Below are 144,179 nucleotides of genomic sequence, written 5' to 3' on the forward strand. Positions count from 1 at the left end.
AGGGTGAGTATGAATGAACTAGCAAGGGGATGGAGGTGTAAGTGGGAAGAAGGTGCCAGTCTAGGAGGGCGTCCTGGTGTGAGAAGGCCCTTGGCAAGTTCAGGAATGATGCAGCTGGAGCCTGGAAGATGGAGAAGCAGTGGGCAAGATGAGGCTGGTGAGGGAAGGCCAGTGGGATGGGCAGGGCCAGACCGTGCAGGGGCTTGTCAGCTGCAAGATTTCAGAGGCTTAGGTATAATGGGAAGCCAAAGAGGTGGGGCTTTTTTTTTAACCTGAGCGTTTCTTAACATTTTCTTGTGTTTTAAAAGATCACTCTAACTAAGGGAGAGGGAAGTGATTAGAGGAGTCAAGGATTGCGGCACAGAGGCCAAAGAGGAGGCTAGTGCAATAATCCAGGTGGCGTGATGGCAGCTTGGCCAAGGGTGGTAGAAGAGGAAAGAGAGAAGTCTCGTATTCAAGAGCTATTTGGGAAGTTCCCGTCGTGGCGCAGTGGTTAACGAATCTGACTAGGAACCATGAGGTTGCGGGTTCGATCCCTGCCCTTGCTCAGTGGGTTAATGATCCGGCGTTGCCGTGAGCTGTGGTGTAGGTTGCAGACGCGGCTCGGATCCTGCGTTGCTGTGGCTCTGGCGTAGGCTGGCGGCTACAGCTCCGATTCGACCCCTAGCCTGGGAACCTCCATATGCCGCGGGAGCGGCCCAAGAAATAGCAAAAAGACAAAAAAAAAAAAAAAGCTATTTGGGAGGCAGGACAGTGTAGCAGTGTGGCTAGAGTTCAGGCCGTGCGGTCACATTCAAGTCTGAACCCCACCACCCACTCTCAGAGTGCAGTGCAGTGTTTATGGATGTGGCCCCTGGGGAGTTCTTGGGTTTACATCCTCGTTGTGTGTCCTTGAGCAGGGGTGCACCAGCTCCTTGCCCCAACACACACACATACACATACACACACACACACACACACACGGCCATTACCTAACCACAGAGCTGGATGGCACTCAGGTGCCTTTGCATTTTTTACAGTTCAGACCTTGCTACATGCTCACCCCCTTCCCAGTCCTGCAGGATTTCTGGAAGCACATCCTTAAGCAACTTTCGTGGTGTTGAGGAGATGGAATCTGAGGTGAGGAGTTAGGAAAAAATTCTAGAATCCTTGCAGCTTGTAAGTTTGGTCTGGATGACCACAAAACTGATGGCCTTTAAATTATTACAGTACGGAGCATCAGAAAAAGCTTTGCTAAAGCAACGTGTGCTCAGCACTAACATAAAGATACACAGCCTGAGTGGCCACGTGGTTTGCATTATTCCTAAATTGGGTCCAAGGCAAACTTCCTGGAGAAAGTGTTCTATGGGTGGTGCCTTGGCACAGATTCTCCTGGCCCTGGCATGAGGGCACCCCACTCACAAGTCTGTCCAGTGACACTGGGGTGACAGCTGCCAGCAGTCTCCCATTTATTTTCAGGCCACTTTCCAACACTGCCCCATGCATACACTTGCACCCCGGGTGCCCTCTCGGTGGTTATGGCCCGGGATCCCCTGCATTGTGCCCCCCACCCCAGGAGCTTCTCTCCTCACACATCTCTTTTTCCACAGCAGAAAACAGCCCGGCAGGTTGCTGACCTCACCCTCTGATTCATGCTCATCAGTCACGTGTTGGCCTTTTTTCTGTCCCTTTTTTCTAAAAAAACATATTCCACCCAGGCTGGTTTCCTAGGAAACAAACCCTCAAAACAGAAATAGACCGGGTGGAAAAGAGAGTACTCCAAAAATTCCACTTAGCAGTGTTGAATAATGCGAGCCCAATTAAGAGAAGCAGTCGTAAATTTAAGTAACGAAAACGTGTGGACTCTTTCTCTGTAGATTTTAAACTCATCTTTGGATTATGCCCTAAGGACAGCAACCGTTTTGAAACAAACTACTGATCAAATGATTAGAACTATTGCAGAAGATCTGGCCAAAGCGCAGAGATGGAGGAACCGACTGAAATACTAGTTTGACTCAAAGGCACCAAGGATTTTTTTTTTTTTTTTGAATGCAAGGAAAGCTTGATTAGGCAACTTATGAAGATTTTCCAGAGCAAAACTCCTTTGTGAGGGACACAAAGTGCTTAAATGAAGAAAATGGACCCGTGATTCTTAAAGATCGAAATCAACATGTATTTGTTTAAAAATAAACCTGTCATTCCTACCTCATAATAAGATAAATCAAAGCAATAAAATATACTTTTACCTACGACTATGGCAAAAACTCAAGTTTGAAAATCCCCGGCAGTGCCAGTGAGGATCGGGGAGACAGGAACTCTCGGACTGCTGGTGGAAGGACAAATTAGTGCCACCTTTTACAAGGCACCTCGGTAACTGCCATCAAATGCTATGAATTCCAAGCGGCAATTCCACTGCTAGGACTTTGCTTTTAAGGAACTCATGCGACAGGAAGCAGTATGCAGGTGAGGACGGCCCCCAAGTGGAGCTAATCTAACACCCTATGTGACGATACACAAGCAACAGCGGTCATACTCTGCAGCCACGGAAAAGAATGAGGTGTATAATCTGTAAGACTGTGAAAAAAGGCAAGATGCCCAATAATGTATATAGTGTGACCTCATCTGTTTTTCAAAGAGCCTACACACTTTCCGGAAAGATACACAAAACTATTCAGTGGACCCCCAGGAAGTGGAATTGGGAGTTTTGTGGGGAAGAGGGGGTCTTGACTTTTCATTTACTTTCTGGACTGTATGAAATTTTTACGATACACGTATACATTATTTAAAGATCTTTTGAAGTCAGAAATACGGAAAAACAGTAGTCTTAATGAAATTGGGACCCAAGTGAAGACAATTCGTTAAAACTGTGTGCATTAAGCGCATTAGCAGCATTTCGTGGAGAACATCGGAACATGCTTCTGATAGGCTGGCTTAGGACTGCTGTGTGACCTCAACAACAGAGCAGCTGGTTACTGGCCCTGGTCCCTCTTTCCCGGGCCTCCATTCACTCCTGTTCCAACAGATGCTTCCCAACCCCCAGAGCTCTGCTTAGCGGTAAGGGGAGTTGAATCCATTTCTGCTTTGAAGATTTCTGTGGTGACCAAGGCAGCTGCGATTTGTCTAGCTGGCTGGAGAATGAGTTATTTTTAACTTTGGGCCTTGGAAACTGGTTTAGGGTGCCTGGGAAGACATAAAGCAGGGGCCATTCGGAGGATACCTCGGACTGCGTGGCAAACTGTACTTTTAAGTTGTGGCTTTATGAGGAAGATAGTGAGGACTGGTAGCAGATTTTTTTTTTCTTTTTTTTTGTCATTTTAGGGCCACACCTGCAGCATATGGAGGTTCCCAGGCTAGGGGTTGAATTGGAGCTGCAGCCACCGGCCTACGCCAGAGCCACAGCAATGCCGGATTCGAGCCGCATCTATGACCTACACCACAGCTCATGGCAACACCGGATCCTTAACCCAGAGTGAGGCCAGGGATCCCAGGGATCGAACCCTCATCCTCATAGATCCTGCTTGGGTTCATAACCTGCTGACCCACAATGGGAACTTCTGGTAGCAGCGTTTTAAGAGAAAAAAGAAAGTCAACTATGCGTCAATAAAAGTAAGAGGAAAAAGGAAGCCTAAATTCTATGTGCTAAGAGACCCAGACTCATGACAGATATAACTTTAATCACCAGCTGTTTTGGGGGCCATGCAGCACTATCCCGTGCCCAAGTGTAAAATCACACACTTCTCTGGCTTGAAGTGCTCTCATATGACTCGTTAGTTCCTAACCTCTTTTGTGTTCAAACCTTTATGAGAATCTGATGAAAGTTACGGAGTCTCCCACCTCCCCCACGCTCCCCTCTCCCATGGAAAGGTGACAGATGAACACGTACAATTTTGCACACAATTTTTAAAAGTTCATGGACACTTGAAGCAAATCCATGGAACCCAAGTTAGAAAGGACTACCATTAAATGAATGGTCCTAGTCCCACATTTATTAACCATCATAGGAACTTACCATTGTAACCATTCATGATTTAAAAACTTGGCCCATCTCTGTTTTCCTAAACCATATTCTAAATGTAATTTTACACTTCCTTGATGATTGAAGATCCTTATGAACAACCACGGCAACACGTCTAAACAAAGAAATAGAAATAGGACCATGTCCTTAAGGAATTCTGGGAAAGTGCTAGGCTCTGATTTACAAGGAAACTTATATTTACTGTTTCTGCAGCCTTGGCTGTCTCCCCCCCATGCCACTTTGTGTCAACTCTGCCACAACTTTCTTCTAATTCTGCTGGAACAGTAAGTCAGAAGAACAGGCCTGTTAGGTAAAAGCCACTGTGTCTCTAATGCTGAGTCCAGGGGCTCAGCACTGAGGAGGGCTTTCATGGTGAAAGGAAACACTCGCAGTTTCCCCTGTGCAGAGGCCTCTCCTGTAGCTGTGCTCTGGCTGCTGGAGGTGCCGAGCAGGACAGCAGGATGAGGTGGCACTGTTGGTGGGAGGCGTTTAGCATCTTGGCTTACTATTGCGTTTTACACATGAGAGTTCATCTTTTTGTCATTTCCTTCAATTGTCACCTTATTGTCAAATGAATTATTTAAACAGACTAATCTATACCAATTATAAATATATTTCTATTTAATACCCAAAATGTTGTTTTGGTAGAACTTTCATTGGAAGACATTTCTTGCACATTTCAACAGGGGGAGAAAATATGCATTGGATATAGTGAATAAATGATTTCAGTTAATTGCAACAACAAAAAAGTCTTTTTCATGGTCTTGATATCAGAATCTGCAATTTCTCTAGCAGGGGTGGGAGTGCAGAATCAGTTTATACTAGGAATTTATGTAAGATGACCTCTTACATCTTCAAATCCAGTAAGAGATTTCAGAAACAAAGGGTCTCTCCAATTCTAAGCCTAAAATAAGTGAAATGTAGCCTCAAAGGATCCCCTATCAGTACAGGATGTGAAAAAGGATCCCCTATCAGTATGGGATGTGGAGCAACTGAATGGGTGGTCCAGTGTTGCCGTCCTCACACTTTCAGATCCACTTGTCAGAGGGTCTTAGATTGGTATGAATCTCTGTTCCACGCACGTACTAACCCTGGACAGACAGTTACCATGGCATATAAGGATCTGATAACACATAGACATCAAAAAAATTAACCCTCTCACTGGCAATGTACTGTTCTTATGCCCAGTATTTATTTGTCTTTTTAGGGCTGAACCTACAGAATGTGGAAGTTCCCAGGCTAGGGATCGAATTGGAGCTGCAGATACACCACAGCCACAGCCACACCAGATCTTAAACCCACTGAGCAGGGCCAGGGATTGAACCTGCATCCTCATGGATACTAGTCGGGTTCATTACCATTGAGCCACAAGGGGAATTCCTCAGAGGGCTGTTTATTAACATCAAGCCTTTCTTCTCCACATATACATGTCATCCAGGTTAAATTATAAAATGTCTTTGTGCCTTAGTTTCCTCAGCTTTAGAATGGACATAATAGTTCCTAACCTTCACGGGATTAAATGAGGAGACTGAATGAGGTAATACAAGCATTTAAAAATAGTGCCTCACTTAGATATAAAGCACTAAGTAAGCATTTGCACATTATTATTTTATTATCACTACTTAGTAAAATAGCAAGTTCAAAATAATAACTTTTTTATCTATAAAAAACCTGAAAAGCCTAATAAAAGATCCAATTCACATGAACCATGAAATATATTATGGCAATATGCAGTACCCATATGAAAAAAAAATTAAGGTCATACCTTCCCTGAAATAACCTATGAATTTACTGTAAACCTAACGAAAATACCAAAATAACTTTTGATATTAACAGAATGACACTAAAGTTCATTTTTAAAAATGTAATAGAAAATTTCCGAAAAATAACAGTAATTTAGGTATGGGTGGAATAGAAATTACATCCATCGTCGGTTAAAACATAACATTACAGCAGATAAAAAGAAACACAAACTATAAGTCAATAAAACAGTCTAGAAATAGACCAAAATACAAATATAAACTTAGTCTATGATAAAGGCAGTATTGCAGATTAGTTGGGGAAAGAGGGATCACCCAGTAAAATCTGGTTACAGTATTTGACCATTTAGAAGAAAGAAAGATGGATTCCTGTTAAATTCCCTATCAATCAGGATTCACTGAAAGAACAGAAACTCCTCTGGATATTTCAAGCAGAAAGTGTTTTAATATAGAGAATTGAGTCCTTAAAAATCATGGGAAAAGCTGAGGGCAGAAGCTAGGGGCCATACTTTTGGACTTGAGGTCATATCGCCATCTGATCCAGGGAACAGGAAGCTAGTGCTGCAGCTGCCACCAGCACTTCCTTAGACCCGTAAGGCAGTTGACAGACACTAAAATGTGGAGGCTTGTTGCTACAAAGAATTCATGTGGGAAGAAACTTGCTTGTTCTTTCTACCTTCCAAACTGTGACTAAATACAAACTGTTGGCAGAATCTAACCTGTTCAGGTAACCTAGTTACCTTTTGAGTCTGCAAAGCCTCCTTTTTAGCCTTTCATCCCCTGTGGTACGGGGTGGGGAGGCATGGGACAGAATGTCAATAAGAGACAATAGCTAGCATGCCTTCTCACACTAAAATCAATTCCAGGTGAAAGACACACCTGTAAAAAATAAAGTGAACCGGAGTTACCGTCGTGGCGCAGTGGTTAACGAATCCGACTAGGAACCATGAGGTTGCGGGTTCGGTCCCTGCCCTCACTCAGTGGGTTAAGGATCCGGCGTTGCCGTGAGCTGTGGTGTACGTTGCAGACGAGGCTCGGATCCTGCGTTGCTGTGGCTCTGGCGTAGGCCGGCGGCTACAGCTCCGATTAGACCCCTAGCCTGGGAACCTCCATATGCCGCGGGAGCGGCCCAAGAAATAGCAACAACAACAACAACAAAAAGACAAAAGACAAAAAAAAATAAAAATAAAAAAAATAAAAAAATAAATAAAGTGAACCTATCAAAATGTTCTAGACGATCAATGAGTGAATGTACAATCTTGAGTGCAAAGATATTTCCAAATACAACATAAGTTTGGAAGCCATAAAGGAAAACTGAAATTTATGTACATAAAAATCAAAAAATGGTGATATCCACCCATATTTTAAATGCACAAATACTGTGACAGCTGTATCACTGCTGGAAACATACAGAAATATCTGTGTAAGTTTGCAAAGCTATGTACCCCAATAATGCAGCCTTATTTGTAAGAACAAAACTCTAAAGCTGAGTGGTACATAAAATTATGGTCCATGATATGACAGAATACAATGCGGCCAGGGAAAGGACAGATACGAAATGAAGACCTTGCCTTCTATTACCCAATCTTACACAAAGATTACTTTTTTTTTTTTTAAGTCAAAAGGTATGTTATCTTCGTAGGAAGATTATGGTAGACTCTTTTTTTGTAATTCTCTGATTTAGAACTTTAAAACTTCCCAACTTCCCCTTCCCCCACAAAAAACAAAGATAATTTTTGTAACCATATATTTATTTTCTCTTAGAATGTTCATGATTATTTTGTTTTCTAATTTAAACATAATTTCAAAATTATATAAAGCTGTATTCTTTAGAAGTATCTAGCAAGACTGTATACACTGTGAAATTATTCTATTTCTACTAATGACTAAATTATTTTACATATAAAAGAAATTATGAATTTCAGTTGAAAGAAAATCTGCACTTACAGGAAATTACTCCATCATACACACTTACAGTTTTTACCTTTATAATTTTTTCATTTAAAATCATTTTTCCCCCCAAAACTATATGTCAGCACATGATAGACAAGTATGTAACAAGTAATTAGTATGTACATAGGTGGCTGTGAAAAATTACCCACAACTCTAATATATTCTGTTCCAAAGCTAAAAATATTTCCTTTTAGAAAGCAGTTTAACATTTCTTCTTATTATCTACGAAGCAGCAATAATACTTAAAAATGGCAAATCTGGGAGTTCCCCTTGCAGTTCAGCAGTAACGAACCCTACTAGCATCTTTGAGAACGGAGGTTCAATCCCTGGCCTCGCTCAATGGGTTAAGGATCCGGCGTTGCCATGAGCTGTGGTGTAGGTCGCAGACTCGGCCCAGATCCTGCGAGGCTGTGGCTGTGGCGCAGGTCGGCAGCTATAGATCTGATTCGAACTCTAGCCTGGGAACCTCCATATGCCACAGGCACATATGGAAGACAAAAAAGACAAAAAAAAAAAAAGGCAAATCTAGAAGTTCCTTGGTGGCACAGCAGGTTAAGGATCCAGGCTTGTCACTGTTGTGGCTTGGGTTTGATCCCTGGCCCCAGAACTTCCTCATGCTGTAGGTGTGGCCGGAAAAAAAAAAAAAAAGAGGCAAAACCAATGATATTTAATCATAAACAATCTTTTAAGAAATACATCTGAAAAGTCATTATACCTTAAAATATTTACATTGTTTAAGTTACATGATAGCAACAATGTCTCAATCTATTTTAGGTGAACATGTCATTTTAGTTGAACAAGTAATAAGGATCTCCAATTCTTCCCCTGCATGGATTATTCTCCATCTTTAATAAAGGAGACTTTATCCTTGGGTTTATTCAGCATCTTTATATCATCCAACAGCTTTTTGGGTGTTAAAATATGCGTGGAACCTGGTAGAGGAAAAGATATATTTTCAGAAGCCAGCAGTTAAATCAATTTTCCTTGGCTATGTTGTCCTGTCCTTCAAACAGGCAAAGTGTAGTAGCTTCGGGCAGCATAACAAAATTTCTACCAGACACCTTCCTGAAATCTGCCTACACTACAGCACTCCCACCCATCCTCTTCACTGAGCACACTCACCTACCCTTCACAAACACCGCACACTCCCGGTGCTTGGTTTGCTTTGTGCTACATGTTAATACACGAAGAGGGAAACTGGAGGTTAGTCTATCCTCCTGACAGAACGGCTACAGTCACTGTGCGTTCAGTTACAGAGAACCAGTGAGCGGCGCTGCACGTCGAGGCTTGGTGTGCAAATGCTGCACCTCCATGGGCCAGGAGAGTTTAGGTATCAGTGGCTTTGACTGAAATTCTTAAAGCTAAATTCTACACAGGCCTCGCCAATGTCAGGTCCACAGCCATCAAAAATTTCAGAATATGTCTGTAGTAGAAATGTATTTATGCTTCAAAAATTATTTAATAATGGGAGCCAAAAAAGGATAAAATGTAATATTTTAATGGATATATTTAACAATATTTAAAGAAGATAATATTTCTGAAGCTCATTCTCTCAAAATCAGTATTTAATTAAAAAAAAAAAGGTCAACCCAGGAAAAAGCCCTGGTACATCAGATAAAACACACTATAACTTGAAAAAGGTTTTTTTGCACTCAACAATTTTGTTCTAAATGTAAATTATAAGATAAAGTTCTGTATATATATTTTTGCATTTAGAGTTTAAAAAAAACAGAGAAGAGGAAAACACAAGCCTTACCAATAATAACTTCACAGGATTTATGTGCCTGAGAAACTTCATAAGCACAACGCATTTCAGAGTATGTAATTCCTCCAATTACAAAAACAATCAGCCTAGACCCATTTTTTCGATCCTCTAAATAATTAGCTCTGGGTTTCTGCCGAGCACTAAAAAATAAACGCAAACACATTAAAAACATTTCCAAAGCCATACTATTTGTAGTCTTTTAAAAGAGCCTAACTCAGGCAATCCCAAATTTGGCACCAACTGCAAAATGAACCGACAACTAGAGCACCAAGTTAGGCAGGACAGCCCCACTTCAAGTTCAATTCTGACCTGACAGAGGGTGTGGACAAATCATTCATAGTCTAGCTCAGCACTTCGACCTGTAATATAGAGCTAACGCCCTGCCTTGTCTGTTTCAGATAAAGACACAATACACCTCAGAAGTCTATGATTTTCTGAAGTTAAAAAAGGCATGGCAACTATAGGGTTTTAAAGACACAGGGGAGGCACAAACTGAGGCTGATGCGGTACTGGGGCATCCCTTGCTGGAACTCAGTAAATATAGGACATAGCATACTTTATTGAACACATCTGCATTCCCATGTTCACTGCAGTATTAGTCACAGTAGTCAAGACATGAAAACAGGAGTTCCCGTTGTGGCTCAGTGGGTTAAGAACTCCATTAGTATCCATGAAGATGCAGGTTCAATCCCTGGCCTAGCTTGATGTGTTAAGGATTTGGCATTGCTACAAGTCACAGTATAGGTCGCAGATGCAGCTTGGATCCTGTGTTGCTGTGGTGCAGGCCAGCAGCTACAGCTCTGATTTGACCCCTAGCCTGGAAACTTCCATATGCTGCAGATGTGGCTGTAAAAAGAAAAAAAATATGGAAACAACCTAAATGTCCATCAGTGAACAAATGGATAAACTTATAAGCTTTTGCGCAGCAAATGAAAAGACAACCTACAGAGTGAGGGAAAATATTTGCAAACGATAAAACCAACAGGGGGATTAATCTTCAAAATATACAAACAGATCATAAGGCTCAATACCCCCAAATCCCAACCCAATCAAAAAATGGGCAGATCCTGCTGTGTAGCACTGGAAGCTATGTCTAGTCACTTATGATGGAGCATGATAACGTGAAAAAAAAGAATGTATACATGTATGTGTAACTGGGTCACCTTGCTGTATAGTAGAAAATTGACAGAACACTGTAAACCATCAATAATGGGGAAAAAAATCATTATATATAAAAAAAAGGGCAGAAAATATAAACAGATATTTATCCAAAGATGACATACAGATGGGCAAAAGACACATGAAAAATGCTCAGTATTGCTAATTATTAGAGAAATGCAAATCAAAATTATAATGAGGTATCACCTCACACCAGTCAAAATGGCCATCATCAAAAAGTCTACAAATAGGAGCCCTCACTGTGGTCCAGTGGGTTAAGAATCCGATTGCAGCGACTCAGGTCACTGCAGAGAGGGACAGGTTTGATCCTTGGCCTGGGATAGTGGGTTAAAGGATCTGGCAGCTGCAGCTTGGATTTAATCCCCGTCTTGGGAACCTCCATATGCTGTGGGTGCAGTCATAAAAATAATTAATTAATTAATTAGATAAAATCTGTTTTTTTTTTTACTATTGATAGCAAGAAGAAACTTTTAAAACGTCTGCCAATAATAAATGCTAGAAAGAGTGTAGAGAAAAGGGAACCCTCCTACACTGTTGGTGGGAATATAAATTGGTATAGCCACTATGAAGAAAGTGACAGTCTAACAGTTCCTTAAAAAACTAAAAACAGGAGTTCCCGTCGTGGCGCAGTGGTTAACGAATCCAACTAGGAACCATGAGGTTGCGGGTTCGGTCCCTGCCCTTGCTCAGTGGGTTAACGATCCGGCGTTGCCGTGAGCTGTGGTGTAGGTTGCAGACGCGGCTCGGATCCCGTGTTGCTGTGGCTCTGGCGTAGGCCGGCAGCTACAGCTCCGATTAGACCCCTAGCCTGGGAACCTCCATGTGCCGCGGGAGCGGCCCAAGAAATAGCAACAGCAACAACAACTACAACAACAAAAGACAAAAATAAATAAATAAATTTAAAAAAAAAACAAAAAACAAAAACTAAAAACAGAGCTATCATATGGTTCAGCAAATCCATTCCTGGACATATATCTGGAGAAAACCGTAATTCGAACTTGCACTCCAATGTTCACTGCAGCACTATTTACAATAGCTAAGACATAGAGGCAACCTAAATATCCACTGACTGATGAATGGATAAAAAAGATGCTGCATATATGTACAATGGAATACCACTCACCCATAAAAAAGAATGAAATAATGCCATTTGCAGCAACATGGGTGGACCTACAGATTATCATACTAAGTGAAGTAACAGAGAGGAAGACAAATGCCATATGAGATTACTAATATGTGGAATCTAAAATATGATAAAATGAACTTATTTACAAAACAGAAACAGACTCACAGACATAGAAAACAAACTAATGGTTACCAAAGGGGAAAGTTAGGGGGGAGGGATAAATTAGGAATTTGGGGATAACATATACACACTACTATATATAAAATAAACAGCAAAGCACAGGAAACTAGATAACTATACTGACTAATAACCTATATGGGAAAGGAATGTGGAAAAGAAGATGTATATATCAATTTGCTGAATCAATTGGCTATACATCAGAAATTAATACAACATTGTAAATCAACTCTACTTCGATTAAAAAAAGAGAAGGAAGGGGAGTTCCCATCGTGACTCAGTGGTTAACGAATCCGACTAGGAACCATGAGGTTGTGGGTTTGATCCCTGCCCTTGCTCAGTGGGTTCAGGATCCGGCATTGCCATGAGCTGTGGTGTATGTTGCAGACGTGGCTCGAATCCCGCATTGCTGTGGCTCTGGTGTAGGCTGGAAGCTACAGCTCTGATTTGACCCCTAGCCTGGGAACCTCCATATGCCAAAGGAGCGGCCCAAGAAATGGCAAAAAGACAAAAAGACAAAAAGAAAAAAAAAGAAGGAAAGAAGGAAAAAAATGGTGTATATATACAATGGAATATTATTCAGCCTTAAAAGAGGTGATTTTTCCATTTGCAACATGAATGAACATGGAGGACATTATGCTCAGTGAAATGAGGCAGACTCAGACAAATACTGCATGATCTCGATTACATGTGGAATCACAAAAAGCAGAGAACAGAATGTTGGTTGCCAGGGGATGGGGGGTGAAGAAAAGGCAATGTTGGTCAAAGGACACAAGGTTTCAACTACGTAAGATGAGTAAGTTTTGGAGATCTAATGTAGAGCATGGTGAATACATTAACAAAACTGTACTGTATATTTAAAATTTGCTACGAGGGTAGATCTTTTTTATATGATTTTTAGTTGGTTTAGTGTACTGTCAATTTTCTACTGTACAGCAAAGTGATCCAGTCACACACACACACACACACACACACACACATACATTCTTTTTCTCACATTATCCTCTACCATGTTCCATCATAAGTGACTAGATCTTTATTTAAGTCTTCTTGCCACAAATATACACACACAAAAAAGAAAACGAAGAAGCTATGTAAGTATGTATGTGGAAGTGATAGATATATTAACTAGTTCGTGGTGATCATTTCACAAGGTATATGTATCAAAACATCAAGTTGTAGCCCTTAAACATAAACAATGTTATAAAGTCAATTACATGCTGAAAGATAGAGACAGACAGAGGGAGAGACAAGTGGGTTTCAACTCTGATTCTAATTCTGCATGATTTTCAACAAGTTACTTGAACCTCTCTCTAAACCTCAGGGGTTGTTTTCATGATTAAATGAAATAATGTACACAATACGCTAAGGATGGCATCTGGTATCAGGAAAGCACTGGATAAATAGAAGCTATTATTTCTACCATTTCCTCCCTTAGATTGCTCGAGATGTGCACTGTCTAAGGCAGTAGCCACTAGCCATATGAGGCTATTTAAATTAACTAAAATTAAATATTCAACTTCTCAGTCACACTACCACATATCAAATGCTCACCAGTCACATGTGGCTAGTGGTTGTCATACAGGACAGTGTAGATACAGGACATTTCCACTGTTGCAGGAAAGTTCTGTTGGGTGGCACTGCTCTGCATCACATAAATCACTATTTTTGGTCCCATACCACCTGGGTAAAAATTCTGAGCTTTTATTTGAAAAGTCAATATTTTAAAGTAAACATTTATAACATCTATTAAAAATATATATATATGGGTACTAGTATAGACTAATAAAGCTTATTTTTCCCTTTTCTAGTGTAAAAATAATACCCAATAGATCATCTTATTACCTATTTTGGAAGCCATATTATAGATGACCTTTAAGACTCTGCAATGTAGGATATCATGGTAAATTTTTTTTTTTGGGGGGGGCCACACCTGTGGCATATGGAAGTTCCTCGACTAGGGGTCATTCTGGAGCTGCAGTGCTGGCCTATGTCACAACCACGGCAATGCCAGATCTGAGCCATATCTGCAGCCACGGCTCACAGCAATGCCAGATCCCCAACCCACTGAGTGAGGCCAGGGATTGAACCCGCATCTTCATGGACACTAGTTGGGCTCTTAACCTGGTGAGCCACAACAGAAAGTCCCTATCATGGTAAACTTTCAATAATGTTCTCGGTCTAGCCTTTTGGATGGTAACTTCCAACTACCACCTTGACAAAGCAGTAAACATAAAAAGTAAAGAGATTAACTGGTTTTGAAAGATGAAACAGGAACAAGAAACCTTCTTGGTTTCCATACACAATAAACCAAGGACAAACTAAAAGTGCAACTTTGGTTTAAAAACTTTCAAAAGGGAGCAAAATAAAGGAAGAAAGCAAGAGGAAAGGAAATATTACTACTAAAAACAATTAAGTAATTCTAACAATTTTTAAACTTCTAAATAGCAATTTTAGGAAAATGGGAGTACATTTAATTTGTTTCACATACATGTGTAAGATACTATGCTAGTGTTTTACACTCTGAAATATACATAAATAATGATTAAGTTCCCACATCTTGAAAATATCACTCTAGAAAGCACCTAGATGCACTGGTTAAAATAAAACAAATATCTTTTTAAAAGCACAGCTGAAAAAAAAAGTAAGAACAATCTCAAAGGGTCAGTAGCAATAAAAAGGAAACTAAAAGACTTGGTCTTCTTATGAAGAGTTTGTCTAATTTTAGCAAATAAGGGGCCTGAGTGTTTTCCCTTTAAATGGACAAAGGAGACAAAGCCTTTGCATAAGGTCGGGACACCCTCAAAAGCAAGGGGAGATGACAAAGAAGCTTCTTGCCTGACAATTCAACACAGATCTTCATAGTATGGAAAACCCCAACTGAGAAATTAATACACACAGAAGAAAAAAGTCTCTAATTCTGACAGAAACAAATGCAAAACCTCTCTGAAGGTACCCACTTTCAACCTTGGCTACCGAAATAAGTTCCAAATCCAAAATTATGAAGCACATGAGGAAACAAGTAACCCCAAGTATCTGCAGAAATGAAAAGCAGTAAAATTAGACCCCAAAGAATGCCAAACATTGAATTTATTAAAACATAGACTAAAATTAAGTATGTTTAAAATGATAAATGAGGAGTTCCCTGGTGGCTTAGTAGGTTGTCACTGCTATGGTTCAGGTCACTGCTGTGGCATGAGTTCAATCCCTAGCCTGGGAACTTTCACATGCTGCAGGTATGGGGTGGGGGATGGGGGGGGGGAGATAAAGTGGAACAGAAAGCATGACAAAATAAGAACAAAGAAGTCCAAGTATATTTGAAAAAGAAATAAGGAGTACTTCTAAAATAAAGGAAAAGTAAAGTCAATGAACACTGAAACTAGAAAAAAAAAAAAAGCTTACTTAACCTATTAAGCACAAATTTAACAAGAACTAAAGAACTGAAACTAAATCCAAAGAAAAATTTCTAGAACAAAACACAAAAAGTAAAAGAAATGTTAAAACTTGAGAGATTATGAGGCATGAAGATAAAATGAAATGTTCTAATAAAACTAAGACTACAACAGTGGCCAAACTTGAAGAATTTATGAAAGATTTCTCAGATGTTAGGAAACACACTGAATCCCAAAGAAAGACAAATAAATCCTCAGGTAGATGCAGCATAGGGAATGTACAGAATACCAAAACCAAAAAGCAACAAGAGAGAAACAGCAAATTATCTACAAAAATATGGCAAAACTGACAGAAACCACCCCACCCCATAGACACAGCTTCCTGAGAGCTCAAATAGAAACCAAGAAATAGCAGTATAACACCTCAAAAGTGTTGAGCGAAAATTACCATGAGCCTAGAAATTCAAAGCCATCATGTAAGGACAGAGACATGATGAAGATGTTTATAGAGAGACAAAACCATAAAGACCTTATCATCAACAGACGCACACTGAAGAAATTTCTAAGGATATATTCCAGAAAAGAAAATTGAGCCCCTAAAATGGGATGCAAGCAGAAGTGTTGTGCACATTGGTCAACTGCACATGCAACTAAAAATAATGATAATGTTTATCACCGATGTGGAAAATTAAAAAAAGATATAAGGTGAAAACAATAAAGAATTAAAATAATATTAAGGGGTGTGTGGTTTGAATTAAGTTGTTCTAAGGTTCTGCATTGTTCATGCAGAGGGCAAAGATACTAATTAATCTTAGACTTTGCTGAGTCAGAGAAGCATACTAAAATTCTAAGGTTAAATACTACAAAAGTACAAACAGGCTATATAACCGCCAAGCCAGGAGAAAAGGGAAAAATAAAACTAAAGAGGAATTCCTGCTGTGGCACAGCGGGTTAAGGATCCAGTGTTGCCACAGCTAAGGCGTAGGTTGCAGCTATGGCTTGGATTTATTTGGTCCTTGCCCTGGGAACTTCCATATGCCAGGGATGCAGCCAAAACACAAACAACAAACAAAAATGAAAGAAAAAGTCCTCAGTCCAAGAGACGCACCCTGAGAAATACTCAAACCTATGGAAATGTACAAGAATGTCCACTGTGTAATGCTAATAATGGTGCCAGTTTTGACACAGCCTCAATCTTAATTGTGTGGAAAATACAGGAATAAACTGTGATACTCATATAAGAAAATACCAACCAGCAGTGAAAATCTATACATGTACCACGCTGGAATATATTTCACATACATAACATTGAGGGAAATTTAAAAAGCAAGTTTCAGGACATATACAACATGACACTATTTAAATTAAAATTAAAATCATGATCATAGAGAACTTGTATTCATGGTGGAATAAGACAGTCAGAAGATTCCCCTCCAAGTGATTAGGTACAAACCTGGATGAAACTGTGGGGAAGACGCCATTTCAGATCACTTGGAAATTAACCAAGAGCAAACAACAAATTGAGAAGTATTTACTCCTAAATATATGCAGCATATGGGTAAGAAAGGTGGTGGTGACTATGTGACTTTACGGCCTGAGGCTGCGGAAGACTTGATCTGAGGTAGGGAGCAGAGGGGGTGCGAAATCCTGCAGCTTCACTGGTGAAAGATGGCGGACCTGGTTTAGCGCAAGACGACCCGCAGCTCTGGGAGCACAACATCCGAGTCTCAGTGTGGGACAGACTGCACATGGGCCAGAAACTTAGGGGGGAAATCCTGAAAGTAAGAAAGCCAAAGAAGACAAAGACAAGTTCTCCCCACATCCTTAGCTGACTGCCCAATTATGCATGTGCCAGGGCAAGCCAGAGAAACCCCGGGGGAAAAACAGGGGAAAAAAAAGGAGAGGAGATAGGGGAGATTCAAGAACTGACTGTGATCTGTAATACATTTATTAACCCACACTCAGCCTGGAGTTCCTGGTGTGGCTCAGTAGGTTAAGGACCTGATGCTGTCTCCATAAGGATTTGGGTTCAATCTCTGGCCTTGCTCAGTGGAATTAAGTATCCAGTGTTGCTGCAAGCTTTGGCATAGGTGTGCAGCTGTAGCTCCGATCTGACTGCTAGCCCAGGAACTTCCATATGTCACAGGTGTACCCATAAAAAACAAACAAAACAAAACAAAACACACACACTCAGCTTGATCAGTGGAGGATGGAAGGCTTGGGGTGTCTAAGCACAACCCTGCCCAGCTGGGTGGCTGACTTCTAAACTACACAGACACAGGTCAACCACTAGGACCCAAGCTAAAACATTAAAATTAAAATTAAAAATCTCTGCAATGACATCAGCGGCTATACTGTAGGGGAGAATGATGACACAGCTTAAGTCCATACAAGTTATTAAGACAAAAAACAATTTAGAGTTGCTACAATACAGAATTTAAAAGATCCAATTTTCAACTAAAAATTAGTATATATGTAAGAAAACAGTGAATCACATTTGGAAAAAAGTGTGACTCACCCTCGGAAAAAGGCAGCTAATAGAAACTAACCTTGAGTGAATCCAGATGTGGATTTAGCAGACTTCAAAGAAGCTATTCCAAATATGATTAAATAAAGAAAACTATGCTAATGATAAGTTAACCAAGCAAGAATCTACAAAGGATATGGAAACTAAAAAAGAACCAGATGGAAATTCAAAATGTGAAAAGTATAATAACTGAAATGAAAAATTCACAAGATGGGCTCAATAACAGATTTGAGATGTCAGAAGCAAATATTAAAAAAAAAAATGAAGATGAAAAAAACCCTGAAGATGGATCAATAGGTAACATGAGGAACAGAAAGAAAAAAGGTGGAAAAAGGAAACAGAGTCTCAGTGATTCACAAGACAATGTCAAACCTTTCAATATATATGTAAGGGTGTTTTAATAGGAGAAGGGGAGAGAGAGAAATGGACAGAAAAAAATTTGGAGAAAGAACGACGGAAAACTTCCCAAATTTGATGAAAAATATTTCACTAACTTGTAGATCTAAGAAACTCAACTAAGCCCAGATAAAATAAACACAAAAATAACTCCACCTAAGGCACATTAGAGTGAAACTGCTAAAAGCAAAGATCAAGAGAAAAATCCTAAAAAACACAACTCTATATATTGTTTTGTTCTGTTTTCTTTCTTTTTGGCCATGCCCACAGCATGTAGAATTTCCCAGTCCAGGGATCAATCCTGTACCACTGTAGCAATCTGAGGCACAGCAGTGACAACAGATCCCTAATCTGCTGTGCCACCAGGGAAGTCCTCTATACATTATTTAGAATACAGGAGTTCCCGTCGTGGCGCAGTGGTTAACGAATCCGACTAGGAACCATGAGGTTGCGGGTTCAGTCCCTGCCCTTGCTCAGTGGGTTAACGATCCGGCGTTGCCGTGAGCTGTGGTGTAGGTTGCAGACGCGGCTCGGATCCCGTGTTGCTGTGGCTCTGGCGTAGGCTGGTGGCTACAGCTCCGATTGGACCCCTAGCCTGGGAACCTCCATATGCCGCAGGAGCGGCCCAAGAAATAGCAACAACAACAACAACAACAACAACAACAACAACAAAAAAAGAATACAAAGACATGTAGAAAATATGTAAAGATATACAGGTGAATGATAAACACCAAATTCAGGATAGTGAAGAGAGAGAATAATAAAAATCAGACAGTGATACCTAGGAAGCTTCAACTGTACTTACAAGGAATGATTCATCCTTGGGGGCACCGAGTATAGGCTATACATGATAATACTCTCTAAAGCTTTCTGAATGTGTCAAATATTTTATTTTTTACTTATTTATTTATTTTAGCATTTTAGGGCCACACCCAAAGCATATGGAGGTTCCCACGCTAGGGATCTAATTGGAGCTGTAGCCACCAGCCTACACCACAGCCACAGCAACACGGGATCCGAGCCACGTCTGTGACTTATACCACAGCCCACAGGAATGCCAGATCCTTAACCCACTGAGCAAGGACAGGAATCAAACCCACATCCTCATGGGTACTAGTTGGATTCGTCTCCACTGAGCCACACTGGGAACTCCCTGAATGTGTCAAATATTTTTATCACTGAAAAATCATCAAAAAGCATTATATCCTCTGCTTACGTGAGGGGAAAAAAAAAAAACAGATGATGGGAGAAACTCTTCTCTAGTTTCATTAAAATATTTTTTATAATAATGTACATTTTCATATTGTCTATCTGGACTCATTTAAAACAGGCTACAGTTAAACTGCTTTTTAAGTGACTATATGCTTCAAGGAGATTTACCGATACAGAGATACCTGTGTACCATTTCAATTATCAGTCTGCATTATCGTGCTGAAGAGTTCACTGACTTGGGTTTATAGGCTTTACCTTACAGCTCCGGAGCCATTCCATACTGCTGGACACTGGGAACAATATGGCCATTCTTTTGAATCTAATCTATTCTCAATGGCATCCTAGGGAAGAGTTAAAATCATCAGTAAAATATTGTAAATTCCAAGAGTTTTTTTGTTTTACATAAAACTCAAAAGTTGTGTTTGCGATAAGGAACATAAGGATGAATAACCTATTTTCAATAAAAAAGGTTATCCCTCTCTTTGAAACTCACAAATCATACTTTCTATGAAAATTAATGCAAATATATACTTATTAAACCAATATTTACTGCATGCCCACATTTCTTCAGTTGAAGACTGCCTGTATTGATGTGAAAATTCCAGGTACCTGATCAGAACCTTTACCTCTGGAGTGCTAGCAGTTGCTTAGTCCTGACCTACTTCTTAGGCTACCAGAGTCCAGGCTCTGCCCCTCATAGCAGTGGCTCTAAAACAGACTGTGCTTCCTGGACAATCCGATGGGATGAGAGAAGTTTTCTTCTCCATTTTAAAAATTGTCTTTCTTTTTAGGGTTAACATTTTGTCACGTATTTCTGTGAATGTACACATTTTATACATAATGTTTTTATCGGTATAGCATTTACGTAGTTTTATAAATAGTCATATACTGTAGGCTCATGTTCATATTTATTGTGGTTAAGTGTACATGATCCAAAAAGTGTGGAGACCACTGCTTTCCAGCGTGGTAGTACAAATGGTATCAGGAAGTAGGAATGGGCACAAGGTAGCCAGCAGTCCTAGAATATTTCAATAAGACTGCAAGATGCAAAGAAACCCAGTTTCAGGAGAAACCCCAAAGGCCTTGGATTGCCACTGAGCTAAAATAAAAGCAGATTTTCTGAATTTAGCATACAAATCTTTTTTTTAAAAAAGCTTGAGAAGGCCAATTTTTTTTTTTGGTGTTTTTTTGGGCTGCACCTGCAGCGTGGAAGTTCCCAGGCTAGGGGTCAAATCAGAGCTGCAGCTGCCGGCCTATGACAAGTCACAGCAACACCAGATCTTTAACCCACTGAGCAGGGCTAGGGCTTGAACCCACACTCACAGATACTAGTCGTGTTTGTTATCGCTGAGCCACAATGGGAACTTCGAGAAGGCCAATTCTTATTTTAAAAATACTAGCAAGGAAAACTTACTTAGTCGTATGTCCTTGTAATGGGTAAGGAAAAAAAATCTTATGTTGCAGAAAAAAAGTCTAAATTTTTTAAGCTGTTCATCTATATTAAGCATGTGTGAATGATGTAACATTAGTCAAGCAGAACAACAACAACAACAACAACAACAAAAATCACAGGAATAAACTGTATACAACCAGTTTCCAAAGGAAACCAGAAATTACAGTTTAAGTCAAAGGAAAATGAGAACAAATAGAACAACCTGATTCTGACTGAAGATTCAGTGTCATGACTGTAATGAGCTCATAATGTGATTTTCATTAGTTCATTTTCTAATTTCCTAGAACTGAATATTATTTTCTGAAGGCAGACAATACTAAAGGCATCAGCCATCTGTTGACTATCAAAGCAAACTATAGTGAGGTTTACATTTTAACCACAAATACACTTCCAAAAACGCTGGAGTCTAACACTTTCTAATGGTAGTCATAAACAAATGTAATTTTGTTGAAAGTTCATTCAACTAAATTATATTTCTGCTGCATATAGTTATTTCAGACAAAAGCAGTTTTTTTCATAAAGCATATGTGTACTTATTTTAAAAATTTATTTTGAGGCAGTCACTGGTGTGAATTTGCAGTCTTTATGGAGAGAATCTTCAAGAGTTTCCTCTCCTCCCCTGACACCAGATACAGCTTTCTTTTATGAACCCTCCCAGGACTGCAGATAATTCTTGACCCATAGATATGTTTATACTGACAGATAAATACACAAAGAGTAAAAAATACTCTACAGAAGAGCACTGAGGGTATAAGTAAAATTTAACAAATTTTACCTCCAAAATATCTTTGATAAAGGGTGTCCATCGAGAGAGCTGAAAAGTTTCTTCTGCAGACCGATCCTTTCTTAATGGTTTGCCTTGTTGAGACTAATATTATTAGAGAAAAAATTAAAAATCAGTAATTTTATTTAGTGATAGTCATTAAATTTTCTAATAAGATGTTTAATTTACAAGTACTACGTTGCATTTGACTTAAAACTAATGGAAATGCTTACTCAAAAAATCTGAATAGGACCAACTATAACAAAAAAAAAACTGAATAAGCATGGTCACATAATTTCACGGTATTTCATGCATTAATGATAAAATTTATGACAGTATCAGAAAATGTTTACTCCAAAGTGCTTATATAAAACTTGATGGGAAAGAGTGAGCTTCTACATAGAGTTCTTTTTTTTCTTTTTAGAGCTGTATCTGCAGCATATGGAAGTTCCCAGGCTAGGGGTCAAATGGGAGCTGCAGCTGCCAGCCTACACCACAGCTACCACAACACCAGATCTGAGTCACACCTGTGACCTACACTACAAAGCTCACGGCAATGCTGGATCCTTAACCCACTGAGTGAGGCCAGGGATCAAACCCATGTTCTCATGGATACCAGTTGGGTTTATTTACACTGAGCCACAAGGGGAACTCCCCATAGAGTTCTTTCAAATTTTGCTATAAATAAATCTTAAAAAGAAAAGCATAATTAGCAAATTACAACAGAAGCTATAAGTTCACTAGAAAAGGGTATTTGTTCAAAGTACTCATATATGGAAAAGAAATTTTTAATATTTTATTTACCAAATCTATAGAGTAAAATTAAGAAGGCTGTCCACATGGATACTCACATAAGAAAACATATTTAATGCAAACAACCACACATGTATGCATATAAGTATATACAGAATGTAAGATTTCTTACTGGAGGGACAATGGGAACACCCAGGTAACTCCAGTTTCGAATCATGTCACTCTCATTTTCTATCTTTACATTCTGGATCAATCTGTCCAGGTTTTCTTCTGTAGTTCCTTAGATAAGTAAAAATACGAGTGTATGGTCACATAACTGCTAACACAATCAGTTCTAGGTTTCAGGAAGTACCCAAGAAAAACTTTTTTTTAAAAAAAGGAAGATTTAAATTATACAACCTTCGGTCTGCTCTCAATTTCAGACTTTTCCATTTACTTACCATAACCAAGTTCAGCCAATTTTCTTTTGGCTGCACTCACAGCATGCATGAGTTACTGGGCCAGGAAGTGAACCTGTGCCACAGCAGCAACCAGAGCCACAGCAATGACATAAGATGCTTAAACCGCAGAACCACCAAGGAACTCCTAGCCATTACTTTTGAATGTTCTAAGATTCTGTTATGATCAATAGAAAACCACTTATTGTAAAATGATTTCAGAGCTGGGTATTTTAATATATCCATGAAAATAAAGTCTTCATTACCGTTAATACTGAAGATATAAAGTAGGATTGCTCTTATTTTATCGTAAGTATCATGATTTTTGTTGAGTAAAACTGGAAGGAGTACTCGCATAGAATCTTTGACTTTCTGTCCTTCTGCATCAGTTCCAAGCGCCAGGTCCTTAATGAACATGAAATACAGTCAATGGTTTATATTTCAGTTAAAAATATCTACTACTAAATCTTGCCAATCTTTTTTTTTTTTTTTGCTTTTTAGGGCCGCACCAAGGCATAGGGAAGCTCCCAGGCTAGGGGTGGAATTGGAGCTACAGCTGCTGGCCTATGTCACAGCCACCACAGAAACTCTGGATCCAAGTTGAGTCTGTGACCTACACCACAGCTCATGGCAATGCAGGATCCTTAACCCACTGAACAAAGCCAGGGATCGAAGCCATATCCTCATGGATACCAGTCAGATTCATTTCCACTGTGCTGTAGGGAACTCCCTCTTCCAAATTTTACTGGATCACTGATGATGTTTCACAGGAAAATATGAGCATCACTGTAAATTATTATTGTACAAACTGGAAAAAGTCAAAAAATAATTCAGAGAACAAAATCATTTATCTAAACCTATGCTAATAGGGTAGACATGTGGCTACTGAGCATGTGAAATACTATCTAGTCTGAATTAAAATATGCCATGAATTACAACAGCTGATTTTGAGGACTTATATATGAAAAAAAGAATAAAATATTTCAATAATTTTTATATCGATTACATTAGAAGTGGCAAAAAAGACAAAAAAAATTAACTTCATTTCTTTTTACTTTTTGTTTTTTGCTTTTTAAGGCCACACCCATGGCATATGGAAGTTCCCAGACTCAGGGTCAAATCGGAGCTACAGCTGCTGGCCTATGCCACCGTCACAGTAACGCAGGACCCGGGCCGCATCTGTGACTCCCCACAGCTCATGGCAATGCCGGATCCTTAACCCACTGAGCAAGGCCAGGGATCAAACCTGCATCTTCATGGATATTAGTCAGATTTGTTTCCGCTGAGCCACGACGGGAACTCCCTCTTTTCACTTTTTTCAAGTGACTTGCATTCTGTTTCTTTTAGACAGCACTGATCTGAACAGTTTTGGTGTTACAGAGGAGCCTCTAGTTAAATGTGCCTAAATAGGATGTTATCTTAAATGCCGCACCCATTGAAAAAAGTCTGCCAAGAATGCTACCTTGAAACAATGCTCCAAACGCTTAAATCATCCATTCAACCAACAACCTACTGACTAGGAAGGACCTACTACAATACTGTACAGCAACTTGTTAGTGTTGGTAGGGAATGATGCATTAAATACCAAGTAAGTAAGTTTCCTAAGAGATTCTGTGATTCAGTGCACTGTACTGAGCAAAAGGTTAGGTTTTACCCTACAAAGTTCATTCTGGAACTCTATCATGAAAATTTTTATTAGAGTATTTCTAACTACACATACCTGTTCAGTTTTGCAGAGCTTTTCTATATTAGGCTTGAACTTATTCATGCAATCTTCTGCTAAATTAAGATGAACAACTTGCTGAAAAACAGAAGAAATCAGGGACTTAAAGCACTTCCATTTCTTTCTATGCAACTGATAACATCAAACTTTTGAGAGGCCTGAAGGAAAGCATGGGATTAGGTAGGAAGGAGAGAATATGTAAATCAAGGGAAACAGCTCAGTAAAGGGAAAACATGCAAATTATCATGATCTACAGGGGTTAATCAACAGACCACAAAACATAGAATGAAAGGGTTGAATTTGTTTTGGGCTTAGGAGTAGTGAACAGTAAGGTGAGAAAAAAAATAGCGAAATCCTTAAGGTCAAGCAGAAGTTTGATTTTATATTACTGATTCTTGATTGGGGCAAAATAATAAAAAAAATCTGCAAATATTATTCCAATAATGACTTGTAAGGACGACTGGAACAGCAAAAAAAATAAAATAATCTAGTTTACCTGCCCACATGGCTGTAACTGCTCTTAAATCTATTAATATGTAACCATTAATTCAAAGAACCAAGTAGAATAACAACAACCACCGGTCAATTCAATGTTGAACTTTCTTATTAAGTTGATAAATACTACACTTTCTGTTTGGCTATTCAAGATAAAGACATACAAGTTTAATCTGGAATCGAATAAATCTAGAGTATATACAGAGAACATTACTGGGAAGCTTAGATATACTGGAGGTATTTCTCAGACCTCAAGTAAGGTTTTAGAGGACAACAAACACCATGTATTCCATGGCACCCACTGCTAAACCTGGCTACAGAACTAGATGGACTAATCAACTAAAAATGGCAAGATACCTTATACATGATATTGCTTACCTTAGTAATCTGCTTACGGAAATGGGGCATCTTTTTCATCAGTTGGGCAAGAGCACTAAGTGATGTCTAGGAAAAATAAAACATTTTAAAAGCAAACTTATGATTCAGTTATTTGACATAACTTTAAAATTCGTCTCATCTTAAATATTTGTTAATTTTCTAAATATTTGGCAATTGTTTTTAAAGAAAACAAATTTAAGAGGTTTCCAGACTCAGTCACAAAAAAAGAGCTGATGTGAAAATTAGCTGCCCTCCAAAAACAAAGAAAAATTGGACAAAATAAAAAAGACAATAGCCTTCACACAATGGATTAGAAAAAAATAGTGGAGTTCCCGTCGTGGCGCAGTGGTTAACGAATCCGACTAGGAACCATGAGGTTGCGGGTTCGGTCCCTGCCCTTGCTCAGTGGGTTAACGATCCAGCGTTGCCGTGAACTGTGGTGTAGGTTGCAGACGCGGCTCGGATCCCGCGTTGCTGTGGCTCTGGTGTAGGCCGGTGGCTACAGCTCCGATTCAACCCCTAGCCTGGGAACCTCCATATGCCGTGGGAGCGGCCCAAGAAATAGCAACAACAACAACAACAAAAGCTCAAAGCTAGGTTACTTGAGCAAAGGAAGGCACAGAAGGTGATCCCTGTACTCACCTGGGCTTTTTTTCCCTGAAATATTTTCCAAAATACAGTGAAAAGAAGTAGGGTACAAATAAAAAGCAAGGGAGTTCCTGCCGTGGCTCAGTGGGTTAAGAACCCAACTGCTGGCAAGGGTTCAATCCTTGGCACAATACAGTAGGTTAAAGGATCTGCCATTGCCACGACTGCGGCATAGGTCACAGCCGCAGCTTGGATTCAATCCCTGGCCTGGGAACTTTCACACGCTGTGGGTGTGGACCTTAAGAAAGGAAAAAAGAAAAGAAAAGAAAGCAAGTTTCTCTGGGCAGAGGGAAAAGTGATCAGAGTTTGAGGGCCACGGTAGTAGAGAGAAAAGAACCAGTCAAAAAACTCAAAGATGTGTAGAGGGGTTGTGGTCTCAGGATCCCTGGCCAAATACTATGCTGCACACGCAAAGGCCTAGCAGAGAACACTTGCAAGAAGGCTAAATGCCAGACAGAGATTTCAGAGGCCTTAATACTAGCACAATACTGGCATTCTCTGACACAGATAAAGTAGAAAGTCTTAAGTGAACATCCCAGGCATTCAGTCCTGGAAGGACGATATCTTTGGACTAAATGCAAAAATGAAATACACTCAATATAACAAAAGCCTGACATGAGGTCTCAACAGAATCAAGGTTACTCATCAACAAATTAACTGCCTGCTGGAACAGAACTCAGTACTCTTTGTAGAGAGAATATCAACAAGATCCTCTATAATATTGCATCCATAACGTCGAACGTACAATATATTGTTGGACATGAAAAACAGGAAAAAAAGATGGATACTGTTTTCGTGATAAAAGAGTCAATAGAAGTAGACCCAAGATAATCCAGCTGTTGGAGTAAGCAGACAAGAAATTCAAAAGATGGAGTATTTCAATAAACAATTATACCCATTTTTTAAAAATTCAGAGTTCCCAATGTGGCTCAGTGAAAATGAACCTGACTAGTATCTATGAGGACATGGGCCCTGCTCAGTGGATTAAGGATCTGGCATTGCTGTGAACTGTGCTGTAGGTCACAGATGTGGCTTGGATCCTGTGTTGCTGTGGCTGTGGTGTAGGCCAGCACCTGCAGCTCTGATTTGACCCCCAGCCTAGGAACTTCCATATGCCACAGGTGTGGTCCTAAAATGAAAAAAAAAAATTCAACGGATGTCCTGGAACTAAATGCAATCTCTGAAATTAAAGAACACAATAAATGACTTATACATTGTTGCTGAGATTGGAAGATCATACAACAATTTAGGAAAACAGTTTGAAAGTTTCTTAAAGCATTAAATATACATCTACCATATAACCCAGCAATCTCATTCTAATTCATCCAAGTCAATGAGAATATATGTTCACACAAAAAACTTGAACGTTCATAGTGGCTTTATTCATAATTGCCAAAAACTTGGAAAAAATCTAAATGTTCTACAACTTGTGTGAACAGATAAAATGTACTACCATCCATTCAGTGGAATACTACTCAGCAATAAAAAGTGTTGAAGATACTGTTATATGTCACATGGATGAATGTCAAGTACACTATGTTAAATGAAAAACTCATACTGTGTTATTCTATTTAGATGTCATTCTGGAAAAAGCAAAACCATAGGAACTGAAAACAGATGGTTCTCGGGGAGTAACAGCTGGGTGGAAAGGTTGTCTACAAGGTGGCACAAGGAAATTTGTGGGTGGGTGTTGATGGAACAGTTCTATATCTTGGTTGTGCTTATACAAGAGTATACATTTGTCAAAACTCATACAATTATATACCATAAAGGGGGAAACTTAACTCAGTTTAAAAAATAATATATTGAATGGATTTAACAGCAGATTGGACACAACAGATAGAAGCAGGGGACTCAAAGTCAGGTTAATAGAAAATATTTAATTAAAGCTCACAGAGAGAAAATAATGGGGAAAAAGGAACAGAATAGAAGAAATGTAGGATCGGTCAAAAAAAAATCTAAAACACAAGTGAATGGAATTCAAGAACAGGAGAGACAGACTAGGACAAAATCAAGACGTGAGGAAACAATGGCCAAGAATTTTACAAATATGATGAAAGTTACCAACCCAGTGATTCAGGAAGTTCAATAAATCCAAGGAAGATTAATACCAAAAATAACACATCAAAGTAAGACATATTATGGTCACTTTGCTAAAAATCAAAGATACAGAGAAAAATCTTTAAAAAGATATTTTATCTTCAGGAAATTAACAACAACCTGACAGCTGACTTCTTTAACAGAAATTATGGTCTATGCCACAGCCACAGTGACACCAGATCTGAGCCGTGACTTCGACCTACACCACAGCTCACAGCAATGCCGGATCCTTAACCCACTGAGGGAAGCCAGGGATGGAACCCGCATCTGCATAGATACTAGTCAGATACATTTCTGCTGCACCACAACGGGAACTTCCAGGGATACATTTTATAATATCCAACATGATGACCATAAGGAGGATACGAAAAGGTTAAAAAAAAGTTTATATTGGAGATAAGATGGAATAGTTAAAAAAAAGAATGATAGGAGTTCCTGCTGTGGTGCTGTAGAAATGAACCCAACTAATATCCATGAGGATGCGGGTTCGATCCCTGGCCTTGCTTAGTGGATCAAGGATCTGGCACTGCAGTGAGCTGTGGCGTAGATCACAGATGTGGCTTGGATCCCATGTGGCTGTGGTGTAGGCTGGCGGCTACAGCTCTGATTTGACCCCTAGTCTGGGACTTCCATATGCTATGGGAATGATATATAAGGAAGGCAGAAAGTAAAAGGATAACACAAAATGAGATGGTAACAAACTCAACTGTGTCAATAATTACATGAAATAAAGATGGACCTAAACATTCTAATTAAAAGATAAAGACTGTCAGATTGAACAAACATAAACCTCAATTATAAGCTCTTTTTAAGAAGCACATTTTAAACATAAAGGCACAAATTGTTGACAATAAAGGGTGAGAAACACTAACCAAAATAAAGCAGGTATGGCAATATTAATATCAAAGTATATTTTAAGGCAAGAAATACTACAAATGAAAAAAATGACATTTTACAATGATAAATGATAAATTCAGAGTTCCCGTTATGGCTCAGGGGTTAATGAACCTGACCAGTATCTGTGAGGACCCAGGTTCAATCCCTGGCCTCACTCAGTGGGTTAAGTATCTGATGTTGCTGGAAGCTGTGGTGCAGGTCACAGACACACTCAGATCCAGCCTTGCTGTGACTGTGGCACATGCTGGCAGCTACCGCTCTGATTGGATCCCTAGCCTGGGAACCTCCATATGCCATGGGTGCAGCCCTAAAAAAAAAAGACAAAAAAAGAAAAGAAAAGATAAATTCACCAGAAAGACACTATCTTAAAGTTATAAAGACTAATCAACATGGCTTTATCAGTTGATACAGCTTTGAAAGTTGACAAGATTATTTAAAATACACTAATTCACAGTCATAATTGATACCATTCCTAGCAACTAACATAATAGCAGATAAAAAAATCAGTAAAGAAACAGAACATTTGAGTAACAAGATTAACCAACTTGATTTGACACATGAAGAATTTGTTGTATTCTTTTCAAGTACACATAGGGTATTTACCACAATTGATCATATACTAGGTCACAAATCAAGTCTGAACAAATTTCAAGGGTCTGAAAACATACAGTGCACATTCTCTGACCACTATATAATTAAATTACAACTTGATAACACAAAGATAAGTAGAAAATTCCCAAACCATTTGAAATAAAAAGAAAAACCATATTTCCATATAACACGAGTCAAAGAAGAAATCACAATGACTTAGAAAATATTTTGAGTTGAATCGAAATAAAAATAGGTATTCCAAAACTTGGGGGATGCAGCTACAACAATATTAAGAAGGAAATAACTAAATATATATAATAGGAGGGAAAAAGGGTTGGAAATAAATGTTATAAACATCCAACTCCAAAAGCTGGAAAAAGAAAAACAAATTAAGCCAAAGAGAGTTGAAGGCAGGAAATAAAAAGGAGTAGAAATCAATTCAATATAAAACTAACATACAACAGAAAAATCAACAAAGCCAAAAGTTGACTCTTTGAAACTCTAATAACATACACAAGGGATATTAATAGTATGTAGGCTAAAACACAAATTAACAGTATTAGGATTAAATAAACAGAACACAACCACCAAAACCTGGTAAGAATATTACAAAAAAAAATTATTACAAGGAAATATTATTGTGCATAAATCTTGTTAGAAGCAAACATTCCAAGCACAATATTAGCAAACAGATATAGAAAAAGGATAATGTATCATAACCAAGTGGAGCTAATTCTAAGAATGCATAGGTTTTTCTAAAATTTTTTTTAATTTTTAAAAATTTCTGTATATGATTTTTATTTTTTTCCATTATAGCTGGTTTACTAAGAATGAATAATTGACTTAATACTAAAGAATCGATGAATGTGATTCATCACATTAACAGAATGAAAGAGGAAAAAATTTTTCAATAGGTGCTTAGAAAGCATTTGATAAAATCTAACATCCACTGCTGATTTAAAAAATGAAAACAAACCTGTTGGCAAATATGGAATCGAAGGGAACTTCTTAATCTGACAAAGGATGTATCTAAAATAATCTAAAACTTGTTGGTTTCTATATTCTATAGATTTCTGTAATCTAAAACTTGTTGGTTTCTATTTTCTATATTGAAGTGTGTATACTTAAGCAAAAATTAAATAACCTAAAACCACTCAATGATGAAAAACCAAACACGTTTCTCTTAAGGTTGGAAATGAGACAAAGATATCCTCTATGACCAATTGTAGTCTACATTACATAGCTAAGAGGTACTAACTGCTAAGAAAACTAGTTTATAATGTATAAAGATTTGAAAGGATCAGGCTAAATTTTCTTTACTCACAGGTATCATTGTGTAACTTTCTGAAATGACAGAACTCCTATATCTTGTTTTAGGTGGTTCTTCTTGGTGGGTGTGTGTGTGTAAACATATATATGTATGTAAAAAGTTATTCAATATACACTTAAGATTTGTGTACTTTACTTAGGCAAATTATACCTCAACAGAAAAAAACCTAACAAGAATGTATTAATGCAATTGGCTAAACGGCCTTTTAAAAATAAACTTTAATGAAGCAAGACAGGAGTTCCCGTTGTGGTGCAGTGGTTAACAAATCCGACTAGGAGCCATGAGGTTGTGGGTTCGATCCCTGGCCTTGTTCAGTGGGTCTGGCGTTGCCATGGGCTGTGGTGTAGGTCACAGACGTTGCTTGGATCTTGAGTTGCTGTGGCTCTGGTGTAGGCCGGTGGCTACAGCTCTGATAGACCCCTATCCTGGGAACCTCCACGTGCTGCAGGAGTGGCCCTAGAAAAGGCAAAAAGACAAAAAAAAAAAAAAAGAAGCAAGACAAGAAACGCTGCTAACTTTTGAGGCTAGGTAATGGGAAAGTTTATTTTCTCTACTTCTGTGTATGTCAGATATTTATCAAAATGGAAAGTTAAATAGATAAAATAAAAATTTTAAACAAACCTTAAAATTCACCTTCATCATTATCTTGAAAGTTAAATAACACTCTTACCTTTCCTTCTGTTGCTTTCTTCGTTGATGAAATTTCCTTCATAAGCTTGGGAATTTCCCTGTCAAATTGTGAGAGAATTCTTTAAATTTCTAAGGTGTAATTCTTTATAAAAACATTTTAAGATTACAAAATGTACCGTCATGTATTTAGTGTTTAAAAATATGGAATAAAAATTGGTGTGAGTTCACATACTCTAACACAACTGCAATATGCCGATGTCGAATTCTGACCCACAGGTCATCGTCTTCTTCAAGGATTGCCTCCTTTTCTTTCCCATCGGTTTTATATCTACAAGTAGACATAAGTATGAGACTTTTGGATTATTTTACCCCCCAAAAGTGAAAGAAACATTTTTATAAACTAATTTTAAGACTCAAGAAACTGAAGAGTATATATATTCCATCTATTAATTTAGGGGAATACTGAGTACCTACTCAAAAACTACAGCATATTCCTTTACAGACAATAAAATCAATGTCCTATGCCTACCAAGACCTTTTTATTTTCAAATATTAGGTTTAGCTGGCATTATTATAGAGTTTGAACTCAGCAAAATGGTATCTCAGAAAGAAAAATTCAACATTCCACCATCAACTTTACGAATAAGAACGAATACACTAACAATTTGTATTCTACTGGCTCAAAACTATTTTGATGTACTAATAACCATCGACACAACTATCATACATCCATTAAAGAAAGAAATGTCACCCCCTAATGTAGCCTCTTAAGTACTGAAGGGGTTTCAGAACTAGCACAAAATTCAAGCATATATCATCTATTTCTATATTCTTCCTTAACCCTATAACTACATCTCCTTTAAAGAATGAGAAAGGGGTTCCCATTGTAGCTCAGCAGTAACAAACCCAACTTGTATCCATGAGGACACAGGTTCGATTCCTGGCCTCACTCAGTGGGTTAAGGATCCAACATTGCCATGAGCTGTGGTGTAGGTTGCAAACATGGCTTGGATCTGGTGTGGCTGTGGCTGTGGCATAGCTCCCATTCAACCCCTAGTCTGGGAACTTCCATATGCCGAGGCTGTGGCCCTAAAAAGAAGAGGGGAAAAAAAAAAAAAAAAGGATGGGAAAGGAAATGAGAAAAAAACTAATGTAGCCATAAAAAACTACGATTGCTTTAATGAGTTCTACTGAAGTGAGTAGTAATTCAAAAGGTTCATGAAGGAGTTCCCATCGTGGCTCAGCGGTTAACGAATCTGACTAGGAACCATGAGGTTGTGGGTTCGATCCGTGGACTTGCTCAGTGGGTTAAGGATCAGGCATTGCCATGAGCTGTGGTGGAAGTCGCCGACACGGCTAAGATCCCTTGTTGCTGTGGCTCTGGCGTAGGCCAGCGGCTACAGCTCCTATTAGACCCCTAGCCTGGAAGCCTCCATAAGCCGTGGGTGCGGCCCCAGAAAAGGCAAAAAAAAAAAAGGTTCATGAAATTATTCAAAATGGGCTCCCGGTCTGCTTTCCCAAATGTAGTTTCTCACTTTTCTTTTTATACAGATAGTCTCCTTAAATTTGTGGAGCTGGAAGATTCAATCATCCTTGGGACTATCAACTTCCTGAACTAACCACAAATGCAGATTTCTGCAGTATGAATATATTCATTTCCACAGCCTCCTAAATTTCAGGTCCCACCTATAAAAACCTATCTACCTATGTGGTCTTAATCACAGATTCCCAAAGGGAGAATGACTGTGCTTAATCAAAAGACCGCCGTAAGGACAAAGGCTCTTTTGTCATTTAAAATGCCACTTTGTACTTATACCTTTAACCTCTGATTTATAAACAAAGATTAAGGTAGTAAGCCTGATAATATGAAAAGATGACAACCCCATTTTAAGAGTACATTTAAAGAGGTCACCAAGATGAAAAACACAATCTGGATACTCAGAAATTTCTGTCTGTATTATTTCCATTAAAAATTGTGACGGGTAAAAATTGTGACGGGACGGAGTTCCTGTCGTGGCGCAGTGGAAATGAATCCAACTAGGAACCATGAGGTTGTGGGTTTGATCCCTGGCCTGACTCAGTAGGTTAAGGACCCAACGTTGCCGTGAGCTGTGGCGTAGGTCACAGACTCGGGACAGATCCTGCACTGCCAGCAGGCCAGCAGCTGTAGCTCTGATTGGACCCCTCGCCTGGGAACCTCCATATACTGCAGGCGTGGCCCTAAAAAGCAAACTAAATAAATAAATAAAATTAAAAATCATTGCAATTCTCACTTAAAAAAAAAAACTTGTGATTGGAGGAGTTCCTGTTGTGGCACAACGAGACTGGAGGCATCTTGGGAACACTGGGACATGGGTTTGATCCCCGGCCTGGCACAGTGGGCTAGGGATCCAGTGTTGCCACAGCTTGGATCTGATCCCTGGCCCAGGAACTCTATATGCTGTGGGGCAACCAAAAAAGAAAAAAAAAAAAGATTGTGATAGGAGTTCCCATGTGGTCCAATGGGTTAATATCTGGCATTGTCACTGCTGTGGCACAGGTTTGATCCCTGGTCCAGGAACTTCTACAGGCCATGGGTTGGGCAAAAAATAAATAAAAATTTGAAAAATTATAATGGAGGAATTCTCTCATGGCTCAGAGGGTTAAGGATCCAACATTGTCACTGCTGAGGCAGGCTCTGGCTGCAGCTGTGGTGCAAGTTTGATCCCTGGCCTGGGAACTTATGCATGCTGCAGGCATGGCCAAAAAAAGAAAATTATGGTGGAGCAAAAACCACAAGGAATTCATGTTTTCATCTATTCTTATCTTTGGGCTTTTTGATTCATAAAAAAAGCCATATCTCTTAATTTTTTGTTTTCATTTTTAAGTAAGTCTCTCCATTTCTCTTAAAAAATTAAACCTTGCTTTGCTTGCTAGCAAACCTAGGGAGGTAAATATTTAACTACTAGGTTAAAAATATCTGAAATTTATGTCTATAGTCTGGAACCAAATCCTTTAGTGTCCATCAGGTTAAATCTTTTCTAAATCTCTTGAGCAATGTAGGTTTAGGGGCCTAAAAGATAAGGGAAGTAAATAATATCCTTCCTGAAAACTCTGAATAAACTGCTTGAAAGTAGTTTTATATTAGAAAAATAGCTATGTTGATTTTTCTATATCATCTAATATTAATACAAGTAACAAAAACTCAGAAGCCAGGATTTGACCAGAATGCAAATAAAATACAATAGAAAATACAAAATTAATTTAACAATATTTTGGTTTAAGAAAAAAATAAAGTATAATTAGCACAAGTTTTTAGATTTTAATTAAAATTACTAAATTAATTTAAACATACAATTTCAGAAAGCTAATACTCATTTTTATTGCTATGCTAATATAGTAAATCTTAGCTGAAAGACACTAATTTGGATTTAGAGATTATATCAAATAATATGTAATACATATGTGTGTGTGTCTCTCTCTCCATATATATATATACACACACTCATAAATGATACACAAAAGGTACAATAAAATGGTTCCTTGACAGAAGAGCCATTTCATTTATTTAGCTTTCTACTTGATATTATTAAAGTTAATATGCTTATATCAGAGTTAAATCAATAATAGGTGCCAAATTGGTATAACTGTGTCTATTCTCAATAGCCATCCTATTAAGTTTTAGTTATCAAAACTTTATATTGATAAGACATGTATATAGATACTTTTGGATGTGTGATTCATAATAATTTCAGCCTAACCAATTTGAATGTGGTTTCCACTTCAGTGAGTATAGCAATGAGTCTGGTATTTACTGAAAAGTACAAATTCCAGCTGTTTAAAATATATCTTTGTTATAGACATAGTTAAGGAAGCAAATACACCAAAAAAGCTTCAAAGCAGCTAAATTACCCATTAACTAACAAGGTTGAGATATTTTAAATAGATTATGATTACAGAGGTAAGAGAAAGATAAAGTCTCTGAATAAAAAAGGTTACAGAGGCTTTGGATTTCTGTGGCCTACACAAATAATTAAATGCTAATATCCTATCCTGTTTGTATATGTCCTACATATTCTCTTCGAGTTATACTTGCTTGTATGTATCATTCTCAATCGGCAGTAGATCATATGCCATTGCCTGAAAGGTCAGTTCATGCAGGACAGTGGACACAGGATCAAAGCCACGATCAATTATTATGAGCTGGGAATGAGTTTTACCCTGGAATAACAAGATAAAATTATCTTAAGAAACTTCAATTTCTTTGTGTGAACACATTTTTAATATCTTAGAAAGCAAAAACAGACTTTCCTAAGTTCCTCCACATTCTTATGAATGTGAAATTGTATTAAAACAGAAAAATCTGAGTGGCACAATAGGAGGAAAAATAAGATTATAAAACCAAAAGCTTTTACAATTAGATTAAGAGGCTATACCTAATGATACAATATTGTGAAAATCCCTTTCAAAAAATCAATATTTGGCTTGCACTAAATCTATTTCCTTAGGAATTCACCTCCATAAACACTGAAACTAACATAAATTATGAACAGTAGCTATTAACTTGAGCTCTTTATGCTACACATTGCACTAAGAAATATCCATAATATTTAATTCTTATAGCAATCCTGTGAGATAGGGATTATTAACTCCATTTGACAACGGGAGCATTAAGGCTTACAATTAAGTAACTTTCCCAAATAACTTTCCCAAATCACATGGCTAGCATGTGGTAGACTGGAGATTCAAACCCAGGTTAGCTTCACTCCATGGCTTGTATTCTTAACCACTATGCTATTTAAAAAGATTATATTGGAGTTTTCTTGTGGCACAGCGGGTTAAGAGGATGTGGCTTGTTACTGCAGTGGCTTGAGTTGCTGCTAAGGCATGGTTTTGATCCCTGGCCCAGGAACTTCCACGCCTCAGTTGTGGTCCAAAAAAAAAAAAAAGACATGTACAGAAAGATTATATTTATGCCAGCTAGGATGATAAAATCACAAGGAAAGCTTTATCATTAATTCACAAAAAACACTAATCATTAAACAGTGAATAACAGTGCTATGAAATATCACTGTTAACATCAGTATCTTTCACACTTCATTTTAAAAAGTAATCAATTCTTTGGACTACTATTTGGAGCAGGAAGATAACTACAATTCATTAGACAAACGTTTCCTACTTATTAAAGGAAAGGTAAACTACATAGGATAGATCTTTAAAGTTTTTTAAATAAGTATTCACTCATTTAAAGAAACCTTGAGACAGCATGGCATAGTGGTTAAGAGCACAGCCTCTGCAATGAAGTAGATCTGGGTTTGTGTCCAGCCTTGACCATTTTCTCGTCATAAAACTCTGGACAAATAGCTTAACTTGTTAATATCTCAGTAGTCTCATTTTTAAAAGTATATATATATACACACACATATTTAATCAGAACCTCTGCCCTATAAGATTACTGTAAAGATTAAATGTAATACCATGAAACACCTAGCAGAGTGCCTGGAACTCAGTAGGCTCTCAATACAGGTAAGTCAGGAGTCTTCAGAAATATGAACAGGAAAAACACGGTGCAATATAAGTGCTAAATCAGAGCTCGGGGTTATGAAAGTATGTGAGAGGAAGAATCGCTTGACCTGAAGAGTGAGGAAAGACTTCAAAAAGGGGGTGACACTTTCTCAGGTCCTTGAAAGAAGAAAAGGTATCAAGCATATAAAGGATATCTAATTTCCAAGGCAGAAAGAATAAAAAGGACACGTTTGTTTTTTGTGAATTTTGCCTTTTTAACTCGTTGAAATCAGGAAAGTCTAAAGGGATATTTAGCAAGATAGTGATTGCTTATCTTTCCTCATTCAACAAACATTTACTGACTACCTACTATGCCATGTATACTGAGCCATTATCTTCATTCAAAGTTCTCCAAAAACTATTAACTTTCAAAGTTCTAAACTAACATTATATCTAAGCTTATATCCATCCTCCACTCTAGCCAAGTTGTTTGACTGCAAATTTTGTGTTTTTCTCTATGCCGCTGCTCAAAGAATCCTGTTGTCCAAGCAAAAAATTTCCTCTTCTTTCATGTTATACTCACTCTTTAAGCTCTGACTCTTCTAGGATGCCTTCTAAGACTCCAGGCAGAGGAAGGCTAAACTCCAGCCTATGTTACCACTACATCCTATGCAGTTTTATCTCACTCCACTTTACTACCTACCACTGTAGTTGGTGGTTTCCTTGCCCACCTGCTCTTCTAAACTATGCAGAGTTCCTTCTTTTCATTCTTCAATTATTGTTTGGCTTCCTAGTCCTCAAGCACCATCTCTGTGAGTCTGCTCAGCCTCTTCATTCTCCAACCCAAGCTCAAATGCTGGAATTCCCCAGGTTCCAATCTTAGTCATTGATTACTTTACATTATCTTGCTAAGATAGCAACAGCTGTCATTTATTAAACTCATACATATGCCAAATGCATGCTAATTTGCCTAGTCTTCAAACCAACCAAGCAAGGTACATATCATCTGATCCATTTTATAGATGAAAAGAGTAAATAATATGTCGAAAGACAAACAGCTGGTGATAACAGGAATAACTATATTAAATGTTTACTCAGTGGCAAGCATTATTCTAAAAACTTTTAATGTATTAATTCACTTAACCTTCTCACTCTTTCATAAAACTGGATATTCTCTCACCCCCATTTTACAGATAAGAAAACCTGGGCCCAGAGAGGTTACATAATTTGCTAATTGACTTATCTATGAAATAAATGGCAGAGCCAGGATTTAAACAAAGTACTTACTTCAAAATCCTTACCTTGCCCACTAAACTATACTGTCTATTAAGATTTCCACTAACATCTATATCAATGATTCCTAAAATAAAACTGGGGATCTGTGTCTCATTGATTAGCAAATCAATACTGGACTAGGAATGAACAACAGTATACTTGGTTTATAAAGAAATGAGACAGACTTTATGCATAACCACTACTTATCTTTTATATGTTACCTTTATTAGGCTCTTTTCGTCAATCTTGTAGTAGTTTTCAAGTTTTTTTTCAACAAGCTGAGCAAGCTTACTGGCATTATCTAGAGGTTTACTAGAAATGGAAAAAATGTTCAAACAATTATCTTTCCATCAAGACACATTTTACAATATCATCAAGTTGAATTCTAAAATTAAACCATGAAATTATTAATTTAAAAGACTTTATAAACATGGAGAAGCTCAGATAGTAATATGTCAAATATAATGCTATATCAATTTTCCTGGGTTTTATTAATGTAAACTTTATCATATGTATATCAGATTTTTTCACACTAAGGAAATTATTATAAATAAGACTGCAGTTTCCTTTATTCCCTTCCCAATTGCTGGTCTTCTCCCCTACCCCAGCCACCCCTTCCTCAAGACAACTATTATCATGAATTTGATGTGTATCCTTCCAGTCATTATAATTATACATATATGTACTGTTTTATATGTGCTTAACAGTATATTTTTTTACAGTTATATGTATGTTTGAGATGTATGTTGACACATATATCAAATTTAATCATTTTAGTTCTATTTGGTATCCCATCACATGATTATACTGGATTCTACAGATTCATTCCCAAGATGGACATTTAAGTCATTTTCAATTTTATACAACTGCAAACAACACTGGAACAAGTATCTTTGTACATATATCTCCATGTACATGTTTCTCTAGACATATTATTTCCAAAAGTATAATTGCTGCATCATACAGTATGAACATTTTCAACTTCTCTAGATATTACCATATCACTCTGCAAATTACTTGACTAATTACCTCTCCCACTAGCAGTATGAGATTTCCCCACATGCTCCCTAACATTTCATCAACTTTCCAATACAATCTTTTGCATAAAATCTTATATATCACTCTCTTCTAAAATGATAGAGTCATTCTCTAAATTGTAACTTCATGAGCAGTGATTTCAGTATAACTTCTGAGTTTATATAAGAAAAATGTTGGAAAAGGCTCTTCACTTAGCACACCAACCTCAAAAATGGAAGATCTCCTTGTAAAGGCTTCAAAGTATTAAAGGGGCTTTATGTTTTATACCTCAAAAGTAAATGAAGCAGGACCTATAAAGAATAATACTACACATTTTCTTTAAAATACTTTCAAAAGAAAATCATCTTATGTTAGAATTATACTGGAAAAGTCCTTAAGGCATAAAGCAATACTTTGTGAAAGAACAGGTAGGATTTTAAAAGCCTGGATGGATGATTATTTAACTATTACAATAACTCAAAACAGGTCCATAGGTGAGCAATTAAATTATAAATTGGTTACAGCTGTCCTTCAGTATCCATACGGGATTGGTTCCAGGACCACTTGGGATATCGAAACCCAGGGATGCTCAAGTGCCTTATGTAAAATGATGCAGTATTTGCACAGAACCTATGCATAGCCCCCATATGCTTGAAACCATCTCTAGATTACTTATAACACTAATACACTGTAAATGTTATGTGATAGCTGTCTGCATGTAGCAAATTCAAGTTTTTCTTTTTGGAATTCCCTGGAACTTCGTTTTTTTAATATTTTTGATCCACAATTGGTTGAATTTGAGGATGCCAAATCCAAGGATACAGATAGCCAACTGTATTATTCATTTCCTAAAGAGAGCTAAACATCCAGAGCAGAAGCTGAGCAGAGACTGAACTCTAGCATAACATCAACACTTAGTTCCGAATGTGATTAGCACATCACCCTAAGAAAAAGTATGTTTCTAGAGACAGGATTAAGATGGCGGAATAGAAGGACTAGAGCTCAACTTCTCTCCTAAAAACAACAAAATTCACAACTAAAAACTGAGCAGTCTCCACCCAAATGGACTGGAAACCCATACCCTACTCCAGAAGAAAAAGAGGAGGCCACATCCAGAGGTAGGAGGGGTGATTTCGTGATATAAACAACCCCATACCTCCCGGGTGGGAAGCTCCACAGACTGAAAACTAACTGGCTCACAGAGACTCACCTACAAGAGTGAGAGTTCTGAGCCCCACATCAAACCCTCACATGCTGGGATCTGTCACGGGGAGAAAGAGCCCCTGGAACATCTGGCATTGAAGGCCAGCGGGGCTTGTGCGGAGGAGCTCCACAGGACTGGGGGAAACGGAGACCCCATTCTTAAAAGGCGCACACAGACTTTCACGCGCACTAGGTCCCAGGGCAGAGCGAGGTCTCCACAGGAACCTAGGTCAAACCTGACTGCAGTTCTTGGAGGACATCATGGGAAAACAGGGGTGAATGTGGCTTGTTGTGAGGGAAGGACATTGAGGGCAAAGCTCTCGGGAATATTCAGCAGTTGCCTTTCTCTGGAGGTGGCCATTTTGGGAAAATCTGGCCCCACCTGTCAGTCAGTGCTGAGAAGCCCCAGGGCAAACAACAATCTAGGTGGGATCACAGCCCCACCCCTCAGTAAACAGCTACCTAAAGAGCCTCAGGCACACAGCAACCCCTAATCCCATCCAGAGACTAAGCCCCACCCACCAGAGGGATTAGAATCCACTCCACCTACCAGTAGGCAGGCATCAGCCCCTCCCATCAGGAAGCCTACAGCAAGCCCCCCATACCAACTTCAGCCACAAGGGGGGCAGACACCAGAAGTAAGAGAGGCTACAGCTCTATTATCTATAAAAAGGTCACCACACCAAAAACCTATAAAAATGAAAAGACAGAACTATAACTCAGATGAGGGAGAAAGGAAAAACCCCAGAAAATCAGCTAAGCAATGAGGAGATTCTCAGCCTCCAGAAAAAAGACTTTAGACTGTCGATGCTGAAGATGATGTAAGACATTGGAAATAAACTGGAGGCAAAGATGGATAACTTACAGGAAACACTAACCAAAGAGATACAAGATATAAAACTTAAACAAGAAGAGATGCAAAATACAATAACTGAAATAAAAAACTCACTAGAAGCAGCTAACAGCAGAATACAGGAGGCAGAAGAATGAATAAGCAAGGTGGAGGACAGATTAGAAGAAATTACGGATGCAGAACAGAAAAGAGAAAAAAGATTGAAAACAAATGAAGAGAGTCTCAGGGAACTCTGGGACAATGTTAAACGCAGCAACATCCGTATTATAGAGGTGCCAGAAGGAGAAGAGAGAGAGAAGGGGACAGAAAAAAATATTCCAAGAGATAACAGCCGAAAATTTCCCTAACATGGGAAAGGAACCATTCACTCAAATCCAGGAGGCACAATGAGTACCATATAAAATAAACCCAAGGAGGAATACACAGAGACACATAATAATCAAACTGACCAAAATTAAAGACAAAGAGAAAATCTTGAAAGCAGCTAGGGAAAAGAAACAAGTAACATACAAGGGAACCCCAATAAGGTTATCAGCAGATTTTTCAGCTCAAACTCTGCAGTCCAGAAGGGAGTGGCATGATACACTTAATGTGATGAAAAGAAAAAACCTCCAACCAAGAATACTCTACCCAGCAAGGCTCTCATTCAGATTTGAAGGAGACATCAAAACCTTCTCAGATAAGCAAAAGCTGAGAGAATTCAGCAACACTAAACCAGCCTTACAACAAATACTAAAGGAACTTCTTTAGGCAGGAAAGAAAAGATCAGCAACAGGAAACAAAAATTTCACAAATGACAAGGCTCACCAGTAAAGGTATATATACAGTAAAGATACGAGATCATCCATGCACAATTATACCATCAAAATCAGAAATCATGAGAAGAGGTGGGTATAAATGCGGGACACCGGAGATGAACTTGCAATTAAGAGAACAACAACTTAAAACAATCTCATATACATATAGACTCTTACATCAAAACTTCAGAGTAAGTGCAAACCAAAAATCTACAATTGACACACAAACAAGGAATCTCTGGAGAAGAAATATATCTCATAGTAAATAAGTGCATAATCCACCATGAAGGGGGTCATTTGACATCATTCTTGGAATGCTGAAGTCTTCTTAGATCTGATTCTGATTTCCTCTCCATCAAAGAACTTATGATAATTATAATTAAATAATGCCACTGTACAATTAAATAATACAGTTTTACAATTGTATTATTAATAACCACTTCTCTCCATGGTACAATGTAAAGTCTATAATGTCTTGTTTATCACATCACCTAGAATGGTGTAATGCCTTTATTGAAGAATCAATGAGATGGAACAAATTTTGAGGACATATTTATATAGTTACACTGTTTTTAAACCAACTTATGCATTTTATATTTTACTTCTTTTCAGAGGGTGTATTATTTTTGTTATGCTTACCAGTTGTTATTCTTTTTACTATGCTATATAAAATATTTAACGGTATATAAGGCTTTCTTCTTTATAAATTTTAGTTGCATAATATAACAATTTAATATAATGCTAATTTTTAAAGAAAAATTGAGATGTAATAGATAAAACTAAGTAGTAAAGATGAAAGCCATAAAATTGGGATAAAGTATAGAATAAATTTCTTATTTGTCTCAGCATATTTTCCATTCCACTTCTCCAGTGGGAGTCAATCTGTTTCTTAAGATCCATGCTATAATAATCTGTGTGAATGTAATTGTGTGTAAATGTATGTATTTTATTCTGTAAAAAAATAAAGAAAAAAAAAGAATGTTTCTAATACTTGCAGTATGAATAAAGAGCTTGTTTCGTAACATCTGAATTAAGGAGATTTACTATATTTTTTAAGTAATTAAAATTAGATTTTTTAAATGGTTAAGAATAATGTAACAAGTATAAACCAGTACATGAATCTTAAAACTAAACAATTTAGCCAACTAACTTGACAAATGTCAATGTTTAAAGAACTTTTCGAAGAGAAATGTGTGATAATACTTAGTAGCAGTACAGTATATTTACTTCTACCATTAGTGCCATGCACTATTTTGAGTGCTTTACGTATATTAACTCAATTCTAAAAACACCTTATAAGGTGCGTACTATGCCCTTTTCATAGATAAGAAAACTGAAGGCAGAAGGACCACGCAGTGAGCAAGTCGCAGAGATTACAACCCAAGCTGTCTGTCTATACAGGACAACATGGATGTCTCTCAGAACATAATGTTGAACAAAGCCAGAAATAAAAAAAATCATGATTTCATGTATACCAAGTTCAAAATGAGGCAAAACTAAAATAAGTGTTAGAAGTTAGGACAGGAGTTCCTGCCATGACACAGTGAGTTAAGAATCTGACCATGGTGACTTGTTGCTGCGGAGCCACAGGTTTGATCCCTGGCCTAGCACAGTGGGTTAAAGGATCCAGTGCCACTGCAGCTGCAGCATAGATCGCACTTGTGGCTCATATTCAATCCCTAGCCCGGGAACTTCCATATGCCCTGGTGCAGCCATTAAAAAAAAAAAAAAGGTTAGCAATCAGGATAGTAGTTACCTGTGGGTAAGAGACAAAGGGTGGTGACTAGAAAGGATCATGAGGGGGCCTCTAAGATGCTGTTAATGTTCTGTTTCTTGACCTTGGTGAAGTTAGATAGGTTATATTCACTTTGGAATGATTTAGTAAGTCATATAAACACAATTTATCCACTTTACAGTCAAATTCACCTTTAAAAAGAAGCAAATAAATAAAGGTACATAGTACTAAAGTCAAATTTTAACTTTCAAAAAACTCCAAAAATCTAGATTAAATGGCCACTGGGCTTAGATACCATCGATAGAGATGCTATAACCAGTATCCAGATCACATGGCCATTTAAAAACTTGCTAAAAATTTAAAAAAACATGAAGTGTAAGACAGTATTCCCCATATGACAATGACACTCCTCTAAGCATCCCTTAAACTCATGAAAAATACACCTGTAAATCATACCATTTGACATACATTAAAATTTTAACCCTTTGGAGAATAACCTAGAAATTTTGAAATTCAGAGCTTAACAGAGGCTATTACTCTGAAATTTAAGCCTTAAAATTTAAATCTTCTATATGCAGAGCACAATTTTATAGGGAAATTAAATTCTGCAAACCAAAAAGAAGAGACGTTACTTACCTCTACACCAAAAAGCAAATAGCATAACTTATAAAGACACTGTTGAGTGTCTCACCTTTTATATCTCACTCCGGGATTCTCGTCCAGGGTAGCACATACCGTGACTATCTGATCAGCCATTGCCTCCATGATGGCATCTTTTCCATTTGCATTACTAGGGTCTGGACTGTAGCAGTAGTAGAAAGCATCTGGTACGTCAAGAGTATATACCTAAGTTAGGCCAAAAAAGAGACACTGTCAATGTAGAAACGTGATTTAAAAAAAAAACAACATACCAACATGTCAAGAAAAACACAGCTATTCCCTGACATACTAAAAACAAACAAAAAAACTTGCACTAACCATGCTGTTTCCTGAAACAACCATGTCTTTACCTTAATCAAATCTCATTTTCTCTATCATCTTGATTTCATCCTTTCTTTTCTCACTCTCCTGCTTAGTCTACCTCTCTTCTTCAATTCTTGTTTCATATAAGATTGTACAGTTTTCTTTTCTCTACCTGTGCAGCACATGAAGGAATCTGAGATAGTCAAACTAAAATAAAAATCTAATACCTGGCACAAAGAAATACAACAAAGACAAAACTGATCTATACATTTGACATACATTAAAATTTTAACCCTTTGGAGAATAACCTAGACATTTTGCAAAGTTTAAACATATATATCTTCACTTCTCTAGCTTATAATCATAATGTCTTAAAATACAGATATACGTCCCCAAAAGACACAGCATTGTGCCAGACAAGTACTGGTCTTATGATACATACAGTGAAACCTCACAGACATTTTTCACCTAACAAATGCATTCACTTACATACAAGGAACTGGATTAAAGATTTACTGTGTTATTCAAAGAATACAAAAGCAGCAGCTCTCTAATCGGACTTGAGGGTTGCCCATTAAACTAATTTTAACCTTGCTTTTTTTTTTTTTTAAAACAATGATATCCCCCTTAGCCTAGGCATTGAGTGTAGAAGTAGGTAATTACCATTATAGGTTAACTACTGAATTATGAATAAACTTGAGTGTATTTCCTTGAATACAAAGTAATTTATTTCTCTGAACATAATCCATCACCAACAGCAACAGCCTAAACATGGACCAAGACTTAGTTGAAGTTAATCCACTTAATGTCTGTGCAGCTCAAATGCTTGGCAAGTACCCTACAGCTGGACTGGGGCTTTCTCCTAGCACACTATCCCACTGCAGTAGATAGTATCTGTTCAAAAGCATTTACTGACCCTCCTCTAGGGCCTCTCCCTATGAGACTATACTTTCCACTCGCTGATATCAGGCTTTCTGTGGTCACTGGAATGTAAGTAGAAGTGATGTGTGCCACTTGCCCACGGAAGCTGTAAAAGCCATCACGTGGCTCCACCATTTCTCTTTTCCCTCTGCTATGTCCCAGAATGAAGAGGATGTAGAAAAAAAGCGCCTGTCAAATCACAATGGAAATAATATAAATGAGAAATAAACTTTGTTGTTGTAATGCACTGAGATTTGAGGAGTTGTTATCACAGTTTAAATTATTCTAAGCTATCATCTAATATTCCAATGAACCATATAGAATTTACAAGCCGGTTTTCATTCTATATTCGTATTTCTTCCTTTTCCCTCTTCCACGTCCTCCTCCCGACTTTCCTTTTTTTTTTTTTTTTTTGTCTTTTTGCCATTTCTTGGGCTGCTCCCGCGGCATATGGAGGTTCCCAGGCTAGGGGTCGAATAGGAGCTGTAGCTGCCAGCCTATGCCACAGTCATAGCAATGAAGGATCCAAGCCACATCTGCAACCTACACCACAGCTCATGGCAACGCTGGATCCTTAACCCACTGAGTGAAGCCAGGGATCAAACCTGAAACCTCATGGTTCCCAGTCAGATCTGTTTCCTCTGCACTACAATGGAAACTCCAAAAGTTTTTATTTCTTTGGAGGTATCTAACAAAGCACATACATAATCCTGATAGGGCTGTAAACCTTGACACACACAGGTCTTAGTGGCAGATGTGAAATTTAAGCTCCACTTTCATTACTAATGACATGTTCCAATTTAGTACTCATATTCCTCCTTTCATCTGAAGAAATGTTTATTTGTAGATTTAAAATTCACCAAATACGTAACATATAAAACATCTCTAGAATACAAAACAAATAAACTCATAAAAATTCATCATGAACTAAAATTAAACGGAGTTTGGGTCTTCTGAGCATAAGCTGCCCATTCTCCTTGCTTGACCCTTGTAATAAACCTTTCTCTGCTCAAAAAAAAATTTTTTTTTAATAATAAGCAAATTAAAAAAAGAAAAATATAAAGTACCTGAGATTCAAGAGGAAGGAAGGAAATATTTATTTCTTTACATCTTCTTATTGACTTGGAGCAAGAAGCCTTAATTTTGTTAAAGAGACTATCAGGGCAAACTGAGAGGGAAAAAAAAATTAAAGCACGTAACTCCATCTAAATTTTCATTCTTTTGAATAAATCATTCCAACGTCCAAGAATATTTTTTATACATAATTACAGAGTTTCACAAAGGAGTTTACTATGAGGACACAAATGATATGTAAATATTGTTTCTCACTTTACAGAGCAGATGCATTCTAATCACAAGTCTGTAATAGAAATTCCACTGTCCCCATTCACATCCACCATAACCTGAGATATATTTCTTTAGCTGTCAACACAACAAACTTTAACTGTTAGGAGGGAAAATCAAGTTCAAACTCAAGACTTAATAAACTTTCATAGGACTTTGAAAACTTAAGAATTTATACTATTTTTCTAAATCTGTCACTATGTGTAGCCACTCCACACAAATTTAAAATTTTTCTTTGAATTACAGGAACTTCTCTACTGTCAGGAATTCTAAGCCTCTAAACTAATAAGTTCTGGACCACAGGGCCCATGTTGCCCCCCTTTTACCCAAATGCTTAGTTTCAATAGACCCAGGTTGGAGTCTCAATCCCTGACTCCACTGTCTTTTAACGTGATGTTCTTTAGTCTTGAGATTCCTAAAATTAGGAGGCTTCATATTCATTAAATTTTATCTATTCCACAAACATGAATTTCTAAATAATGCTACTTAAATGACAAATACTTCTGATATGGCATTTTTTAAAACTGCAAACTACTACCAACATGAGATAAATAATTTACAGGAGAAATAATATCCTACTTAAAATGATGATTCTCACAACTTAGAGACCAAAACTTAAATAAATGACATTTTTATTGCTGCAGAATAAGATAAAACCTAAGACAGAATTGTATCTGTCTCTGGACTTCTCTGATTGTTCACCTGCTTTGTATTTGAATGCATTGCAGAGAAAAAGAAATATGATAGGTTTTTCCCTTATTTGCATAGATGGCAGCTTCTTTAGTGCTATTCCCAAAGGGTCTCATTTTTTTTTTTATAATCAAATCCCAAGTTGAAACTTTGATATAAAGAATTCCAGAGTTCCCATTGTGGCTCAGCAGGTTAAGAACTCAACTAATATCCACTAGGATGAGGGTTCAATCCCTGGCCTCACTCAGTGGGTTAAGCATCCAGCATTGCCACAAACTGCAGCATAGGTCACAGATGTGGTTTGGATCTGGTGTTACTGTGGCTGTAGTGTAAACCAGCAATTGCAGCTCTGATTCAACCCCTAGCCCAGGAACTTCCATTTGCTTCAGGTGCAGCCCTAAAAAGAAAAAAGAAAAAAAGAATTCTCCCTGTCATTGGCACAGAATCTGACGGACAGCCCTCTCCATCAACCCCTTCACCTGGTATACCAGCAAAAATGACTCTTCTGAATCTAGTTTAGAATGATTTGATTTTCTATCTCATCAACATGAATTAGATAGATAGCATCTTATATTTTTAGATTCTTTCTAACCTAATTAGAGCAAACAATAGGTAGAAAGTCACTAGTATTGAAACAATATCATAAAATACTTCATGATTCATAGAATCTCAAACAATGAAGCCATAAACTTTTACTACGCTACTTACAGTCAGTGAAGTATATATACGCTGCTTTGTATTTGTTCTCCGACTTGCTTCCAAAATCACGTAAAAAGCAGTCTACAGACTTAAAAAGGTTAGATGTTAATATACATTTTATCAATTTGTAATTTAAATATGCTAGCCTTTGAAATAACTAATAATATTTTACCTTGATCATCAAATAAAACCTTAACTGTCAAAATTTTAATTTATAAACTAGTTTTTTGAGATGCTATGTGGTCTAGTCAATTATAGCTAGAAACATAGTAAATAATAAGGTAAAACGTATGAACAGAGTGCTGTTTCGGTAGTGAGGAGATTTAGGAAAGAAAGGTCAAGAGAAGCTAAAGCAACACAGAAGACAAGACCACTGGAAGATAACAGACCAAGGAATTGAGAAGTCAAGGAATGTGGAGTTCCCCTCATGGCGCAGCGGAAACGAATCCGACTAGGAAGCATGAGGGTGCAGGTTAGATCCTTGGCCTTGTTCAGTGGGTTAAGGATCTGGTGTTCCTGTGGTTGTGGTGTAGGCTGGCAGCTACAGCTCTGACTCGACCCCTAGCCTGGGAACCTCCATGTGCTGAGTGCGGCCCTAAAAAGAAAAAAAAAGGAAAAAGAAAAAGACAAGTCAATGTGTACTGGAAGTATTACCTCTACAGACAATAAAACCATTGAGACAATGACTGGACAAGTGTCAGAGCTCCTGACTGAGCAAGGAGCTAAAGCTGTCAAGGGGGATTAGAATGAAAGACCCACAAAGGTTAGAAGGCTGCAAGGAGGAGGAATAGCACATAGTAAAGTCTTAGTAGTATTTGCCTCATACCACAGTCTGAAAGCAAAAATGAAGAAAAAAGAATTTCAATCTCCCTCCTCCATCTGTTTTTCTCCTCCTAGAACTAGTTTACTCCTGTTAGAGCTCATGAATCTATCCTCCAAGTCTCTTATCTTTCCTGCCATGATTTCCATGACTGCTTTTGCTTTGAGATACTCCATTTTTTTTTTTTTTGTCTTTTGTTGTTGTTGTTGCTATTTCTTGGGCCGCTCCCGCGGCACATGGAGGTTCCCAGACTAGGGGTCTAATCGGAGCTGTAGCCACCGGCCTACGCCAGAGCCACAGCAACTCGGGATCCGAGCCGCGTCTGCAACCTACACCACAGCTCACGGCAACGCCGGGTCGTTAACCCACTGAGCGAGGGCAGGGACCGAACCCGCAACCTCATGGTTCCTAGTCGGATTTGTTAACCACTGCGCCACGACGGGAACTCCCTGAGAGACTCCATTTTGATCTCACTATCAATTCAAATTTGCATAGCAATTATCCTCTTTTTCAATTAACTATTTAACTGAGAAAATACACTTCTGGGCTTTACAAAGTTTTTTATATGCCATACCAGACTCTTGAGTGTACAATTTTTCTGTTCAGGTTATCATCCTTCCCTCCAAGCCCCTATATCTTGCTAGACATGCGTTTTCTTCATTCTTACTAAACCTCTCTCTGGCCATATGACCCATTTAGATGTGTGGTTGCTTTTCTCTGTCAGCTCACCTGAGGTTGAGGTTTAGGTTTAGCTGTTGGAGTAGCCTAAACAGAGGCAGTACCATAAGAGGAGGAAGGTAAAGAGGTTTCTCCTCCTGAGGGCTGTAGGTACAAAAGCAAACAAACCACCCAGCTGACCTTTCCCCTAGGTTCAGAGATCTCTTATAGCCAAACCCTTCCTAAAATCTGTCATTTTATGATTCTTGCCTGGGAACTCTCTCGGATGCTGGTCTCCAGGTACTCACCCAGCCCCTAAGGGAGGAAATCTCACACCAAGTTTCTCTACAAGCACGCAAGCAGCCCCAGGCCTCACTTACACCTACAGGCCTAGAGGACCTAAGAGGTAATGGGACAGGAACAGAAACTGAAGTTGATTATGGGAGAAAAAGGAGTCACAGTCAGGTACCATTTTCTCTGAATCCGTTACTGATACACAATTTTGCATGCTGCTTTTGTCACAACATTAAAAATAAACATTTCCATAGAGCATTAAATTTTTCTAGATTTTCTAGATTTTCAATGGCCACATGGTCTTTCATAGTATTTTTTGTTAATGTTAAGAACTTATTTTGATTTCTTTTAAATTTATGCCATATAGCAAAGTAATTCAGTTACGTGTGTATATACATTCTTATTCATAATCTTTCCCACTATGGTTTATCACAGGATATTGAATATAGTTTCCTGAACTATACATAAGGACCTTGTTTATCCATTCTATATATAATAGTTCGCACCTGCTAATTCCAAACTCCCAATCATCTCTCCCTCACCCTGCCTCTGCCTCGGCAACCACAAGTCTGCTCTCTATGTCTGTGAGTCTGTTTGTTTTGTAGATAAGTTCATTTGTGTCATATTTTAGATTCCACATATTATCTAGGAATTTAGTTTTATCATTTATTTGATTATTTCTTTACAATAAACTCCAATATACAGAACTTTTAAAGGTTTTTGATATGGCAAACTATTTTCCAAAAAGGCTATATTAATCTATATTCCCAATAGCAGTATATAGTAGTTTCTGCTCCATTACCCATTGACAATGGATGTTGATGCTAGAATATGATAATATGGATAAAATAAATATATAAATACACACATACTTCTTTTAATCCCTCTGCCAATTTAGTAGGTGAAAATGTTGCTTTTTTAATTTTATTTTTTCTGATCATGAATTTTATCTTATGGAATTATACTATGGGTAAGATACGTCATTAAAATTCACCAGCAGCCAATATGTAGAGACTACACAGTAAATGTCTGAGTTGTTCCCTACTGTCTGCTAGAGCTAGAAGAAATGAATTGCAAAGTTAACATTTCTAGGTAAGAATAAGCTAAAGGATGCATTCAAAAGCACATTCTCAGGAATTATAGAGAATAAAAGTGTCTCAGATTTAATAGGGCTCTAAAAGTTTGGGTTTTAAATATGAATTAAATCGTGGTTAGATCATAAACTAAAGAAATTCCTTTGCCATAAAAATAAACATATATGCATATATACATACATACATGTGTGAGTACACATACATATATGTACACTCCAGGGAAGTTACTAAATAAATGAAAGATTAATCCAAGACTATTTCTTCTACATACATGTCCATCCTCCTAAAAATTATGGTTGAATAGAAACTGCACAAGCAACAAATTATTGAAAGAAACTATTACTTTATATAATTAAATTCTGCTTTCATAGAATTTAAAGAAAGGAATCTTTTCACTTACATATTCTCTCTGAGAAGAATGCAAATGAAACCATTTTCTAACACAGAAAGAATTCCCTAAGCAAACAGCTTTTTTAGTTTTATTTTTCTAATAAAGGACATTTTATTACTTTGCATTTTCTAAGAGCAAATCATGTCAATGGTAAAAATACTGAAGAATGTATTTTTTACATACAGATGGCCAACAGGCACATGAAAAGATGCTCAGCACTGCTAATTATTAGAGAAATGAAAATCAAAACTAGAATGAGGCCCCATCTCACACCAGTCAGAACGGCCATCATTAAAAAATCCACAAATAACAAATGTTGGAGAGTGTATGGAAAAAAAGGAAACCCTCCTACATTGTTGGTGGTAATGTAAACTGGTGCAGCCACTATGGAAAACAGAACGGAGAGTCCTTAAAAAACTAAAAATAGGGAGTTCCTGTCGTGGCGCAGTGGTTAATGAATCCGACTAGGAACCATGAGGTTGCGGGTTCAGTCCCTGCCCTTGCTCAGTGGGTTAAAGATCCGGCGTTGCTGTGAGCTGTGGTGTAGGTTGCAGACACGGCACGGCTCGGATCCCGCGTTGCTGTGGCTCTGGCGTAGGCCAGTGGCTCCAGCTCTGATTCGACCCCTAGCCTGGGAACCTCCATATGCTGCGGGAGCGGCCCAAAGAAATAGCAAAAAGACAAAAAAAAAAAAAAACAACTACAAATAGAATTGCCATATGATCCAGCAATCCCACTCCTGGGCCTATATCCAGACAAAACTATAATTCAAAAAGATATGTGCACCCCTATGTTCACAGCAGCACTATTCACAACAGCCAAGACATGGAAACAACCCAAATGTCAGTCAACAGTTGAATCGATAAAGAAGATTTGGAACATATATGTGACGGGATATTACTCAGTCATAAAAAAGAGTGAAATAATGGCATTTGCAACAACATGGATGGACCTAGAGATTACCATACTAAGCAACCTAAGTTAGAAAAAGAAAGACAGAAACCATATGACATCACTTATATGTAGAATCGAAAATAAGACACGAATGAACTCTTTATGAAACAGAAACAGATTCACAGACATAGAGAACAGACTTGTAGTTGCCAAGCAGAAAGGTGTCAGGGAGGGGTGGACTGGGAGTTTGGGATTAGCAGATGCAAACTATTATATATAGAATGGCTAAACAAAAAGGTCCTAGTGTATAGCACAGGGAACTATATTCAACATTCTGTGAGAAACCATAATGGAAAAGAATATGAAAATGAATGCATATATTTATATATATAAATAACTGAATCCTCTGCTCTACAGCAGAAATGAACACTGTAAGTCAACTCTTCTTAATAAAATAAATTTTTAAAAAACAAAAAAGAATGTACTTCAAAAAATTCAAAATACTCACCTTTGATGTTGGAGTGATAAAATAAAGAGCTTTCATTTGTCTGACAGGTTCTCGATTCTTGTAAATATTTTCCACAACTAATAACAGAAAAAGTCATTTTATATAACCACTTGAAATAATTTTTAAATGAACTTTACTATAATTCTTATTTATAAGAAGAGGAAAACATAATTATATATCCTGGGTTTAACATTCTGTTTTCATTTGAAAAATTAATCCTTAAAATGTGTCTTCCCTAAACTCTGGGCTAAGTTATCATGAGAAAAAAAATAAAGCAATTATTTGATAGTTAGATCTACAAACATAAGCAATCAACATGCCATGAAGAAATGAAGAAAAAGTAGGAGTTCCCATCATGGTGCAGCAGAAAAGAATCCGACTAGGAACCATGAGGTTGCAGGTTCAATCCCTGGCCTCGCTCAGTGGGTAAAGGATCCAGCATTGCCATGAGCTGTGGTGTACATCACAGACAGGGCTCGGACCTGGCATTGCTGTGGCTGTGACATAGGTCAGCAACTGTAGCTCTGATTAGATCCCTAGCCTGGGAACCTCCATATGCCACAGGTGCAGCCCTAAAAACCAAAAAAAAAAAAAAAAAAGTATTTAAAATGTGTATTTCTTTTAAAAATATTCTACTATAATAAATAGAAAATAGGGTATCAGAAATCAGGATAGGAGTGCCCGTTGTGACTCAGTGGTTTAGGACCCAACATAGTCTCACGATCCCTGGCCTCACTCAGTGGGTTAAGTAATCTGGTGGTGCCACAAGCTGCTGTAGGTCACAGATGCAGCTCCAATTTGAGCCCTAGTCCGAAACTTTCACATGCTGCGAGTGTGGTCAAAAAAGGGAAAGGAAAAAAAAAAAAGAAAGAAAGAAATCAGGGTAACCATCTGTTAAACTTCATAACAACTCTACATGTATTTTACAAAGGAGGAAACTGAGGCTTAAAAAAATTAGGTAACTTATCCAAGTTACACAGTAAGAAAGAAGAGACAGAATTCCAACCCACATCTGTCCATCTCCAGAATCTTAAGTTTTTTAACTGCTATATTATTCTTTAAATAAACTGCCAGAGTTTCCGTTGTGGCTCAGCAGTAATGAACCCAACCAGTATCCATAAGGATGCGGGTTTGATCCCTGGCCTTGCTCAGCGGATAAGGATCTGGCTTTGCCGTGAGCTGTGGTGCAGTTCTCAGATGTGGCTCAGATCCCACGTTGCTGTGGCTGTGGTAGGCCAGCAGCTGTAACTCTGATTCATCTCCTAGCCCAGGAACTTCCATGTGCTGAGGGTGCGGCCCTAAAAGACAAAATAAATAAATAAACTGCCAATTAACTTTTTCTTTTAAAACCACAAATTAATATTTATAAAGCATTTTTCAACAATGAAATATCACCATAATTTACTCAATTATATTTTTATTGTTGAAAGTTTATAAAATACCTAATATAAAACAGTGAATTTAAAACTGCTAAATTCTAAATTGTCAAATTAATTATTAAGACTGGGTTAAACTAATTCTAAGTATCATTCTACAAATCAAGAGAACTATCTGGAGTTCCCGTAGTGGCACAGTGGTTAACGAATCCGACTAGGAACCATGAGGTTGCAGGTTCGATCCCTGGCCTTGCTCAGTGGGTTAAAGGATCCGGCGTTGCCATGAGCTGTGATGTAGGTTGCAGACGCGGCTTGGATCCCGAGTTGCTGTGGCTCTGGCGTAGGCCGGTGGCTACAGCTCCGATTAGACCCCTAGCCTGGGAACCTCCATATGCCGTGGGAGCGGCCCTAGATAAAAGCAAAAACAAACAAAACAAAAACAAAAAACAAAAACCTCCACATGCCGTGGGAGCGGCCCTAGATAAAAGCAAAAAAAAAAAAAAAGAACTATCTTAAGATTCATGCTGGCAAAGAGCCTACAAAGAATTAAAAACACTAATCTGACATGCAAGGAAGGCTACTGCTGGACTTCTCCTTTATTTATTTATTTTTTGCTTTTTAGGGCCACGCTCTCCGCAGCATACGGAAGTTCCCAGGCTAGGGGCTGAATCAGAGCTACAGCTGACCTACACCATAGCTCAGAGCAAGGCTGGATCCCTGAGGACTGAGTAAGGCCAGGGATTGAACCTGCATTTGTTTCCACTAGGCCAAAATGGGAACTCTGTAGACTTCTCTTTTAAATATGATGATTTATTTTCTCATTCATAAATTTATACTAGTAAAGGGTAAGTTCACCATAGCTTCTGTTAGATAGGGTACCTTATAAGATTTCCAAAGAAGTATTTAATTTTATTTTTATCTCCACTCCCAACAATTGTAATTTTACCTTTAAATGATTGTAGTGAAATCTGTGTTAACTTACTTTTATTGCTTAATGTCCCCAAAAAAGTGTCTCACAGTCTTCTTATGCCATACATATTTTATGTGAATAACGTATATGTTAAAATATGGTAATGTGGAGTTCCTGTTGTGGCTCAGTGGGTTACAAACCTGACTAGTATCCATGAGAATGTGAGTTCGATCCCTGGCCTCGTTCAATGGATTAAGGATCTCAGTGTTGCCACACGCTGCAGTGTAGGTCACAGATGCAGCTCGGATCCTGCACTGTGGCTGTGGTATAGGCCAAAAGCTGTAGCTTTGATCTGACCCCTAGCCTAGGAACTTCCATATGCTGCAGCTGCTGTGGTAAAGGAAAAAGCAAAAAAAGCAAAAGAAAATATTGTAATATGATTTAGAAAACAGACTTTTAATTATTTTGAAGTGTTTGCTTATCAATAGCAGAAAGTACCATTTCTTCAGTTCACTGAAAAATGGCTATCTATTAAATGATAAAAAGAGAGAAAGAAAGGTTTTATGATTATTCCTATAATAGTGACAAAAGAACAATTCAATTCCTAGTCTATTATCTTAAGGTTTTTACTTGACTGTAGTGGAGACAACTGAGATAGCATCACATGTGTATTTTTTTCTCATGTTTTTTAAAAGTTCTGAGACCACAATGAATATTTTCACAAATGACCTGAATGCAGTCAGAAAGTGTGATCACTGAACTGCAGGAGAGCTTTCATGGAACTCAAAAGAAATGTGCCAAGTTCAAGTTGGTAGATACGATTATGATTAAACCAGAGCAAACTCAGGTGACTCCGGAGGATATTCAGAGCAATATGCTTCATGACATACAGTCCTATTAAATGCTTCTCAAAAAAAAAAAAAAAGCTTTCTGTGGTCAAATAAGTTTAGGAAACTGAATACTATACCTATTCTGGGGGATCCACATATCTGCTAACATATTAAAAAACTCCAAAATGTCCTAATGAAACCTGTTTGGCTTTGTTTAATGCTATATTTCAAACTCAGCCACAGAGTCCTTTCCTTGAAGAGTATGCATCAACGCTAAACACATAGTAAGAAACAATGGTTTATAAAAATTCAATAAAACCTCCCCACAGTGCAAAATGGTTCCGTAGCTTCATAGAGCTGTCACACATGCTTCAAATGGTTCTCACTCTAACTGCACATCAGAAAAAGCTCTGGGAACTCAAAAAACCTTCAGTGGCTTAATCAATATTAAACTTATCCAATTAGTAGAAAAGTCAAGGCTTTAATCTTTTAATTTCTAGTTCAGAGCTTATTCCATTCCAGGTGATAAAGACCACAAACTGAGTATGTAATCAACAATAAAAGATGATTTTATTAATAAATATAAAAAAGTAAACATTACAATTTATTTTTAGATGATCCTCTCATTGTACACAATGCTAAGGTTTTCTTGAATACTGGGTGTACTTCTGAACCTCAGAAGTGATAGAGCATATAGATGCTACACTAGGATCCGAATTATTACAAAATTACATTTGACTTCGAGTCTCAGTTTTCACGTTACAAATTGGAGCTTTAACATCTGTCTTTGAAGTGTTGTTATAAAGATCAAATTTAAATAAATGAGTTAAAGGATGATGACTTATGGATGATAATATGATTATGAATGTCACAAGACACTGGTATTCCCCCTCACAATGAAGAGAAATCAAAATCTCATTAACACAATCCTTGGGAGTTCCTGTTGTGGCACAGCAGAAATGAATCTGACTAGGATCCATGAGAACACAGGTTTGATTCCTGGCTTCGCTCAGTGGGTTAAGCATCTAGCGTTGCCTTGAGCTGTGTGGTGTAGGCCAGCGTCTACAGCTCTGATTTGACCCCTGGCCTGGGAACCTCCACATGCAACAGGTGTGGCCCTAAGAAAGCAAAAACAACAACAAAAAAGCAACAATTGCCTAGTGGAAGACAACAACTTGTGGCAGTATGATTTTTTTTTTCATAATCCCACACTAAAGTTGATTTAAATTTACAGTTAACTGCCTCATTTCTAGATAGTAAAGAGAAATGTAAAAGTCAGTATTATATACTTATAAATATGTACAAAAGTTGATTTTATGATATAAATCTTACTATCTATTTAAAAACAATATACGAAAACCACAAACAATCAAAATACCAAGGTAAATCTAGTGCAAAGTACAAAACTCTGACAAACACCTAAGAGTAAAAAATATCAAGAACCAACTCAACAAGGCAACTGACTTAGTGTTGGTTGGGGTGCTTACTTATATGGGTCAGCTGAGGAAAAAAAAGCCCTGACTTACAGAGGTTATACTGAAGATTCACAGAGAAAAGACCACCCAGTGTAATTATTATGCCTAGAGTTACTAAAAAAAAATAAATTTAAACATAACCCTGTGAGAAACACAACTACTAACTAAAATTTACTACTGTTTCAAACTCTCTCAATCATTATAAAAAGAGTTTTTCATGATAAGTATAACACTTACCAGTTATACCCTCTGCTAGAAGATCTGTCATTTTGCAACATGATGCCAAAAGCTTAGTGGTAAATTCATCTAGAAGCATTATCTTAAAATGAACATAAATTAACAGTATAAGCATTTGACTGCCAAGAATTCACAAGACAGAATTTAATCCCTCAAACCTACTCAAACTTAATAACTTTTTATAACATAAAATTAAAATGTAACCACAGTAAGCAAAATTATCTCAACTCATCAATTAACCTGCATGACTCAGAAATTTACTTTGTCAATAAATGTACATATAAATTATACATAAGTAAGCAAATAGAAATATTCTCATTTTGAAGCAGAAAATTTGTTCAATTTAAATGTACCTTATGGAGTTCCTGTCATGGCTCAGTGGTTAACAAACCCAACTAATATCCATGAGGACACGGTTTTGATCTCTGGCCTTGTTCAGTGGGTTAAGGATCCAGCCGTGAGCTGTGGTGTAGGTCGCAAATGTGGCTCGGATCCTGAGTTGCTGTGGCTGTGATGTAGGCTAGCAGCTACAGCTCCGATTCGACCCCTAGCCTGGGTATCTCCGTATGCCACGGGTACGGCCCTAAAAAGACAAACAAACAAACAAACAAACAAATAAATAAATGTACCTTACATCAAACATCAAATTTTCTTAAAATTAGAAAATGCCACTTGTAGAATAATAATTGTTCTAGGTGCTATTTTAAGTATTTTACATGGATTATTAATTCATTTAATATTTATAATTACTCTGAGACCCCCGCTTTGCAGACAAGGAAACAGCACAAAGACAGCAAGTAAGTTACTGAGAAGCCATGCTAAGAGATGGTGAGGCTAGGATTTAAATGCAAACAGTATGATTCTAGACCCTATACTCTTACAGAAGTATAATTAAAACATATATGCTTTAGCCTTAGGTAAATTCTATGCAAATAAACAAATTATACCTTCCATTCGTCTTCTTTCTTACAGTCATCAAACACTGTTGCCTTTATCTCTGCAAAGAAAAAGAGAATTATTTAGGAATCTTATTCAACAGAATAACTACTGAAAAGATCCAAGATGGCTAGGGAACTATCAACTGGAATTGCTCAGCTACATAAAAAGCACATACACTTGTTAAACTCTAAGTAAAAACCCACTTCTCTTATGGTACCTTTAAACTAATATATTTTTTAACTTTTGAGAATAAAAATATAAGTAAGGTTAATATATTTAAGTATATAAACACATCTTGAGAAGATTTCTGAAAGTATTATCTGACTCTGTTTTTCCTATTCTACTTAAATCCTAAGTAAACAAGATGAAAACAAAAACCCATAGGAAAATCCCTAACTACTCCATTGATAAATTACATCTGACAATCAAAACTAGATAAGTAATTTTCTTCCTGATTTACTACATTATAATTTTCAAAAATGTGTCACAGCATTAGGATACAAATATTCATAATTTATTTATAATCAATAGATATTATTAACATGTTCCTTGCAATGACCTTCAAAATTAATCTAAATTAAATATTTTAAGTTAGTAAATAAAATACACAAAGGCAAGTCTCACAAATACCTGTTATTCTACTTTGGAACATGAAAATTTCCCACATTTAATGTTTTATTAATTTGCAATTAATTTTGAAAACTGCAGTAATATATATAATACATAAAATACAACTAAATATAAATTATAGTAATTCTTCTGTCTCATTAATTCTTGATAGTGAGATATTTTTATAATTTCTTTAAACTATTTCTATTTCTTCTTTTATATTTGTTTAACGCTTTCGGAAATATACCATCAGATTTTTGGTATCATGTTAAAAAAAGACATGTCCAAGCAGAGGGTATATTTAATAAGGATTAATGATACTCATCATAAGAATGGTGATCTGAAAGGTTTTACTGTGATGAGAAGATATGAAAGTGTTAATTAAGATATATTAGTTAATGGGCTTATATATATCTGCTGGGAAGATTATAATGTTATATGAGATTTATGGCAAAAGCCTGAAGTATTTAACCATAATTTAGGCCTAAAGCAGTGGTTTCTGGTATTCTACAGGCACAGGAAGGATTTTCCTCAAGTAGTGCTGAGGCACTGAAACATTATGGGATGTCCCTTTCTAAGTTTGCTTTATTTCTGCACACCTAAAACAAGCTGAAAATTAAAGACATTTCACTTGTTTTTGCCAAATTTGTGTCTTTCTCTTTTTAACACCTTAGAAATTGCACTGTCCTGTAGGGCAGACACTAGTCATGTGTGGCTGAAATGCAGCTAGCCAGAAGTGGATATCCTACAAATACAAAATACATACCAGATTTCAAAGACTTGGTACAAAAAGAGAAATTTAAAATTCATTTTTTATGTTGATTACCTGTTTAAATGAACATTTTGGATATACTGGGTTAAACAAAATATATATTTAAAAATTAATTTCATCTCTTTTTACTTTATTTAAAAAAAAATGTGGCTACCAGAAAATTTTAAGTTACATACGTGGCTTATATTTTATTTCTACGAGATAGCACTGCCTTAGAATCTGAGGATACCAAGTCAGTCAGTGTTAGCATCTCAAAAATAAATGATAAAGAGATAACTAGTTTTGTGGACAGAGATTAGTGGTTATAGGTAAAACATGTTTAGAGGGGAATCAAAGGAAATCATAACAACTAATATTATAGAACTAAAAAGGTATTTCCTTTAACTATTAATGAAAATTATTTGACCTTATAATATCCATTTCTCTAGCATCCTATAGATATACCCCAAAACAATTCTCTTACTTTTGCTCTGCTTGCTCTATCCTCTTCCTCGGAGACCATATTCATCATCCAAGTTTCATCTATCAGTACAATCCTTCAATTTTCCAACTTCACTGAGATATAACTGACATATAACACGATTTAACTCTAAAGTATATGTGTTGATCTGATACACATATTATTGCAATACAATCACCACTGTACTGTTAGTGAACACTTCCATCAACTCACATAAATAACTACTTCTTTTCTGGAGTAAGAACATTTAAGATCTACTCTCTTAGCACCTTTTTTTGGGGGGGGGTCGTTTTAGGGCCGCACCTGCGACACATGGAAATTCCCAGGCTAGGAGTTGAATGGGAGCTGCAGCTGCCAGCCTATGCCACAGACACAGCCACATGGGATCCGAGCTGCATCTATGATCTATACCACAGCCTACAGCAACAATGGATCCTCAACTCACTGAGAGAGGCCATGGATCGAACCCACAATCCTCGTGGACACCAGTAGGGTTCTTAACCCACTGAGCCATGACGGGAACTCCCACAACTTTGAATTATACAGTACAGTGCTACTATCCGTAATCGCGACGCTGTGCATGAGATGCCCAGAACCTGCCCATCTTCTAACGGGAAGTCTGTCCTCTTTAACCAACTTCCCCCATTTCCCCTAACCCCTAGCAGTGCTTCAATGTCCAAAAAGCCTCTTCTCTCCTAGGACTTCATTGAATCACACAATACAGGTTTAAGCACCAATGTGCCTCAAATTGAAATTAAATACCCTAAGAACTGCTCTAGACTTCTCCATTTCTATGAGTTCTACTGTTGTTTTCTTAGTCATAGTCTCTGGCTATTTCCTCCCTCTCCCATTTCCTATCATTGGGCAGCACTGATTGTTCTACCTGGTGACCGCACTGTCACCAGCACTGCCTTGATTTACCTCTCCCTGAACTACTGCAACAGTCTCCTACCTGGATTTCCTGCTCTCCACCTCCAATCCCTTCACCTTTTCCAATCCACTGTTTGCACTGCTGTCAGAGTCATCCATTTGTTCTATCAATATCCACCTCAAAACTCTCTCAATTGCTTACTGTTACCTATAGAATAAAACCTAGACTCTACCATCCGATATCCTTCATCAACTGGCCTCTACCTAATCTCTAAATTAGTCCTGCATCAGTCCAAATGCTACCTGATTAATGACCTACTAATACCAATCACCCTCTCTTTGCTCCTTCTGTTTCTCCAATACATAAAAGGAAATGTGTTTAAAACTGTAATGCCAAAGAGGATATGAAAACAGTGAAGGGGAAAATGAAAGGAGAACCAACAAAGAAGGATGCAGCAGCATCAAGGCTGAAGTGTACTTGCACAACTATCTTAAATCAGAGAGAAGCTATTAAGAAACCTAATAATGACAATGCAGGAAAAACTCATTTGTATGGAAAACAGGAAAGGAATGGGTAAGAATCTTTATAAAGGTAATCCCAGAGGTCTGGGGTAGAGGCAAAAGTAATACTTATTACTAGTTGAGTAAAAGCAGACTGAATTGTGCCTGGGAAATACCCCTTAAGGCTTTCAAAGTTCACTGTTTAAAAACTGGATAAGGAGTTCCCCTGTGACAGAGAAGGTTAAGGATCCGGCTCATAGTGCAGGTTCACTTCCTGGCCTGAGAAGTTCCACTTGCCACAGGTTTGGCCAAAAAAAAAAAAAAAAAAAAAAAAATTTTTACAAAAGTACAACATACAAAAACAGGACTATGTGTTGCCATTGTGGCACAGAAGATTAAAGACCTGATGTTGTCTCTATAAGGATGCGGGCTCGAACCCTGACCTTGCTCAGTGGGTTAAGGATCCGGTGTTGTTGTAGCTGTGGCTCTGATTCCACCCCTAGCCTGGAAACTTCCATATGCCACAGGTGCGGCCATAAAAAGAAGGAAAAAAAAAAAATGAAAAACAAAACTGAGGACTACTATAAGACCACCTGAACATACACCAAGGCAAATGGTAAATTATTCCTAGGTAGAAATCTAACAAGTTCTATATCTATTCTTCAGGAAAATACAATTTAAGAGTCTGAAGGGTTCCTCTCTTAAACACAAGGATGTAAAGACAAAAAGCCACCACTGTAAAACTGCCTGATGGCAACATTAAGTCAAATAGTAGTTCCTCTGGGGGAGAGGGTGGAATTTGGCCTGGCAGAGGTTATGGGGTGATTGGGAACATTCCATACCTCAATCTACGTGATAGTTACATGGGTAAAAATTCACCCAGCTGTACACTTAGCGTTAGTGCACCTTATCATTATACTTAATGAAATCGAAAACTTTAGGATCAAGAAAATGACTTCCTTTCAGCACTGTTCTAATACAGACCCCAAACTGCTGAGGATGAATATTTGAGGAAGGAAAAAAATTTTTCGTCTTTAATGGTTTCCGACTGCTTGAGAACATCTAAACAATTAAGCTCCAACCTACCTTTTAGTTTTTGTCCCTCTATTTCTTGTAGCAAATATTCTGTACTCAGAAAAGGGAATTATCCCCTCTTCCATAAATATCACATATTTTCATACCTTCGAGTTTTGGCTCAGATTTCCCCATCTGGTAAAATCCTCCTACCTTTCAATGTTACCTCCTCTTTTGAATCCTCCCTGATTTACTCCCAGAGAGGAAATAATTACTTTTTCTTCCTTCTCCCATGAAACTTTTTTTTTCCTTCCTCTTCTTAGGGCTGCAACTGTGGCATATGAAGGTTCCCAGACTAGGGGTCAAATTGGAGCTGCAGCTGCTAGCCTACACCACAGCCACAGCAACATGGGATGCAAACTGTGTATGGACCTATGCCACAGCTCACAGCAATACTGGATCCTTTAACCCACTGAGCAAGGCCAGGGATCGAACTCGAATCCTCATGGATCCTAGTCAGATTCTTCTTCTTTCGTCTTTTTAGGGCCACATTCGAGGCATCTGGAAGTTCCCAGGCTAGGAGTCTAATTGGAGCTACAGCTGCCAGCCTACACCACAGCTCACTGCTTCGCCAGATCCTTAACCCACTGATGGAGGCCAGAGTTCAAACCCACAACCTCATGGTTCCTAGTCGGATTCACTTCCACTGCACCACGACGGGAACTCCCTAGTTGGATTCTTAACCCACTGAACCACAATGGGAACTCCTCTATCAGGTTTTTAAAAGTAGCTTTATAATTTACATACCATATAATCCATCCAAAGTGTACAATTAAATGGCTTTCAGTATATTCAGAGTTGTGCACTCTTCACCATATTCAATTTTAGGACATTTTCATTACTTCAAAAGGAAACTTTAGCCATCATTCCCCACATCTCTCCATCCCTGCAGATGCAGGCAACCACTAATCTACTTTCTACTAATCTCTATAGATTTGCCTATTCTGGACATTTAATATAAATGGTGTCATATAACACATGGTTCTTTATGACTGACTTCTTTTCATTTGGCATAATTTTTCCAAGGATCATCAAAACTATAGAATGTATCAGTACTTCATTACTTTTTTATTGCCTAATAATATTCCATTGTATGTACCAGTGGTATTTATCCACTCACCAGTCCATGGACATCGGGGTTGTTTTGGCTTTTTGGCTGTTAAGAATAAGGCTGCTATACAGGGAAAACTATTTTACAGCTCACAAATAATCTTGTGAACAGTAAAAGCCTGCTTTACTCCAAAGAATTGGAGTTTACAAGAAAAGGATTGGAAAATTATTCCCCTACACCCTTGCTTTATGATTGATTCCACTTGTAAAAGCATAAGGGTAAAGTCTAATTAAAGGTGAGCCAATGATTTAAAAAAAAAAACAGAAGAATGCAGCGATAATAAGAGTTTTAACATCTGTCAAATAGAGGTAATAAATTCTCAAGTTTTAATATATGTAAAGAATTGTGCCTGGCATAGAGTAATTGTTCAAGAAACATTAGTTCCCTTTTCCCTACTTTGCAGGTAAACCGAATGGCTTTGGGGGGGGGGACTTTTTTATCTTTTCAGGGCCACACCTGAGGCATACGGAGGTTCCCAGGCTAGGGGTCTAATCGGAGCTATAGCCGCTGGCCTACACCACAGCCACAGCAACACCAGGGATGGAGCCCACTGCCTCACGGTTGCTAGTTGAATTCGTCTGCGCTGTGCCGCAAGGGGAAGTCCTTTTTTTTTTTTTTTTTTTAAAAAACAAACAAACTGAAAGCTATTTAGCTTTCTACCCAGACCTAACTATACTACCTATATAGTTAGCAGAACCTTTTCCCAGTCAAATGTGTGATTCTCCTACCTCTAAGATGCCTTCATTTCCTTCAGACCGTCATCTTCTGCTGACAGAACTGAGAGGCTCCCCACTTCTCTTTTCTCTCCACTTACTCACTAAATGTGGAATGAACATCACCTGTCTTTTAGCTATGTTCCTACTTACACAGAAGTTCTAATAACTAATTTTTTAATCCTCATAACACCTTCCTTCCATTCAGTGTCCCATCTTCTTTATCTTACACGCCATCTGGATATCCTGGTGCCTCCTCAGGTTCACAGCCCACGACGGAAAATTGTTGTCTTTAAACACTCCCTCTTGCCTAGTTTCCATGCCATCAACACCAACATTACTGCCATTAACCTTTTTCCTTTGCTAATAAATGCTGACCATAAGGACCATCTTGGAAATTACTTATAAAATACAAATCATTACCCATTTCCAATATATATTTACAATGTAATTCCCATTTACAATATAAATGTATTAAATACCACTGTGATTTTAAAACATTACCAAATCTTAAAAGTAACCCATGCAAATTGTGAAAAACAAATTTCTAACTTTACAATTATCCAATTAAAAGAAATAGTTTCAAGGAGTTCCCATCGTGGCTCAGCGGTTAGTGAACCCGACTAGCATCCATAAGGACTCGGTTTCGATCCTTGGCCTCACTCAGCGGGTTAAGGATCAGGCGTAGCCCTGAGCTGTGGTGTAGGTCGCAGATGCGGCTCGGATCCCAAGTTGCTGTGCTGTGGTGTAGGCCGGCGGCTACAGCTCCAATTAGACCCCTAGCCTGGGAACCTCCATATGCCGCGGGTGAGGCCCTAAAAAGACAAAAAGACCAAAAAAAAAAAAGGTAAAAAGAAAAAAGTAAAAAAAAATTTTCCTAACTTTTTTCCCTCTTCTATTTATACACTTGTTTTTAGTATCTGATGTGCTAATCACTATGCCAGTCACCAATTTGGAGTTTTAATTTTATACAAGGAATTCTATAACTCCCAGAAGTTTGTTAACTCAGGTGCTATTTTTGTTCTTTCTTCAAAGCTGGAGTCAGAAATACTAATTGGATGTTACTCCCTTTCCACCACTAGACCATAATTACTTTGAACGCAGCAATGCCAAACAATGATAGTTCTTCCTGTTTGGCAGTATTATTCCTTCTCTAACCTGACCGGTCTAGGTTTGGTGTGATATTTATGAAAGTCGTGGATGATATGGCAGAATATGAGTAACCAATAAGTAGTACAGTCCTAGCAAAACGGAGTGACTCGGAGAGTAGAAAGGAAAAGGTGGATGAAGGTGCAGCTTTGCCCCGAGATTTAATCATTCCAGTGGTCCCTTCTCTTTAGAAAGTGGGCTCTTCTGGAAGGGAAGAGGGGTCTGTTTAACAGTGAGGTTTTGTTTTTGTCTTCTTAAAGGACAGATAAAGTACGGTTATAAAACCCTCCCTGATACTAAGACCAATAAGCAAGAATAAGCACTTTTCGGAAACCCAAGTGCGGGGAGAGTGGGAGGGACGAGAGAAAAAAACAGTGCTTAGATTGTCTCCGGTGGAGAGACATCGCCGACTGGTGGGGCCTCGACACGAGCGCGGCGGAGGACCGGCGCCGGGGCCCCGGGCTGAAAAGCCGGGCCGGGGACCGCTCACCCAGGGCGGGGCTTCGGGGCCAGGGCCCCGCCGAGCCGAGAGGGTGCCAGACGCCAGGGCCGCGTCCTCCCGCACCCCGCCCATCCCTGGTCCTGCCAGAACCAGGATCCCTGCGCTGGGAAGGAAAGCAGGAAGAAGTCCTAACAGGGACGTGGGCGCCAAAGCAACAAGTGGCCGCCGCGGCTCCCCAAGGGACTGCTGGTCTGGGACAGGAACGCAAGGCCCGGCGCCACGGCCTCCTTGGCCTTCCCTCTCTCAGCCCCTACCCCATCGCACTCACTCTGCCACACGACGCTCTTCAGCCCCCGTTCCGTCACCGGCGGCGCCATCTTTCCAAACACTGCGGAGCCGCAGCCGGCGCCTCCCACTCGCAACCTACTTGAGCTGAGAGAAAGGGGTCGGGCGGGCCCCGCCTCTAGCTGCGGGGGAGGCCCCGCCCACGCCCACCGTCCGCGCCCTCCGGTGACGTCACGGGCTCTGTAGGGGCTTCCCGCCCACCCCTAGACTGAGGCTGCGCAGTGCGGATGGACGCTCCTTGAGCAGTTGCGCGCCCCCTAGCGGTAGGCTGTCAGATGAATTTCGACGACCTGTGACGTCAGAAAACGAAACCGTGCCAACGGATTGGGAGCTAACAGCATCTGAGAAATTCCGGATTACACGTAGGGTACATGAAAACGGGAGGGAGTTCTGCACTTTGTGAAGCGATTTGTAATGGACTTCATTCAGTCGCCTACCGAATAGAAAATTTATCCTTCAAAAAGTTTATTCATCGTTCAAAGAAGCAATAATTGAGCAGAAATGTGAGGTGCCATCCAGTGTGCCCAGAACTGTTTAAGACTTTCAGGAAAGTCTAATAAATGAGAGACCAGATTCTGAAGAATTAAAAATCTAATTAGCTCAATTCTTGATATGCTGCAGGTAGTCAAAAGTTGGTTAAGGAGTTCCCCGTCGTGGCACAGTGGATAACGAATCCGACTAGGAGCCATGAGGTTGCGTGTTCAATCCCTGGCCTTGCTTACTGGGTTAAGGATCCAGCGTTGTGGTGAGCTGTGGTGTAGGTTGCAGACGCGGCTCCGATCTGGCGTTGCTGCAAAAAGACCAAAAAAAAAAAAGTTGGTTAAAAAGTAAATGCCCTTGTGATGATAGTATACCTGTATGAACCAATAAAATAATTATCTATTCAACAAACAAATTCAGGTGGGAGAGGCTATCAATGCTTTAGCATTTAAAAGAAGGGAATTAGGGGAGTTCCCGTCGTGGCGCAGTGGTTAACGAATCCGACTAGGAACCATGAGGTGGCAGGTTCGGTCCCTGGCCTTGCTCAGTGGGTTAACGATCCGGCGTTGCCGTGAGCTGTGGTGTAGGTTGCAGATGCAGCTTGGATCCCGCGTTGCTGTGGCTCTGGTGTAGGCCGGTGGCTACAGCTCCGATTCAACCCCTAGCCTGGGAACCTCCATATGCCGGGGGAGCGGCCCAAGAAATAGCCACAACAACAACAACAACAACAACAAAAAAAAGAAAGAAAAAGTACAGACTGACCTTCTGAAATGGAGCTCCGGGCTCTAGAGGCTCAAACCAAGACGGAGGAGTATGATGAGTCAAAGTGCCTCCATCCCTTACCCTTGAGGAGAATAATCAGGTGCCAGGGAGTGATACAGGAAGGCCCTGCTGGGTTGCAGGTTTGACTTGGGTTGCAGGGGGTGTAGCTGTAACTCATGCCTCTGAAGGCCAGATTCCAAGGTAGCCCTGGGAATAGTGGAGTTCGTGTTGGCTTTGGCAGCACATAGACGTGTGGTCTACATCTACCACACCTACAAACTCTGATTCTGCCTGGTTTTTGTTTTTTGTTTTTTGGGGTTTTTTTTTGCCACTGCCCCTCTGCCTCTCTTAGTAGTGGGACTTGAAACACTTCAGTTTTATTGCATTTGTGTGTTGAACATGAGTATAACATCTCAAACCTCACAGCCAGCTAACCAGATGATAATGTTTATTGCCATTTTACAGATGTGAAAACTGAGATTCAGAGAAGTGAAATCACGGAAGACTTCAAGATGCCTCTAAGAACCTGCGTCCTCATGTGATACTGGTCAGATTATTTCCGCTGAGTCACGCCTTTACCTTTGTACCGCACTGCCTGCCCTCCCTCCCCTAGTTTCACATAACTTCCCTGAGCTGTCTCTCTAGTCTCCTCTAGTTTGTTTGGCTAAACAAACTGAACAAGGAATCTGAATTCCCTGAAAACAGCAGAATGGAAGGTAAAATCCACCAACACTGGTCAGAGATAAAATATTTAATTTGTAGAGCAGATAAACAGCCAAAATAACCAAGGGGTGAATGTAAAAGTTCTTGGATTAGGACAGATCACTCACTCACCACCCTATTCCCAAGTCTACTTCACTAATAATTTATCACTTGATCATGATAACCCATAGGAATATGGTCCATAAAAATACCACAGATTGGAGTTCCTGTCATGGCGCAGTGGTTAATGAATCTGACTAGGAACCATGAGGTTGCAGGTTCGATCCCTGGCCTTGCTCAGTGGGTTAGGGATCCAGCATTGCCGTGAGCTGTGGTGTAGGTCGCAGACGTGACTCAGATCCCACATTGCTGTGGCTCTGGTGTAGGCCAGCAGCTACAGCTCCAATTGGACCCCTAGCTTGGGAACCTCCATATGCTGTGGGTGTGGCCCTAGAAAAGACAAAAAAAAAAAAAATCACGGATTAGCAGGTATAATGAATGCTGCATACTTACTTGGCTGCCTGGGAATTTGTGTTCCAACTGGTTAGCTGTGTGAACATGGATGAGTTCCTTGACCTTTCTAGGTCTCTTTTTCCTTATCTGTATAAAGGAATACTATTATTATCTAGTTCACAGGGTTATGATGAGAATGAAGTGAGTTTGTTGAAACATGTAGTATGTGCTGCATCCATGTTTTGGTTTCATGTCCACCCAACGTGGACCACATTACCTTCTGTGGAATTTTGACCAAAGCAACCCATACGTAGATGCCTAGATAAGTAGATGGCCACTTCATTTTATGTGTCCTCATATGTATTTATAAAGTGTGACATGTACCCGTTCCAGGCCTGCACTGTCCTAGGATCCTGGCCTTCCATCTGACCTTTGTCCTTGGCTCTTTGGCTAGTCCAGGCAGCCCTAGACACAACTCTATTCAGCAGGCATTACCCTGCCAGGAAGCGGGCTCAGCTGAACCAGAGCCTGGAATGCTGCTCCAGTCCTGAACCCTCCAGATCTTCTCTCCAAACTTTCCTCACTTGCCACAGCCCTCTGTCTTCTGTTAAATTAATTAAATAAGGAGGCCATTAGACTGGGGTGGTTCTAGTCCCTAGCAGCCTTTGTAAGCAAGCCAAAACCTAAGCCTGTATGTGTCTCAAGTTTAAGAAACCAAAATCTAAGGACAACCAGTCATGACCAGCCAACTAGGGTTCCCCAAATAAGCCAACCCCTTAAACTATACCTCATCAAATAATATCTTTGCTTTGCTGCCACCTCATTTCTATAAACACCTCTCCCTACCCCCACCCCAACCCCCATCACCCCCAGCTGCTGTCAATGGAATGCACCTAACCATTTCTGTTTTGGTGCTGCTGAATTCAAATCAACTTCTGCTCAAATAAGCTCTTAAAATTTGTGATATGCTGTAGTTTATCTCTTAACACTTCTCAGCTTCCCATCACTGCAATTTTGCTTCAAGTAAGAATTCACCAAGCAAGTCTTTTAAGATTCCCAAACCTGACCACATGCCAGAATCACTTGGTGTGTTTGTTGCAAGTATAGATTCCCAGACTGGTCCCAACCCTGCTGAGTTAGAGTCTCCAGAGGTGGTACCAGGAAATCTATATTAGTGAGTTCCCCAGTGGATATGGATGCACCTAGCCTCACTCCTGTTCATTCACTTGTACTTAGGAATGAAAGTGAACTAAACTCAGCCCTCCTCTGTGTGTGCTCTGTGATGCAACAAATTCCACTTTTCAAGATCTATGTCTTTGGCTTATTTCCTTTTCAAGTGTGGATGGTCTAAGGAGTATCTCTTATCAGGGACACCATCTTTCACAGAAGGAAAAGCAGCCACAGAAAAGGAAGTTCGCTGCTCCCTCCCAGGGTACCTCAAGCCGAATTCCATGTTCCAGTTCCCTCTGGGCAGAGTTTTATCCTTGTTCCCAGCTACAGACATTCTTGGCTCCACAGCTATGTTCTGGGGAGTAAACAGTTATGTGTGTGTTACACAAATCCCATTCGTACTATCTTTTAATAAAGTTACTGGCACTCAAAAGGCAAACTTTTTTTGCATATCACAGATTTATATTATATACCATTGCCTTATCTGTCCAAGAAGCAGCAGCAGCAGAAGCTGTTAGTGTGAATAATTACAGTGTGAACAGGGGCTACAGCCAACAAGAGTTTGATCATCCTCCCCCTAAAAGATGCATATGTGTCTATCTGCCATAATTTGAGGCTCTGGCCCTGGCTGTCCCTCCATCTGAAGCCTTTGCTCATTCAAAAGAACGACCGCCACCCTTCCAGCAAAAGGCCAGCAGCTCTGCTTTCCCAAACGCTCACACAGAGGTCTCATGACTCGATGCTTTGGCTTGGTGGAGTCTGCAAGCGGCTCAGCTTCCTCTTAACTTGAGATGACGGTGTTTGTTACTGCAGGTGGCGCTGGCAGCTGCTGCTAACCAACCTGGGCAGAAGTCCTGGTGGAGGTTTGCCTTGGTTGAGCACTGTCTCTGTGCGGTGGCTTGATTTCAGCTTGTCCGGGAGTGGACGTTTTCAGCTCTTGAACGGCTGGAGGGCTCCCTGGCAAGTACTGGGGTTGATAAAACACTTATGAAGTGGGTGTGCTGAAGTGTGTGTAAATGCCGAAAGAATTTCTGATAAGTAGAAACTTAACATTTCCAGGATACCCCCAGAGTGCTGGCTCACTCTGACAGCCTTCCAGAGGACTTTCCTGGATTCATTTCTCTACCGAGTGCTCTCTGCAGCAGATCTTGAGTTCCTATACAGGTGAGGACACACTTGACCTTGTCCTCAAGACGTGGAGTCAGAGGTTCTTCTGAAGGCCAAAGCATGTTCCATCCTAGAGGCGTTTGGTATTCTAATAGCTTTTTCCCATCTCTAATCACACCAACAATTGAAAAACCTCTGCAAAAATGTGGGAAGAATTTTTTCAAAGCAAAGGAAAAAAATTGCCTTTGAACCGTACAATTTCCATTGAAACTACTCACTAGTCAAGTCTTTGTTTTTATCCGTGGTTCACTATGTCATTCTGCATTTCTCTTCCCTCTGTAAATCACTGAAAAGGCAAGGACGGGAAGAAGACACAAAATCCATTAAATATGCAGACACTTTCTTAAATTAAAAAGCCCTCAAATGTCTCTGAGATGTAAATTAGCATTTTTGTTTGAAATGCCATTTACTAGTGCTTTGCAGCAAGTAACCAGAACGTTAAGACAACGTGAACTGTTAAAGGGCAAGAAGAAATTGACCAGTAGGTTCTAACTGATCAGGGTCGTCTCTCTCCTGCTTCATGAGATGAATCCTCCCAAGAATCTCTTTGAGCTCAGACTACGGACCCAGGACAGAGAATGGGCCTCTCCATCCCCAGGCCTTTTATTCATTGAGCTGACTGTGGGCCTGTCATTGTCAACAATTTTATCTCCCTTAATGTTCATAACATCTTATAAGGAGTTGTTCCAATGCACAGATGAGGAAACCAATGCTTAGATCGAATTGCAGCAACTTGCCTAAGGGTAAGAAATGCAGCAGGATTTAAACCCAGACCTGTCCCTCAAAAAAATCCACTTGTGGAGTTCCCGTCGTGGCGCAGTGGTTAACGAATCCGACTAGGAACCATGAGGTTGCGGGTTCAGTCCCTGCCCTTGCTCAGTGGGTTAACGATCCGGCGTTGCCGTGAGCTGTGGTGTACGTTGCAGACGAGGCTCGGATCCTGCGTTGCTGTGGCTCTGGCGTAGGCTGGCGGCTACAGCTCCGATTCAACCCCTAGCCTGGGAACCTCCATATGCCGTGGGAGCGGCCCAAGAAATAGCAACAACAGCAACAACAACAAAAGACAAAAAGACAAAAAAAAAATCCACTTGTGCTTCTGAAAAGCTTCAGGATAATCCAAGAGTCAGGCAACACCAAAAGTCTTAGACCAACAAGATTCCCAAGGCTTCTCTTAACAGATCTGGAGGCTCCATGTCAGCCAGGGACCTAATCTGACGAGTCCTATGTACAGAGAGGAGAAATGCTGACGCTGGACAGCAATTTAGAATCTCTCCCTTAATATGGTGAATGCCATATGCCATAGGGGACCTCAAATACTCTTTTTGAGAGTTTTGCATGATTTCTACAAGGATCAATTTTTTTTTTTTTTTCTTTTTAAAACCACACCTGTGGCATATGGAAGTTCCCCAGCTAGCGGTCAAGTCAGAGCTGAGCTGCTGGCCTACACCACAGCCATAGCAACACCAGATAAGAGCCGCATCTGCAACCTACACCACAGCTCACGGCAATGCCGGATCCTTAACCCAGTAAGCAAGGCCAGGGACTGAACCCACATCCTCATGGTCACTAGTCAGGTTTCCTACCGCTGAGCCACAATGGGAACTCCAAGGATCTGCTTAAAGAGAGGGTCAGATCTCAGGTTGATGACTGAAGCTTGCTAATGAAGGGAGACGCAACGGAGACAACCCAGAGGGACAGAGGAAGTGGAGAACAGTGACCTCAAGCAGTGCTTCTCAGACTTGGAGAGTCAGAATCACCTGGAAACTGATAGAAATACGGAGGCTCAGGTCTTACCCATTTCCACAGGCCTCGACCTCGACATCCTTTATTAGCTCTCCAAGGGATTCTGATACACGCCAAAGTTTGAGAACTACCACCTAAGCAGATATCCCCAAAGTTGAATATGCATGGGAATTACCTGGGATTCAGTAAATCCCGGTGGGGCCCGAGATTGTACATTTTGAACAAGCTTTCTGGTGATGGTGATGAGTAGCAAGCACCACCAGAAACATTTTTTTAAAACACATTTTAAACATTTTTAAAATGTTTTCAACAATTGTTTAAAAAGCACTGCAAGAGTTCCTGCTGTGGTGGAGTGGGTTAAATATCTGGCCTGCCACCGCCATGGCTGAGATTCAATCCCTGGCCCAGGAACTTCCATATGCCACAGATGAGGCCAATAAAAATAAAATTAAAATTAAAAAGCATTGCAACTTTTTTGTTGTTGTTTGTTTGTTTGTTTTTTTAGGGCTACACCCATGGCACATGGAACTTCCCAGGCTAGGGGTCAAATCGGAGCTGCAGCTGCTGGCCTACACCACAGCTCACAGCAATGCCAGATCCTTAACTCACGGAGCAAGGCCAGGGATTGAACCCACAACCTTATGGTTACTAGTCAGATTTGTTTCTGCTGTGCCATGACAGGAGCTCTGCAACTTTTTCTTTAACAATATCTTAAGGAAGGCTGGTATATAACCCACCTCTCCTCATCTCCTAAGGCCCCTACTATCACTCCTCTGTGGCTCAGGGAAAACACTGATTAAAAAGGGCTGTCTTTTTATTTTTAATTAATTTTTATTTTATACTGGAGTATAACTGATTTACAATGTTGTGAGAAAACAATTAGTAATTTTAAAACTATCCACAGAGAAACCTCAGGCACAGATTGCTTTACTGGTGCATTCTACTGATATTTAAAGAAGAAATAATACCAATGCTTCACAAACTCTTTCCAAAAAATAGAAAAAAGGAAAACTTCCCAACTGATTTTATGAAGCCAGTATGACCCTGAAACAAAACCCAGAAAACTCTGCAAAAGCTTTTGTTATACAGATGGATATTTTGACTTACTTAAAACATCTGCTAAATTCCAAATTTCTGTAAAATCTATTGTGCCTATGATAAACTTTCCTATATCACTCCTTGTCATTTTTAATTATTTTTTATTTTGTATTTATTGTCTTTTTAGGCCACACCTGAGGCATATGGAGGTTCCCAAGCTAGGAGATGAATCAGAGCTGTAGCCGCTAGCCTTCGCCATAGCCACAGCAATGTGGGACCCGAGCCACGTCTGCAACCCACACCACAGCTCACGGCAACACCGGATCCCCAACCCAATGAGCAAGGACAGGGATCGAACCCGTATCCTCATGGTTCTAGTCGGGTTCATTAACCACTGAACCACAATGGGAACTCCTCGCTCCTTGTCATTTTTATGGATTCTATTAATGAAAGGAAAAGGCATGTAGAATAAAGGCAGAAATGGTTGTGACAATGCCAAAAAAAAAACCCCAACCAAACAAACAAAAAAACAAACAGCCATAATACTGGAAATTCTTGACTTCACAAATGCACACTCAGGTACATTCATGTAAATGACCAGGACTTGTGGTCATTAGTACATTGAGGTTTTTTAAAAGCAATTTATTTGTAATTTATAAGTTTCCCCACAGTCTGTTTTTAATAAGCCAGGTCTGTTTCCCTGAAGTCACGGAAAATAAACTCTTTAAAATTTAATAGGGATGATTCTTATTTCAGACCTGCAGGTGGGGCAAGAATTAGAAAGCCCGTGTCCTGCTGTACTCCCAGAAGCAATGGACTGGGAGAGGATATAGAGACCAGGCAGTGAAGAGACCCCAGACCGAGCCCCTGCCAGTGAAAGGAGGTGCTGGAGGGTAGCTGGCCAGGCTGGGAGGCTGGAGGGGTTTACTGGTAGGAAGGCTTCATTTCCACTCACACCCTCTGTGGTCAGACATGTCTGACTCTGTGTGTGTGTGTGTGTGTGTGTGTGTGTGTGTGTGTGTGTGTGTGTGTGTGTGTGTGTGTGTGTCCTGCCTGTACTTTGAGGTTGATGATATACCCTGGGGGTTCTCCCAAGGCCGCAGATTAAGCAGGCCTCCTGGAAGAGTGTGACAAAGATTCCCCATGAAGCAGCATATGTTACTTACTGGGTCAGCAGCTCAGTGTGATCAACTCTGCAGCCTATAACTCCACAGGGCGCCAAGAACAGTCTAGATGGGATCAGCCCTGAGCACCCCTGAGTGGCAGTGAGGGTTGTCTTTATTCCAGCTGCCCGTTCTGTACCCTTTTCCTCTGTGGGCCACATCCACCCATGCAGACTGGAAGCAGACATCCTAGCTCTCTGCAGATTCCAACACCCGACTACTTCAAGTGTGGTCAGACCAGCAGCATCAGTGTCATCTGGACCTTGTTAGAAGTACAAAGTCTCAGACCTTTCCTACACCCACCAGCTTAGAATCTGGTTTTAACAAGGCCTCAGGTGATCTGTAGGTACAATAAGGTTCAGGAAGATCTGCTCTGAAGCAGCAGTGCTGGTGACACTTTAGAATAACCTAAAGAGCATCGAAGAAAAAAAAAAAAATCTTGGAGTTCCCGTCGTGGCGCAGTGGTTAACGAATCCGACTAGGAACCATGAGGTTGCGGGGTCGGTCCCTGCCCTTGCTCAGTGGGTTAACGATCCGGCGTTGCTGTGAGCGGTGGTGTAGGTTGCAGACACGGCTCGGATCCTGCATTGCTGTGGCTCTGGCGTAGGCTGGTGGCTACAGCTCCGATTCGCCCCCTAGCCTGGGAACCTCCATATGCCGCAGGAGCGGCCCAAGAAATAGCAAAAAGACAAAAAAAAAAAATCTTGATCCCCAGACTTTCCAGCCCAACTAAATCAGACTATCTGGGGGTAGAGCCCAGCCATCAATTACTTCTAGGCTCTCAAAGTGACTCAATGTACAGAGGGCTGGGAACCACTCTCAAAGGAAGAATGAAGCAGCTGCCTCTCTGAAAAATATTTACATTTCCCTGTGGGACCCTGGAAGACCGAAAAGATTTCAGAATCCAAAGGAATTCATCTCCGCTGGTGGAGTCTGAGGGGAGACATTCTAACAGGGGAGAAAATGCTGTAGGAGAGAAGAGCATGCACCCCTCGCATCACAGACAGAAACCATTTGCCTTTAGAAGAGTCAGCTTTGATCTCAACTTCATTAAGTCACCCTAGAGAACAACAACGAAAATTCCTTTCTATTGAATCCAAGAGAAAAATGGCTTACCCATTCCAAGTGTACTTCCAGAGCAGGTTACTGTAATAAATAAAAACACAAGCATTAAAATATATTAAAATATATAGCTCCCGTCGTGGCTCAGTGGTAAGAAACCCGGCTAGCATCCATGAGGACTTGGGATGGATCCCTGGCCCTGCTCAGTGGGTTAAGGATCTGGCATTGCTGTGAACTGCAGGGTAGTTTGCACACATAGCTCGGATCTGATGTTGCTGTGAACTGTAGTGTAGGTCACAGAAGCGGCTTGGATCTGGCGTGGCTGTGGCTGTGGTGTAGGCTGGCAGCTGCAGCTCTGCTTCGACCCCTAGCCTGGGAACTTCCATATGCCGTGGATGCGGCCCTAAAAAGACAAAAAAATATGTGTATATATTGATGTGTCTGATATGGTGAAGATACAATTTAAGAAAGAACAATAGGAAAGTAAGCCAAAGAATGAATAAGCTTGGGTGATAAGAGAAGGAAATACCTGCTAACAGTATGAACTTGGATAAGTCACTTTAGTTTTCTGACCTTCGGTTTAACTGTAAAGGAGTAAGAATGAGAATGGCAACCTCAGGGAGTTGTTATAAGGATCAACTGGATTAATGCATGTAAAGCCCTTAGCATAATGTCTGGCACAGAACACTCAACAAATGCTAGTAATTATTATCATTTATAGTATCGCCCTAATTATAAGATCAAGGCATTACTGATATTGGGGGGGGGGGACACCAAAGCACACACACACCAAAAAACCCCCTAAACTTCCCCCAAATATATGGTTTTCACCAGGGAGACAAAGTAAATGTAAATTCCCTAACTTGAGTCTAGACACCCAACCTTTACTAAAGTGAAATGGCTACAGGCTTGAGAGGGCATCCCCCCTGCCTCAAACAGTATTAAAGTTCCAACTAAGAAACCATCAGAGGAATGACTCTCTAAGGGTTGAATTGTGAATATGAAGGAGAAAGAACTTCCATCACTCACTTGCTCTATGATTATAGACAAACACATAAACTCTTTTATTTTTAAAAATATATAATTATATACTTATAGATTTTAATCTATAAGTATATATTTATATCTTTAATATATAATTTTATGATATAATTTTTAAAAATATAGGACAACAGTTATACGCAAGGTACTGAGAGGCTAAGCGACTACCATTTAGCAGAAATAACACATTCAACTCACAGGAACATGACATGGTAAAGGCAAGGGTGTTGTGGAGTCATAACGGAGGGAGAGAGAAGATAAGCTCAGCCTAGGAGAAAAGGAGAAGACTTCATAAAGGAGAACTTGGGGCTGGTGGAGTTCCCTTGGTTGCTGCGGGGTGGAATTCCAGGCAAAGAAAGGCATGCTGCCTTATTCAGAAGCATGTGGTCTGGCATGTGTGGCTAGGGCAGCTGTGTGTGAAGGATTCCATGTGACTAGACTGGAAAGGGGTCTTCTCAAGAGAGATATTGTGGAAGGAGCCTAGACTCGCACTTTTTTTTTTTTTTTGTCCTTTGTCTTTATAGGGCCATACCCTTGGCATATGAAGGTTCCCAGGCTAAGGGATCTAATTGGAGCTGTTGCTGCTGGCCTGTGCCAGAGCCACAGCAACACCAGATCTGAGTTGCGTCTGCAACCTATACCACAGCTCATGGCAACACTGGATCCTTAACCCACCGAGCGAAGCCAGGGATCGAACCTGCAACCTCATGGTTCCTAGTCAGATTCGTTTCCGCCATGCCATGACAGGAACTCCGACTTGTACTTTCCAATACAGTAGCTACTCTCCACATGAAGCTATGAGCATTCCAGATGTGGCTAGTCTGAACTGAGATGCTCTGTGTTAGATAAATGCACACTAGGGAGTTCCCGGTCATGGCACATCGGAAACAAATCCGACTAGGAACCATGAGGACCCAGGTTCAATCCCTGGACTCACTCAGTGGGTTAAGGATCCAGCGTTGCTGTGAGCTGTGGTGTAGGTCGCAGATGTGGCTCAGATCTGGCATTGCTGTGGCTGTGGTGTAGGCCAGCAGCTACAGCTCCTATTCGACCCCTAGCCTGGGACCCTCCATATGCTGCAGGTGCGGCCCTAAAAAGACAAAAAATTTTTTAAAAAAATCTTTCTAGATTTTGAAGACGTAGTGTGGAAAAAAAATTTTTTATATTGATTACAAGTAGAATATTTTGGCTCTATTGAATTAACTAAAATATGCTACTCAATTAATTTTACCTATTTTTTTTATCCTTTTTAACATGGCTACTAGAAAATATAAAATTTTCAGACTTGCATGAGATTTTCATCAGATAGTACAGGTGTAGGAAGACAGACTGGGAACAGACTGTAAGGGACTTTAAATGTCACACTCAGAGGATTGAGGTTTATCCTATGGGATAGTAGAAAACTTTTGAGGATTTTGTCATTGACCCAAAGACAACCGGGTCAATGTCCTGGAATGACAACTCCGGCAATAGTATGAAGACTGGCAAGAGGGCAGGAAGACAGGATGGGTGTAGTTGTAGAGGGGAGAAGTAGTGAGACCATGAACTACTCAAGAAGCTAAAGAAATAAAGAGAAGAAGTTGGATTTAGAAACCATGATGGAGTGAGTAAGACAGGGCTTGGAGTCTAAGGACACTCCTTAGATATGGAGGGTGAGGGAGAGGGAAGTTGACTCCAGGGTTTTCAGCTTGCACACTTGAAACAAGGATGATGGGAGGTCAGACATTGCAGAGGGTCAGAACTTCCTTTTGGTGCTGAGGAGTTGAAATGCCTGGGGCATAGCTCCAAGTAGATAGAACAATGTTTGAATATGGATTTAGATGTTAGAAGAAGAGAATGATTATGGGTAGAGACTTGGGGAACCTCTTTCTCCTTTACAAATCGGAGATAAGAAAATCTGTTGATCTTACTGCATAGAGTTATTTTGAGTATTCAGTGAAATAGTGAATGTGAAAACACTTGGTAAATTTCAAAACCTTATGCAAATATAATGATGCATTGTTATTGAGTGGCAGGTTCTTCTTCCAAGAGCTTGTTCTCACCCAACCACCCATTCCCATCCTTTCCTGTCCTTTTCCTATGCTTTGGGCCAGCTTGTCCTCTGGACGGGATAATGAAAAAGCAAGGAATCAGAGCGTGACATCCAAGCACAGCGAGAACACCCCCGGAAGAGGAACTGGCCTGGTTCTCTCACCAGGAGCCATCTTGAACCTTCTCGTCACCTCCACATAATTGGAAATTTTAGATTCTGGGTATTAGGAAAGGTTTCTGAGCCAATATTGATTCCCCTTTCTGTGTTCACCTGCAGAGTCCTAGGGCTTCATCATCATCTCTCTCTCTTTTTTTTTTTTAGAAATATATGAAAAATACATGACTGTGCCCTGGGCAAGGTAGCAGAAGGTGCTGGAATACAGAGCGGGAGAATTGCTGATGTTTCTCTGCCAGCTCTGGTGAGATGGCAGGTGCTGACAGTCGTGTTTTGTGATCAGAGACTGTCTGCCTACTCGTATTTCCAAACCTAGCTTATGATTTACAAATTTGTTTTTTTTCTGATTTTCCCCTTCGCCCTCAGTCATAAATCCGAATCTGTGCAAATAAAGGTTTGTGTCTCTTAATTCAAACATCCCAGGCTGTCATTATTTCTCATACCATGTTAAAAACCTATCCTGAAATCTCAAAGCAGAAAATCATTTTAAATCCGCTTTACTGTTTAAACAGCAAGCACTGGGTCCTTTTTCTGAAGGAGAAGAGCAAGAGAGGGATGGCAGGAGTGTCTTTGAATCAAATAATAATAAAGCATTACAATTCCAAAGAAGCTTGGGGTCCCTGGCAGCCCATATTTCTCCATGCTGGCAGGATGTCATGCCATCTCTGACCTTCCTACATGGCAAATATGTGTCATTGCTCTGAGTCTCAATTCACAGATTGAGTTGAGGGCTAGTTTGAAATAAAGACTTACAACTTGCTCTACCTGAATATATTTTTTTGGGACAGAAGGTAAGCTTCAGTCCTGTCTCAGCAACTGGTGAGACCATCACGGTATAGACATCCCCGCAGGGGATCTCGGTGACATCACAGAAACTGAGGCCAGCACTTGGGGTACACGTGAAAATGCCTTTGGAACCATAGAGGTCAGTGCTGTAATTGGCAGAGCCCCTGGCAGCCTGCCAGTAGATCCGGATGCCATTAGGACCCAGCCTGTATAATTTCACCCCCAAAGGGCAGCAGGCACCTGAAGGATAAAACAAGCAAACACATCACTTTTCCACCGTCACACAAACCTGGCCTTTGTTACTATGAGGAAACAATATAAGTAGCCTACTCTAAATAATAAATGATGAGAGCTGGATGTGAGGAGGTATCTAAGATCTTTCTGTGGTTTCTGCGATTAGAAATCCATGTGCGAGGCTGACATGGGGCAGGAGTTTGTTGCTTTTTCTTTTTTTCTTTTTTACAGCCGACCTTGGGGCATATGGAAGTTTCCAGGCTAGGGGTGGAATCGGAGTTACAGCAGCCGACCTACACCACAGCCACAGCAGATTGGACCTGCCACCTAATGGATACTAGTTGGGTTTGTAACCCGCTGAGCCATGGTGGGACCTCCCAGAGCAGGCGTTTTTAATTAAGAACCCTAGTGAGTCCAGAGGTCTGTCTTTAGCAGGTATATATTGTCTATGACTCAAATTTTATGAGCCAAATGCACAGAATCCTTGTCAAGATCCGTCGTAACGCCCTATTTCATATGATTTTAGTAGGATTTAATTTCAGTATAATTAACTTCATTCAGCTTGCATGAAGAGACCTATTTTGCTGAGCTGAGCAGCATGACGCCCGCTGCTGGTCCACACTTCATCCATGCCAGCTGATTAGGTACTTTTCCTTTTGCCTTTTCTGAAACCTTGAGCAGGCCACACCTTGGGTATCCAATGGTGGATTCCTCAGTAACTAAAATAAAGATGCTATCATATAATAATAAAAAAAATTCAGTTATAGGCATTCTCTTGTAGCTCAGTGGGTTTAAGGATCTGGCGTTGCCACTGCTGTGGCTGGGGTTGCTGCTGTGGCGTGATTCCATCCCTGGACTGGGAACTTTCTGATACCACGAGTATGGCCACACACACACACACACACACACACACACACACACATTCAGTTATAGACAATCAGCCTCCTTTGATTTATTCCTTTAAAAAAAAGGAGTTCCTGGATGGCTCAACAGATTAAAGATCTGGCATCGTCCCTGCTGTGGCTCTGGTTACCGTTGTGGTACGTGTTCCAGGAAGTCCTGCATGCGGCAGGTACAGCACCCTCCCCCCCAAAAAAGATTATTTTGGGTGTAAAGATAAGCAATGGGCCATATTTCCAGAACTGGAATGGACATCAAGGTGAGAACTCAGCAAGTTCTAGTGGCAGACAATGGGCCAAAAGAAAGTATAAACCAGCTTACGTATGGGTAGCACATTCTGAATGCTTTCCCATTGTGGCTATTCCTATTTCTCCGACCGACGAGGAAACAGAACCAGGGAAGATAAGGCAACACAGCTTAGGAAGCCATGTCTTTAGACTCCTAGTTGAAGGTTCACTCTACCATACCGGGGATACCAAAATTATGTTTCAACTCTCCCATCCCATGCCCCGGGGGCAGATACAACTAACTCTTTCCCATTAAGCCTGAGAGACATTCTCAGGAGTTTTTTTTTGGTGGGGGGGGAACAGTGTTCCTAGCAGCCACTTTAATGGACTAGAATCACACCAGAGATGGGCCAATCCCATCCCACTGCCTACCTACCCCCTGTATTCCCTAATGGTTTGGTTTTTGTCAAAAACAAGATGGAATACTTTCCGTAGACAGTGCTCTTTTAGCCTGTTGAAATAAGAAACCATAGAAGGGGCTGGAGTGGTTTAGAAGAGAGAGCTGGTAGCATAATAATGAGAAAAAGAAAAAAAAAACCTCAGGCCAATTAGAATGTGTGATCTAAATGCTTTCTGAAAACTCTGCCGGCCTGAGTTACTCTGAGCTGCCAGTAGCTGCGTCATATAAACACCTATCCTTCTTTCAGAAAAAATATCCCTGATCCTTGTTACTAAGGGAGTTAATTCACCAACTACCAACACTGGCTTCGGGAACTAGGAGGTTCTCAGTTGAGGAAAACTATAAACATTTTAGAAAGGCAGCTGAAGTTACCATGCAATGCTTGGTGGAGAAGCAGAACATCTGTCAATGAGATATGGAAGCGCTGGTGCCTGGATCTGTAATAGTCAACGTCCTTATCATGACTTTAGAGCTAGAGTTTAGAATTCACTCACCAGAGGAATAACTTTGGTAGGCGCAGTCCGCAGTCAACCCAGTGGCACTAATTGCTTTTAATGCCACTGTGTAATTGATGCCACATGTGATGCATCCCAGGAGGCAGTGGTTTTGATGGGTGTGACACTTAGACTGTCCAGTGTGTGACTCCAAAACCGTCACATAGGTTTGGGCCCCAGTCCCAATGGTCCAGCTCACGTTGATTACTGATTGGGTGACCTGAGTGACGGTCAGACTGGCTGGACAGCATGGCACTTAAATGTGGAAAGAGAAAAAATGGGGGATTTATTTCCACTGAGGGTTATATGTGAGAAATAACCAGGTATGGTATTTTGCCTGTGTTTCATTCAATACCCTAAATTTCTCAAATTTTCAACTGCTCTTCATAACAATAAATGGAATAGAACCTTTAAAATTGTGAATCACTATATTGCAACTTATACAACATTGTACATTAACTAAGCTTCAATAAAAAATAAATCCAGGGAGTTCCTGTTGTGGCGCAGTGGTTAACGAATCCGACTAGGAACCATGTGGTGGCGGGTTCGGTCCCTGCCCTTGCTCGGTGGGTTAACGATCCCGCGTTGCCGTGAGCTGTGGTGTAGGTCGCAGACGCGGCTCGGATCCTGCGTTGCTGTGGCTCTGGCGTAGGCTGGCAGCTAGCCTGGGAACCTCCATATGCCGCAGGAGCGGCCCAAGAAATAGCAAAAAAAAGACAATAAATAAATAAATAAATAAATAAATCCAGGGAGCTCCTGTTGTGGCTGAGTGGGTTAAGAACCCAACTAGTATCCATGAGGATACAGGTTTGATCCCTGGTCTCACTCAGTGGGTTAAGGATCTGGCATAGGTCACAGACATGGTTCGTATCTGGTGTTGTTATAACTGTGCTGCAGCTGCAGCTCTGATCACCCCCTAGCCTGGAACTTTCATATGCCATGGGTGCAGCCCTAAAAAGAAAAGAAGAGAAAAAACAAAACAATCCCCCCAAAGAAAACAATAAATAAATAAATACATTTAAAAATGTTTTTAATTTCTTTTTGGGGAGTCACCCTTGTGACTCCATAGATCCGGTGTTGCCATGACCTGTTGTGTAGGTTGCAGATGCAGCTCGGATCCTGCGTTGCTGTGGCTGTGGCATAGGCTGACAGCTATAGCTCCAATTTGACCCCTAGCCTGAGAACCTCCATATGCCGAGGGTGAGGCCCTGAAAAGACAAAAAAAAGCAAAGTCTCATTCCCTCTAATGCACCATTTAACATCACTGTACATAGCAGTGCTTTCCCTAAGGACACGGGGCACTGACTGGCAGGGAGTAATGTGAGGTTCTTCCCAATATTTTTCAGAGTAAGAAAGAAATTCTTTGTGTCCTCCAACTTTAATAATTCCAGGAGTTTCCCGTCGTGGCTCAGCGGTTAATGAACCTGACTAGCATCCATGAGGACACAGGTTCGATCCCTGGCCTCACTCAGTGGGTTAAGGATCTGGCATTGCCGTGAGCTGTGGTGTACATTGCAGATGTGGCTTGGATCCCCGCACTGCTGTGGCTGTGGTATAGGCCGACGGCTACAGCTCCAGTTGGATCCCTAGCCTGGGAGCCTCCATATGCTGTGGGTGCTGCCCTAAAAACCAAAAAGACAAAAAATATATACATATTCCAGTTGCAAATTTCAAAGCAATAGTTGCCTTCACATCTTCTCCCAATACATTTTATCGTATTTGTAATGAGATGTATTTTGCCTTTCTCATGCATTTCATAGTACATAGTCAATATAAAAGCTCAGAATACTCCTAGCCACCTAAGAGTATCACAACCAATTATCAACTTTCCAGGGACCCATTAGACAGGATATAGACGATCTGGAATCTTCCTGCATATTTGGCATTGTCTCCGCCTGCCGCTTTAGATGTTCCCACTTATCTAGCCCAAAGGGCCATCTATCACTGTATAGAAAAGAAAATAATGTCCAAAGCTTTAAGTAATTTGCTAAATATCATTCATACACAATGCTCTGAAGCAATAACCGTTTTCTCTATCAAGCTCTACTCTGCACCAGGCGCTATGCTAAGTGCTTCGCAGCATTAATAACTTACTCTTCACAACCATCCAATGAAGCCATTATCCCCTTCTACCAACTGGAAGACTGAAACTTAGAAAGAACTTTTTTCAGGAGGGAAATATTTGAAAGGGCGGAACCAAAGAAATAAATAATGAACTAGCTCATTTGGTCACTGGTTATTCGTTTTGGTGGACTGTATCATGGGGGATGACGAATTCAAATAAATGCTTTTGCAGAGCCAATGCATTCTTCCTTTGAGGCTGGTGTATAAATATATTAGAGCCTTCAGATGATATTTTTACAGAACCTGCATTGAAAAATTTCTTTTAAGGAGTTCCCGTTGTGGCTCAGCGGTAACAAACCCCACTAGTATCCATGAGGATGCGGGTTTGATCTCTGGCCTTGCTCAGTGGGTTAAGGATCCCGAGTTGCTGTTAGCTGTGGTGTAGGTTGCAGACGCAGCTTGGATCCAGCATTGCTCTGGCTGTGCTGTGGGCGGCAGCTACAGCTCTGATTTGACCCTTAGCCTGGGAACTTCCATATGCTGCAGGCTGAGCCCTAAAAGAAAAAAAACAAACAAAATAAAAGTTTTTTCTTTCAAGACTGGGGCTCTCTGAAAGCCCTCTGAGTTTAAAGTATTTCTCTCACACTTGGGGTAAATCAAATAAGACAGTTCATGTCCTACAGACCCCACTGAGGCTGAGGGTCAGGCTGTGGCTGCTACCTACCCGTTTCTAGTGGCACAGTGTAGCTGGGCAGGCTCCGACCAGCCCGTGTTTCAGCCACAGCGGTGACGGAGAACACGGAGCCGCAGGGCAAGCCCCCGAGGGTGCAGGACTCCCTGGAGCTGCTGCACTGGTACTGCCCTTTCTCTCCCTGGGCCATCACAGTGTAGGTGGCGTCGTCATTAGTGGGTCGCCAGCGCACATGAATCATGGAGAAGGCATCCTTCGAAATGTTTGTGATTTCAGGACTGCAAGGAGCTAAGAGATTTTAGATTATGAACTGAAACAGAGAGAACAATAGCGCACACGCCACGTGGTCTAAAACTGATTTTTCCTCCCAAGGGAGGTCATTGCTTTCTTTTCTGATTGATCGTCACCCCTCAGCATGCAGAAGTTCCTGAGCCAATGATCAAACCCAAGCCATGGCAGTGACAACGCCATGTCCTTAACGGCTGGGCCACCAGTGAACTCCAAGGTAATTACTTTCTACCGAACCATGCATCTAGACTAAACTCATAGAGCCTCTGCGGGGAAACCGTGCCGACCTTGACATGATAACCCTCTATGGGTTATCATGCTCCCATAGAGTCAGACGAGGTGGAAAATGTTAGGGAGCCTTTTGAACTTCAAAAGTAAAAGTAATTAAGTCAAATATTTGTGGTTTTAACCTTCATGGTGTGCACACAGGCAGGGAAGGTAGGAGGATGGGAACGGCTGAAACAATCACTGGCAAAACCTTCTACCCTCCCCGTGGTCTCCCCTTCTGCTTCGTTTCTGCCCTCTTTCCCTTGCCCACCTTCTCTTCTGCTTCCCCTCAGTAAGACTCAGGGTCCCCACCAACTCAGGTTGGTGGCTGTTAGCCTTTTTACCATTCTTGCAAATGTCCCTCCCGAACGACAGAGGTGGGGTGAGCCTTTTGGTCATCAGTGAATGAAATCATCTCTGTGTGGTACCTGTGGTTATAAATCGGGAAGCACACGACGTATTGCTGCCCCGGACCTCGCTGAAGGAGTACACTGTGATGTTGTACTTGGTGTCACATTCCAGAGCAGAAAGCGTGCAAGCCGGAGCAGTGTCATTGCACTCAACCACGCTGAACCCATCGACAGCCTTGGTTTCGTAGAGTTCAGCCCCACGGACAGGAGACCAGACGATCTCTACTCTGTCGCTGGACACCAGCACCGGGTTAATGTCACTAGGACAACAGGGAGCTGACAGCAGGAGCAGAGAGAATGGAGGTCAGTACAGGAGCTGGGCGTTTGAGTCCTGATGTCCCGGTGCCCAGAGCCTCTGGGCAACCCTCCTGGTCCCTGCAAGGATCTCCTCTAGGTCCATCCAACTCCAATCTTGGCCTAACACCCACTGGATAGAGGGTGACTTCTCTGTGCATGGCATTCAAGGTTATCACAAGCTGTTCAGTCGACACGTTTGGCTGCCTGTCCCCCCACCCCCTGCCACACCAGATCCCTCAATTCCCCACACCCCATGCACCTTTATTTCCCTGTGCCTCAAAGACTCTGTCCCCTCTGCTGGAATGCCGCTCCCTTCTTCTGCCTGTCTAACTGCTACATCCTACCCATCTTCCCAGACGCTAAACTGGATATAACTAGGGGGCTGCAGGACGGGAGGAAGCACTGTAGGAGATTTTAGATGAGGCCCTACATTGTCTCACGAACAAATTCTGACAAATGCCTAACTCACAAGGGGTTTCTCTGGAAGGCTCTGGCCCCACCTGCATTCCATCCATCCTTAAAGGTCCCGTTCAAGGCCACTCCCTCTGGACGGCCCTCCTCTGCTCTTGAGACCTTACTGCTAGCCTCTTACTCCAAATTCCAAAGGCACCCGTGGTTTGATTCCCTCATCCTGGTAAAAAGGTATTGTAATCCAGCTAACATTGTTATTTATATAATTATAGTATTCTTGTTTGTAAATAGAGTTAATTTTAAGTCACTCACTCCTTTCCTTCTAAAAAAAATGGAGGGTCTCCCATATGCCAGTCATACTATGATGAGCTTCAGGATAAAGAGATAAATAAAACACAATCCCTGCCCTGTAGAAGACCCAAGCCCAGTGCAGGAGAATAATTGTGCCAGTAATAATGATGCTAAAAATAAAACTATGGGCGTGGCGCTTTTCTCACATCCAAAGACCTTTTCATATTCATGTTCTTAATTATTCTTTGTCCCAGTTTGCAGTGGAGAATACGAAGGAACTTAGCCAGGGAGACATCAACATGCCCATTTTACAAATGAGTTGCGGTCAAGTTAGGACTTGAACCCAGATATCTTACGCCAAAGCCCTCTATACCCTGTAGCACCTCTGCCGTGGTAGCTCGGTTTTCTGGGCTTGGGGAAAGCGTGAACTCTGAGACATAAGGATTGCATCTCCTTCAGCATCCAGCACAGGGCCTGACACGGGCTACGTCTTGGGGGAGGGTTCGATTTTTCAGAGCAGCGTTGATCAACAACGTTATTTCTCCTCTTTTCACTCCTCAGCCTTGCATTCTTATTAAGCTCGAGTCCATGAAACCCAAATGCCCCAGTCTGGAAAGATGTGAAAGAAGAGATTCACGTTCTATCCCTGGCCCGTGGATGGCTCCCAGGTGGTCTGTGGAGGCATCAGGTGCAACTCACCTGTGGTATAGTTGAACACATCGCCCAAAGGACTCTGCCCTGCCTTGTTATAGGCAAACACACTAATAAAATAAGTGAAGCCACACTCAGATAAGAAATTGCACTGGGTGAGGGAGGTGTTGCAGTGTACTTCCAAGCCATCATCACTCTTCACAAAGGCCACATAGTAATCACCCAGAACTACGGTGGACCAAGCCACAGACAGGTGGCCAGGGGGATCTTCTTGGATAGTCACTCGTCCGGGTGCACAAGCAACTAGGAAATGATAAAGAAGACACAGCTGAGTTCCGCAAGAGATTTTTCTTCTCTGCATCTTTGCACAGTAGCTCTTCATTAAACATTAGTTCTCCTCCCCAGACACAGATATTTCTAAATTGAGGTCTAAAACTCCACATATGTGCATTTTATCTCTTTGATAAGAATGAAGGTTGGAAGCTATCTAAACACGTAATTCTTCTTTTTTTTTTTTTGTCTTTTTGTCTTTTTGCCATTTCTTAGGCCACTCCCGTGGCATATGGAGGTTCCCAGGCTAAGGGTCGAATCAGAGCTATAGCTGCAGGCCTACACCAGAGCCACAGCAATGCGGGATCTGAGCTGTGTCTGTGACCTACACCACAGCTCATGGCAACGCCGGATCCTTAACCCACTGAGCAAGGGCAGGGACCGAACCCGCCACCTCATGGTTCCTAGTCGGATTCGTTAACCACCGAGCCATGACGGGAACTCCTAAACACATATTCTAAGCTATAGACAGTTCATCTTTATCTTTTTAAAAAAGTAGCTCCCACCAAGCCTAGGTCTGTGAAACATGACATAAATAAGAGGCCACTATCTGTACTGCATGGCTAGAGCTATAACTCAAAGTAGATATTAGTATATTTACAACTTTACCAATGAAAAAGAAAATAAATTAGTGAAATATCTGAAATAGGAACCAGGCCTCCTAATTTTCAAAGAAGTATTTTTTTTCAACGCATAAGATCTAATCTCACTATCAACATCATTCAAACTCATCAGAATGTCCAGATCAATGCTTTTAGATGAGGTTTTCATTTTCACTTCTTCTAGAGTGTTCTGGAACACTGCATCTGCATTATTTGTTTCCCTAATGGCAGTCACTTTGGCTTACCAACCCCATGATGATCTCACTCTTGTTTACTTACCAGTTTTCAGTGTCACTGCTGAAGTTGATTTGCTAGACCCAGCATCATTACTTGCTAGAACTGAAATCAGGTACTCAGTTCCACAGTGGAGGGAGGAGATGGTGCAAGAACTGAAAGTTGTACTACAGCTCAGCTTAGATGAGTCACTCAAAGCCACCACAGTATAGTTGAAAGCTCCCTCTGTCGGTGCCCATGAAACAGATGCCTTCAGAGCCCCACTATCAAAAGAGACTTGAATGTTGGCAGGAGCACGAGGACCTACATTTTGGAGAAACAATTAAGATTTTACAGTAGCTTCTGGAGTTCCCATTGAGGCTCAGCAGAAATGAACCCCACTAGAAGCCACGAGAATGTGGGTTTGATCCCTGGCCTAGCTCAGTGGGTTAGGGATCCGGCATTGCCGTGAGCTGTGGTATAGTTTTCAGAAGCAGCTCAGATCCCATGGTGCTGTGGCTGTGGTAGGCAGCAGCAACTCCAGTTCGACGCCTAGCCTGGGAACTCCCATACGCTCCAAGTGCGGCCCTAAAAAAAAGAAAAGAAAAGAAAAGGAAAGAAAAAAATTGCAGTAACCTCGAGAACCCAAGTAAGATTTGGCCTAACAAGACTGCAGAACTTGGAGGATCAGGCACTCTGATAAATAGGATAATTACAAGTGTACCACACATAAAATTGGGTTTAAGGTATCTGAGAACTGGTAACACATCTGCCACTAACTATGCAAACTCATAAGTAGTTATATGACGTTGGACATGTTATTTAATCTTTTGTTATTTATTTATTTTTCTCATCTATAAAATAGATCTAATAAGATCAGTCCCTAGCCCATATAGGTGGCACACATTTTTTATTTTTTTATTTTTTTATTTTTTTGTCTTTTAAGGGCCATGGCATATGGAGGTTCCCAGGCCAGGGATCGAATTGGAGCTACAGCTGCCAGCCAACACCACAGCCACAGCAACGCAGGATCCAAGCCACATCTGCAACCTACACCACAGTTCATGGCAATGCCAGATCCTTAACCTACTGAGTGAGGCCAGGGATCGAACCTGCAACCTCATCGTTCCCAGCTGGATTCATTAACCATTGAGCCACGATGTGAACTCCATATTTTTTTTTGTCTTTTGTCTTTTTTGTTGTTGCTGTTGCTGTTGTTGCTATTTCTTGGGCCGCTCCCGCGGCATGTGGAGATTCCCAGGCTAGGGGTCTAATCGGAGCCGTAGTCACTGGCCTACACGACAGCAACACAGGATCCAAGCCGCATCTGCGACCTACACCACAGCTCACGGCAACGCCAGATCCTTAACCCACTGAGCGAGGCCAAGGACTGAACCCGAAACCTCATGGTTCCTAGTCGGATTCGTCAACCACTGCGCCACGACGGGAACTCCTGAACTCCATATTTTAAATGAATGAATGCGTGAATGCACAATTCAATAAGTGATTGAAATAACTAAATGAGATTATGAAAGTGAAGGGCTAAAAGGGCCATGTAGGTATGTTATTAAGTGGTAGGGCAAATATTCTATAAAGTTAAACAGATGAGCTTCAACAGCATCCATTCTTTACTTTTGACACACGCTAAGACTTGTAAGAGCTTTTAGTCACAGTCGTTTCTAGAAAAGCAGACTTTCTTTCCATTCTAACTCAAAGGGAAGGAAGGAGAGTATCAAGTGTGATGCTCACACAGGAAGATAGTCTTTTCAGTGTCTCCAAAACAAGTTTCTCTACATTCTTAGGACTATGCCTTCCTCTCCTCAGGGTTATCCTCTTGAAGAAGCTTGAGGAGTGTTCTCGTGAGCCGAGAAGGAGAGAGGTTGGCCTCAGTTCTCTGGAATCTGGAGTTCCCGTCGTGGCGCAGTGGTTAACGAATCCGACTGGGAACCATGAGGTTGTGGGTTCGGTCCCTGCCCTTGCTCAGTGGGTTAACGATCCGACGTGGCCGTGAGTTGTGGTGTAGGTTGCAGACGTGGCTCGGATCCCGAGTTGCTGTGGCTCCGGCATAGGCCGGTGGCTACGGCTCCGATTGGACCCCTAGCCTGGGAATCTCCATGTGCCGCAGGTGCAGCCCAAGAAATAGCAAAAAGACCAAAAAAAAAAAAAAAGTTCTCTGGAATCTGTGCTATAATAAGGACTACCTCACAGGCCTTAGAGAACTTTAAGACAACCTGTGAGCAGAGACCAGCACCTTCTGGACAACAGGGGCTCAACTCATCTTCTGCAAGGCACACACCTGCCATGTTTCTCCTGCAGGCCATCTCGACAGGCCCCTTCCTATGCTGCACAGCCAACTTATCTGCAGAGGCAGGTATGCTCTGGGGTAAAGCTGGGCCCAAGGATGGTAGCGTGGTATGCAGTGTTTTAGAACAACCTCATTTTCCCACACGGGGCATGGAAGAATTAGGAAAAGTGAGTAGAGTAGTGTGAGGTTGTTACAGGTTGAACTGAGTCCCCTCACAAAATTCATATGCCAAAGTCCTAACCCTCAGTAGTCCAGAATATGTTCTCATTTGGAAATAGGATCATAGCAGATAGCATTGGTTAAGATGAAATCATGAGGGTGGGTCCTAAGACAATATGACTGATATCCCTATAAGAAGAGAAAATGTAGACACAGACATACACATATAGGGAGAATGCCATGTGAATATGAAGACTGGTATCTACAAGCCAAGGAGAGAGGCCTGGAACAGATCCTGCCTTCACAGCCCTCGGAAGAACCAAGCCTGCCAACATCTTGATCTCAGACTTCCAGCCTCCAGGACTGTGTGCAAATAGACTTCTGTTGTTTAAGGCAGCTAGTTTGTGGTACATTGTTGTGGTAGCCCTAGCAAACTAATATAGAGGCTAAATCCAATATCGCTACAACTTTTTAAACAAAGAGAAACAAATGAAGACGAAGGCTTTAAAACAAAAAACAAAAAAAATGACCCAGTCACCTCTAGGAGATGGCTCTCCCTGTTCCTCAGCTTGACAGAGATGCTCCTCTCTGTGCCCGCACATCCTTTGTTAATGCGCTTATTACATGGAACTACGACCATTGATTTATGCATCAGCCTCTCCTGGGACCCAGTCAATTCTTTGAGTGTAGGAATCCTTATTTGATTTTGTATTTCCATCAGCTAACTATGTCCAGCATATAGTAGGCCCTCAATAACTGTTTGTGGAATGAAAGAATGAGTGAATATCTTCAGAGAGGCCCAGGGAGACTGGTTTGTCACAGACATCCTGACTCACAAGGCCCATCACTGATCACTTTAGAACCACTTTGCTATCATTTCTTCCTAGAGAAATATCAGGAAAGGCAAACCCTTCTCTCTCCCCTACATTTCTGCCTTGGTCTGTAGACCATGGGGCTTCCACCCCCCTTCAAACTGAGGGGCTGATGGAGAGAACATCTCTTGTTTCCTTCCACCCTTTCCTTGGTCCTTCCCTAGAGATGAAACAGCTAATCTGGTTGATGAGTCCAACATCCATAGGCTTTCCTGCCTCGAGAGAAGGAAAAAACAATCTCCTTCTCTTTCTCGCCCATCTCATTGTTTTGGCTCACTGCAGCAGCTGGGTTTGGGCTTCCAGCTATCTTGCAGCAGGATGCCCTGGTCAGGTATCCCTGTGATGGGAATGGTGGGAGCATGGAGCACACCATGCTCCAGCTTCTTAGCCTGCAGCTGGAGGAGAGGCAATGGGAAGGCCCATGTTGACCTCACGCCTAAGTTGAGGCCTTTGGGAAACATATCTGGAATACTGATTCCCACCACCGCATAAAAAGTCCCTAACAGGAACTTTGTTTTCTCTGCTGCTGTGTCTCTAGAACAATATCAGCTCAAAGTTGGTAAATAGTCATGAAATGCCTGCTGAATAAATTCTTGTTTTTGTCTATACTCTTCGTCTGACCCTAGGAAGGGATAAGAGGGGACTAATAACCCTAATAAGAATTATCTCCTGCTATGGGCTATTGAACATGTATGTTGAAAATAAGCTGGCTATCAGAGGAGAGGTGCCACGCTCTGTGTACTTTGAGCAGCATTTCTCCATACAAGCAGTAAGCATTTAAACTACTGAGGAAGAGAGTTCCCATCGTGATGCAGTGGTTAACAAATCCGACTAGGAACCATGAGGTTTCGGGTTCAGTCCTTGGCCTCGCTCAGTGGGTTAAGGATCTGGCGTTGCCGTGAGCTGTGGTGTAGGTCGCAGATGCGGCTTGGATCCTGTGTTGCTGTCGTGTAGGCCAGTGACTACGGCTCCGATTAGACCCCTAGCCTGGGAATCTCCATATGCCGCGGGAGCGGGCCTAGAAAAGGCAAAAAGACTAATAATAATAATAATAATAGGAGTTCCTGTCGTGGCGCATTGGTTAACGAATCCGACTAGGAACCATGAGGTTGCGGGTTCGGTCCCTGCCCTGGCTCAGTGGGTTAACCATCCGGCATTGCCGTGAGCTGTGGTGTAGGTTGCAGATGCAGCTCGGATCCCGAGTTGCTGTGGCTCTGGCGTAGGCTGGTGGCTACAGCTCCGATTCAACCTCTAGCCTGGGAACCTCCATGTGCCGTGGGAGCGGCCCAAGAAATAGCAACAACAACAACAACAACAACAAAGACAAAAGACAAAAAAAAAATAATAATAATAATAATAAACCACCGAGGAGGAATTGTCAAGTCCCTATAAATAGGCTCATAATAAATTTAAATAGCTGCTGCCAGCCGCTCTGTACTTATCACTTAACACGGCTCTCACTGGCAGCAATGCACAGCCCTCACTGATCAAAAAGGAGAATGGTCGGGGCTGGGCTGAGAAGTCCTTACTCGTTCTCTGATTGCAGGTGGAGTCGTCCCCAGGGGTCCCGTTGGCGTTCCACGCGTAGGCCTTTATGGTGTAGAGCGTCCCGGCGTCTAAGCTAGTGAATGTCAAGGAGGTGTTGGTAGTGTTCTCTTTCCAGACTCTTCCCAAACCATTAGCTCGCATGATGGACACAGAGAACCCCATCGCCATGTACACGGCCTCCCACTGCACAAGGATAGAGTCTGGACTTGGAGAGCTGACTTCTAGAATTGGTGCAGCCAGTACTACAAAGACAAAAGGATGTGCATTCACGTTAGGAAAGTGCCTTAGGGGATAATTCAAATTTAGGAACAGGTAATTGGAGGTTGATTATCCACATTATGAAAAAATTATTGGCGTTGCAATAGGATTCATGGCAGAGTTTCATTAAGTAATTGCTAGTTAAATATGTATTGGGAATTCCCCTGTGGCAGCACGTTATGGATCCGATGTTGTCACTGCAGCAGCTCAGGTCACTGCTGCGATGTGGGTTGATTCCTGGCCCAGGAACTTCCACATGCTGTAGGCATAGCCCACCCCCACCCCCAAAAAAAGAGTAGTCAGTACATCAGAAATTATCACAGCACTGTAAGTCAACTATACTTCAATAAAACTTAAAAAAGATGAATGAGAATGAAAAAATGTGTATTAATTACAGATGATTCAGCAGAGGAATGGGAAACAGAGAAATTCTAATAGTACGGCATTCCTCCAGCTGGAGTTTGGTAAGAATGTCGATAAAACCTCCTTATCATCATAATATAAGTCAATGGGGGAATGACAGTTTATACTATACTATTTTAATGTGCACACCATCTTTCAGAAACATGCCCAGGTACAATTTTATCAAATCAGTTTAAGCCGCACTGATGACAAACTTTAAATGGTTTTATTTCAAACAAGTCAAAGTGCAGCAAAATCACTTCCAAGTGTTCTTTATTCCTCATGGTCTTTAGAGGTAACTGAAGCTAAAAACAGAAATCCCTTTTTCAGAGATTTAAAAGCAGGGATGCTTTTAAAGATACCCAGAAATGAGTTTTATTTTCTAAGTCATCTTTTTTTTTTTTTGGTCTTTTTAGGGCCATGCCTGGGGCATATGGAAGTTCCCAAGCTAGGGGTAGAATCAGAGCTGCAGCCACCAGCCTATACCACAGCCACAGCAACGCAGGATCTGAGCCTATACCACAGCTCATGGCAAGGCTGGATCTTTAACTTACTGAATGAGGCCAGGGATTGAACCTGCGTCCTCATGGATACTAGTCAGATTCGTTTCCACTAAGCCATGATGGGAACTGCACATCTGAAATTTAAATACCACCTCCTCGACAGATATTTGAATTAAAAAAAAAAAAATGTCACTTGGTGGCTTTCACTCCTGGGCCTTGAACCATAGGCACTCACGTGACACAAGTTTACGTCATGCATTTGCTTCCTCAGTACAATTGATCCGGGCCACAAGCAATTGCTCAACAGAGGAGGAGCACAGAGCTACCTGTCTTTGCCTGTTTCGGAGGTGATGGCTGGCTTCTCCCAGCAGCACTGACGGATCTGACCGTGATTTGGTACAAGGTCGCAGCCTTCAGGCCTGTCACAGTGCCTGGGGAACCGGCCACCATGGTTTCAATGACAGTGTTCCCGTCTTCGGCCGTAAGGAGGTAACTGGTGGCACCTGGCACTGTAGCCCATTCCACGGTGATACTGTTGCTGATTTTTGAATAGGCCTGATCAATAGAGGGTATTTCAGGAGCTGCAAGAGATTTTGAAGGTGTACCTCAGCTAGAGTATCTGTAAGAATTACCTCTTGCATCATTTTACTTTTCCAACTCAATTAGCCTCATGCCATCCTTCAGACATAAACTTTGCCCTTCTTTTCCAGGTCCAGAAAAAAACAGAGAAAAGGAAAGACAACAGCTGCTCTCCCAGAGAGAGCCAGAAAGCTCAAACCTCCCATTCGAATGGGATTTCGAAGAGGTTTTCCCCAGCCGGCTCTGGGACAGTGGGTGCTGTTCATACTCTTAAAAGAATTAAACAAGAGTGGGGAGTGATTTGGGGACAGAACTCTCAGAGGAGGGCCAGAGTACCTGAGGGGCTTCCTTGCAGAGGATTCGACTCCAGTTTGAGGATTCTGTGAATCCCCCAGCCACGTGGCCACCCATCTCCCGGCCCTGGCCCACCACCTGTTCCACTGCCTGCAGCCAGCAAGCCCCATCCAGCCCCCACCTCTGCTGGGGCTGTGATTTCTATTCCTGCAATTCGCACACTTCCCAAGTTGACATTTTTTTTTTTTAGTCTTTCTTTCTTTTTTTTTTAAGGGCCGCATTTTCGGCATATGGAAGTCTCCCAAATGAGAACTGCAGCTGCCGGCCTACACCACAGCCACAGCAACGCCAGATCTGAGCAGCGTCTGCAAACTACACCAGAGCTCAGTTCAACAGTGAATCCTTAACCCACTGAGCGAGACCAGGGATCCCGAACCTGCACCCTCATGGATACGAGGTGGGTTCTTAACCCGCTGAGCCACAGCAGGAACTCCCCAAGAGGAATTTAATCCAATGGAGGAAGAGGGAGAACAGAGTTCTTTGTTTTATAATTGTTCCAACCTACCATTTTTAATATTATCAGAGTGTAACGATTTTAAGATTCTTCTCTATAAAGTAAAAAGAAATTTTATTCTTTCCTTCTCTATCAAAACATCTGCCCCAGCATAAGAATGAGATGCAGTGGTCCCTTCTCACCTGGACCTGGCCATAGTTTTCCAGGAGGCGATGAATGCTTATGTCATGGGTTTACCTAAGGCATTCCTACACATCGGCCATGAGGTAAGAAAGAGAGTGTGGAAATCAGATTTACTGCTTTGCAAAACTCTACAGCACAAAAATGCCCTGGGTATAAGAGGTCCCCATGGAAAAAAGATCGAACAAAAATAGCTGAGTTTTAGGTGTGAAACCCACTCTTGGCCTTTTATGTTTAATGTACTGCATTTGCTGGGTAAAATCACTACTCGCCAAGTTCAAAACTAAAAGGCAAAAACAAAAAAACAAAAAACCCTCGAGAGTGAATGAAGAGAAGGAATAAATACAGTCCAAACGTGTGATTTGCCAGCATCAACTCCCTCCATCCGGCAGACCCTCACCTTCCAAATCCCTTGTGCAGGACACAGACAACCTTTTCTTTCTGTCCCCAGAGCCCAGCGAGTCCGCTTTGGCAGCACCTCAGAAATAACCACGCTGCAGGAATGAACAAAGCGTCCACTGTGCCCCGGCCGGACATTCCTTGAACATCAACCAGGACAGTCTCCGCTGCCATCGAAAGAAAACTAGGCTGGTAGGATACACTGGGGCAAAGCTGCCTGGGCTCATCTGAGCCATTTGCCAGCAGAAGGGGACTCAGCAGGGAGCACCCGTGTCCCCTCCCGGCTGCAGGATAGAAAGCCCGCCTCAGGGGCTCTTACAGGCACCCCGCCCACATGCTCCTCCCTTCTCTGCTCCTCCAGCTTGGTGGTGTCTCTCAACTCCTACTGCTTCCTTTGTCCCCATTGTTCGTCTTATCTCCTGTGATCCAGTCCTGCTGCTAGAACGGACTGACTTCCTGGACAGATGACAACCAACCCAGACAGTGGCATGACAGTGCCTTCCTGGGGTGTTTGAAAGGCATAGAAAAGGCTAGCGTGACACAGACTGTGTCTCCACAGGGCTGTCAAGGGGCCTGAGGACTCCACTGAACTGAGCTGGGAGGGTCACATTTGCCTAGAATAGTAACACATGAAGCGAGTATTAGCAGGAAGAAACAGGGCTGTGCGGTGGGAAAAGAGCAAAGGATGTGGATTTTGGAACACTGGGTTTGAGCCATTTACTTCTGTTTACAAGTGATTTCACCTCTTCCAGTCTTGGTTTTCTCCCTCGAGTATGCAGAACATTAATAATTCCTATAGGGAGTTCCCGACTTGGTGTAGCGAAAACGAATCTGACTAGGAACCATGAAGTTGCAGGTTCAATCCCTGGCCTCACTCAGTGGGTTAAGGATCCATGAGCTGAGGTGTATGTCACAATCCCTGGCCTCACTCGGTGGGTTAAGGATCCATGAGCTGTGGTGTATGTCACAGATGTGGCTCAGATCCTGTGTTGCTGTGGCTGTGGAGTAGGCCGGCAGCTGTAGCTCAATTGGACTCCCAGCCTGGGAACCTCCATATGACAAGAGTGTGCCCCAAAAAACCCAAATAATAATAATAATAATAATTCCTACATCTCTAGGTTTACTTTGAAATGTAAAATATCTACATTTTAGGATTATTATTATTACTATTATTTGCTTTTTAGGGCCTCACCCACGGCATATGTAAGTTCCCAGGCTAGGGGTCCAATTGGAGCTACAGTTGCTGGCCTACACCACAGCCATAGCAATTTGGGATCCGAGCCGCGTCTGTGACCTACACCACAGCTCATGGCGACACTGGATCCTTAACCCACTGAGGATCCTTAACCCACTGATCGAGGCCAGGGATCGAACCCGCATCCTCATGGATCCTAATCAGGTTCATTAACAACTGAGCCACAAAGGGAACTCCCTGGGATTATTGTAAAGAATAAGTGAAATAGTACATGTAAGAGCATGTCCAAAGGCAGAAAGGATGTGTGTGTGTGTTTACCAGGATGAGCAAATTTTGGGTGTGGAAAAGCCAGGACACATGCACTGCCATGGAAGCGATGCTGCTATGGAAGGTGGGATTCTGGAGAGTCTGAGGTGAGAACGGGCTGGAAAGACAGATTGCTTGTTTTTTGTTTTTTGTTTTGTCTTTTTGCCTTTTCCAGGGCCTCACCCGTGGTATATGAAGTTTCCCAGGCTAGAGGTCTAATCAGAGCTGTAGCCACTGGCCTATGCCACAGCCACAGCAACACCAGATCCAAGCCACATTTGCAACCTACACCACAGCTCACGGCAACACTGGATCCTTAACCCACTGAGCGAGGCCAGGGATTGAACCTATAACCTCAAGGTTCCTAGTCGGATTTGTTAACCGCTGAGCCACAATGGGAACTCCAGATGGCTTGTTTACACATCCCTCTGGAGCAGGATCTGACCAGCAACAGCCGTGAAAAAAGAGCAACACCTTTATGCTGTTGCCCTTCGGGAGATGAGAAGATTGAGTAGGATGTGTAAAGTCTCCACAGATTAGCAGCGGTTCTTCACTCTGACTTAGTTCTATATTTGGCCCACTTACTGCATTGATGAAAGAGAAAAATGTATTCCCTAGATTTGCAAGCAGGCACTCTGACTAGTCAGGAGTGAAATCCTTTGATTCTCAGCATCTGCACTTTGTGCCAACTCAGAGACCTTAAGTAGCCTCTGTGGCCCCAGTGGCCAGACGCAGATAAACAGCTGAGGCCAGGGACCAGAGGGCATCAAAATACACACACCCAAAATGCACAGCCCTCCCAGAAAGTGTCAATAAAACACACTGCATCTATTAAAAAGACAGGATGACTCCATGACTATCAGCATCAGCATCTCAGCCTGCCCCATTCTTGACCCCAAATAGTGTGGATCGTGTGGGACTCAAACGGGGTCAGTGTGTCCTGGCACTTTCCAAGGGACAGCAGAACTAGATTTTGCCCAATTTGGAGGCCACATATTTTTAAAGATCACTTTGTATGTGGGAAACAGTCCTTCTCACAGCTTCCTGGTCAATCTTAAGAGGTCTCAAGACCAAGCGAGGAAGAACAAAGCATGAAATGATCATTTTTAAAAACTTACTGTATATGCACAGATTGTATGGCTCCGCCATAGATCTATAACAAACATTTTAAGTGCCTTATTTACATTCTCTTTTCTGAGGCATAAACAAAATAATACATAAAAATTGCTAAGAGAGTTTATTGGTGATGTTATTGATATTATTTCCTTTCAATAATCTAAATCCCTTTGAACATAAACTTCCATTCGAGCACTTACATTTCTGGAATATATGAGCCAGGAGAGACCTCGAAAGAAATTATCCTTGCCTTCAGTTATTTATTCAAGAAAAAAATGGTGATAAAATCTTTTAAAAAGAAGCGTTTTTCCAGGTCTGGGTTATCCCAGTCTATATTTCAAAGATGTAATATGAGAAGGATAAAATCTTTTTTGCTAAAGTAGAGACTCGAAATCTTGAAGAAATCTGTTTCTAGTTTTCTCCCTTAATTTCTCAGAAGACAAATAAGAAAAGCTACATAATTTAGGTCTTCACTATTTTATAGCTAAACATTCGTGTCTTTGACTGCAATGATGATCACAGATATTCTACTACGGCTAACTGTATTTGAGAAAAACCTATGACTCCATGCCTCTATACATCTCAGTACTCGAGAAGAATATCTTATGAGGATCTATCTTCAAATTTGGATCCATGTATCTGTCTTACCAGTGACACTCACAGGTTTAGCACTTCGAAAATGTCGCATATTTTTCTTGGTGTAGTCTTTGTGTGTCAAAGTAGCCCAAGAATTAACAATGGAAATCAACATCAAAGAAGGGGAGGGTAAACTTGCATTTCAAAGAATTTTACCTGTTTTTGCTGAAGCCACCTGAAAAGGAAAGTTTAGAAAATTAGAATCACAAAGAAAAGCGCCATTTGGGGAAAGGTACAGTCTAAAGTAGAGCAGTAGTATACTCAGCACAACATGCTTACACATAATGGGAGCAATTTTCCAATCCACACACAATATTTATTTGCACAAATTATTTGCCAACACTCAAATCTACCACAAAGCCATCCCAAACAGAATTGAGAGGCTGGAGACAGATCATATGACTATTTCATTTTTTCTCCCTGAATCTGCCTATTGAACTAGGTCAGTAGCTGCTGACGGATTTTTCAGAAAGCTTTGTTCTTAAAACATAATGGTATTCTTGTTTTCCTTCTCTGGTAAATGGCATTAAATTTCAAACACACAAACATATACAATTTTGGTATGTTTCCAAAGTATTTTGATGTCTACCTCCCCAGCCTTGAGGCTTTCAAAAGAAAAAGAAAGATGTGGTATGTGGGTTACCCCCCCTCCCCCGCAAATAGTTGCAGGTAGGTTGGAAGGGTGAACTCACCATTTTAAGATAGATAAGACTGAATCCAATCACAGACACACATTCCATCGATCCAGCAGCCATCCTGTTGGACTGAGCACTCACATGGCACACAAACAAGTGGGCAGGGTCCTCTTTGGTCTCCAGGTGGGCACCGCCGTTGGTCGACGGGACTTGGAGCTGTGATGCTGGGAACAGACCCTGGATGTAGCTCCTCCCCTTTCGTGAGGAGCTGACCTGTAACGAGGGGCACTTGGAGGCTGGCAGCTACAGGTATTGCAAAGACTGAAAAAAAGAAGAGTGGAAGAAAGCCATACTGAGCAGGCCAAAAGGCGACTGTCACCTGGGCTTTCCAGGTAAGGTGTAGAAGGCTGTCCTTTTCTGCTGAAATCTTTTTCTAAACATAATTTTACAAAGCTGTATAGAAATTAGTAACACAGTGGAATGATCATTTTAAACTTGGGAATCCTGACCAGTTTCATTTATTCTTTTTCACCTTTATGTGTTGTTATTGTTGTTGTTGCAGCCCACAGTGATCAGTCCTGCTGTCGGCTGGGGGGAGGTGGGGATAGGGCAGATGTTGTTTAAAGGTAAAAACTTACAACTAGGAGTTCCCGTCGTGGCGCAGTGGTTGACGAATCCGACTAGGAACCATGAGGTTGCGGGTTCGGTCCCTGCCCTTGCTCAGTGGGTTGATGATCCGGCGTTGCCATGAACTGTGGTGTAGGTCGCAGACACGGCTCAGATCCCGCATTGCTGTGGCTCTGGCGTAGGCCGGTGGCTACAGCTCCGATTAGACCCTTAGCCTGGGAACCTCCATATGCCGTGGGAGCGGCCCAAGAAATAGCAAAAAGACAAATAAATAAATTAATTAATTAAAAAAAAAAACTTACAACTAGTAGATAAATAAGTTCTGGGGATCTAATGCACCACATAGCGATGACATGAACAGTATCATGTTATAAACTTCAAAGTCGCTAAGAGACTAAATCGTAACTTCTCAACACAGAAAAGAAATAATTATGTGATGTAATAGAGGTGTGAGCCAATGCTACTCTAGTAATCATATTGCAAGAGATACTGTATCGCATTAACACTTAATGCAAATTAAAACCACAATGAGATACCACTGCACACTATTAGACGTATTTAGACATCTAAATTAGAAAGACAGACGACACCAAATGTTGGCAAGGATAGAGAGCAAAAAGAAATCTCATTCCTGGTCGGAACGTAAAATGGTGCAACCACAGAAGACTTTGGCTATTTCGTAAGAAGTTAAACATACCCCTATTATATGACCCCGTCCCTCTATTTCTAGGTGTTTACCCAAGAGAAATGAAAGCATATGTCCATATAAAAACATGTACACAAATATTCCTAGTGGCATTTTTAAAACAGCCCCAAACTATAAGCACATTAAATGTCCAACAACCAAACTGAACAATAAAGAAATAGAAAACTGCTCAGTAATAAAAGAAATGAACTATTGATACACACAACATGGATGAACTTCAAAATAATAAAGCCAGACCAAGAAGAAGGAGGAGGAGGAGGAGAAAAGGGAGAATACAGGTTGTTTGATCCAATTATATAAAATTCTAGAAAATGCAAAATACTCTGAAAGCAGGAGTTCCTCTTGTGGCACGGTGGAAATGAATTTGACTAGTATCCTTGAGGATGTGGGTTCAATCCCTTGCCTCGCTCAGTGGGTTAAGGATCCAGTGTTTCAGCAAGCTACAGCATAGGTCGCAGACAGGGCTTGGTTCCCAGATTGCTGTGGCTGTGGGTAGGCTGGCAGCTGTAGCTCTGATTTGACACTGAGCCTGGGAACTTCCACATCATATGCCAAAGTGTAGCCATAAAAAAGCAAAAAAACAAAACAAAACAAACAAAAAAACCAAACAAAAGAAACACACAAAAAACCCAATTCTGAAAGCAGAAAGCAAGTCAGTAAATCAATGGTTGCCTGGGAATGGGGAGAAGGGATTATAAAAATACAATATATAAATATATCAAGCTAACATTCGTACACCTCAAACTTGTCAATGTTCTATATCAATTACATTCAATGAAAGAAAAGAAAAAAAAAAAAGGCAGGAGCATTCCCTGTGCTGAGACAGTTGGAGGTCCTTAATGAGCACCTTAAAGTCATCCAGCCCCAGTACTACCCCACCATTTACCAAAGGGATTGCAAAAGTGAGGAGGAAGCGTATGTTCTGTATCTGAATTATGGGGATGGTTTCTTGTGTGTATACATATGTCAAAGCATTGAGTTTATATTATAAATGTGGGTAATTTGTGCTATGTCAGTTATATCCCACCAAAGTTGTTTTTTAAAAAATCGGTTGACCTGAGCACTCTAAGATGCTTCCACTAAACCACTCTGTCTTCTATGAGTTGACCATTATGATTTCAAGGCATCTTCATTTGTGCATATAACAAGTATATATGGAGTAGCTACTGTATACCAAGGACTGTCCTAGACATGGGGTATATAAACATAAGCCAATGAGGGCTCTGTGCTCAAGGAGCAAACAATTCAGTGGAGGAAGGCCAAAATCAGGAGCTCAGGTAAGAAATATCTAACGCCAGGTGCCTCTAAAGGTTATGCAGAAAAATAAAGCAGAATAACAGGTAAAAATATTGAGGTACAGAGTTTAGTTTACATACCACGGTCAGGGAGGACTTCTCCAGTGATTATGTGCTTGAGCGAGGGCATGAGGGAAGCGCGGATGAGGTCTTCAGGACCCTAGGAAACGTCAGGCAGAGGGAAGAGGAAAGCCCAGGGCCCTGAGGAGCAAGAAGGTTGGCCAGAGCGCCGTGAGCACTTACGCCCCCTCGCGGTGGGATTGTGGGTAGCTGACAGCTCTAGCTGAGTCTCAGACTCGCCCTTAGCTAAGAGGTGCCTTGCTCAAAGTCAAACCCTCTTCCCTGAGCAGCCAAATCCAAAGACTGGTAGGTAAATATAAGTTCCACTTGCCGATTTCAGGAGGGGGGCCTGCATGGTGAACCACGGCATCCTCTAGGGTCATTTGAGGGTGAGGCTAGAGAGGCACCTAGGGAGCAAAATTTAAGAGGGCACTCACTTTCAGGTTCTCACAAGCCCAGGGTTTCAGAGGTTTTTACCGTCATGAATTTAAAGAGAGGCCAGTTGGCATGACTATATATTTTTTTTCTGGTCGTGTGCAGACACAGAGTAGACTGAGAGTTGTATTTAACTAGAATGAGGGTATTACTAGACGAGTATAAAGGAGGGCAACTGCAGTAAGGGAATTGAGAAGTGATTTATAATATCGGACTGTGGAAACGAAGCTGGGTGGGCAAGGAAGTGAGCCTTGCAAAGCCTTCCTACCACTGAGGCTGAGAGGACTGCAGTGGAGACTGAGAGGCTGGCAGGAACAATAGATGGGAGGCCCTGGTGGAGTTAATGAATGAAAGGATGTTAGAAGTAAGCTGAAGATAGAGGAGTTGGTGCGGAGAGAATGGGGTGTTTGAAGTGGAAACTGGAGAACTTTCAGTTATTGGTGATGGGCTGGTTCTAGGATATAACCATAGGAAATGGCAGCTGAGGTCATGTGGAAAGGAAAAAAAAGATCATTGGAAGTCAGGAGATCAAAAAATTGAGAGGCCTCGAGAACTGGAAAGACTGTTCAATGGGTATTGGAATCACTAAGAATTCTGGCCATAGCCAGGAAATAGGGGTTACGATATTTGTAAAACTCTAAGCATTAAACATTCTTAGTGACTAATAGGGTAATACTAGGAAAATTGAAGTTACCCGATAATCCGAAGACCAGGAGAGGGGCTGAAAATAAAAGATACAGACAAGGGGCTAGAAAGAAAGAGGGAGAAAATGTTAGGATGCTACATAGCAAAAATCATCTTCTCTCTAGCCCGCAATACCTGTGTCTGTGTTTCCTGACCTCCAACCTCCTTCACTAAGCTGATGCTAAATTAGGTTTGGTTGCTTGGTATACAATTCCGGATTTCTGTAATGCTAGACTCTTTTTGCTGAGAGTGACAGAAAACCTTTAAAGAAAGTGGCCTACGTGGAGCCCCTTGGTGCTCATGGCCTGATGCTGGGTGATGGTCAACCCTCACCCCCCACCAGGGCAATGCAGCCTTTGTTCATGCAATCTCTCTCTGCACTGAGGCAAAGTCCAGATCCCTGGGGGACAAGCCTGACTGATGGCTGCAGGCCGATCGTGCACACGCGTGTCCTCCTGGGTGTCAGCCTTGCCCCTCCTGGTTCACTGGCCTCTTGGAGGTTTCCATCAGTTGTTTGGCCTGCAAACTCAGTTCTCTGAGGGGCTCATTCATTTGAAGGATTTCTAGCTTTTTAGTTTTTGAAGGTGAGAGTAACACAATTCCCTCTCTGAATTGTTCCTGGGAAAAATTTATTAATATTTCTTTTTTAAATATTATGTAAAAATACTATCCCAATCTATTATTCATCTTTAGAAATTTTATCATGTTTTTGTCATAAAGAGATTTACCTCTTTTATTTAGTAAGATTTTTTTCTTTATGTTATGAAGATATTGTGCTTCAGAAAACCTTACTATGTATTTCTGTATTTTCTGATTATAGCTCTAATTTTCTATTCAGTGAATTTGTCCACCTTGAAATTTACTCTTCATGTGGCATGAAATAAACATAAAATTAATTTTTTTTTCTAAAGAAAAGAGAGATAGTGGCCCAGACAGAAGTTTCTTTCCAATATCAAATATCAGAGCAGAACATCCAGAAGTGGTATGACAGTTCTATTCCACGGGGTCTTCAGAGACCCAGGCTTCTTTCAATTTTTTAGTCTGCATCGCGAGGATAAGACCCTCTTTTTATTGGTCCAAGATAAAGCACCAGCAAACATATCAAAGTTCTGGGCAGAATTCAGTAAGCAGGGAGGGGAAAAGAAAAGATTAACTACATGCTAGTAAGCGCTAAGGAAATGTTCCTGCTGCCACTCACATCCTGTTGGTTAGAAGTTGGTCTCATGGCTATGCCAATGGAGCTGAAAGGAGAAAAAAACATTTACACAGTCCAAAAAAGTCTATTGCTATGGAAGAAGAGAAGAATGGATAATGAACAGTGGGCAGTCTCTGCCACATAAATGAATGACTAAGGTATAAGCATAAGGCATAAGATTAGGGCAGAATTTGCAACATCCAGCAGAAGGCTAAAGAGAGAGAGGTAAGGAGAGAAATGGGACAGATGTGACAGCAGTTAATCTTAAATGCAGTTAATCTCAAAGTTTAAGGAAGAGAAAGCAGCAAGTACGGGGACTTTTTACTTGATAGTCTCTGTACATGAAGTGAGAATGTGTATGAAGGCGGGAGACCTAGACTAGTGAAGACTTAAAATATCTATTGTAGGGGAGTTCCTGTCATGGCTCGGTGGTTAACGAATCGGACTAGGAACCATGAGGTTGCGGGTTCGATCCCTGGCCTCGCTCAGTGGGTTAAGGATCCGGCGTTGCCGTGAGCTGTGGTGTAGGTTGCTGACTCAGCTTGGATCCCGAGTTGCTGTGGCTGTGGTGTAGGCCAGCAGCTACAGCTCCAAATAGACTCCTAGCCTGGGAACCTCCACATGCCACGGAAGCGGCCCTAGAAAAGGCAAAGAGACCAAAAAAAAAAAAAATATATATATATATATTATATATATATATGAAATAAAAAGAATTGTTTAGCCAAGTAGAAGGAATATGGAGGAGAACTGATGGCCCCGGACACTATGAGATGTATGGCTGTCCTCACTCCTACTGCCTTCTTCCACCATACCTGTACCTGCTCTCCCCTCCCCCTGCCAGATCATTTCTACTAGTCCCAGGAATTGTACCTGGGACTTCTTTGTCAGGTCCAATCAAGTAGATGACGTTTTCTTCCTGGTGCCAAGCACAGACAGATAAGAGTTATATGTCAAGGAAATGTCAGGAAGACTTCTTCACTGATCAGGGCTCCCTCGTGGTTACCATAAAATAAACCAGAGTGAGGCTTCCTTGGGTTCAAAGGAAGAGACCCTCAGCCCTTCTAATGGAAAACAGAGAAACTGCAAGGATACCCACAGTCCCCATGAAGGAAAACAATCAAACAAACCACAAACCTAAAACAAAAACCCCAAACCATAAAGTGAGCAAAAAGTGAGGCAGATTTGTGATAGTTATTTATCATGGTATCTTTGACATGAGCAGCCTCATGCGACAACTACATATGACTTGTCCATTCTTCTAAGGCCTGGATCATTCTTAGTCCTCAGTCAAATTTCTAGAAGGAGCCAGTCTGATTCACTTACATAATTCTCAACAAATATATTGGGTTGAGTCCTTTATACCAGCCTACATCGGGGGTTACCATCAGCACCCTTATGTTTGGTATCTTAATCCACTATAGCAGTCAGGGCCTAGTCAGAAGACTAGGGGAAGTTTACTATAAAGAATTACTATCCAGACTAGCCGGGAAACTGGCAGGGGCACCGTGGACTTAGGAAACACCCTCCTGTGAGGTGCTGCTGGGTGTCCTATATGCCACTAGCCCCTACACACTGCAAAGGCAAGAAAAACAAAAGCAACAAAAACCCCCACCAGAAACAGGGAGAGAAGCTCCTTTCTTCTGCAACATCCTTCCAGCTTCCTCCACTAACAAGTTTAACACTGAGCCAGCAGGCAAAAGAGAAATGTCTAAAGGGCTCAGCTCCTGTATCACAAAGCGGAGCAATGAAGGGCAGACTTAGGAGTTAAGAAATTGATAACTGGCAAGGGGTGGTCCCTAGACAAGGCTAAGGATAACTCAGTTCCCCAGGGCAGGGGTCAGAGATAGAGCACTTCCCTCAAGAAGAAGCGTTCATTGAACCAGTACCTAGATTGGCTGGAGGAGTCCAGCATCTAGGAAATTTCCTCTTTGGGTACTGTTGAGTATCTAGGACACTGGTGACTTCAGAATTTCTAAAAAGGAGTGAAAGAGAGAAGGCAAGAGGACTTCTCTTGCTTCAGCTCAGCAGGTACGATTTTTTTGTTTTCAGTTTACTCAAGATGTTAGGAATTTGTGGGTGGCAGCTAAATCCACTGACTCATTAGAGAAAGAATTCATCATCGGAATGGCTAGAAAAAATACTGACCAAAGAGCACCAGCTTTATTGCTGGATTTACATGTCTGCAGATCTGGAAAGCTTAAGTGAGACCTTCTTTGCAATAGTTTTTCTTTTCCTGATTCTCATGATAAAAGGTCCTGGCTTTTATGTTCTATGAATTGCAAAAACGTTCAGCTGTTCAACTTAAACAAGTATAACTTGTTTTTCCAATAGCCTGATAAGACTTGCCACCAACCCGAACATTTTGCTTATGCAAAACATTATGGATCATGATTATGTAAAAAATTCAACTATCAACACTCTGAGAAACAGAATGGATTGTTTTTACGGCCACAACTGCTGCATATGTAAGTTCCTAGGCTAGAGGGGTTGAATGAAAGCTGCAGCTGCCGGCCTATGCCACAGCCACGCCAGATCTGAGCTGCATCTGTATCCTACACCACAGCTTGTGGCAATGCTGGTCCAACCCACTGAGCAAGGACAGCTATCAAACTTGCATCCTCAGGGACAGCTCTACTTGAGATGCCATAATTGGATTAGCCATTCAAGGCTGAATCCAACATTAATAAGAATCAGATCAGGACCGGAATCAACCAGCTGGCCAGTATAACCAGTGAGAACTAGTCAGCGTTCACAACCGATGCTGCACATGGGAAATCAGATGAAAAACTTACACACTGTCAGTGTCTGGGCCTCATCACTAATTGTCCAAACCAAAAACTACTTATAAAGAATAACTTTCAGGGGGGAAGAGAATTAAGTGAATGCCATTAACTTTTTTTACTCCCCTTCATTTTTTTTTACTTGCATTTTTGGCTGTGCCTGTGGCATGCACAAGTTCCTGGGTGATTCCACCATTTCATCTTTTAAAGTAAAAAAGAGACACACATACACACAAACCAACTAAGTTCCCATGGTAATGGATCTGACTGGGATCCATGAGGATGTGGGTTTGATCCCTGGCCTCACTCAGTGGGTTAAGGACCCAGCATTGCCCTGAGCTGTGGTGTAGGCTGCAGATGCAGCTTGGCTAGTGTTCCTGTGGCTGTGGTGTAGGTCAGCAGCTGCAGCTCCAACTGGACCTCTAGCCCAGGAACTTTCATATGCCTCAGGCATGGCCATAGAAAACAAACAAAAAAACCCCAAATGAAAACCCAAAGGCCTTTGTGACATTCAAGTTCCAAATTGGCTATTTGTTCCCAACTACTTAACACCTAGTCACAGCTTTTTAAAAAAATCAGGGAGTGCCCTCATGGCCTAGTGTTAAGCATATGGCATTGTCACTGCTGTGGTACAGGTTTAATCCCTGGCCTAGGAACAGGGACAGGCCATGGACACAGTCCATTAGAGAAAAAATCAGTAAGGACACTGCACAGAAGCCCTGGGGCAGTTTAACTCTTTTGAAGTCACATTTTAGACATTTTTCTAGACATAATTTATAGCTTTCATTTAGATTTCTAAAGAGGGGGCTGCAACTCAAAGGTTAAGAACCACTGCCTCAGAGGAACTAAACCCAACTAAACAGATTATAAATTGGGGAGTATTAAAATGGAAATTTTGTATTAAAATATCACAATTGATAATATACCAGATCATGTATATTTAGGATTTAATTGCAAACTGAACATTAGAAAACAGAAGATACTAATACCTGGCAAGGTGAAATCACTAAGTTGAGACAAGTGGATGGAGGCTGCCTTGTTATATTAAGCTTTATTTTATCTAAAGCTTTTCAAATTTTCTCCCATTGCAAGAAACAAGTCTGAGATGCCTTTCAGAGCCATTTGTTTTCCCAGTCTTGTAGAAAGCTACTCTCCAAGTTAAGTCATGCATGTATCTGGCATTAACTAGTATTATCTACATGTTCTCCTATATCAAAATGCTCCTCAAAAGCAAACTTAAATCAAACGCATTTATTATTTTCACTCCCATTTGAAATAATTCCACATTTTACCAAGAACATTACCACTGAATTAACTATCAGGGGGAACTATATTCAAAAGAGTAGCACCATCCATTTAGATATGTTAAAAGTATTTTCAATGTAAGATAAATCTATTGGCTTTCATTGCTTAGGAAGTTTTCTAACTTCTGCAAGTGGGTTAATTCACTTGACGCTCAATTGAAAAGTTAATTGATTTCTACTCTTAAAAGAAAAAGCATAGCATTTTCATAGAGGAATTCCTTCATTTAATGAGGTTTTTTTGGAGTTAGGTACAAATGTAAGCCCACATATGGAGTACTTTTCCAAACGTACTCCTTTGTTTCCCTTAACCCTTCTTGCGAGGTGGTTTTGGGGTGCCCATCAGTTGGCCAATATGAACAAGTGAGATAAAACAAATGTCAGTATGATATACACAGTCAGTAACACTCAATTTTTGTCCTGGCAATGACTTTACAAATCACGTGTGACCTGTTTCTCTGTTCTAGAAAGAACTGATTATCTTTTAAAAGTTCCTTGAAGTCCAAATTTTAAATGATTCTAATATATAACCCAAGGGCAAAGTCTCACAATAAGGACCTCTGATATGAAATGGAGTTATCACCCAATCTGAAGAAGCACCTGATGACACAAGCAACGCCCAACGACAAAGGGAACTGCCATTATAAAGAACTCTAGGGAGGATTACTGGCTATCACATACCTCCAATTCGGTCTATAAGTCTGTAATTCACTTGTCATCTGAGCACTGAGATAATGCCTCCACACAAAGTGTAACTCTACTATGGACATTGTTATCTGTTTCCACAATTAAAAATACTCTGTAAAAAAATGTTAACAAGTGGGGGGAAAAGGCAACACCCAGGATCAAGGATTTAATCCAGTATTTATTCCACACTCATGATCCTTCTCTGTAATCAGAATACAAGTCATAAGAACAATCTATCAAATAATTTGCTGATAATCTTAAATAATGCAGCATAGCATTACTTTTAATACTTCTCTGTTCTAGATTAAGTTTAAAAACTCAAACAGCAATCTTCATTATCAATAAAAAAAGTTTTGAATTTAAAAAAAGGACACTCTATCAAGCTGTTTCATAATTTAAGTATTTTCCATTTATAAAAACGCTTTGGAAGCTTGAGGCTTGCAACTATTTCTCTACTCATCTGCCCCACCCTCTCCCAATTTCATGTTAGTACAGGGTTGCTGCAAGAATGCTAGGCTTAGACATGAATTTTTCCTTTAATATAGTACTTTAAAATCTGAAAAATTCAAGAAAAAGATTACATGTCATGTATTTTTTCAAATAAAAAAGGAAAACTAAGTGAATAAACTTTAGGCAGACTAACAGTGTCCCTTTGAGGTAGAATGCTAAAAGGACTTTTGATCAAATCACAGCCTAATTTAAACCTCTGCATCAGAAACTAACTTCTCATAAATTCTCTCTAAAGTTACCTGTGGAGAATATTAAGTTTAACATATTAACAAGAGCCGTCCAAGATAAATACAGTGGACAAGAATGTTAATCCTACAACTGTTGCCTTCATGTACATTGAAAGCATGTAATTCTCCTATAATAGACATCCAAGATCCATTTTCAAAGTCTTTAGCATTCTATTACGAAAAGCACAGCCATGCTAACTTCAGTACACAAACCATAATCCCACACCTACAAAACAAAAATAGAATTAGTGGCAGTTTATTGCCTTATACAAATTTAACCAACATGGCAACCATGCCAAAGGAATTAAAACATTTTCAGGACATATGTACAGACTGTACATCTCAAAAACAAACAATAAAATGCAAGAACAATCTGTGCATCATGTATCGAACTCAACAATTGGGTGAAAACATCAATGCAATAAATGGGATTACAAAGGCACTTCCCTACACAAAAGAGGAAATGAAAATGCAGCCTACAGGGAGCTTGAAGAGTGCGTTAACTACTGCACAATCTCAACTCGGGAGGAAAAAAAAGCAGATTTAATCCAACATTTATAGGATTCAATGTGATCCACTTTTACAAAAAAACTTTTCACACAGTCTCCTCTTTGTTTTTATGTTGTTTTTCTTGGCTCTCTGGTTCTATACTTTGGCTCCTTCGGCGGTCATGTCTGTCAGACTGGTCCTTACCATCGCTGTGATCTCGTTTGTGGGAACGTTCTTTGCTTCTGCTACGCTTCCTAGATTTTTCTTTGCTGGGGCTATGTTCCCGTTTTCTTGATTTTTCAACACTGTCAGTTCTTCCTTGACTGCCACTTCTACTCCGTTTATTTGATTTTTCTTTACTTTCATTTTTATGTTTACTTGCTTTCTCTTTGCTCCTGCTCCTACTCCGTTTCCCAGCATTTCTACTTCTACTCCTACTCCTATGTTTTCTTTCTCTGCTTCTACTTCTACTGTGTTTCTTCTCTCTCTTGGAATCTTTTTTGTCATCTCTGTGCCGCCTCTCATCTTTGTCTTCTTTATGCTTCTTCTCTTCCACCTCCCCTCTACTTCGCCGTTCCTTGGACCGTTCTCTTGACCGCTCCTTTTCTCGGTCATTACCTCTTTCCTTGTCATAGTCTCGATCTCGTCTTCTACCCCTCTCATTTTCTTTCTCTCTTTCCCGATCCCTGTCCCTTCTGTCTCCTTTCCTATCACGACTTCGACTACGGCTTCTATGTCTTTCCCTACTCCTGCTATGCCTGCGTTCTAGCCCCCGATCAATGCTTCGGGATCTTCGCCTTTCTTTCTCTCTTTCTTTGGCTTCACGCTCTAGTCGCTGGCGTTCTTTCTCTCTTTCTAGTTCTCGGTCAAAACTAGAGGACCCATGGCCCTCCCGATGATGGCTTCTACTTCTGGATCTTCTTGGGGACCTCCGTGGACTCAGTGATCTCCTTGGAGATCTAAAATTTAAGAAAGCGGGAGGGAAGAAAACATGTGACTGAATAAAATGTTGTAAACAATACAACTTTCATCAGTGGTACAGGTCAAGAATAATTAAAAAGCAAAAAATTTGCCTGTTCTTATTTATAGATTCGTAATTTTGATGAAAATACCCTAAAAGGCAGAGGATGGGGAAAGGTGACAAACTAATAAAACAAACGATACAAACAGAATTTCCCAAGAACATGACAGTGATTTCCAAAAACCTTTGTGTAAAGCATATTTTATTTAAAAATAAGTGTAATTCTAGAGTCACATTACCTCGAACGTCTGCGTTCAACATGTCTGTCTATTTCCTCAGCACCTTCCTTCCCATCTTTCTTGATTTTTCTTGGCCGGGTTTTAATCTGTTGATCGATATTCTTCTGAACTGGAACTGGAATTCTTGGGAACAAAGTAGAAAACCACTCCAGTTTTGTGAGGAAAGACCGAAGCATTTCTCCAATGGTCATTACACAGCCTCCACCAGCCTTCACATCCAGGTCCTACAGAAACACAAAAGATACCCTGGCCGTCAAAAAAATTTATCTCAACAAACAAGAATACTATAAAAATATAACCATTTTTGGAATCTCAAATACAAAAAAATTCTAACAGAAAAATTTCAATTCGTGTACCTTTCTAATCTGATAATGAATGATAAAGAGAAATTCTGGGCTTAGTGTGTGCATGCAGGTGAGAACAAACCCTGCAGCCTCATGACAGAAAGAGAAGTGACCTCACTTAGTTAACAAGAATACGAAACATCCACTCACATCACTAAGTGATTTGGAACAATCAATTTAAATTTACATTCCACATACCTACTAAGTATGTATTTTATTTCTGTGGGCAAGTCTGCACACATCATTCCTAGCAGTGTAACCTGGCTATATATGAACTACTTCAGACAGTTCCTAACTATTCTTTTAACAATTCTTTTAACAGCTCTAATATAAAATGAAGCCCTAATAAAACTGGAAGCAATAGCAAACCAACTGCCATGAAGCAGTGAGGTTTCTAATTTAGAGTTATGTAGAAAATAAATAAATGAACAAATAATTGGAAACGCATAATCCATGATGACCATTGTCTCTGAAAAGGGTCATTACCGCATGAAGGCCTTCTTGCTATGCCCTCTCACAGCTCAGGACATGTTAGTCAGCTATTGTCAGTCCCAAACCTATAGTGCAAGCACACAAGGAAAGTGAGATTTGTTATCTAAACAGGAAAACAAGAGCTAAAGGTAAAACTGCTTGCACTCACACACATTTAAGTGTTCAGATATACAGTATTTCCAAATATAATCGCTGCAGATATCTAAGGAAGAAAACAATAAGTTAGCTTAAATAGAGAGTTTTAGATTTGTAAACACAATAAACAGATTAAATAGAAGCATTCAGAAACAAACCTAATACCAATTATGAAGCAGGACATGCTTTTTAAATAGAGAAGAGAGAAGTGCCTCAGTCTGAAAAATCTCATCTAAAAAGAAAAAACCTTAAAGATTGTGATTTATTACCTAACATTCTTTTTGGCTTCTTCCAAGATACTAAGCAGCTCATAAATAGGCTAAAAAATGCAGAGAAAAATTCTCTATGTCTACATGAGTGAGTTTTTTTTTTGGCTGTGCATATAATAAAAAAACACACTAAAAAGAGTTCCATTAGAACTATCTTTTAATTCAACAAATTCTTCGGATAAATGTTTTAAAGAGGACTACTTTTTAAATAGGACTATACACTGCTCAGGTTACTTTATATGAACTATAAAACATAAAGTAGTGATGGGGATAAATATATGAACAACACTGCTCATTATTAAGATCCTTTTGAGATCTTGGATTTCAATACTCATTTATGATTTAAATCTGACAAAGTAACGCTTCCCAAAATAACTTTTCTGAACATATGCAACAAGCTCAACCTTGCTAAAAGCTTGAATGGTAAGCTAGATTTTTAGTTTTTTTTTTTTTAAAAATCTAAACTAATTAGTTTAAAGAGGTTTCCTTCTAACTTTATAAATATGTGTAACAGGTGTCAGAAAACTAGAACTGAAATATTTTAATCACTGAGAAGAAGTCATCTAAACCCTCAGCTTATTAAAGTTCCACCTGGCTCTTCAATTCTGCACTTCTATGCAAGTGGGAATATTATTTCAAAGAAGTTAACAGGTAAAAAACTGAAATGTTCCAGGGGGAGAAAAGCTATAAATATTTCTATGCGCATGTCTTACCACCTCTATCTTGAGCATGGCTCACTTTAAAAAGTCACCATCAACTATACAAGTCAAGATCAACACAATACACAGAACAGAATTAGGAAGAGAAAATTTTCAATGGTTATCAAAATACATCTAAATAATTTAAAAACGTGAAAATAAAACTTAAAAAAATTTAACATAGGATATATAAAGTCTACTCCATGGCTTAGTAATAGGATATTAATTCCAAAAGTATTTGAGTGAAATAAATTTAAGTACAGAAAATTCTGGAAGATGTTAAACCACTAATATACGAAAGATACTAAAAAATGAGAGTAATCAGAAGAAAACTAATTATTACCCTTTTTGACATACCTCTTCATCATCAAGGAAGGATTCAAACCAGTCCCATAGATCTGTGGGGGGCTGTGTGTACCTAGAATTATAAAATTCTGATTAGGATTATGTCAATTAAGATGAGATATTTACTGGTGATGTAGAGAAACATATGCTCACCTTATATACATAAATCCAAGAGCTCTAATATATGGAGAATCCGTGTGTGTTATGAGACCCATCACTTGCTTGCGAGTTAACTTCAGGGTAAATAATTTGTACAATAGGCAAAAAGCTGTAGAAACAATTCCTCCTGTTCCAACACCTCGAACCTTCAAAGGAAAGAATTATGAAAGAATGGTGAAAAAATTAACAGAAATACTTAACCCAATTGAATACCTGTTAGGTATTATAACAGGTATAACAAAAAACTGAGAATGGAGCATAAACAAATGCTTTTCTAAACTCATTCACAGAACACTTGAATTTAGATTTTTAAAAAACACAACTAATTGTAAATTAGTGAGTAATTGACAGACTTTTAGTTTTCTAAACAGACTTTAATTATTAGACACAGACGAAAACTGAAAAATGCACGTACTTCTACTTACCCCTCCGCACATCCCTGTTTGGCCAGCTGTTTTCCTGCTTCCTTTCTCCCATGGCTCAACATGCGTGACCTGAAAATAGAAAAGAGGAACACAACAAACATTCATGCTTCGAATTTTTTTTTAAAGTACTGATTCAAGTAAACTCCAATTCATAATAGAGCAGCTCTTCCAAAAGTTTGGAAGCTGGATATTTTGACATGATGTATATATTCTGTTTACACACATTAAGGTATGTAAACCATCTTTGAAAACTGCTTAGATATTTAAATCCCATTACAGTAACTTTGTAGAGAGCTGATACACGTGGAGATGGGGAAATTTCTAATCTCATACACTTGTCAATAAAAATCCTCACTTAAAAATGGATTTAAAGCTCCAATTTAAAGCAAAAAAAGTATTAACAAAGTTCTATTTCAAAAAAATCTTTAAAATACCCTTAATATCTGTTTTACAGTGTCTTAAAATTCCACACTATAAAATAAGGAAAAACGACTTGAAGAAAGTATGCTAAAACAGTAACAGAAGTTACTTCTGTTGTAAAATTATGCAACTATATTCATATATATTTTTTAACCATGATCAGGCATTATGTTCATTCCTGACTGAAGACGAAATTACAAAGGCCACACCCACACAGAGATCATTCTTGTTAATGTATAATTTATCTTCAGCCTAACTGTGAACCAATTCAATTTTTCCCCCAGAATAGAAACTGTGTCAAAAACTAAGTGTGGTTTGTCATGTTAATATACTCAAAGATACAGATCTATGCTAAGATGGGGCACCCTATAAAAACCACATTACTTCCCCTAAAAATAGCAGAGAATGTTAGCTCTACAACAGATATAACTCAAAAGAAGGTCTTTTAGAAAGATCTTAAACTTGAAACAAAAAAAAATCCTGTTCATTCACTTCATATTTCTAAAACCTTACTTCCACCCACCCATGGTTACATGTCATAGTCTTTTTCAATGGCTTTAGACGGAAAAGCATGCATTTAAATGTAAGCACTGCACTATTTTGCTCAGTGGACTGCTGCATTGCTTCACTGTTTCATTTCCTTCCCCCAGCTAGCTGTATAAATGTTTCAATTCCTTAAAGCCTAACCAAAGGGGCCATACAAAATCGACTTACAAAACTGCAAGCCTATATATTTCAATGATTACTTTATTTGGATATCTAGATAACAAAACCTGATACCTAAGTTTAAGTAATTTGTAATAGTTGTTTCAAAACACGGTATGTGAAATTTGAAAACAAGCTTTTCCCTGTGGCATTAACATCTGCCTAGGAAACAGAACCTGCCACGAAAAGAGAAGGAAACTAATTTTCAACTGATTGAAGTTTGCCACATAACTAAACCTAAGGGTTAGATATTCGCCACACTGTATCCCTGCTGAAAAGCATCTTACCTTAAAAACAAAAACAAGTTCATAGTATTACAATTACTTACAATAATCTTATAAGAGGATACCAAAATTTCAGTGTACTTTATATACCCAAAGTTGAACTGCATCCTCAAAACAATAATCAAAAGTAACAAATATTACAAAATCCTTCAAAAAAACCCCCACTTAATTGGGGAAAAGGTGGACAAAACATAACTTAAAAGCAAATAAAGAAAATTTCCTTCTCTTAACACCTCTACAGAAGTGTTCAGGTCACAGAAAATACTTTGTGATCTGTCAAATGTTTTAAGAATCAATACAGACAAAACGGATTGTATCATATTAGATGTTCTAGCTAATATCTAATGATCATTGATTAATATTCTTTAAAATATAAATTAACCTTAGGAGGCCTGGAAGGTATTTTTAAAACTACATAATTTGCAGGTAAGTGGAGAACGCCTATCAAATTGGTGAGGAAAAGACCAAAACTAATGGCCAAAAAAAAAAAAAAATCTAATTAGCCGTTCATTTAACCAGGGAAATGCATTTATGGCGATTGAGCATGATTAATAATGCATACCTCTACCTGCGACCCTGGGCTGCTCCGAGCCTCGCTGCAAGACTGAGTCAATCCTGCTAACGAAACAAGAACTGAGACAAGAGTGCAGTGAGGAGGCGCCAGGTGAGCTCCCCAGCACAGCCAAGCCAGCACCGACCCTGCCGCAGAAGCCCAGGGCCCAGATAATTCTAAATAAGCCCAATGCACAGGTGACTGAGACCACTTACTCCTGACTTCCTGCTGCGAAAATTTCCAGGCCTTCGGTACATCTCTTCCACTTGCACCTCTCCACCCTCAACCCTCCCACCCCACCCGACGCACACTGACCACTTCCCTGTCTTAATCGGACAGTGAATACCGACTACACGAGGCCAACAGTGAAGTCAATACACGCCCTGGCCCGGGGTGAGCAGGAGAAGCGCCAACAAGTTGGCGCTGAGTAGATCCACGTGAAAAGAAAGAAATTTAAAGCTGTAAACTGGAGAGGCTTCAGTCTCGTTTCTCCTCTCCCCCACCCCTCCCGTCCAACTCCCCCCAGGGACGGGCAGGAGGTGGGGGGAGGCGAGCAAGATCAATGGCGGCGGGCTCTCCGGGCCCTAAAAATCTGAAAAGGAAATGAGAGGGCGGCCCCAGTTTGACCCCTCCCTGGCGGACTACTGACCACCACAACCCCTCCGCCCCCCGCCCCCCACCAAACCCTCGGTCCTCCGGGGCCGCCTCCGCCCGTTTCCTCTATACCCCCTCCTCCGAACTTAACCCCCACCCCCCCAGGTCTAGACGTTTCGTACCTTAAAGTAGATCTCGTCCACCACCTCGTGGTAGGTTTTGAGCTCGTAGAGCTGCACTTTGAAGTAAGGCGACGACAGGATATTGGTCAAGATCATGGGGTTGAGGTTCATAGTCTTTTCGTTGCCCCACAGCGGCAGCACATTGCCCTGCTTGCCCGAGACTGCCGGCTTGGTGGCGCCACCGCCGCCGCCGCCGCCGCACTGCTGCTGCTGCTGAGCCGCGGCCGCGGCTGCCTGGTGCTGCGGCTGCGAGTTGCCTGTCAGCGCGGGGCTGTTGTTAGCCATGTTGCGGCGGAAGGAAGGAGGGAGGGAGAAGGGAGGGGGAGGGGGCCAAGCTCGATCTCGCTCTTCGGGACAACGGTCCGGGACCCTACTCCATGGAACGCCGTCGGAAGAGGGGGCCGCGTAGCTGTGCCCCAGCCAGCTGAAGGAGGGCAACTAGGACGCCGACAAATGGACCCCGAGTGGAGAGCAGACGCCAAGACGCGGGCCGCGAGAACTCCAAGCAGAAAGCGAGCCGGCGGCCCGAGAGCGCGATCTCTTCCGCCAACTGCCCCTGGGAACAAGATGGCGGCCCCGGCGGATGTGACGCCACACGCCCCAGAGTTCCAAGCTTAGCCGGCGGCCAATCAGAGTTGCCCAGGTGGGCCGGAGAGTCTTCTTCCTTGTTCCGCGCGTTCGGAGCGTGCTGCGGTGGCGTTGGTGCCCTCCGCTCCCCGACTCTTACGCGATTTACACTGGAAATTGGGGGTCAGGGGAGGAAGATTGTAGGTCTAATTGGTATGTTTTAATATTTGGACTGCGGGCCCCGGTTTCATCTTTCGAAAGCGGAGCGGGCAGGCGTTCTCAAGGCTATATACTTGCAAATTCATGACTGACTACTGCGGAGTAACCGAACCTCCTGAATTCAGTTTTAAGATTCTTTGGAAGGGATGATAGTACCGCACTCCTTCGTGTGGTTCCAGTGCAGTCTTTCTGCCCTCTGTCTGGCTAGAGATCTTACTATTTGAGCCTAAATTTATTCAACCGTAAAGTCAAGATAAACATCTTGCTGGGCTAATTTTTTTTTTTTTTTTTTTTTTTAGCATTTAAGAGCTACTGTATCTGTAGTGCCATTCGTTACCTGATTGCTTTCTTCCTACTGGAGTTCTTCCATTCTGCGGTGCATTCCGAGTGATAGCCTTGGGCGAGGCATTGAAGGGGGGTAGAGGGAAGAAGGTGGTGGGTGCGCGAATGAGTCAGAACCCGTGTCATCTTTCAAAAGCTACTGCTCACCTAGAGAAGGGGCATGGTGAATTTGGGAGTCAAGAGAAGACAACAAAAGCTACTGAAGTTTCTGCAGGTTCATGGACTTGGCAGTTTTACCGACAGAGAACAGCCTGAGTATATATAGAAACAGGGAAGATCAAGCCTGTTAGAGGATAAATCTAGTTGACAGGAGCCAGGAGATATGCTTATGGAGGAGTAATGACTAGATAGGAATTGGGCCATTTAAGTGCCTGGAATGCCAAGATGAAGCATAAGGAATTTGATGACATTTAAACCTAAGGGTTACATAATTTTGTCTATGACCCCAAAGTTACCTTAAGATGCTAATGTTTGGAATATTCTCTGGCTCCAATTCGTTCTTCACAGGGCGTTGCTAGAGTCATCCTTCCAAAAGTGCAGCACTCCCTGCTCAAAACCTGTGATGACTCATGTGGTGATATCCTAATTGCCAAAATCCAGTGACCTTTTTCATTCTCCATGCTATTTGATTTCTCATTGTGGCACTTTTTATCATTTACGCTTTCCTAGAAACTGTTGAAGTAGGAAGTTTGAAGGCAAGATTAATTTCAGTGGCTTAAACACAGAGGGGAAAGGGATGAGACAGAAATCTTGGGGAACATCTACAGCTGGATGAAGTTGAACCAGCAGGAGAGAGGACAAGCAGAGAAGTAGAAGGTGAATGGAGACATAGTGTAAGGAAAGATAAATGAGAAGTAAATGAATGATTGGAGTGATTAATATTTAGAATGGACAATATATAAGTGATCATTCTGTTTAGTTCCTTTATTTTATGTTGGAGGGCTAAAGCTTTTGGAAGTGGTTTTAACTTAGTAGATTTTTTTTTTTTTTTTTTTTTTTTTAGGGCCGGCTGCACCTGTGGCATACAGAAGTTCTCAGGCTAGGGGTGGAATCAGAGCTGCAGCTGCTGGCCTACCACACAGCAATGCCAGATCCCAGCCATCTGCATGCTATATGGCATCTCAAGGAAATGCCCAATCTTTAAACCATGGAGTAAGGCCCGGGATCGAACCCATGTCCTTATGGATACTTGTCAGGTTTGTTCACTGAACCATAATGGGAACTCCATATCTTGTTTTTCCGTACATTAGTTTATACAAACTTACTTCCCAAGGGAAAGAGATGATCCCACTCTCTAAAGAATCACCAAGTTTAAAATAAAATGAAAAAAAACTTGAACTCATTTCTTCCTTTATGTGTGTTTTTTGCCTTGATGAAAAGTTTATTGAGTTTACCCAGTGACACTAATTGCCAAATCCTAATTGCCTAAATCTTTTAAAATTCATTTATCCCTAGACTCTGAGTAAAGAGCTTAGTAGAGAGGTTGAAGTTTGATAGTAAAAGTTTCAGTGGCATCAAACAAAGTATCAAACCAGGTATTGGGATAAAGTGCTTGGCATATTCGGTGAATCCCTAAAGCAATCTGAATATATAAGTATTATCCCCATTTAAAAAGTTACATTTAGGAGTTCCCTGGTGGCTTGGCAGGTTGAGGATCTGGTGTTGTCACTACTCTGGCAAGTTTAATACCTGGCTCAGGAACGTCCATATGCTGCAGGTGTAGCTTAAGTTATATTTAACCTGGGTATACTACACTGTACATAGGATAAAACTGAGAATTTTGGTTTGTTTTAGTACACGTATCTCATTGTTTTAGTCTTTTGGGGCTGTAGCAAAATACCACAGACTGGGTAGCTGATTAACAAAAGAAATTTATTTTTCACAGTTCTAGTGTTCTGTAGAGTCCAAGACCAAGGGACAGTCCTCTTCCTGCTTCATGGATGGCCCCACGTTGCTGAGTAATCACAACGTTAGAAGGATGAGGAAGCTCTGTGAGGTCTCTTTTGTGAAAGCACCAACCCCATTCATGAGAGCTCTACCCTCATGACTTGAGTACCTCCCAAAGGCCTTACCTCCTAATACCATCACCTTTGGGGATAGAATTTTGAGGGAGACTTCTAGACCTCAGTACTGATTAAACTGTCACCACAAGCAAGATAACAGTCATACATCACCCCAGTTCTCCTGTCCCCTTTTGCAATCCAGTCTCTCTCCACCTCCATCCCCAGCAACCACTTTCTGTCAATATAGATTAGTTTGCATTTTCTTGAATTACAATAAATAAATGCAATCATATGCAGGTTCCCTTTTCACCTGGCTTCTTTGACTCAGAATAATACTGATATTCAGTCTTGTTGCTGGTACCAACAGGTTGTATGTGTTGTTTTCTTTTTCTTTTTTCTTTTTTTTTTTTTTAATCATACTACTGACTTTATATTTATTTATTTTTTCTAGGGCCGCTCCCGTGGCATATGGAGGTTCCCAGTCTGGGGTCTAATTGGAGCTGTAGCCGCCAGCCTACACCAGAGCCACAGCAACACAGGATCCGAGCTGTGTCTGCAACCTACACCACAGCTCGGATCCTTAACCCACTGAGCCAGGCCGGGATCGAACCCGCCACCTCTTGGTTCCTAGTCAGATTCCTTAACCACTGTGCCATGACGTGAACTCCTCTTTTTTTTTTTTTTTCACAGCCACACCTACGGCATATGGAAGTTCCCAGGCTAGGGGTTAAATCCAAGCTGTACCTAAGGCTTAGGCCACAGCCATGGCAATACTGGGTATCTGAGTCGCATCTGTTATCTAAGCTGCAGCTTGCAGCAACACAGGATCCTTAACTCACCCATTGAGGCCAGGGGTCAAATCTGCATTCTCACGGGCACTACGTTGGGTTCTTAACTGGCTGAAACGCAATGCGAACTCCCTTTTTAAAAATTTTTCAGCCACACTCATGGCATATGGAATTTCCTGGGACAGGGACTGAACCTGAGCCACAGCTGCAACCTATGCCATAGCTGTGGCAATGCTGGATCCTTAACCCATTGCACTGGGCTGGGGATTGAACTGGTGCCCACCACAGAGATAAGGTGGATCATTAACCGACCACACCACATCAGGAACTCCCTGTTTAATTTTTTTTTTACTGAGTAGTATTCCATTGCATGGAATTACCAGTATTTGTTTATCCAGTTGTCTGTCGTTAGGCATTTAGATTTCTAATTTTTGGGCTATTACAAATAAAGTAGCTATGATAATACATTTATTGAGTTTTTGTGCAGACATTTTTGTTTCGCTTGGCTAAATACCTAGACATCAAGTGACTAGGTCATATTATAGGTATGTTTAACTTTTAAAGAAACAGACAAACTGTTTTCCAAGGTGACTTTACTATTTTACATTTCCATCATCAATGGGTGAGTGTTCCAGTTGTTCCTTGTCCCCATCAACACTTGATATGATGGATTTACAAAAAAATTTCAGGAGTTCCCGTCGTGGCGCAGTGGTTAACGAATCCGACTAGGAACCATGAGGTTGTGGGTTGGATCCCTGCCCTTGCTCAGTGGGATAAGGATCCGGTGTTGCCGTGAGCTGTGGTGTAGGTCGCAGACGTGGCTTGGATCCTGCGTTGCTGTGGCTCTGGCGTAAGCTGGCAGCTACAGCTCCAATTTGACCCCTAGCCTGGGAACCTCCATATGCCGTGGGAGCGGCTCAAGAAATGGCAAAAAAATAAATAAATAAATATAAAAAACAATTTCAGTCATTCTAAAGTGTGCATGGTGGTACCTCATTGTGGCTTTAATTTACATTTCCCTAATGACTAATGATGCTGAACATCATTTCAGGAGCTTATTGGCATTCATGTATCGTCTGTTGTAAAATAACTTCATCCCTTTTGCCCATTTCCTTATGTGGTTGTTTTAGTATTTGTTGAGATGGAAAACTTTTTTACATGATCTGGGTAAAGTCCTTTGATACATGTGTTGCAAGGATTTATCACACAATCTGTGCCTTGCCTTTTAATTTTATTAATGGTGTTTTTCAAATAGCAGTTTTTTTTAACTTTAATGAAGTCTCAATTATCACATTTTTGTTTTATGATTTGTGCTTTTTTGCCCTAAGCACTGCCAGTCTTAAGGTTGCAATGATATCCTCTTAAGTTTTATATAGTTCAGGGTTTATGGTGGCCCTTCAGTATTCATGGGAGATTTGCTCCAGGACCCCTGCAGATACCAAAATCCATGGATGTTCAGGTCCCTTTTACAAAATGGCATAATATTTGCATATAGTCTCTGCACATATTCCTTTATTTTATTTTATTTTTTGTCTTTTTGCTATTTCTTGGGCCGATCCCGCGGCATATGGAGGTTCCCAGGCTAGGGGTCGAATCAGAGCTGTAGCTGCCGGCCTATGCCAGAACCACAGCAACTCGGGATCCAAGCCCTGTCAGCAAACTACACCACAGCCCACAGCAATGCAGGATCCTTAACCCATTGAACGAGGCCAGGGGGCGAACCCCGCAACCTCATGATTCCTAGCCCAATCGTTAACCACTGAGCCACGACGGGAACTCCTTCCTTTATATTTTAAATCATCTCTAGACAGTACTTACAATACCTAATACTATGTAAATACTATGTAAAGAGTTACAAATACAATGCTATGTAAGTGTTATGTAAGTAGAGGCTGGTGTGGTGAATTGAAGTTTTGCTTTTTTGTTTTCTGGAAATTTTCTGGAATTCTTTAAAGAATATTTTTGATCCATGGTTGGAAGGCCGACTATCCGTTTCTCATCCATCCAAATCTTATAATAGTGCATTGCCCTGGGGTATAAAAACCTTAGAGTGCCTAACAAAGTGCCTTTCTCAATAGTGATGTTGGCATTAGGGTTCAGAAAATGAATGATTCTAAGACCAGATTAAAAATTCCTTTTGCAAGTCAAGTGGTTTCCAATATACTGCTTTCAACAAATAGGAGGAGGACTTAATCAAATTGTCTACTTAGAGATCATTACAAATAATTTTTGATGAAAAATCACCAAGTCTATTTGGCCTAACTTGGACGAAGTTCAAGGAATCAAGTTACAAAGTTACAATGCTATAACAAAACTCCTATCAGACTGATCCATTCATTTATACAAATAAGGTTTCTCAGCACATATATATGTATAAAAATGAAAAAATAAGGGTAGTTTTGATGCGATACTGTGTCTTAAAAATCAGTAATATTCTTAAACAGCTATATGTACTGATTGTTTAAAAAGGCTTATCTCATTAAAAGATATATTTCCAATAAAATGTTACTTTTGTTTTTAATAATCACATTAATATTTATAATATATGCTATTTTGTTCAGTTGTGCATTAATAGTAACTGTTAAAACAGTCATATAGGAGAAAAAAATTGTGTTTTTTTTCCACTGCTCCACAGCGTATGGAGTTCCCTGGCCAGGAATCAGACCTGAGCCGCAGTTGCAACCTACTCTGCGGCTGTGGCAACGTTGGATCCTTTTAACCTACTGTGCCAGGCTGGGGATCAAATCTGCATCCTGCTGCTGCAGAGATTTCACTGATCCTAACGTGCTACAGCAGGAACTGCAAATGTTTCAATTCTTAGAGCTTTATAATCCTAGGAAATGTTTTAAAAGCTTTTTTATTTCTTTCTTCTTCTTTTTTTTTTTTTCTTTTTTCTGGGGGGGCTGCACACGTGGCACATGGAGGTTCCCAGCCTATGGGTCTAACTGGGGCCGGGGCCACAGTTGCTGGCCTACACCACAGCCACAGCAACGGGGGATCCAAGCCTCTTCTGCAGTCTACACCACAGCTCAAGGCAACGCCGGATCTTTAACTCACTGAGCAAGGCCAGGGACCAAACCTCATGGTTCCTAGTCGGATTGTTTCTGCTGACGGGAACTCCAGCTTTTTTCTTTAACATGCATAGTTCTGTTTAGAGAGACGTGTGATGTTAAAACAGCACAGCTCAGACTGGGACTTGAACACAATTGTCTTTTAATTAAAATCAAACACACCAGATATTAGCATTTAACTGAAATGCAGGTTTTTAATGTCTCAGCGTAGAAGGAATTCAGTGAGAGGAAAAGACTGAGAGAGACAGAGACTGGGCCATCTTAAACTAGAGAGGCCTGGAAGACACATATTCCACAGACAGAGTGCAGTCTAGCTCAAAAGGCAAAAGGGTGGCTTGAAATCTGGGGTGGTGAGTTTTTATGGCTGGGTAATTTCATAGGCTAATGAGTGGGAAGATTATTCGGACTATTTTGAGGGGGAGGGGAGAAAGGGGCAGGGATTTCCAGGAATTGGGCCCCTGATCACTTTTTGGCCATTTACAGTCGCTTCAGAACGTCCTGGCGCCTGTGGGTGTGTCATTTAGCTAATGTCTTACAATGAGCACATAATGAGCCTCAAGGTCCCCTGGGAGTTGAATCTTTTGCCATCCTGGACCCAACTTATGTTGCAACTTCAATGGCTCTGTCACTCTTTCAGGGTTGCCCCCTTCCCTCCTGTTTCAGTGTGATCACTAGAAAACGTGTGAGCATAAAAATATGACATTTGGAAAAAAATTTGTAAGTGGAATGTAAATGCTAGATAAAGGAAGAAAGGATGATGTAACATTTCTCACTTCAAAAGGAGCTTTTTCATGTCTTTTTAAAAATGGTTAGTGGTATCAGCTGTAGTATTAAATTTCATTGAACACCATTAAAAGAATGGTATAAGTATTATTTTCAAGTGTAACAACACATAGAAAATTATATCCAAGGAGTTCCCTTGTGGTGCAGTGGGTTAAGGATCCAGCATTCTCACTGCAGCAGCTTGGGTCGCTGCTGTGATGCAGGTTTGATCCCTGTCCTGGGAACTTCTGCATGCCCTGGGCATGGCCAAAATAATAAAATATATATTTAAAAAAAGAAAATTACTGCTGAGACCAGCTCAGCAGGATGGGGCTGAAGAATGGGTGCTGTGAAACTTAAGGAAAAATGTTAACATAAAACAAGACACAGAGACATTTATCTTAAGTAAGGGTGGGAACTGGGGGACTCAAGGTCTCAGGGAGGGACCTAGAGCTCCGCCTCAAGAAACCACACTGCTTTTATTATGCTCTTTAGGATTATGTCAAGTGAGGAGGGGGCTATAGGCGGAGGGCATAGGTTTTTTTTATTATTATTATTTTATAAGTTCTTTTATTATTTTAAAAGTCACATAGCTGGTAGAAGATTAAGCTTTTACTCTGACCTTTAGGCATTTAACAGTCATTAGCATTTGAGGAAGCTTGGCCTTAGCTATCTATGCATAGCATTTCTGAGAATCCTCACTGTGCTTTGCAAATGGCATACCTATCTGCAATAACCCGCGTGCCTAGGTTTGGACCTTGACTCTCTTCTGCTCAAGACCGCTTATAAACCACTTGGGGCCATGAGGTTCCTCTTTCTCTTATTCTTTAGAGGACATATCATGCTGTGCAAACAGCGTGCCAATTTTCACAGGTCCGGCATGCTTAGACCAATGTATTAGGTCCTCATTCAGCTGACCCTATGAATAACTTAGGCCTTTAGGTCTTTGTGCTTAAGCTTAAGTCATTCACCAGCACTGCGACTGTTTTTCAAGCAGGAAGATGGGGTAAAGTAAAGCAGGACAAGATGGAGTTTTCAGCAAAGAGGCTAAGAAAATATTGTAGAAACATGTCTCATGACAAATTACATCTATTACAACCGTTTAAGCATTTGATGAAAATTTTGATATCAATTAAAAATGCGTGGGGAGTTCCCCAGTGGCCTAATATTTAGGAATTGGCACTTTCACCACTGTGGCCTGGTTTCAATCCCTGGTCTGGGAACTGAGATCCCACATTAAGCCACTACACACTACAGCCCCCCGCCCCCCCAAAAAAAGTCAGATCAAGCGAGTTTCTGTTGTGACTTAGCAGGTTAAGAACCTGACTAGAATCCATGAGGATGCGGGTTCAAGCCAGATGGCTCAGATCTGGCGCTGCTGTGGCTGTGGCACAGGCTGGCAGCTGTAGCTTAGATTTGACCCCTAGCCTGGGAATTTACATATGCCATGGGTGCAGCCATTAAAAAAAAAAAAAAAAAATCAGGAGAGCAAGAAGCCAAGCCACAAACTTGGAAGAAATATCAGACACAGCTGATAAAGGACTATTATCCAAACTATACGAAGACCCAACAACTCAGCAAGAAAATGAACAATCTGATTAAAAAAGGAGCAAAAGACTTGAACAGACACCTCATCAAAGAAGATACACAGGTGGCAAGTAAGCATATGAACAGATGTTCAACATCATGTCTTTAGAGGATTACAAATTTAAAAAATGAAATACCGCTATACATCTATTAGAACGGCCTATATCCAGAACACCAACACCACCAAATGTTGATGGGGATGAGAAGCAGCAAGAACTCGCATTCATTGCTGGTGGAAATGCAAAATGCTGTACTCACGGTGGAAGACAGCTTGACAATTTCTTACAAAGCTAAACATACTTAAGGATTCTGATCACCAATTACAATGCGTCTCGGGGGAGGTATTTCTCCACACCATCAAGCAATGTTCCAGACACAAACTTGGGTGTCTTACAATTTAAGTCAATGTGACACTCTCTACCTGGAGATAATATAAGATCCCACAGGTTAAGAGATCTGTTCTATAAGACTGCCCACCCCCAGCCCTCAGTAAGACACTGGTCACCCATCTAAGCTGTCACCTGTATTTGTGAGCAACTAGCTATACAGATTATAGATTCCAATGACCCCCTCCTCACATGTATTAATTTGTCACAGTGGCTCACGACTCAGAGAAACATTTTACTTACTAGGTTACCAGTTCATCACGAAAGACTAGAACTCAGGAACAGCCAGGTGGGACGGACACACAGAGCAAGGTCTGGCTAAGCAGTGTGGAGGTTCCATGCCTTCTCATAGCCCTTCTCATAGCTCGTCAAACCCCCTCGTGTGCACCAACCCAGTAGCTCTCTGAAACTCGCCTTTTTTATTTTTTATGGAAGTTTCATTATGTAAGTATGTTGACTAAATCATCGGGCCATTGGAGATCCATGTACCTTTCAGTCCCTTTCCCCCCTTTCCCCTCTCCCAGCGATGGGGTGGAGGGGGGGAGGACTGAAAGTTAAACCCTCTAATCCTGTCAACCAGCACCTACCCTTAGGTGCTTTACAAAAATCACCTCATTAACATAAACCCAGCTTCTGGGAAGAGGGCGTGTGAGGAAGAACAAAACATACAATTCACACTTCTGGCTCTAAAGGGATTTCAGGAACAGAGGTCAAGAGACCAAATACTTTGTGAGATGCTCCCACTGCTCAGGAAATTCCAAGGGTTTTGGGAACTGTGAGCCGGGAACCTGGGACAAAAACCAAATATGTAAGCAGATAAAACCAGCCAGTTTTTTTGGCCTAAACCATTTTGGGATCTAAGTCTGGCCAATGCGTGCCCTTGAACAGGTCTCAGTAATTAATTAGTGATCTTAAGGGAAGTAAGGAATGTAGGAACAGAGGGGAAGCAATTGGGAAATGATAGTTCAGCATTAAAATAAAGTTCCTCCTCAATGTTATTCAGAACAGTCTGATACGGTCTTTGAGTTCTGCAGGAATCTAGGCCCACATCCAGGTAGGGGACGCAATGATGAGTTGACCCTTCCAACTTCAATCAACTAAATCCTGGAATCTGTCCAGCTTTGTTCCAATTCTATGCTGAATTCTCCTCTGCTCAAGTCCCTTCCTGAATATGCAAAAGTTCCCCAGCTTTGCTGTTTGGGGAGTCACTGCTTTCGGAAAGATCTTTGGTGTTCTCCTTACATGATGAAAGTAATAATAAATCTTTCCATCTTAAGCTCTTTGGCTTGATTGTGTCTTTTGGCTCAACATCCAGCAAGAAACAAGCCCAGTTTTCAAGTAGCAAATATATAAGAAATATATTTTGGTTATCTGAAGTACTAAATATTTCTTTCTTTTTTTTTGCCTTTTTTCTTTTCTAGGGCCACACCCAGGGAACATGGAGGTTCTCAGGCTAGGGGTCTAATTGGAGCCGTAGCTGCCAGCCTACACAGCAACGTGGGATCAGAGCCACATCTGCGACCTACACCACAGCTCACGGCAACACCTGATCCTTAAACCACTGAGTGAAGCCAGGGATCAAACATGCATCCTTGTGGATACTAGTCAGGTTCTTAACCTGCTAAGCCACAATGGGAACTCCACAACATCTTAATACTTTTTTAATTGAGATATAATTGAAAGAAATCATTGTTTTATTATTTACAGTATTTTTCTTTTTAAAGAAATACTGGCATTTATCTCATGTCCTGGAAACAGGACTCCAAGGGTAAGAGTGCATTCCAAAGAGACATGAAGGAAAGTAGTATGGTTGGGGTCCCCATGGCACCCCCCCCCCTCCAGGATAACTCACTAGAAGCACTAGCTGGGCTCAGCCTGTGGTGGTGCTCATTTTAACCCACCTCTATTACAGGGAATCTCAGCCAAGAACTCAGAAAGGTGGAGGAAACATGATTTTTTCCTCCCCTTTAGTATGATTCTATTTATACAGGATACCTAGAATAGTTAAATTTATAGAGATGGAAAGTAGAAGGGTGGCTGCCAGGAGCTGGAGGAGGGAGCTGGAAGTTACTGTTGAGTGGATACAGATTTTCAATTGAGCGGATGGAAAAGTTCTATAGATGAATGGTGGGGATGGCTGCACAACAATGTACTTAAGGCCATGCACTGTCCACTTAAAAATGGTATGTTTTGTGTGTATTTTACCACAATTTTAAAGATCTAAAGAGGGAGTTCCCGTCATGGTTCAGCAGAAACGAATCTGACTAGGAACCATGAGGTTGCGGGTTCGGTCCCTGCCCTCGCTCAGTAGGTTAAGGATCCAGTGTTGCCGTGAGCTGTGGTGTAGGTCGCAGACATGGCTTGGATCTGGCGTTGCTGTGGCTCTGGCATAGGCCTGCAGCTATAGCGATTTGACCCTAGCCTGGGAACCTCCATATGCCATGGTGCGGCCCTAAAAAGACAAAAGACAAAGAAAGAAAGAAAAAACTTTAGGAGTTAATAAATGATCTGTAAGAGGATTCCTGGATTTAGAGGTTTTGCTTTGCCTGCTGGTTGACTCATTTATGAAATTTAAGTCTCATGTCCTGCTCCAACTCGCTCTCCAAATTTGCCCGTTTCATCTTTCTCCTGGTCTCCTGCTCTCTCCGAGCCTGAACATCATCCTTGGCTCTCTCCATGTCCACCCTCCAGACATTTGGACAGTCACCAAACCTGGACCTCTTCAAGCTGTCTGTTGCACCTGTTCCTTCCCACGGCCAATACAGCAACTGACCCTTTGTCATCTCCTTTTCTCTTCGTACCTAATTTTACCTTCCTCCACCAGATTCTAAGTGCCACAGAGATACAGGTACTTAGATAGACACATCTCTTAGATAAATATCTGTTTTCAAAATGAGTTTTAAGTCAAATAGACTTTAAATCCTGATTGACTATTACTCTCTAATCTTTGGAAATCTACTTACCTTCTCTGTCAGTTTTTTCAGTTGAAAAATGAGAAATAAATAAGATTATCTATTCACTAAGTATGTATGGTGTACCTATTATGGACCAAGTGCTGGCTTGAGAAAGGTTTTCTCTTATAGCTCTTCTGTTCCAGCAAGTATAAATGTCTGACATGAAATAAGTGACCAGAAGTTATCCCAGATGCTGCTTTGAGCCTGATGCTCAAAACAGTATGAAATATTTGAAGGGGGCCTAAAAGAGGGTGATTGTATTTTGAATGTAAAAGGAATGCCAACAGTTCATGGCTAAGAGGAAGGTTAAGGTGCACAAAATCTTTGACCCACCTATGGAGAAGGAAGTTCTATTCTCTTTTTGAAGCTGGTTGGATTTTGTGTTTTCACCAATGACTGGAATACTAAAATGTCTCAGACCCGGATGTTAAGTAACTGGCAGCTTCTGGTACAGAGAGGGAGACACTCTTCCAAATGGAGATTTCCTTTAAAAATTTAAATTTCCATTTTAAAAGGGTTGACTTCTACTGTGTTTTCTGAGATTCTCCTGTGTCTGCTGTTTCTTTCAACAATTAGCTCGAAACAGTATTTATCCCAAAGAAACATATTTTGGGGTGCCATATTCTGCTCCCCTTTGTTGACTGAAAAAAATATGCAAAATGTAAACACGGAGAGTAAGTTTTATTGGTGGCAAAATGAGACTATAGCCTGGGAGGCAGCATTTCAGAAAAGTCTGAGAAACCAAAGAGGTGGGGGGGGGGAATGTTAACACAGATGTGATTTTGGTGAAGCTGGGAAGGTACCTGCAACCAAGTAAACATTTTTACAAAAAGGAGCAGACATCACCATGAAGGATTTTAGTGCTTTTCTAGATAGCAGGAGATGCAAGAATTGGGCTCATAAAATCTTCTTCTGAAAATATCTAACTGAAGCCCTGTTCTGCCACTTTTCCCAGAGCAGAGTGCCTCACCCCTGATCCCACCCTGAGCTCCTTTCAGGGAGTGTGGAGGGTCCGGCCGCTGCGGCAGCTCAGGAGTCAATCTGTGCAGAGGCAGATGGAAGTGCCAGTCTCAGCTGATGCCTTCATTCCTGAAACTTTCCCAGAAGTTGAGTTGGTAGGTTGTTCTGATGTTGGGTGGCTTGCAGTAGGAACTCAGCTCCCCGACCAGGGACTGAACCCTGGCTGCAGCTGTAAGAGCACTGAATCCTAACCTCTAGACCACTGGAGACTAGGTGCTGGGAGCAGGGCCTTGACTTTTGTTCTGCTTTGAAGAAAGAATTAGGTAAAGAGATAAAAAGTAGTAAGGCAAGTAAAGTGCTTCTTAGGAGGGAAGACACAGGCAGAGAAAGAAGAGGCAGGCAGAAAGAGAGCGAGCGAGCAATGGGCACTTTTGGAGCAGTTTAAATCAATTGTACCTTTGAGGTTCCAGGTCTCTGCGAAGTTGACAAAACATATACGATCCTTTTTGTGCATGCTTAGCTTGTGGTGTGTGTAGGGGTGTCTTCTTGACCTCAAGAAATTGGGTCTATTTACAAAATGGAAATTATGGTCTATTTATTTTTTATCCATTCTTGTTTGCCATTATTATTTTTTATTTTTTTGCTGGCTTACACCACAGCCAAGCCACATCTGTGCCCTATGCTCCAGCTGTGGCAATGCTGGATCCTTAACTCACTGAGCAAGGCCATGGGTTGAACCTACATCCTCAAGGATACTAGTCAGGTTCTTAACCTGCTGAGCTACAATGGGACAAAAGGAACTCCCATTTTTTTTTTTTTTTCCTCTTGTGGCTTGAGGTATGTGTAAATTCCTGGGCTAGGGATCAAACCGACACCACAGCAGCAACCCAGGCTGCTGCAGTGACAATGCCAGATCTTTAACCTGCTGCACTACAAGAGAAATCCATCTTTATCTTAAAGTATCCGTCCATAGGGGACAGGTTCCAGCTGCTCAAACTGGGGTCCATTCATCTCTTGCCTCAGTTCCATATCTCATTGAACTAGTCTCTTCATTATGAGAATACGTTAGTTAAATTTAAGACTTTTATTTCATTTCCAGGGGCAGTGATTCAGGTGGGCTCCCAAAGTCAGGTGTATATGGTGCAAGTAATCGGGTCTCTAATAAGAGGCATCTCTATGGAAACAAAAGAAAAACAAAGTTAATGGTTAGAGCAGACATTAACTCAGGTTTTGAGTCTAGGGGTCAGTTAGTTGTGAAGATTTCTAGGTGTTGGGCTTGAAGCATCTTCAGTTAAGAGGAGGCAGTGGCAATCTGATAGACTTTCTGGTTTTGCAGTTGTTAATACCTTTGGTGACGTCATGAGGTGTTCCAGTGAACTTTCTGAGTGGTCCAAACAGCAAAACACAAAAGTTTTTACTGTACGTGAGCTTTCGTGGGGATTTCTCTGAAGTTTATATCAGGCCAGCCAGCTTTAATTAGCTTTTAGGGCTTTGAGAAGAGGGCAGTTTTTATTCTCAGTGATTCCAAGTCAGAACGACGGGAGAAATGTGGAAAATGTTAGCTTAGTAACTCAGATGTTGGTGAAAACTAGAAGAATTCAGGATCCAGTCCAGTTTGCAGGTAGGTAACACACCCTCAAAGGCAATGAATAGGACTAGAACCCAGTATCCACAAAAATGCTTTACTGCTAATTACTTTTCCTTCACCAACCACCACACCTTTTGTGACTAGCTTATTGCACTTGGCATAATGTATTCAAGATTTATCTGTGTTGAGGCGTGTCAGAATCATTCCTTTTAAAAGCTGAATAATATTTCATTGTATGTACATGCCTCTTTTGTTTATTTATTTATCTGTTGATGGGTACTGAGGTTGTTTCTTTTACTATTGTGAATAAAGCTACTGTGAACATTGGTGTACAAATATTTGTTCCAGACTCTGCTTTCAATTCTTTTGGATATATGGACAAATTGAGGCATACTGGAATTTTTAAGAATTTAAGGAAACAAACAAATGAAGAATTTGAGGAGCTCCCGCTGTGGCGCAATGGGATCAGCAGCGTCTTGGGGCGCTGGGATGAGGATCCGACCCCCAGCTAAGCACAGTGTGTTAAGGATTTGCCATTGCCGAAGTTGCAGCTTAGTTTGAGGCTATGGCTCGGATCTGAGCCCTGGCCAGGGTGCTCTGTGTGCCATGAGCAGCAAAAAGAAAAAAAAAAAAAAGGTTTTGAGCAAACATCAATTCAAATCCGGTAATCTGGTTAGCTCCTAATCACTGTCAGGAACTAGATAAAAGACTTGTAGGGAGGATGCCAAAGTGAAGCAAGGAAATTACTCGATTGGCTATAGCTTGCTGACGAAGAAATGCAGAAACCTGCAAATAAGTAGTGTATTTGGAGTCTTAGGAATTGCAACTCAGGAGACACAGCTTTGTGTAAAAAACCCAGTGTTTGGGGAAAGAGGTGGTCAGGGGCTTATGAAGGCAAAATCACAAGGTTGTTAGAGCTGTTTGGCAAGAATTATGATTGGACACAAGAATGAAATATTTGTCCTTAAGGGCTACCCTGTCAGGAGTTACTTTAGGGTGGGAGTTCAGAAAGTGCCCCGTGTTTCTGGAACACTGAGCAGATGTTCTGGATGCCTGTGTTAAAAGACAATAAGTAGTCTAAGGTCAGATTGCACCCAAGCTGAGATGTGCATTTCACACTTTCTCCATGACCCCAGGCTGCATTTTAGAGAGCTCTTTAAGCAATGCCCACTCCATCTTAGTTTTTTTCCTTTCACAGCTTAAGCTGGTGCCTTACCTGGAAAAATCTACTTGGTTATGATTGGTTGTAGTTGGGTTTCCATTTCTTAACATTGAGGCACTTGCAGGTTTTGGTTTTAGTTTGCTTATTTATGCTGTTCAGGGCCTTAGAGCCACCTCAGTCTAATGGCCCCCTTATTGAACTAATTTAAAAATACAGAGGAGTTCCCGTTGTGGCTCAGTGGTTCACCAATCCAATTAGGAACCATGAGGTTGCGGGTTCGATGCCTGGCCTCGATCAGTGGGTTAAGGATCTGCTGATGCTGTGAGCTGTCGTGTAGGTGAGCTGTGGTGCAGGTCGTGGATGCGGTTCGGATCCCGCATTGCTGTGGCTGTGGTGTAGGCTGTCGGCTACAGCTCTGATTAGACCCTGTTGGGGACATAGCTCCGATCGTCAGTGTTGAAAAATGAGACACATGACCACAGAGAGATCTCAACAAGGCTCTTTACTTCTGCAGAAGGGCGCAGATACTCCAAAAAGTGCGCAGGCCCAACAAAGGACCCTCCTCTCTTTATTCCTAACACAGGTGATTTACCTCTCCCCTTCCCATTGGTCAGGTCAGGGCCCACATTCTTCCTGGTTGGCTAATTTGAAACAAACTGTTACTGGGGGAGAAGAGGGAAAGGGGAGGGGTGGGGGTCGCAGGAAGGTGAAACCAGAGCAAAATGGAGTAGCCAAGATTTTCTTTGATATAAAAGACATTATGTTACTTTCCACAACCCCTAGCCTGGGAACCTCCATATGCTGTGGGTGCAGCCCTAGAAAAGACAAAAAGAAATAAATAAAAATACAGAGAAGTGGAATTAATTTACTAACATTTAAAGGTTCTGTTTATTATATATTCTGTGATAAGAAAAATTTGCCTTCGAGGAAGTCTGTTGGTTAAAACTTTTGTGTCCCAAGGCCAACAGGAACCTCTCAAACATTGAAGTTTAAGTTACATACTTTTTTCTATGAGACTAGATTCCTCAAAATGTCAAAACCAAAACTCGTGCAGTACATCTTTATGATACCCCGAAGGCATTGCATACAGTTAAGTGTTTGAAAATATATTGTTTCCCCAATATATTGTTTATGGTATATTAAGCGTTATTAATTCATTAGTAAAACATGATTGTCTTTTAAAAGAGGACTAAGCACCCCCCCCCCCCGCGCCAAAAGGCAGCTTCACTTCTTTCTTCTTCCTTAAACTCTAGCCTCATACAAGAAAGAAGTAACTTACTTGTGAAGTGTTAGGTTGAATCTCTGCAGCGGAAGGGGTCTTGATACAGTAACTTTTCTCAGCAAGCAAATAGTTGCCTCGTCAGTGGGCGGTAGTCACCAGCTGGAGGTTTGCCCGCTGAAAAGTTTGAAGGTTTTTCTGGGTTCAGATGTTACAGGACCAACTGTAGCCAGCCCAGGGTCCCCCTAAGGCCCTGTGGATTGTGGGTGGGAGTGTTGGCTGCTTCAGACAGGAGCTGCGGCCCAGCTCGCGCTCAGCCCGGTCGCTCCCCCTGCCACCTTCCATTGGTCGGGACCGTTTTCAGCTCTTTGCTGCGCACGGGGAGAGTCACGAAGCCAACAGCCACGGGAGCCCGCCGCCCTGCTCTCGACCGTGGATATCGTGAGCGAGGCGTTGCCTCGGGCCAACAGTCGCGGCTCCTGGCCGATTGGACGGGGTCGGAACCGCTCGCGAGGGGGGATGCTGCAGGGGCCGTGGTCCCCCGCTAAGGTGGGGGGGAAGACTTAGATATGGCTTGGGGCGTGCGCCACAGCGGCCGTTAAGAGACAAAAAACCGACATCTGGGAGCGGGGAGCCTAGAGGAATGGGGCTGGGCTCCAGGCTGGGCTTGGGATGCCTGGGGTGGAGGAGGAGGTGCCCCCCGGGGCCAACCCCGCAGCGCAGGTGTGGGAGGCGCAGGCGTGGCAGCGGGTGGGGAGCATCACGTGATGAGGACCTGGGTGCGCCAGTGTCAAGGGCGGGGCCTGGAGTTAAAAGCGACTGCGGGCTTCGCGGAATCCACAGGTTCCAGCTTCGTGCGCAGATTGCCCCCGCGGTTTGCTTTTCCATTTGGAGGTGCTTCTTACTCAAAGGTAATAGTTGCGTCGATTTATGTTCTGTGACTGCCTCAGTGTTGGCTCGCTTGAGGGTTTCGGAGTTTCAATTTAGAGAGTAACTCAAAAAGTGAGGAGATTGACATTACTACCCTTTAGAATTGTAGTTGATAGAGACAGCTGTGCAATAGAGAGCTAAAATTTAAATTCAAGGCCAGTAGTGAATTGGAGGTACGCTGGAGCAGCTTTAGTTTATCAGTTGTTTAGGATACTTTTAAAATTTCATTTCCGGAGTTCCTGTTGTGGCGCAGTGGTTAACGGATCTGACTGGGAACCGTGAGGTTGCAGGTTCGATCCCTGGCCTTGCTCAGTGGGTTAAGGATTCGGCGTTGCCATGCGCTGTGGTGTAGGTCACTGACGCGGCTCGGATCCCATGTTGCTGTGGCTCTGGTGTAGGCCGGCGGCTACAGCTGCGATTAGACCCCTAGCCTGGGAACCTAGGGCGGAGCGGCCCTAGAAAAGGAAAAAAAGGACAAAAATAAAATAAAATAAAATTTCATTTCCACCATGTGTGAAAGAGTAGTTGAAAGTGATTTGAGTGAGGTGGAGGGCTTTAATGAAATAGTCACAACTGAAATAATCGTTCAGTTTATATCAAACATGATAAAAGGAAAACATGGGTCTTACTGCTTGAAAGTTACTTATGCTTTCTGAGCCTCTTTGTTGTCTGAAATAGTACTTGGATAGTTCTGTGGATTAAATGTGAAGAGGAGGGAGAAAGCTCACTCCTTTCTTTCCCATTGATCTAGGCAGCTGTTTAGTCCAGGCCCTGCCTCTACAAAAACTGACATGTTGTATTTACAGCCTAGTCATCGCTGATTTGGAAGAATTGAAGTAGACATCTGCATTTTTGTCCCAACGAAACTTGGAAACAAAATGGCAGAAGACAAAGAGGTAAGGCTTCCCTTCAAGATCTATGGTCTGACTCTGTGAGGTGGAGCCCTCCCTCGGTGTTCAGTGGTGTTAATTGGTTCTGGGACACCCTGGTGCACTTAGTAATGCGGAAGTTCCCTGGCAAAGGACTGAACTTGCACCACAGCAGTGACAAGGCCAGATCCTTAACCACTGGGCAACCAGGAAACTATCTCAAGTCCTTTTTATGAAACAGTTACACTGCACATGGTTATTGACTACTTGAGATGTGGCTTGAGCAACTGAAGAATGGAACTTCATTTGAGGTTTTTTTTTTTTTTTGAATAGTGCTGCAGTGAACATTGGGGTGCATGTATCTTTCTCAATGAAAGTTTTGTCTTTCATTTGAGTTTAAAATTAGTTTAAAAAGTCTTTCATTATTGGAAAAAAACGAGTATGTTTTGGAATAACTTGGGTATGTATCTCTTTTTGCCAACTAGTTTATTTTTTCTTTTTTTAAATTTATAGTCGATTTACGATGTTGTGCCAGTTTCTTCTGTACAGCAAAGTGACCCAGTCATAGACATTTTTCTTTTTCTCAAAATATCTTCCAAGAGGTCTATCCCAAGAGGTTGGATATAGTTCCCTGTGCTATACAGCAGGACCTCATTGCTTATCCATTCTAAATGTAATAGTTTGCATCTACTAACCCCAGACTCTCCGTCCATCCCACTACCTCCCCCTTCCCCTTGTCAACTGCAAGTCTGTTCTCCATGTCTGCGCATGTGTTTCTCTTAGGTAGATAGGTTCATTTGTGCCATTTTAGATGCTATATATAAGTTATATAGTATATGTCTTTCTCTGACTTAACTTCATTTGGTGTAAGAATCTCCAGTTGTATCCATGTTGCTACAAATGGCATTTAGTTTTCTAAGGTACCTCCATACTGTTTTTTCCCACAGTCGTTGTACCAATTTACATTCCCAACAATTGGTGTAGGAGGGTTCCCTTTTCTGCTCATCCCCTCTAGCTTTTGTTGTTTGTAGACTTATTATTGATGGCCATTCTGACCACTGTGAGGTGGTACCTCCCTGTGGTTTCATTTTTCATTTCTCTAATAATTAGTGTTATTGAGCGTATGTGTGTATTGGCTACCCATATGTCTTTGGATAAATGTCTCTTCAGGTCTTCTGCCCATTTTTCAATGCATTGTTTTTCTTGTTGAGTTGTTTGTATACCTTGGAGATTAAGCCCTTGTCAGTTGCATCATTTGCAACTATTTTCTTCCATTCTGTAGGTTGTCTGTCTTTTTTTTTTTTTTTTTGGCTTTTTGCTATTTCTTGGGCCACTCCCGAGGCATATGGAGGTTCCCAGGCTAGGGGTCTAATCAAGGAGCTGTGGCCGCCAGCCTACACCACAGCTCACAGCAACGCTGGATCGTTAACCCACTGAGCCAGGGCAGGGACCGAACCCGCAACCTCATGGTTCCTAGTTGGATTCATTAATCACTGCACCATGACGGGAACTTTTTTTTTTTTTGTCTTTTTGCTATTTTTTTTTTTATGGTTTCCTTTGCTGTGCAAAAGCTTGCAAATTTGAGTAGGTCCCATTTATTTTTGGTTTTATTTCTATTGCTTTGGGAGACTGACCTAAGAAAACGTTTGTACAGTTTGTTAGCGTATGTATTGCTTACGTTCTCTTCTAGGAGTTTGATGGTGTCTTATTTTTAAGTCTTTCAGCCATTTTGAGTTTATTTTTGTGCTTGCCGTGAGGGTGTGTTTTAGTTTCATTGATTTACATGCAGCTGTCCAGTTTTGCCAGCACCATTTGGTGAAGAGACTGTCTTTTCCCATTTTATATTCTTGTCTCCTTTGTCAAAGATTAGCTGACTCTAAGCTAAAGGAGTCGTTAAAGCCAGATACTCACTTAAAAGACTTGAGAGGAGGTTTAAATGAAGTGTATTGCCCTAATCTTAGGACCTGAGGTGGTTTATGGGCTTAAGGTTCTAAGACGTGGTTGGGGGAAATAAAGCCTTTTTTCTTAATTCCTGAAGGCATGCATGATTAGAACACCTCCCTTTTATTGTTTATAAACTTTCAGTGCCACAGCGTGGTTGATGACAGTGCTGAAGAGGTTCCCAGCAAAAGGATAATTAAGTTTAATCCTCCGTTATACAAACAACGTTACCAGTTTGTTAAAAATTTAGTGGAGCAACATCAGCCTCAAAAGGTAGGTATTTCTCTTTCCAAATGTTTAATTTTTAAGAATGCCTTGTAATGCTTTATCAAATAAAATCTTAGTAAGGAATTAGTAAGCAAGCAGAGACTGTACAAAAAGACTTTGCAGGGAGGGAAAGGGCTTGCAATAGGGTGAGCCCCTGTCTTAATCCATTCATCTGTTGATGGAGGTTTAGTTCATTTTCATGTCTTTTTTTTTTTTTTTTTGGTCTTTTTGCCATTTCTTGGGCTGCTTCCTCGTCACATGAAGGTTCCCAGGCTAGGGGTTGAGATCAGAGCTGCAGCCACCGGCCTACGCCAGAGCCACAGCAATGTGGGATCCGAGCCGCGTCTGTGACCTACACCACAGCTCATGGCAATGCTGGATCCTTAACCCACTGAGCAAGGCCAGGGATGGAACCTGCAATCTCGTGGTTCCTAGTTGGATTCGTTAACCACTGAGCCATGATGGGAACTCCTGTTTCCTTGTCTTGGTTGTTGTAGTAGTGCTGCAATGAACATATGGCTGCATGTATCTTTTTCAAGGAAACTTTTATTCAGATATATGCCCAAGAGTGGGATTGCTGGGTCATATGGTAGTTCTATATTTAGTTTTCTGAGGTCCCTCCGTACTGTTTTCCATGGTGGTTGTACCAATTTACATTCCCACCAAGAATGTAGGAGGGTTCCCCTTTCTCCACAACCTCTCCAGCATTTGTTATTTGTGGACTTATTAATGGTGGCCGTTCTGACTGGTGTGAGGTGGTACCTCCCAATAGTTTTGGTTTGAATTTCTCTAATAATCAGTGATATTGAGTGTTTTTTCACGTGCCTGTTTAGCCATCAGGATTTTTCTTTTATAGAGAGGAGACTGAGCAGAAGGGGGATATAAAAGGGTGATGTGCTTGGTTAGTGGCACGTGTGAACCCTGAAACCAGCCTGTTTTCTGGGAGGGACACTTAGCTAAATGCAGTCTGATGTTTAGGGGCCTTGAGGAAGGAGAGAATCTGGGGACAAGTAGTCAAGGTAATTAATCACTCAAGGCAAAGAATGGGAACATCAGGCTGCACCTGTGAATATGGGCTTTACCTTCTGGAAGCCCTTTCTGGAGCTACAAAGCCTAGGTGGCTCCCATTAACCTGTTTACTGGGAGCACAGAGCTGAGCTCACATTCAGCACTGCCAGTTTTAGATGTAAAGAAAATCTGGGCATTTTACCGTTGGGTGTGATCGTTGGGTATGTTATGTTTCTAGAGCATTTAGTCCCAACCTCAAGCAGACTAGTCTTAACGTAGATACTCTGGTTCTTTTTAAATAATAATGGTGGGGGAAAGGCAAGGAGCCCTTGGCATCTATCCACCTTCCTCTGTAGCAGAGGTTCATGATCAGGGCTGGCACTAGATTCTGTCTGGGTAACACCTCGCTTCTCTGTCAGTGTTTGGACTTCACAGGCCCTAGGGAGCTGGCTTGCCCAGTGAACATTGGAAGTCTGTAGGGTCACTTATAGGCTAAGGAATGGAGGACCCCTTAAGAAAATAGTGGTTTCTAATGAGTTAAATGCTGTAGACTTCTTTTTGCTAGGTGGTTTGCAGATATTGATGGGACTTATGTCCTTGGCATAGTTTCAGCTCAATTCCTGTTTGGAAGAAAATTGGGTATACTGTTTAAAAGTTAGTGCAGCGCAGTGCTTCCTCTGATTAGCTCTCTGGAACTAGATTTTCATTTTTCAATTCTGTGTTCTCCTTCTCCCACCAGCCCATACATGTGCCTGCCTCAAAGAGGAAAATGACTGAATAACCATGAATGCAACTTAGATTGCATCCCTTTTGGGTGGGGGTACTTTCAAGTGTTTCTCATTTGCCCTTTTTACCTAACGTGGGGTTCAGAAATACAGGAAACTCGTCTGTCATTAGCAAAGACTATTGTGTGATTAAGAAAAATTAGATCTAATAAAAATCTTTTAAGATTGTGTGGGAATATATATTAAGGGGATTTGATGAACAAGATCGGGCTATGCCTAGGTACATTTGCTCAGCACTCTTTTTTAAATCTTGAAGCTTCTCAGAGGCACAGATTCTGCTTAGAGCACTAGTCTCTCATGTGTGCTGTTCCTATGCCAGGCCCCTAAGATATACTTGATACCTGAATTAGTTTATTGTTCAAACACTCTAGAAGGTCACGGGAAGTTAACAGGACTTACTTATTACCCCGCCCCCCCCCAGGTTTACAGTATATCAGGTTAATTTCCTTTTTGTGTCCAAAAAGATACTGTATACTTTTTCTGATACCCACTCCTAATGGGGAAAAAAAAAAACCCAACGACAAAACATGTTTGATCATATGAGACTGCTGGCTATGTTTTTTTTTTTTTTTAAGGCTATGTCCATAGCTTATGAAAGTTCCTGGGCCAGGGATCAAACCTGTACCACAGTAGTCCTTAACCCACTGTGCCACAAGGGAACTTGTTGGCTCTAATGTCTTATTTGTTTTATTTATTTTTTTTATCGTTTATTTGTACATATATGTTTTTCTTATAATGTCTTTGACATAACATTCTATCTCATCTACAGGTTGCAGACCTAGGGTGTGGTGATGTTTCGCTCCTATCGATATTAAAATACCTAAAGTGTGTCAAAGAGCTTGTCGGAGTAGACATCAATGAAGGCAGACTTAAATGGAATGGGTAATACTGAGTTTCTAAAAGAATTACGCATTAATCTAAAACTAGTGGTACTATTAACTATACTTAGGGGAAGCATTTTTTGTATGAGTTTGTGTAGCTGGTTTAAAAGGAGGCACATGAGAGGTGCAGGCTCACCGAGTGAACCTTTACCATGACACTGACTGGCTGATTGCTGCAAATAATACCTAGACATTTTGCTTCTACTTATGTGGAAGGTATAGCCTCAAGCAGTTAGAGCAATCAAGGGACTGAAAACGCAATTTCAAATGGCCAAGTCTGATGCTAAATAGCATGGTAACTTTAGCCGAGGGTTTAAGTTGACACAGCACTGGGGCTTGAACAAGTAGCTCTCTCCTATTTGACTTTCACAGATTGTCTTAAGAATGTTTCTTC

General features: G+C 40.9%; 4 protein-coding genes across 5 annotated transcripts in view; 1 reads left to right on the forward strand and 3 right to left on the reverse strand.

Moving 5' to 3' along the window:
- Window positions 1–8,373: 8,373 nt before the first annotated feature.
- STXBP3 (syntaxin binding protein 3) lies at window positions 8,374–67,279 on the reverse strand. 2 transcript variants are annotated; one of them, XM_047785146.1, is made up of 19 exons: window positions 67,115–67,274; window positions 59,094–59,143; window positions 58,147–58,228; window positions 53,319–53,395; window positions 48,670–48,748; window positions 46,995–47,095; window positions 44,735–44,889; window positions 38,660–38,750; window positions 35,755–35,879; window positions 31,912–32,007; window positions 31,720–31,777; window positions 25,484–25,549; window positions 24,608–24,688; window positions 23,154–23,292; window positions 22,623–22,729; window positions 21,710–21,802; window positions 19,737–19,822; window positions 9,464–9,612; window positions 8,374–8,639 (listed from the first exon to the last, which is right to left on the reverse strand). In XM_047785146.1, the coding sequence occupies exons 1-19, from the start codon at window positions 67,161–67,163 to the stop codon at window positions 8,542–8,544; spliced, it is 1,782 nt and encodes a 593-aa protein (XP_047641102.1). In that variant the 5' UTR covers window positions 67,164–67,274; the 3' UTR covers window positions 8,374–8,541. The 2 variants fall into 2 exon arrangements, with proteins under 2 accessions (XP_047641102.1, XP_047641103.1); XM_047785147.1 differs by lacking the exons at window positions 8,374–8,639; window positions 19,737–19,822 and having other exon boundaries at window positions 9,575–9,612; window positions 67,115–67,279.
- Window positions 67,250–102,308, reverse strand: FNDC7 (fibronectin type III domain containing 7). The gene is made up of 13 exons (XM_047782913.1): window positions 101,693–102,308; window positions 101,157–101,175; window positions 96,108–96,362; window positions 94,600–94,860; window positions 89,801–90,058; window positions 88,638–88,892; window positions 86,958–87,215; window positions 86,008–86,262; window positions 83,220–83,474; window positions 80,884–81,144; window positions 73,660–73,742; window positions 71,540–71,665; window positions 67,250–67,399 (listed from the first exon to the last, which is right to left on the reverse strand). Exons 1-13 carry the CDS (start codon window positions 101,753–101,755, stop codon window positions 67,250–67,252), a joined length of 2,499 nt encoding a protein of 832 aa, XP_047638869.1. The 5' UTR covers window positions 101,756–102,308.
- An 8,614-nt stretch (window positions 102,309–110,922) lies between these two features.
- On the reverse strand, window positions 110,923–120,082 carry PRPF38B (pre-mRNA processing factor 38B). The gene is made up of 6 exons (XM_047785148.1): window positions 119,497–120,082; window positions 116,759–116,827; window positions 116,328–116,479; window positions 116,187–116,247; window positions 113,892–114,115; window positions 110,923–113,590 (listed from the first exon to the last, which is right to left on the reverse strand). Exons 1-6 carry the CDS (start codon window positions 119,779–119,781, stop codon window positions 112,738–112,740), a joined length of 1,644 nt encoding a protein of 547 aa, XP_047641104.1. The 5' UTR covers window positions 119,782–120,082; the 3' UTR covers window positions 110,923–112,737.
- Window positions 120,083–137,493: 17,411 nt separating this feature from the next.
- The window catches only part of HENMT1 (HEN methyltransferase 1), a 17,292-nt gene continuing 10,606 nt past the window's right edge, over window positions 137,494–144,179 (forward strand). Inside the window, exons 1-5 of the mRNA XM_047785149.1 lie at window positions 137,494–137,653; window positions 137,948–138,015; window positions 138,841–138,930; window positions 140,989–141,117; window positions 143,674–143,786. Coding sequence (XP_047641105.1) covers window positions 138,913–138,930; window positions 140,989–141,117; window positions 143,674–143,786 — 260 coding nt within the window. The 5' untranslated portion in view covers window positions 137,494–137,653; window positions 137,948–138,015; window positions 138,841–138,912. The remainder of the gene's footprint in view (window positions 137,654–137,947; window positions 138,016–138,840; window positions 138,931–140,988; window positions 141,118–143,673; window positions 143,787–144,179) is intronic.

This window comes from Phacochoerus africanus, chromosome 6 (genome assembly GCF_016906955.1).
Source record: "Phacochoerus africanus isolate WHEZ1 chromosome 6, ROS_Pafr_v1, whole genome shotgun sequence".
Classification (NCBI taxonomy): domain Eukaryota; kingdom Metazoa; phylum Chordata; class Mammalia; order Artiodactyla; family Suidae; genus Phacochoerus; species Phacochoerus africanus.

Bases quoted from the DNA above. Each gene is read 5' to 3' on its own strand.
- STXBP3 (XM_047785146.1), bottom strand. From the start codon at position 67,163: ATGGCGCCGCCGGTGACGGAACGGGGGCTGAAGAGCGTCGTGTGGCAG. The intron at 35,880-38,659 runs GTAACATATAAA...TTGTTATTCCAG, and splicing joins ACGAAAAGAGCCTAATAAAG to GGTAAAACTCATTCCCAGCT. The intron at 32,008-35,754 runs GCAAGTATAACT...GTCTACTTGTAG, and splicing joins ATTGAGAATGATACATACAA to ATATAAAACCGATGGGAAAG.
- FNDC7 (XM_047782913.1), bottom strand. From the start codon at position 101,755: ATGGCTGCTGGATCGATGGAATGTGTGTCTGTGATTGGATTCAGTCTT. The intron at 94,861-96,107 runs GTAGCTCTGTGC...TTGTCTTTGTAG, and splicing joins TCCGAAACAGGCAAAGACAG to TACTGGCTGCACCAATTCTA. The intron at 90,059-94,599 runs GTAAGGACTTCT...TCCAAAATGTAG, and splicing joins CACCTGCAATCAGAGAACGA to GTCCTCGTGCTCCTGCCAAC.
- PRPF38B (XM_047785148.1), bottom strand. From the start codon at position 119,781: ATGGCTAACAACAGCCCCGCGCTGACAGGCAACTCGCAGCCGCAGCAC. The intron at 116,248-116,327 runs GTGAGCATATGT...TTATAATTCTAG, and splicing joins CTTGGATTTATGTATATAAG to GTACACACAGCCCCCCACAG. The intron at 113,591-113,891 runs GTAATGTGACTC...CTTAAATTTTAG, and splicing joins GTTGAACGCAGACGTTCGAG to ATCTCCAAGGAGATCACTGA.